Source organism: Agelaius phoeniceus, chromosome 2 (genome assembly GCF_051311805.1).
Source record: "Agelaius phoeniceus isolate bAgePho1 chromosome 2, bAgePho1.hap1, whole genome shotgun sequence".
NCBI lineage: Eukaryota > Metazoa > Chordata > Aves > Passeriformes > Icteridae > Agelaius > Agelaius phoeniceus.
In genome coordinates, this window is record NC_135266.1 from 92,644,313 (window position 1) to 92,776,953 (window position 132,641).

Here is a 132,641-nt window from a genome sequence, read left to right on the forward strand (position 1 = left end):
TGGCACAGATGCCAGAAATCCATCTGTATGCTGCCTTTCTCAACATGCCAACTTTTCTCTATGCTACTTCTAATACTAGCCAAACCAGCTCAGAGGTGATCACAAGAAGACCTCCTAGATGTATATTCTCACTGTGGGGCTCCTGCTGAGGGTGCCTCCTGTCCCCAGATTGCTGGAGGACTCATTGGATGCTGTGCTAAATGCACTGGAACAGGAAGGACCCAGGGAACAGCTGTTCAAGTCAAGGACCTGGGCCTCCAGCACGGAGATGATGATAACTGAGTGGCCATTGCCCAGGGCAAGCCCCTCCCAGAAGTACCACACTTCAGTGCATGTGCAGCTTTGGCTTCTGGCATCATTTACACCTGCTGAGCTTTCCTTTCCCATGCAAGCCCCCTCTTCAGGCCCTCATTTGGGAATAGAGGGAAGCAGTGAGGGGCTGGTGGCTGCAGAGCTACTCCCTATTTCAAAGTGGGTGCTGAGACCCTTCTGCTCAAAACTGAGCAGGGACACAGACAAAACAAATACCCTCAGCTGGAGCCCCCACAATCACTTTTAATCCTCCTTACCACCTCAAGCAGAGGCAACTCTGCACTGTCATACAAAATTAAACTTCCTCTTCATTCTTCAGTCTAATCTCTGTCTCCACAATATGATCCTGAAGTTTAATCTGATTATGAACCTTCATATCACACTCTAACAAATGGCCCCAGCTGCCAGGCTAAGCGGTTTAATGAGATACTGTGTCAGTTATCAAACCAAAGGCAGAAGAGACACTGCAGACAAAGGCATTGCTTGCTCAATCCCATCCCCAGGATGGGACATGAAACTAATGTTGTGTCTCTTCTGTAAGAGGAGAAGACCTGCCCTTCTGCAAGAGTTTTGATGGAGAGCCGTGCTCTATCAGGCAGGGTGGCAGATGCTCCATGACTGACAGCGGTGAGATGTGACCACAGTGTTGTCTGGCCATGAGGGTCTGAATACAAGGCAGAGAAAATACAGTTTGTCTTTAGTCAGATGTTATTACATCCGATCCAAACATAAACCCCCAAGATGTATCACATGGTAAATCAATATAGTTGTTTGTTAATCCAAATGCAATCAGACATTTTTTTTCTTCCTGCCTAGATAAGACCCACCCTTCCCCCTCAGAACTGCAGCCAAAACATAATTCCCTTTCAGTGGCTAATGGCATTCATAAATTACGCTCAAGATCCATTGTTCATTTAATCCTTTTTGCTGCTATTAGCTCTGGTCACTGATTTGTTACCTCTCCAGTCTATGGCATTTTAATGACACAGCTAGAAAACAGCCAAACTCTTCAGCTTAGTGATAAAAGCTGGGTATGTGCTACAAAGAGGAATGGTGTTTACCACTAACTCAAGGGGAAGAAGTGTGGGAGAACTACAGGCCAGAGCTGGTTGTTGCCTGGGGAAGGCAGAGAGGAACAGCTTGGAGCAAACTCATTGATTCTGGCCTGAGCTCAGGTCTTATGGAGATGATGAAGCTGTTGGCCCATGGCCTTGGGAACATGGTTCACTTCCAAGACAACCAGACCACAGCAAGCCTTTCAACCAGCCTAACCTGGTTTGCCAAGGAAATCATTGATGATAGTCACTCTTCCTTTGAAGTTGCAATTGTTTTTTAAGTTGTTTAACTTGACCTCTTGTGTTTTCTTTCCTCCTCAGCACAGGGGTTATACTGCATGGATTAGTACTGTCAATGTGACATGCCATTGCAGGAGATACTGATGAAACTTCATCTAGAAGGTTGCAAACCAGCCTGGTTATCTGTGCAGAGATGGATTACACTCAGTGTAGAGCAAGACTGGAATAACACTCAGTGTAGAGCAAGACTGGAACAGAGGTATTATCAGAGAGAAAGAGACCACAGAGTCTGGCACATCTACTCATGCTCAGCTGAAGGCAAGGGAGCTTATGATTACCCTTGTGATGGTTGCAGAGACAGCAAACCCCATGGAGGGTGAGTAGCAGCTTGATCTGTACTGGTACAAACCAGACTGCACTGGCTGTGAGCACATCTAGGCTGAAAGTTCAAAGAAAGCTCCTAATGATCTGTGTGGGTCTGAAATAATCTGCCTGCCTCGGGAGCCAGGGGCAAAGTATCTACCAACCTTTGAAAGTATCTACCTACCTTTGCTCTTGGTTAATCTGGGGGAAAGGATCAGGAAGAGCAGCAGATGGATTTGGTGGCTGATGACATTCCTCCTAGTCCTCATCCTTTTAAAATGGGATCCTAGGAATTCAACATTGACGTTCATTTCCTTAGTAATTTTTACCGTGGATTTTTAAAGTCTCCTCTGAACTGCATTTTTGTTTTTGTTCACTACTAGCTTGAAACTGGACTTTCTTTCAGCTCTCCTGAATTAACCAGACTTTTCCCCTGGAATGCATTAGCTAGCCTCCTGGAGCTGCAGTGCATGCAGCCTTGCCCTGCAGGTCCCCCAGCTGTGTTGGTGACAATGCTGTCACCAGAAGGGCTATGGCCTGCCCTCTGCTGCTGGGATGTGCTGCAGAAGCAGATGGGTGTAAGGCTGCCTGCAGCTGTGGCACAAGAGGTTTGGCTTTTCAAGTTGCTGGATAACAAATGGTGCCCATCTCCTCCAAGGCAACAGGAAAAATGTGGTGGGCCAGATGCACCACAGATGGCTTGGGATCAGGCTCTGGACCACCCTGCCCATAAAGTGGTGCCCTCCCAGGCTGAAGCAGGCTCAGTTCATGCTTCTCGGAGCTGCTGGCTTGTGTTGCTGCCTGATTCCAAGAGTGGCTTTTCTAAGAATGGAAACAAAAAGATAGTAAGATTTTTAGTCCAGAAATCTTTAAGTAGCATAAGCCACAGTTGTGCAGCTGGTAATTACCACCACCCAGGGGAGCCTAGGAAGATGCCATTCTTTTTTCTAATTACTACAAAGCCTTTCAATTTGATTAATTCTTTCCTTAATGCATTTCCTTGTAATTTGTATTTGTGAAGATGCTAATGGTAAATTAGACAATCTTTTCTATGAAAAATACATTCTGTACTCTCCATAAGCTTGGTTTCTGGTGGCATCTGTGCATTTTTCATCACCCATCCAGGAGATGCTTTCAAAGCCAGGTGCTGATCCTGTCCTTTCTTTCAGTTCAAAGATGTTGCTTGAAGCAGAACTCACAAGGTACAACTAACACAAGGTACAATTAATAAAAGCGTCGTCCATTTCTCTGTGCTGCAATAGTTTGGGTCAGAATAGACTAAAACACATTTGCTACTTGGAGCTGTTTAATTTCCTTTGAAATTGTGTATATTACTCCAGCCAGAGAAGTCAGATGCCAAGGAGGTCAAGGGCACCACAGCCTTCTACAGTAATGGCACAGGTTGGCCTGAAAGGGTGAGTGGGATCTCTTACCATGATTTGAGCACTGGCTGCTGTGTCACTATCTCACATGACATTGCAAGACCCTCAGATGAGTGTTGGGGGTGGGATATAATAATAAAAAATATGTTTCTCTTCAAAACCAGAAATCCTAGCATTGGTAAGCAGAAAAATATTTAGAGTGAAGGCAAAATTATCCTGCCTATCATTGTCCATGTTCCAGCTTTGCTCAGAGAGGCCAGGCTGCTCCCCCTGGGAACATAGTTTGCAAGGTGATCTAACTTCATTGCTGGGCACCATTTCAAACTGAAGATGGAGTGTAAGTGAGGGTGAGTAGATGGTCTGTAATGGCCTCTGTGTACACCTGGGTCCCACGAACTAAAAGAGCTTTGATGTGCACTGAAAAATAACTATTCCCATCAGAGCCAAAGGGGTGGCATCAGAAAACTTGTTCCGAGAATTTTTTTGTTTTCCTGGAGGAGGGAGAAAACAAGAGGGAGGCAGAGGAGCCTAAGGGGTAGGCACACATGGGAGTCATGGCCTAGTCCAATGGAGAGAGGGCAGGACCCTAATGGAGCAGGCCAGTGGCTATTCCTGCAAGTTCCCTCCTTCCCAGAACTCTGCCTGCACTTTGCTTGTTGGTGCTTTCCCAATTGAAGGCTGTTGGGAATTACTGCAACCCTATCAGAAACAATAAATCCATATTCTGGCTCTTAGGGCTTCCAGAATTTAGAGACTTTTTACTCAAGTCTTGCTATTTATTATAAAGCTCCCCTATGGTCTCTTCTCTCCTTTTTGGCAACAGAATTCAGCATTAAATCAATCGAGCTCATTTGTCTCAGCTCGATGATAATAATAAGATGCTGATTTTAAGAGCAAGATCCTGGATCGGTGTTTGTGCTTCAGAGAGACATTGCCCTCTAGTGACTAGAAGGCAGGCTGTGTAAAAAGACAAAACATCACGAGTTTTGTACAGTTTTATATGTCAGAGCAACACATTCAATTGAAATTTCTGACAGATGGAGCAATGCTGACTGTGGTGAGGGCTGAAAATGCAGCAAATACTCATGAAAGCAATGAAAGAGAGAGGGAGCGAAAATGGTCATCACATTCCTTCCAGACATTCTGAACAAAGAACTTTTGATTAAACTTATTTCAAGAAAGTCTGTATTTGTCCAGATGCCCACCTTTTAAAAAGAGAAATTATAAATATGAAAAACATAAAACTTATTCTGCAGCCAAAACACAATGTGGTATCTCTTTTTGGAGGAAAATCTTGGGATAAGGCCATGATTTTGCAGTCAGGCTTGGTGTATAAAGTGAAAAGCTATTTGGAGAAAGTTTACTGTGGTAAGAAATGTGATAAATATATTTGGCAAGTTTGGTTTTTTTAATAAGAGACCTCCTGCACAACTCTCCCAACAAGCACAAAAAACTGCCTCACAACAAAACCCCACACACCCAAGCAGACCTGCATGAGATGATGTAAGACAGTATCTCAAGAATGTCTCTGAAAGGAATTAGTTCTTGTATTCAGCTGCTTCCATGAACACATTTGTGCTTTCCTCAAAGCCTTTTCCCTTTGCCAGTGGCCACCTGTATCACATCTTGCTGTTCTGGAGAAAAAGCTGCAGGACTGTTCCTGTGTCTTTGTGGTCAGTAGCAATGTTCCTTCCATGTTTCAGGATACTTTCTGCCCCAGCATATGCTAGCCTGATGCATTTTCTTGTGTAAACAAGAAAACAGCAAAAACTGATCAGACTTGGCTCAGAGCAGGGGTCCATCGTTCTGTGGTTATTTCCTGGCTTTGCTGAGTCATTGCTGGCTGTAAGAGGCTGCCACTCTGGCAGAGCAGTGGAACATTCCATGCCGTGGCTGTGCAGCACACAGTGCATGCCCGTGGTTTTGCTTCACAGCAGGCTGTGAACCCCAGCAGCTGAGGACTCTGATACACAGCTGCATCCAAGTTAAGGTATCACCACTGAAACATTTCTTTCACACAGCTATAAAGGGAGATAAATTCTTCAACAGCCACAACTAAATCCCACAAGAACCATATATCAGAGCAGTAAAATATTAAATTTGGGATTAACAGCTCTGAATGTTTTGCACTGTCGTCAAACAGTCTGAATTGTTTTTGCCCTCCTCTAACTTCAGAAGCCAGCCCTTCAACTACAAGACAAAATCAAGATGAAACAGGAGACATTACTTCATTGCCACAGCTGTCTGACTCTGCCTGGCAGATTGGCATCTCCTTGTGTGTTACTGGAACAGCTCAGTTCACAGGAAACAGGAAAGCCACACTTGAACAGGAGGTGTCATCATGAAACTGACACTTGTGTCCCATTTAGGGAGCCTGGAGAACAAAGGTTTAGCAAGAGAAGTTAACTGTTGGAAACAGTTCCATACAATGCAGTTTCCCATGTGGAAAGGCGGCTTGGAGGGTATTCGAGGGTCGGAGCAACGCGGGTGCCGGTTTACACGGTGGGATCAGGTCTATACATGGTAAGATCTGATGCAGGAGACACAGGACCACGACCAGACCAGGAATACACAGCTGGGATCCTTCCTGACCCTGCTCAGTATCTGCTCTGCTCAGAAAACTGTAGACAGCCTGCTCCAGAGGCAGAGGCTGTGCTGGAGACCCGTGGCTGTACCAGAGTCTGCCACAATGGGGAGATGCCGCGCCGCGGATGCGCCTTATGCAGCTCCCTGGAGCGCGGGATGCAAATCCACCTCTGCCAGCCCCCTTGGCAAAGGACTTGTTTACTTTCCTGCGTGACAAAAAAACCCCACCAAACCAAGCCCAAAATCCCCTCTATCTTTGTTTAGTTTCAGCAATTTAATAATATTAAACCCAGCATTCTTTATATTAATTCTAAAGCTCTGTTCTTTTGAAATACTAAAATCCATTTTGTTTTGAAACATCCAAAAAATTAAAAGAACCGGGAGTCTTGGAGGTAAGAGCCTTTGAAAAATACTCTCCTTCTGCACGGCACCCAAAAATACATGGGTGTTAAGAAGTAGGGAAAGACCTGCTCCTTGTCCAGCCTGCTGGGTAGAGCCAGGGATGGGAGTGAAATCTGCCCTGCCAAAGCCCCCTGGTTGTATGGCACTAACACAACTGGCAAAGGCAAACATGAAAAAGACATATTTGAAGCAATTGGAAGAAAAATATTAGTGGAGGAGAGAAAAATGAAGAGGCAAAACCCACTGTTCCTCTTCTTGCTTCCATTGAGCTCTTCAACACTAGCAGCATGTTTAAATTCCTACTGGATTCCTACTGGAGCAGGATCTCCCTGAATTGAATTTCCTCTGAGAAAGCTTCCAGCTTCCAGAACACCTCAGAAATGTTCCTCTGCCCCTCTGCAGAGCTGGCCTGTGAGGTAGGCAGGCAATTAAACCCGTTGTCCTTGTGAGAAAGGTGAGAGCAGCAACAATACATGTGCTAGGTTACAGAGGCAGCAGAGCGAGACTCCTTTGCGCTGCCTTTCAGCCTAGGTGCCACAAGACTGGAGACACAGAACAAGGCAGTTGCCTGCTCTGACTGACACACAAAGTTGGGTTTCACTGGCTGTAGCTTCCAGGCAGGCTGTCACTGTTGAAAGCAAATTAGATCAGCTGGGCATCAAGTGATACCTCCCATCAGTTTTCACCGCCCACCGCTGCCAGCTCGACACTTCTCTTTAGCGCTGCATGTGCCAACTATCTCACAGAGCCAGCTGCAACATCGACTGGGGGGACACAGGGAGCAACCACAGGTGGGGAGCGGAGCTGGGGATCCACTCAGGGTTGGGGCATGACCTGTGCCTGCCTTAGTCCAGGCACAAAACAGGGTTCTCCAAGAAGACTGCCAGCTTGCTGGCCACCAGGTCCAGGTCACTGGTGTTGGCATATTTGAGCAGATTGGTGTTCTTGAGAAAGTAATGCTTGAGGAAGTGCTGGCTTACACACTTGTGCAGCTTCTGTACCAGCCTCAGAAAGGCTTCAGGGAAGCAGCGCCAATCCTTGGTGCGTGGGTATTTTTCACACGTCCAGAATAGCACTGTCTGCAAGAAGCAGATGGGAGAGAAGATGTGTTAGAGGTTCTGTCGAGGGCTCACACAGCTTACTAAGGCACTTTTAGTGCTGGTAAGTGGCTGGCAGTCTTGGAAATCACAGAGACTCACGCTGCTACCTCCCTGTGTTAACGTTTCTGCAATGGAGGGATCCCAGCTGACCAGGAGGAGCAGCTTGGAGGTGCCTGGTTAGGATCTCTCTCCAGAGGAGCCACTCTCCACTGATTGAGCCAGAAGCCCAAGGAAAATGATCTCACTAAAATAATCTTGGCCTATTTGCCATCTTCCAGCAGGAGGCTCTGTAGAAATGCCAGGCATTTTAAGCTGTAGAAAATGGCCTATTATGCAAGGGTAGAAGCCAGTAGATGCAAGGAGGGACAGAGCATAATGAGATCAACATAATTATTTGTTAGCTTCAGCTGTATTTGTGCTGAAGATACATGAAAATCTGCATCCTAGACAGACTGAGATTCCAAGAAGCCATTGCAGGTGCAAGGCTTGCTTTCTGGTCAAATGCTGCCTGTTTTTTTCTGACATGTGATATTTCATGTCTTATGTTCTATTCCTCTAAAATTATTTTATGCAATTTAACATTTGAGAAATACATAGTTAAAATAACAGAATGCATATGATTATTGCTCTTACAGTATTATTTTTACACTGCCTATGTTGCATTTTCTGACTTTCCCATGACTGAGAAGAATTTTCTTGAGGAACTTAGACTTACTGTACCAAAAAAGCCATACTGACTGCCTTGGTCAGCCTGAAATAACTTTTTAAAGTACAAAATCACCTATTCTGTGTTCGATAATTCTGCTAAGTCCCTTAACTATCCTCTGAATCCCAATTTTATTTTGCAAATTCAACTACCCAAAAAGGGACTCAGACATTTTGAGAGGTGGCAGAACCACAGCCTTCAACTTGACTGTTTCTACAGAGGTAGAATTTCACCTATAGTTGTACTGCTGACAAATTTCTTCTCAAACAGTTTTTCAAATGTGAAAAATTTTTTGTTCACAGCTGCAATAACCACAAAGCCTTTTCTTGAATGTCACCAGGGAATAAAGACATAGTGAGGAATTCAAGCTATAACTCCCTGAGAGCTGCTCCTTGAAGACTTGCAGAGCAGTTACCTTCTGACACACTACTTCAGCAGGCAGCAGTTCCAATGGAGTTTCTGGAGGTAAGGAAAGCAGTGGTGCTTTTTCAGTCAGGTGCCCAAGCAAGTGATTTATCCCCAGCATTTATGTCCCTAACTGCCAGCTCTCTACCTACAGCATAGAGTTGGCTTCCAGAATGTACCTAGATATTTTTGAAATTCCAGATCTCAGTTTCTATGCAGGTAAGCAAAAGAAGTGCAATTATGTGGTCCTCTCTGGCTTTCAGAGCTTCTGGGATACAGATTTCCTCTGTGCTAGAGGATCTTGTTTAATCCTAATTGCTGGATACCCCTGACAAAGGGAACATGAGGATGTGAAGAAACCTAACACTAAGCCTCTGCTCAACTGCTGGTTTAACCACTGACTGTTTCTCTCATTTTTCTTTTCTTTTTTTCCTGTTTTTCTTTTTAATGTGAGTAATTTTGAAAAATTCTTTCTGTCTGGTAAACCAATCCTCTCTTGCCATAAAAGCCAGAACTATAGTTACACTAAAGAACTGAAGAGCTTCTGAATAGTTTCCTACTTTAATCAAGAGTTCGTGCAACAGCACTTCCTGCACATCTGCTCCTTCAGCCAGGGAAAAACATTGTTCCCAATGGTTAAATGGGTTTCCACTTTGTCTTACATATGACAGTTTTCCCACCAGATTGTTCTTACAGGCACTGAGGAGTTTTGCATTCAGCTGAGCTATAATCAGCCTCATCAATTATTTTTTTACTCCATCTTGACTTAGAACAGGGCTCTGACTATAACAGCATTTGATGGTCACCAGCTTTTTCTTTATGAGAAACCTTAGCATTGCATCTGGTTTTGGACACCAAAAGATCAGTAACTACTGTAGGAACCTAATGGCTTGAGGCTTCAAGATGGAAAAAGTACAGCCTCTCCCTGGCAACTCCAGGAGGAAGAAGGCCCAGAAAACAGGATTTTTAATCTATAATCTAACAAATGGTGCTGCCTGTGGCCCATTGGTGTCTGCAGCTGTCAGATGCGGGGACACACTCATAGCACACACTCACACTCATAGAATCTTCTCTCTCTTCTTCACAAATCTTGTTTGAAGCCATCTTGAACCCTGAAATAGGTGCAGGGAGGATGCCACCACCCCTTTAACTCTTTTTTCCCTTCCTACCCCAAGTGAAACACCACCAGAACTGTAGTTTGCACCTAATTCATTAATTATGCTTACCTAAGACAGTTTGTTTGGTGCATATCTACAAAGAAAAAAATCACTACCTTCCACCAGAGAGAGAGATGGGTATAGATAGCTGGGATAGTCAAGAAGCAGGAAATAAGTGTGGAATTACAGACAACAGTACAATGTGAAGTCAAAACAGAGCAGGGGCCTCAACTCCATTTATGTTGCTGCAGTCATAATGTTCCTACAGGCCTTAGTTTCTTATTGAAGTTTGGAACACATATTTAGTTGCCTTCTCCACTTCAAGCCAACTAGGACTAATAATAGTTACAATCGGACTAAAGCTCCCTGAACTAGCCTTGCTTCACATCTCAACCCACGCATTCTTCAAAGCCATGCTCTTCCTATGCTCAGCTTCCATCATTCACAGCCTAAATGGTGAACAAGATATCCGAAAAATAGGAGAACTCCTTGCCACCACAAAGCAATGAAAAGGTACAGCAGTTTTGACAGTTACCTTTGAAGTTACACAGGCGCTACACTGATTTACACCACAACATTCTGGCATCACTGGACAGAAGCCACTGCAACAGATCCCATTACTGTAGGTAGGTATCAGGGTGATGCCTACCTGAAGGTGATAAGCTGTGATGACAGGCTTACTGCCAGCACACCAGACATCTTCCTTCATCTGCCTCATGACCCTGAAGCACTTCCTGCGACAACCTCCATCTTCATCAAGTCCCTCCATGAGGATGTGCTCAGCACGGGAGAAGCACAGCTGCCAGTGATAATTAGAGCGGGCTAGGAGGTCGAAACCCAGCGACTGTGGAAGGACAGGGGAAGTGGGACAGCAAATCAGAGGCAAACTTCTCCCAGCAATGCAGACTGAGGTTATAAAAGCATGTGTGACATCTTTCAAAGCCTGTTCTAAACAGGGTTAGCAGAGGCAGCAAACATGAGGAGGGCTTCCATCTTAATTCTTAGTTGAATAAACACGCATTTTGCATTGTTTCCTTGTGTGCTGGTATCAGTTACTGCAGGGAGATCCTGTTCTAGAGCCATCAGGCACAGTACCAGCAGTGCCACAAAAGCAGAGGTGTAGCTCTGCAGGCACTTTGCTGTGGAGCAAAGTGTATGGTTGTGCATAAGAGGGGAGCAGAACTGGAAGGTGAAATGGGACCTGCAGGAACTTGGCAGCTGGGGCTGAACTGAAGTGCCCGAATCCAGCCATGAGTGTTGTAGGGAAAGATGGGATTGAGCTGGAAGGAAAACTGCAAGACACCAGCCCATTTGCTGAAGTCTTACATGAGGCAGAGCAAGAATGATGCATGTCAGAGCTGTGTGATGCAGGCAGAACTGTTTGCTAGAGACTCATGCAATAAAAAGTTAACTCAGATTTTTCTACAGAATTTACCGCTGTAAGGGGGGGAAAACAAAATCGAAATAAATTCTGACAGAATATTTTGAAACATTGCTTCTCTCTTTAGAGAATACATCTTCTAACCCTACTGCCATCACCATGCAGTTCTTTGGTAAAACACTGTCAGACACCTGAGAGGTAAGTTCCATCCCAGAGTTAGGGGTGTTTTTTACACTGTTTACCTTGATGCATTGCACTTTTTCCTGAGAAGGCCAACGCTTAAGGCAACGAGGCCACCGGGCTTTCTCGGGCCAGCACGTTGGAATCTCCACAGCAGGGACCAGCTCCACCTCAACCTGGGATTCTGATGTCTCCACAGCCACACGGACCACTGAGCTGAAGCTTTCCAGCACTGTCACTTTACCTGTGAAAGGACAACAAGAGAAAAAAATATAGATAAAAAGGTCCTTTTCCACAAGCCAAGCAAGAAGCTGTCTAGGACCTTGCAGTTCTATTGGTCTGTCTTAACACTTTCTCTTCAATAACACATGAAGAATATAAGAAAAACCTATATCAATGTAAGTCTATCCTGGGGAATGAGAACAGGAAGATGAAAGACCAGAGTTCTTAACTTTACACTCAATTATAATGCTTTTTTTTTCCCTTTGTGGGTCCTCTTAAACCCTAGGATCAGGTTCCTAAAAATAAAGCTAGACAAGTGATGCAACCTAACATTTCTAATGGTACACTACAAGGAGATTACTGCAGATTGGAGAGGACCAGATGAACACTTCCTATCTAAAGATGTTCTTCCTTCAGAGAACCTGAGATCAGACCCTTGCCAGATCACACTTAGCACTGCCAGTCATTCAGAATGTTTTGTGGGGTATCTGTAAAGTTTGTTTCTGGAGATGCACTTGCACAGAAGACAATACCAGAATTTATGGTCTGTTGTGCAGAGCAGTCACCCAGAAAAGACTAACTTATACATCACTTGAGTGTTGAGTTTTAAGAAGAGCTAGTTCCAAGGTGATTTGGAGGAAAGAAGTTTCCTCAGTGTGAAAGAAGAGTGGCTCATCTCCAGGAACAAAACAACCTAAGAGTACAGAAAGGAAAGCAAGCTGCAACTAATGGACTTTGTAGGATGTTTCCTGTTGGTCCAGTTGAGTTCATGGAAGAAGTTTCTGTCCCAGTCACTGAGGGAGGATCATTGTCCCTTCAGCTCTGCCATCTGAGCCAATTGCGTGTTCATCCTCTAACCCAATGATGAAAGCCTGAGAAGATGAACATAAGCAGTTTAAAGAGCAGAGTGTTTTCCCACCTCATTTTGAGTGGCATGGGCTAAGGAGTAATTCATGGGGTGAATTACCTTGCAAAGAGTAGAGTCCATTCCAAACAGAACTTCATAAACCTCAGAAAATCTATGTGCTATGTCCCTGCTGAGCCAAGCCTGGCATCAAAACAGGAACTGTTCTGTTCCCAAGCTCCCAACAAGGATCTCTAGCAGCTGAAAAGTGTTAGAGCAACCACTGTGTCAGCATGTAAATATGTTCATGGCTTTTCCAAAAGCATTGCAATACTTATACCTATTTTTCCACTAATGAAAAGTGAGACACCTCAGAAACTGATTTTGCTAATGCTGAAATAATGGAAAAACAGGGAAGTGAAGAAATCAGTGAAGTTTTTCTGTAACTTTAGCCATACTGTGGGATGAGGGAAGTCCATTCTTCACAGAAAAAAAAAAAAAAGGTAATTGATTCTCCTGACTTCATCTTAGCTCATCTCCTCCCAGCGGACCTTACAAAAAAGGCATCAGAATAATCAACCTAAACTCCACTCTCTGGGGTCCTTGCAAGTACCTTTCCTGCAACACTCAACTTTCACTCAAGAACTTGATGCGACTGTAAATGTGACTGCTGCCCAACACAAAAGCTTTCACATAAGTAAAGCCTCAGAAGCAAGCCTGTTCCAGCTGGTATTTTACAGCCTCAATGGTGAAATTTCATTCCTATCTACCTTTCCAATCCTATGATAACAAGTATTTCCTGAAAAAAATGCCATAGTCTAGCAGAGCTTGACTGTAACTTTTTTTTTTTTTTCTGTGACTACAATTCAGAGTATGATCAGATGAGTGGAAATAGCTTCTATTGCTCTGAAATACAGAAGACTCATAGGGCTACTGATGAATAAAGTCATCCTGGAAACATGCTATGGGAAGAGGCACCACAGGAGTAGCTTGGACACAGGGGAGAAGAGCACTTATCCAACATACTTCAGTAGAAGTCCTTCTACTTAGTTCTCACCATCCCATGCTGGAAACCTGTGGGCAGCTAAGGTTTCTCCAGAGCATTATCTGCCCTATAAATATCTTCAAACACGTTCTTCTCAGAGGTACACATCTTTCCAGTATCCAATTTTGCTATACTGCCTTCCCTAATAATTTAAATATATTGCAGGTGATGTAGTAGAGAAAGATTTTTTTTCCCAAACTCCTAAATGTTCTAAAAATCTGGGCTGCCTCTTAGTTGAAGAGGGTGATGTGGCTGGAGACTCTACCCAAATTCCTAAGAAAGGAGTAACATCTTGGTACAAAGAGCCCAAGAACTACTGAATTCTATCTTCAATGCAGGCCTGTGTGTGTCAATGCAATCGCTTGAAGTTTTCGTGGTTTGGGAGAGTTTTCTCAGCTTCTGAGCACACAAGCCAAACACTGTGTGTGTATGATGGATTCCCTCACACCTGTCCCCACCAAACTCACTGGAGAGGTTACAGGAGACAATAGACTTCTCCACCAGCTCCCGGAAGACGATAAGGACTTTGGCTGGAACCAGATCACCTTCGATGTTCACATCCTCTTCATGCCACTGCTGAAGGCTTTTTGAGAACTGCTCCACCTCCAGCCACTGATGCAGTTCCTCAGGGTCCCGCACGGAGGAGAGGAGCTTGGCTCCATGCACGGTGTAATAGCGCCAGTGCCGTACCTGGCATTCCCTGTAACCCGTCAGGCCACGCAGAGGAACTGTGATGAGGAACTGGCTGGGTGCTAACACCTGGGAGAGTTCAGAGAGATTGAGAGAGGAGACAAGGGCAGATCCATGAGCTAAAGTAAGGAAAACAGGGTTGAGGAAGTACTGGGTTAAACTGGGAGCTTGGAAAAGAAGGACAAACCATGGTATGATGGGACTAACTGAGCACAGCCAGGACCGGTCTAAGGGTTACCTTGGAGGCATGCAGACTCAAAGGAAATTGTCTTAGAAGGCATTTGATGTGAAGCTCTTAGAAGATAAGAGCTCACTGGCTGATTTGCCACCACACCTGCCATGTTTTCCCCCTTCTCTTGCTATTTCTAGTCTGCAATTGCCTGAGATGTAATAACCAGCAGCTTCCAAGGAGCAGGAAGGCATGAGAGAATATGTTTTGAGGTCCAACCAAGGGAAACCCAAATAGTGCTAGTTATTATGTCAGAATTGTTACTTGAGACAAGCCCAGAGTCCAATGCTAGTAATAACTATGGCAAAAAGTGTACCTTTCTGATCTCTTTCAAAATGCACTACAGACATTAGCAAAATAAGGCTATGGCCCATTAATTTTACAAGTGTTTCACTCTGTTTGACTGACACTTAAAGGGACAGAGACATAAGGCAAGTGACATGCCTGAGCCTACAGAGGCTCAGAGAAACTCCCACAAACAAGTCCAGGTCCTGGCCTGCTGTAATAATGGAACTGCATCTCCTGATGAGCATGACAGAAACAGTGTAAGGATGGAGGCAGCAGCCAATGGACAAGGAAGCCTTAAACAGGCTTGTTTGCAAGCCAGTTCATTTGCCTCACTTGGGGAAAAACCATTTTCCAATAAAATCCAGTTCTGAGACAGTATTTGCAAGGAAAGAATGAGGTGACTCAAATACAACAAAACATCATCTGTCTGGCCCAGGGCATAGCCAGACATGTCCAGTGCTACTTTGGAAGCATCTAGCAGTTGTGATTCCAGAAGGTGAGTTCAAATTCCTTCCGATTTTTACCATGTTGGCTTAGGAGCTTTTCAGGTCCACTTGCTACCAAGCCTAACTTACACTGGCATAAGTAAAGTGAAGCTGCTGCATGAGCAGGATGTGAAGTGACAGCCACTGCTGTGAGGTGGTTACACCCATGGTAAATGAAACACGCTTGTCACTCTCCTGTAACAATCCAAAACACTCTGGTAGCCTTCCTCAGCTCAGCTCAGCTGATTTAAGGTTTGCCACAGAGGTGCTAGGGCCCTGAGGGCACTAACAAGTTTTAATATCCCTAAGCAGCCTTTCTGAGACTTCTATCCACACCTTCTGCCCATGGGTCTGGGACCCCTATTTCAGGTTAGTCCTGGGCTCCAGTGAGTGGGGGAGTGGCTTGACCTCAGACCTGACTTACCAGCAGACTTTCCTGATGATCCAGACTCTTGGCTGGCCCAGCTGCCCTCCTTGTGTCTGTCTCACTCAGGGACCATAGGGCAGGGGCTGCCTTGCTATGCTTACCTCCTGCCTCTCTCTCACAGGGAGCAGCTGGTCTTCTCTGCTCCTTGGCAAGAGATTTGGAAAATAAAAGATGGCCAGCCAGAAGCACAGAAACAGCAAGGAAAACACCAGGATGCTGCTCTTTTGTCAAATATAAACCATAAAGGCAGGAGGATGCTGAAAGGATGACACTGGAGATCAAGCTAATCTGCACACATCAGGTCTGGTGGGGCTGAGAAATCCTGTGGGCAGCTCAGAAACAGAGCAGTAGGCTCCATAAGGAAAAAATACAATGGTTGTCATGCAGTTACTGCTCCTCTGACTGCCTCAGCCACATTTGCAGGTAAACAACCATTCCCCCCAACCAAAATGCTGTCTTGTATGCACTGGCACCCAACAAGTTGCAAAGGGAAGAGCTGCACATGTTATGTGAGTGCCTACAAATGCAAGTCACAAGGGTCCTCCACCTGGGGCTTACCAGAAAACAACAGAATGCACAAGGCTGGGATTAGTACTGTAAAGCTGGGCAGTTGGTGTCTTCTTAGCCTAAACCAATCCCAGTCCCACACCTATGCTCTGTCACACAGTGGTCTCACATACCATGTGCAGGCCACAGGCCCCAGAAAGTCACAGGCTCAAGCAAGAGTCTCCAATTCTGGGGTGTGTAACTTGTGGCCAGTTCTGCTGTATTAAAATCCTGTCTGGAATATGCTGGGCAAATTAAATACAACCTCATTCTTGTGACCCTGGCCAGGCTGTTCCAGGGAGACAGAAACAGTAGGTTAGAAAGAATATAATTATGCTTTGAGGGGGAAAAAAAAAAAGCAAGCTCTTGTGCAGAGGACAAAACAGTCATGGAAGGATCAGTGTGGTGGGTGCAGTTGTCTGGAGAAGAGGGTGTGTGCGGAGGAAGCAAGCACAGGGATTGTCAGGCACCAGGAAGGCTTTGTACCTGGATGGATGGGTGGAATGGGCGCTTCCTCCGAAGCATAGCTGACCACTTGGCCAGTAAAGCTGGCTGATCCTGAGAGAAGCAGAAAGGAAGACAAGTACACAGAACAGAGAGAAAGTATGTGCTAGGTCATTCATTCACAGAGCAAAGCTGCAAGCTTCCCTGGATGCTTGGAGTTTGTTAAAGGAAAATCCCCCCACTGCCCCCGCCTTGATTAAACACTTGGCAATGCCACTGGGCAGTGCAGTACCAGTGATCAGTCTGGACCTCTTCATTATAACTTTACTGAAGCCTCCACAGCTTTTCCATCAGCCTTGCACAGTTGACAGCTCCAAAAATAGTGGGCCACAACAAAAACAAACACTTAGAACTTTAAAAAATTAAATAATCTGTTTTGTTCTTCTGAATTTTAATTCAGGTTTTTCATTAAAACATGACTTTTTGTTACATGGGTCACAGGAAAACACTGAATACCTGAAGACTTTTCTTAACTATTCTGCACTCAGCCCTTCATATTTAGAAGGGAGCTTGAGGCTTCTCAACAAATCTAGATGTCTCACCATGTTAAATTGATTCCTTTTAGCCAGAAGCTGAAAGTTCTGAAAAATCCTTTAGATTTAGCCAACAGAAAAAAAAATGTTGCAAAATTAAACATGGAATAATGAATATATGAATACATTGACTTTCCCTGGACACAAGTCTCCTCTGTGTTGAAGTATGTCAGCAATGGTATTAAAGTTTCCAGTTTTTGGAGGGAGACAGCCTAAACCAAAATAATTTCTCATCAACTCGTTCTTTGCTGCCCCATACATACAGGACAGTTAGTCAGGTCCTCTGAGTGTTACCTCCACAGATTTGTAACACTGGGTTCAGTTAAGCATGAACAACAGATCTGCCACTTTTAAGGAAACAGATTTTGAGGATTTCTTTAAGCAGAATTTGTTCAGATCTGCATACTATAATACCAAGTTACTGCTCATAATAGATTGCCTTGGTGGTTTTGTTCTGCTTTGCTTTCCAGAACAACAATTTTACCCTGACCCTGGTCCTGTCAGACCTCATTAGCCAAGCAGGTTTGTTCCAGCACAAGAGGTGGCTGGCAGAGTCTGGCACTCAGGAACTCATGGACCAGGATGTGGCACTGTTTTACGTCACTGTGGCCATACTTACTGACAAGACCACACGCTCTGGGATACACAAAATCCCAGGAAAGCTATGAATCTCAGTGTCTTTGTCCCAGGGCATTATATTTTGCCTCCACCTCCATACCATTCCAGCAGTTTCATATAAAGACTTCTTCCCTTTCAGTCCCAGAGAGCTGCAAAGTTGCCTCATGCTTCTATGTATTTGCTGTGTTTTGATCTGTAAATGGCTGTGGTTCAGTATAATGGTTGACATTAGTATTTCAACTAGTTCAGATGAAAAAAATTGTTTTCATCTGAAGTTGCCATTGTTGTAATTGTTTCTTGTGTCTTTTCTAGTTACTTTTGTGTAATGGAGTCACAAGAAATAAGCAGACTTCTTCTGTTAAAACTGGGACAGGGCATCATTATTTTCATGTCTGAAGGTCTAAAACAGGGAGACATTTCACTTCTCCCACTAATAACCTTTTTTGTCTTCCCAATAAAAAGAAATTCCGATTCATGACAAGGAAAAATATATTTTTCAGAAGAAGCTTTCTAATGTTCATAGCAGAAGAAGGACTTCTAATTTTTCTTTCTTTTGTTTTAGTGAGTTGACAGCTTTTCCACCTGTGAAAAATATAGGTCATAGCTCATGGAGGCATGAACATTTTTTCTTAGGTTACTGCTGCGTAACTTTTTCTTTCTGTCTCCCAAAGAGCTTTGGCTTCTGTTTGTGGATTGACAGCTCTGGCAATAGATGCTGTTTGTAAACACAGCAGCTCTAAGAGGCTCTGCTTGATTTAGCCATCTCTCTTCAATGCTCCTCTGGCTGTGAGATGTCCATGAGTGAGTGCCAATGACCCAGTCACTAGAACTCCACAGTGAAGTGTCAGCACATTGTCTGTGGTGTTTTGGGTGAGGTACCTGCCCATACAAACACTTACATAATGGAGAAATCATTTTCTGGTTGCCTACAGGCTGCCAGAGAGTGCATTAGAGCTCTTGTTCATACCTTAATGTTCTCATTGTGAATGCCAGAGTTGGAGATAGCCTGGAATCGCACGGCCTTGTAGCTGATTTCTGCAGTCAGCTGCTGGATGATTTTCTGCACCTCCTCCACTGCTTTGGAAACCAGGTAATGCCGCCTTTCCACCTGTCAGTTCCAGGAAAGACACTTCATGTTGCAGGTAATTGCAGTGTTTGTCTCCAGTGGGAAGCAGACAAATCAGCTTAAAGCATCCTGAAATTTGTGCTTGTGCTGCACTGAGAATAAAAATTGTTTCCCTGTGTATTGGAACCAATTTACCATGAGACAGAGCTGTGAACACCAAAGGGTCAATATTCAAGACTATTGAGCATTAATTGATATTTCCATGCCAACACCATTGGATGGAAGGAAAGGAGTTCATTACACAGATAAATTTGTTATCAACTACAGCTACAGTCTCAATTTTTTATCCATTTGATGCAGAATACCAGTTACTCCCCTGCATATGGTAACCATTCTCAAAGTCAGGATATGTTCCATTCCAAGAGCTGACAGGACATCAAGAGTTACAGATCTGTCCATTAGTCAGGTGGCAGACGTATGTGGCATCATTTAGATGCCTATCTTATACACTGAAAGTATCCACACTGTCTTTATGGCTGAAGTACAGATGAGACTCTACTCCTAGATAGTGTGAAAGCATCTTTCCAAAGCTGATCCCATTGGGAACTAGGTGTTTGTGTGGCTTAAAGGGCTATTCTTCAAGAAGTAGTAGCATAATGAATTATTGAAAATTATTTCAGTGAAATGTCTGAGTCTTGGGAGAACTGAGGTGAGGGGTGGGCAACTCTGAAAAATATAAGATAAACCTGAACCTTCACTTATGACTAAAAATGAAGGGAGCATAAGGGGACTGTCACCATCTGAACAAGGAGATTCAACAGGAGGAACATGAAAGAACCATGTTAGTAAAGGGCATTTAATATTTCCCAAATACCCTTACACATGTACCAAAGTGAGGAAATTCAGCTACTGTTAATGAAGTTCATGAACATATTTGTCATTACTTATGCAACAAGAATTACTTATGCAGAGTGAAATATCAAGACTGTTTACTGCTCTTTTTTGGATCCTCTGCTTCATCTCATTTGGTTGCAGCTTTTGCTTTCTTCTTGATTCTTCTTTTTCCTCACCATATTCTACCAAACATTATTGTTTGCAGGCAAGAAAAGAAAAATCAGAAACGGAGTTCATCACCTGACTGAAGTGAATGATAAAGCATAATTGCCAGTCAAACATAGTTACTACAGTTATTTGTTATTATCAAAGACCAAAAGGAAGCAAAAGCATAAGTTAAAAATTCTACTGTGAGAGTGGTGAGGCCCTGGCATAGGCTGCCCAGAGAAGCTGTGGATGCTCCATCCCTGGAAGTGTTCAAGGCCAGGCTGGATGGGGCTTTGAGCCCTGGTCCAGTGGAAGGTGTCACAGTCCACAGCAGGGAAATGGCACTGTATGATCTTTAAAGGTGCCCTCCAACCCAAACCAACCTATGGCTTTCCAAAATTCCTGTGTCCTGTTCACTCAGCATTTTCTTCAGCACCTGAACAATTCTTTTTTCTCTTCTAAAAAATATCACTGACAAGTACTTCTTTAAAAGTCCTTTTGGACACTTTTATGTCAAATGTTGAACTATCAGCCCAAAACACTCAAGTGTGTTGAAATGTGTCCCCAGGGCCTGGAAGAGGACAAAGAAATTCACTTCTTCACAAAAAGGGACCATTTAATGGACTAAAGCAGACTAGTGCTTGCCTCACATCCATTAACCATGAACAGCAATTGACTAATACTGAACTTGAAGATGAGCAGAGTTTGAATACCTTCCTCCCCCAGACAACAAATTAACAGTATTTTTACTAAGCTGAATAGCTTTTGGAAGTGGGAAATACATCAGACAACAGCACCATATTCCCTTGACTGGGCTCTCATCCACCCTTGACATCCTGCTTTTTTGCTATCTTAACACCATGTTGTCCTTTATGTTTATATAATATCCTTTAATTTCCCTAGTAATTCACCCTCCCCCTCATTCCTCCTCATTCCAATTCATCCTTTTCTCTAAGAGCAGTTTTAGCTACTTACATGTACTTAAAAAAAAAAACAAAACTGAAAGATTTTAGCCCATATTCATTTTCACCTCCTCATCTCAGCTTTCATTTATGGCACTTCTCCATCTGTATCTATACTGTATCTATTTTCTCCACCTTATTTTTGTTCATCCAGAACAACTCCTTAGAACAGTCCAATAAGCTTGACAAAATACCTAATGGTTTTTCCAGCAAGTGAATGGTGAGTGCCAGAGAAAGCTGTCTATCTCTAAGAGCTTTTAGACAAAAAACAGACTTTTTTTAAACTGAAGAGTATAAAAAGTATACAGTCGGTCAGCTAAAAAAGAGACCCAGAGTGCCCTCTGTATGCATTGCTCATGCTCTGTTCTCTCTAAGGGGCACCTGCTGGAAACATTTTTTGCCACCTCCAGTATCCAGGGACAATCCATCCATTCAACCCAGCCTGGCCTCATTTAATTCTACCCTCATCACCTACTGGCTAGGCTACAGAAGTTGTCATGAATTCTTTATAAGAGTATACAATCAAAAAACCAGTTGAAGGAGTACCACTAAACTCCACTTTCAATGTGTACTCCCCATCACTGGAGCAGGGATAAAAGAACAATGGGCATGTGACTGACAGAGGCTGCTCACTATAATTAGCTAACCATAATTAGCTCCCTAATCATCCTGTTGGAAAATATAACCTTCCTACAGAAGGGAGGGCAGAAAATCAGAAAACAGAACGTGAGTCTGAAGAGTCAAGGCATTTATCTCAGATACTTCAGGTACCAGCACAGACACACTGGGAGAAAAGACATTGTCAGGGCTTTGCTGGACAGTCACTTCTGTGACTTACTGGTATTCTCCTTACCAGGTCTTAACTCAGGGAATTGTGCTAAAATGCACAAAACCTGAATAACAAGGTCAATTAAGGTTTTATTAAGGGGGAAGGAAGCAGGATTGGGATTTATTAGGAACTGTTAAGAACATTTGGGTTTTCTCTTATTTACCCAGCCACATCCACTTCATACGCATTCAAATTTTTCCTTTGATGAGTGGCTTAAGGATGAAATCTCTGGTATTATAGAGATTCATTGCACCAGGTGGTTGACCTGTTTCCAAAAACAGGCAGCATTTGACAAGCTGAACTGCCTAAAGTTGGACAAGAGACTCAGGAGCAGGCAGAAACTAAGAATCCATCAGAGCTGGAGGGCTGCTAGAAAACAGACTTCCAGTATAACCTAAAATATTGGCAACTATGAGCCTCACTTAACTACAGTCTGCTTCTGTTCCTTGTACTTATGGCTGTCATATGAGCATTTTCCTGTGCATGGCTTCCCTCTGTTCCCTCCTTTGTAGCTCTTCTTTTTAAATCTTCAGAGAAGCATTCACTGTTATAGCTCACTGAACAGATTCTCATGGAATGATTTTCCTGTGCACAACACCCTATGCCTGAAGAAGGTATATTTCTGGGAGAACTTTCATACTTGCCACCAAAACATTTCCATAGAGAAAACAAACCTTTCTTACCAGCCCCTTCATTGTACCAGAATATGTGACCCTTTACAGAAAATAAAGCCTTACACTTTCTAATTTTGAAATTATTTGTCATTTTGGTATCTTGCATTTTGTTGGGGAAAGCAGACTATAAAACAGGATCTAGCTAAGTACTGCCATGAAACATGTCAGCTTTAAAAAATGTTATAGCTCACTTAGAGCTTTTATTAAACAGTATTGTTTCACAGAAGATTTTATTCTGTTTTATTTCATTTCATAATGGGGGAAAAATTGAGTGCTGGAATATCTTATAAAATAGAAAATGAGATTCCAGTCTGCATGTGCTAATGAGACATGTTATTTTAATCATGGTATATAGATAAGTATCCTAAGCTGAGGTGACAGACTGATGACTGAATTCTAACAATATTGGTCTGTCTCTGCAGTTCCTACATGAATCTTTCTTAGAGGCAACGCCTGGTGTTGGTCTTGTTTCAGTCAAGTCAAGACCATCAGACAGGGAGAGAGACAAGGACATGTCCTTAGATTTAAATGCTGGCAATTAACAGCTAGTCTCACATCTGGAATTCCAGATCAGGAACAAAAATTCAGGATACCTAGAAGAAGAGGACAAGCACCTTGAAAAATTAGGCTACCGGCAGATAAGATTCTGCAACAGAAACCTAGAAATCTCATTAGAAATACAGTTCTCATGAAACTTCACCCAGTCTTGTCTCAGAAATGAAGACAGCAGGCGAGCAACTAACTGTCAAATTTGGCACCCTTCAGAATCAACACCTAGTGTGGGAGACAGAAAATCTGGTCAGATAAAGTCTTACCTTGCTCTGGATGTAGATTTCTACATCTTCATCTGTGAATGGTTTCATGGCAAGATGGTCTTCGCTGCTCTTTAAAGTGTGAATTCACTTTTCACTTGTTCACCTGCCTCTGGAAGTAGAGGAACACTCAGAGAGAGCTGCTCAGAGCCTTCTTGCCCTGTGAAGCTCAAGTCACCTAATATCTCTGTGCTGTGGTTGAGTAAAAGAGAGAAGCAAGGAAGCATGCCTATTTTTAATAATTTTCTTTTTCTGGTCTGAGCTACAATGGTGACATCCAGCTCATTCAGAAAACTATCTCCAAATATTCTCTAAGTTCAATTGTTATTATTCATCCTATTACTTTTAAATGGTGGATCTTGCATGCAGGCATACACAAAAATACCCCAGCAACTGCTCTGTCTCAGGGCAGATCTGGAAGTGCTTTTCAGATTGCAGTGCAGCTTCAGTACATTCATGCACAGCATTATTACTCTGCCTGCCACTAGTACATCCCTGCCTCGCTAGACCTTCACTACACCTTTTCTTAAATGCTCTCAGTTATTCCTTGTTGACTAATCCACTCTCTTTCCATCTGAAAATGCATGGGTATTTTTACACTCAGATCATTCACTGGGGTTGCAGTCTGCAACCCCTGCTCCCCTCTCCTCCCCTCTCCTTATATCTCCTCTCTCTCTCTGGCTGTATTGACAGTAAATATTGTGCAGCCTGTCCCCTCCTGTAGCTTGCTTCGCTTTCTTTACAGTAAACAGACAGAAAGCTGCCTCTTGTTTTCTGCCAGCAGCTCAGCTAACAACCCCATATGGATGATTCAGAAGCAAAAACAATTGATCAGGCCTCATTGATTCCGTGAAGCTTGCTGGCTTTTAGAAAGAAGGGTACATCAGCCCATGGAAGAGAGTGACAGAGTATAGAGACGAGATCCCATGCTGCTAAGCATTCCTTATTAAGGAAGGCACACTCCATTTTTGGGTAAGATCACTATTTCCCCCTAGAAAATGAACTTTGACATCCCTTGACCAATTTACTGCCTCTGCAGCAGCTGGCAAAAGGCAGCACCTGGGTGGGAACTGGGTGCTACCTCAGGAGAGGCACTGTTGTGTCTAGTTATCCTTCATTATGTCCTTCATTAAGTCAAATATGAAGTACATTAATTTAAGTAATTAATTGGAGCACAAATACCTGCAGGACATCTGTTTCTCCAGCACCTACAAAGGAAACCCTTCTATGCCAGACAGCTGCCACTGTCTTTTTGTTGAGGGACTCGAGGACTCCTTCACAAAGACATGTAGGCATTTACCTCCCAAACCAGCTTCCACTAGAGTTGGGCACTGAAAAAGATTTTCTTGGCTCCCCAATGTTTAGTGACTCATACCACATTCTTGCTCACTTCAACACTTATTGGCTATCTTTCCTCTGAGGGGCCAGCAGTTTATGTGAGCTCTGCTAGGGAAACCAGATAAAAGGTAGGGTCTAAAAGAAGGTAAGTGAAAATAACAGGCTGGAACAGAACTTGCAGGGGCAGGTTGGATGGGATTATATCCAAGTAGATTGTACAAGAGAGGAGAATGAGCCTTTTAAATGGTCAGATTCCATTAAGCATGCCCTTAAATCATTAAGTTCCTTGTGCCCCCTCAGATAGTCAGCTGCACATAGAGCAGCAGACAACTTCCTAAACACTCTTGACACCACCACACATTAATACTCAGAACCTCAGATGAGTATTGTGAAGGAAGGAGAGATTCAAGGGTCTTTCTTTCTTGCACCTGTAAGGTCTCTCTTCATGACAGCTGTCCAGAGACATGGTGCTGGCAGAGAGATGAAGTGGTTTTGGTCATTTTATATAATAACATACTTTATGTTCATAATCATCATTATTATAATGCATCCATTATTTCCATCCTATAAGTAGCACATATTATGCTACTATTTGGCTGACAGTAAATACTACAACTGATAAAGGCCTTTACACCACCAGCAAAATACAGGTTAGAGTGGTATGGGAGGCAGCAGCCAGTCTTGACTTCACAAGAACTTGTGTTTGTCACATGAGGACCAGATAGCACAGAATACAGCAGAAAAGTAGAGGCAGATAGCCATGTGTGAAGAGGGAATGTTACTGTGGGCAAAGCCTGCATCAGAAGGAAAGAGTAAAGAGTAAGGACAGAGCAGAAATCAGAACATCTGCATAGATAAAAGAGGATGTAGATACAAAGTGGGAAGAATCCAGGCTTCTTCAGTGAGGTCTACTGAGCTGATGTAGTGGTACTGCAGAGAAACCTCCATCAGATGTGTCCTTCTCAGGACCTTCTACCATGACAGTGCTTGTATAAAGTAAGACTAAGATGGAGAAAATCTGAGATGGATCCAAGCCCCAAAGGCTGATAAAGACAGTCTCCTGAGAAAATATTTCCTTTGAGCCTACAACAACTTAATTCCCCAGGCACACCAGCAAGAGGGAGTGAAGAATGGCTATTTCTTATTCCTCAGTCTTTAAGGAGCACAGAAGGAAAAAAGGAGAGCATCAAGAAGATGAAGCCAGGCTCTTCTCTGTGGTTTCAAGCATCAGCACAAGAGACAATGGGTAGAAACTGATGCACAGGAAGTTCCACCGGAATATGAGAAAGAACTTCTTGAATGTGGGGCAGATTGAGCACTGGAACAGGTTGCCCAGAGAGGTTGTGGAGTCTCCCTCACTGGAAATATTCCAGAACTGTCTGTATGCAACCCTATGCCATGTGCTCTGGGATGACCCTGCTTGAGCAGGGAGGTTGGACCAGATGACCCATTCTTTTGTGAAAAGCTCACAACAGCTTCATGGAGATAAAAAGCACTCTGCTGAAGCCAGGCAACCATGTGAAGACAAAACCACAAAAGGTCTCTTCAGTTCTAGTTAGCTCACAATCCATCAGATATCATGGACATGAACACTGTTGAGAGCTTTTGAACTTGATTAATTTGGCAAATTAAACTCCCAAGTATACTTGTTTCTAAGGAGATTCCCATCCACACTGAGAATGGCTATCTTTTTGACACCTCCAAATCCCTTTCTTTTCTAGTGATTGTTAGAAGTGTCTTAAGCCCCCGCTAGGGTCTGGGCATATTTTTGAGAGACAGTTTCTCTAGACAGATCTTGCTGAAGCACCGCAACCTTCCTTCCCTCTTTGGTGGTGTCTCTGAGGTTTTCAGCATCACATATCTAATTAGCCAACCACAGACACCCAAATTCTGCTTGATGACCATCCATTGATTTATACAGCTTCTCTCAAATATTTTCAAGCCACACTTCAGTACTTTGGTTTTCTCAAGTCACAGTTCCCTGCCTGCTGATCTGTGTAAGATTACATGGAATGACTCAGCTATCACCCCATTTGTATTCTTTCAGTTCCCATTCCATAGTACCTTGTAGTGGAGTTCAGATGGTGGCTAATTTCCTTTCTACCTGCATCTTCATTTACTTAGCAGTACTCTTTTAAGAGGACTTAGAAATTTCCTAGTATCTGCAAAAACACTGAATCTGTGGTATATAATTTTTCATTCATGCTGTTGGCAATGTGCAGGACTGAATATGATTTTGGATCTGTGAAACCCTTGTGAAAGTATTCTGTGAATATATGCCTTGAATGGTATTAGATTGGCTCTTGTACATTCTGAAGATGCCAATTACTGATGCTTTCCATGCTTGCTTGGCTTTCCTTTCTTCACTCTTCAGTTTCACAGATATGACAAAGACATTTCAAACCTACAATCAAAAGTAATATGAACTGTGAACTGCACAACAATAAAGAAATCACCAACATCTTGTAAATAAGAGCATCAGTATTAACTGCACAGGGTTGTCCAATGTTGTGCCTTTTTCTGTTGGGCAACTATTTAGAAAAACTATTCATACGGAACAGTGAGCATGTATTAAAAAGCCTCTGCTAAATCACACAAATGAGTCAGACCAATGTACCACTTGTGACTCACAGATGATCTGCAGTGGCAACAAGTAAGCCCTGTTGAAGATGCTGCCTTCCAGATGAAATACAGCCCTGAATTTCTAGTTGCTAATGATGACCCATCTCTTCTTGCTCTAATTACCGGAGGCATTAAGTCTGTGGCATTAGCTGAAGCATGTACTTGGGTCAAGACAGACTACTAGACCAAATGATCCCAACAGATTTAATAATCTCTGACAGTTCTCTTGCCTTCTTAAACTGTTGTCCCATTTCTCCCCATTAGTGGATTAAGTGACTGTGCAAAATGAGTAATTGTAGCTTGAATCCCCTATACCATTTATGCTGTGACAGTCGTTAGAACTGTTCAGCCTCCATTCAGAGGATAGCAGCATAACATAATCAGGCTTTTTGGGGGCAAAAGTTCTGGGAATTTATTTGGGTTTTTTTCCACTTTGTCTTTTAACAAGTTGATATAAGCAAAGGGGATACTTCAATGACAAAAGCCTGGGATGGACTAGAGGGAAAAGAAAGTCCTGCTAATTCACTGTGACAGCACCAGAATCACATATGGGTGCCAAATTGAAATGCTTCTCCTCTCATTCCCTCCCATTACCAATCAATACTTGGCAGGCTCAAAAATGCTCCAAATGCTTATGCTGCTTGTTCTCACTGCCACACATTCTCACATTAGCCTTGGGTCTGCTCTTCATATCATAGCAAGTTAAAGGTTTATATCCTTTCCAAACTAAGTACAGGATTGGATCAGGTCCAGTCATTTATAAAACCTGGTACCTTTTTTCCATTCGTGGTCATACCAGACACGTCAGAAAAAGGCAGACAGTTTTTGCTAGAAATGAGTTCTCTTCATCTGGGAAGAGATTTTAAACCCCAAATTGTTTACAACCTGAATGTTTTCAGGCTGCAGTCTAGTATTTCCAAAGAAAGTGATCAGTCCAGGATCACCAGCTGAGGGTGTGGGGAATTCTGAAAAATGCTGAGATCATAATGCTGCTACTCACCACCAACCAGCCTCAACGAGGAAATTCATCAGAATCCAGTCCATTTTGCAGCTGCTGTTAAGCATCAAGCCACTGGGCAACAAATATAAATCACACAGCAGTGCTTCTAGTATTGCCAACATCACTGGGACAAAGTGTGGTGATGTGCCCAGGGTCTGGAAATTTCCAAGTTTAAAATGGTCAGCTCAGAAGATGGCAGGAGAGACAGCAAGCTGGGAGTCCTGGGTGCATCAGCTCTGAGGCTTCCAGGAGAGTTTACTGAGATGCTGGGACAGGAAAACTGGCATTTTGAGTTCTGAATCCATGTACTGTCCTCTGAAAGTTCACTGAAATAGTGTAATTTCAGTGCATCATAATCTAAACATAAAATATTCCACTAGACCATTTCTAAGGATATTTTTCCTCTGTGTTTTGTCCATCACTAAACTACAACCACTGTTCTACTGTTTCAATCAGGACGTTCCACCATCTTGAAAACCTACCTGCAGCCAACATCCACAAAAATGAGAAACTTCCAGCACTTTTATTTATATGCCTACATAAATAGCCTGCATGCCAAAAAGGAAATACTTGATACCACTGATTTAAACACATGGTTAGAAAAACAGCATCTGGAAAAAACATGTTTGGCAGAGCACAGTGCAACTGGGAAAACTTTTAGCACTGGAAGTCTTTTCAGGTGAGAAAAAGCTGCCTCACTTTTGATGTCAGCATAGGGTTGCTGGTTATTTTCAGGTGTCAAAAAAAGGATTTTAAATTTAGGGGCACAGTAACTTGGGACAGAGAGACCAAGTCCAAGATTTAAAAGAGCCAAACCAAGAAGCATGCTTGCAATGATGATCTTTCAACAAGAGGGGCTGAATGAGACTGGATCACTGCATTTCCAGGAGCTGGTGATTTTTTTCATGACTGCTCTCAGAGCACAATGTTCGCTTGCATTATTTTTACACTTTGCTGTTGTGTCCAAATTGACCCGATTCAGAACTTATTGCTTGAGTCCACAGCAGTTTGAAGTAAATTGAGTAAATTACCAGTGCTAAGTGAGAACAGTCACTCCAACACAAACTCACTTGGGAGAGAGAAGACTCAGACTGGCATCCCTGTTTATGTGCTTCATCCAGTCACTGACTAATAAAAAATGTCCAAGAGTTCACTGGAGCCAGAGCTAGAAACCAGGTCTCATATATCACAGACCAACAACAGCTCCACACCCGTAAGATCTACTGCCTTCTCTTGATCAAAATACAATTACTGCAGAACAAACAGGTCAGCTTGAGCAAGGAAACTGAGGAGGTCTCCAGGCCCAAAATAGCCTGGTCCCCGGGAGCTATTTTAGAGTGCTGGAAGAAATACTTGTGTAGGAGGAGAGTGAGATTAAATAAAAAGCTAAACCAAACAAATAAAACAACAAAAAAAAAACCCCAACAACAATGAAGCAAACCCCCCCCATCCTCTCCCACCCAAAACAAACAAAAACCCACAAAAAGCCCCCAGCAGAGTGAAGACAGCTGACAATCACATTCTGTCTGAAGACAGCTGACAACCACATGAAAAGCAGATGTGTTTTTGTATGATCTTGGTCAGCAGTATTGCCAATCTCCTATAAAAGCTGTCTGATCAAACTCCTCAGTTGCCACCCTATACACAAGGTCAAAGATACCAAACTTCCCAGGTGATCCTTAGGATATGTCAACTTGGACATTGCGTTGTGTCCTGGGGCTAATGTGGCACTGTGGAGAGGACAGAAAGGAGAAGCTGAAGAAGTAGTCAGGATTAAAGGACGAGTTTGCCAATATTCCTGTAGAAGTGTCTCAAGAAAAGCACAGGGGAAGGCCCAGACAACTACATGCTTTGTGTGGGAAGAAAGCAGAGGAGGAGTCACGGGGACTCTGCAATGCATGGGCCCAGAGGGTAACAATTGCCGTGTGGGAACAATTACTGTACAATGAGAGCACCGGCAGAAGTGAGAAATAATTTGCCTTTTATTGGAAGCATGATGTATGTACCACAAAGCAGACCAAGATAATCAGCAAACTAGTGAGAACAAGCCTTGTCAGAATCTCTACAAAGGCTTCAGTCAAGTATTTTCAGAGAATTTCTAGACAGATCAGATAATGACCTCCATAGCTACATACTCCAGCTTCAGTCACTGGAAGATGAGCTTACAGCCTCCAGTCCAAGCTATGTCTGGCTAATACATATGCTATTCTTCTAGACTATAACTTTGAAAATTTGTCATCTGAATAGCAGGTAGCAGGAGAAAGCAAGCAAGCAAGCAATTTAATTCTCAAGCAAACACTTCCTCCTTTATTTCAGACCAATAAAACTATACAGCAACAAGCTAATTCCCATCAGCTGCCCAGCCCTTTCCCCTTTATTGGCTGTTTGTGCAGTCAAAGCCAAACTGCCAAAGGGAGAGAGTCAATCGTTTGTGCTGTATCTGCTCCAGGCAGTGACAGGCCACGGGACTGATATTCAGGGCTAGAACTAGTTAAATGCAGATTAAGGGCACTGAAAACGGGAGTGGGGGAGGAGAAACAATAGTGGAATAAAACCAGAGCAAGTTGCTTGGCCAGGCTAGTGCAGAAAGGAGCAAGCCATCTCTGCTCCTTGGGTTTTCATGGAGGGAAGGAAACAAGGAGATGTGCTTCAAATGGAAAATGGGGTGAATAATGCTACCAGTCATCTGGTGGGAGAGGGACAGTTTGGGGCAGGAGGGAAGAACAGCATTCACAGGAGCACAGAGCTCTTCAGTTTCTGCTACCAGGGACTCCGTGCTCTTTAACAAAGCAAAGGCTGGCAGAGAAAACAATCAAATGGCAGTTTAGAACAGAGCACTGATCCCTATTCCCCTACAGTCACTTTTTCTACGTTCTGACAATATTTTCTTTGCTACTGGACAGGGGACAGGAAATGCAGTCAAGCTATTTATCACCTCATTGCCAGGTAATGAAGACAAATGTTCAAATTTTGCCATTCCCTGACGAGATGTTTTGGCAGGAGCACTGAGGACAGGGACCATGGCCTTGTGCATCTGCATCCACTTTAAGAAGGGGTGTTTAAGAGACAACTAGAGCTCATGGGAACCCCCCCCAGTACATGTTAGTAACACCACCACAGACATTTGGCTATGCTAAACCCCCCAAAGTATTTCCAGTCTTTCAACATCAATCAGCACAACCGAAGCCAGTAGTAAATTGATTCTCACATTCCACTGGTGCCAGTTTTTGTTAGAAATGATTTGTGATAGATATGGTGGAATATATTGATTAGTACTGACAGTCCCAGTTTCCCAGGCGCTTTGTAGCACTGCCTTTCCAAAATGACCTGCTTTCCACCTTGTCAATTTTCTTCTGCAGAGTCCATTAGAAATATCTATTCTATTCTGAGAGCTTCATGTCCCTCCAGAAAACAAAACAAAAGGGTCAGGCAAGTAAAAAAATCAGTACAATAAAATAGGTTTGTGGTGTTGCAAAAGAACTTGTTTTTATTGAGACATTTTGTGTCAGGGGAAGAAAAGGCACAAAATAAGTTACAAAGACATTGGATGAACTGTATGAGTCAGAGGCAGTATCAGAGCTGTTACAAATCACCTAAAAGTTGGTTTACTAACATAGGTTAGCCTCTACAAAATTCTTAAAAGAAAATATGTATTTTTAATTATTGAAATAATTCAGAAATTAAAAGAGAAACTAAAGACAACCAACATTAACTTTTTGACTAAATTCGCCTGGGCTTACCCATCATCACCCTCTCTTAGTAGACAAAGATCACTGGAAAATATTTAGTATTACAGAATTATATTAAAAACTCATTAACACATTGTAAATTAAGAACCTGGTATTGACTTTTCGTACCTCCAGTGAAGTACAATACATACAGGTAAGGCAGTATGCATAGGAAATACATTAAGAAAACAGAATAGATAAGTGCAATTATTCTGAATATTTCAACATTTGTTATGGCCCCTCACTATGGCAAAGAACATCTTAAAAAGATGGATCCAACAGCTGTTCACAGAACATATGAATATATCACCATAAAAGGTCTACTGTGGAAAAGCTTATGCTGTCTTCAGTTGTGACTTCTCAGATGAAGTATTCTACAAACAGACTTTCCAGCAGTACAGCTCTGAGTTAACAACAGCACATTAATACAGTTAGAGAAGAGAAAGTACTTCTGAAATATATCAGTCCTCATTTTAACATGGGAATGCTCATAACACTCAGTATTCCATTAATCCAAATGAAATATTTAACAGTACACACATCAACTATATACAACTTCATTTTTGAACTGAATCTGCTCCCCCTGCCCCCATTACCAATTTCCTGTTACTCAGCTCTCAACTGGCAAGGACTTTTGATTGTTAGTTCAAATTAAACAGGAATGAGAAAACAATGCAAAAGTCTACAGCATACAGAGAGTACACAAAGATTTGTTTTCATGATGATGAAAGGTGGAGCAGCAAAAAAAGTAATTTACCCCTCTGGTCAAGAAGAGGTCTAAGTTCTGTCTTCTGAAATCAGCAAGGATGTAAATGCACACAGACAGAGCTTGGCTATAAATGTCTGTTCATGTCCTTAGGAGTTACTTGACCCAAGACAACAGCAACACAGAAAGGCAAGACAGTGCCAGCCACCTGTCAGCCTAGGCCAAGGACTTGATGTGCAAGAAAACCCTGTGGAGTGGTGTATGAGCACGGCTGTCAGGGCTTGGGCAGGGTGTCCTGTGAGGGAAGATGCCAGGGACTGCCTGTGCTGGTCCCAGACAGCTCAGCAGCAGCCAGCACAGGAATTACAGAATGGCTGAGGATGGAAGGCACCTCTGGAGGTGGCACCTCTGGTGGTGCCCTCCATCCTCAGAGGAAGGCAGGCACCTCCTCTGGAAGTCACCTAGCCTGACCTCCCTGCTCAAGCAGAGCCAAGTACTAAAGCAGACTGCCTAGGACCATGTCCCAGTGACTCCTGAGTATCTGCACACATGGAGACTCCACAACCTCTCCAGGCAACCTGTGCCCAGTGCTCCATCTCCCTGACATTAAAAAGGTGCTTCCCTGTGTTCAGATGGGTCCTCCTGTGTTTCAGGTAGTGGCCACTGCCTCTCAGGCCCAGTGAGCACTGACCCACTGCACTCTTACACTGCCAGAAGAGCTGCTGGCACTTGGATAAAAGCACATTTAAAACAGGGCTGTAAATGCCAAGAAAAAGAGATTACAGTGCTACAACAGCACAAGACAGAGAGACAGCTGAGCAGGAGAAACACCAAAGGAAAATCAGCCTGAGCAGAGGCTGAGAGTAGACTCAAAAGGAGCTACAACTCTAAATGGACTGTGGCTGGTGTTGGAACCCACAAGAGAGCAGCAGAACAAGAAACACAGAGCGGTGAATAAACAGAAGCACAACAGACTGATCCCAGTCTCCTGCGCTGCCTGTTGCCTTGCTAAAGGGACTGAGCATGACAAGCAGCCAAGGAACTGGAGGATGGCACGGGTAGAAAGAAGGAAGACCAGTGTCTGGAGAAAAGCAGCAGTATTTTCCTTAAGTGTTTTCATTATTTTTAATTCCAATACCAAAGCAGTAGCAAAAAAAACTCTAATTGGCAATAAATCAAATTGATTAAAGCCCCCCAACTCAAAACTTACTGTTCCTGAAAAGTCATGCCTTCAGCTGACAGTATAAAATTAAGGGCTTTCTGTCCCTTTAAAGGCAAACAACACATACAGAGAAGCCATATTCTAACTGTGTAATTATGAAGCTCCTCCGAGGTTTTAAGTCTTTTAGCTAAATTTAAAAAGCCTTTGACAAAACCTTTAAAAGTGAAGGATGACTTGAGGACTAAGTCATGGATTCCCACACAAATAAAAAAAAGGAAAAATTTTGTTGTTTCCCCAAAATCAATTAAATACAAAAGTGACAACAAAAAGCTCAACATAAAAGAGGTAGCCTAAAAGATCAAAATACTATTTGATTCAGGAAGCAAAGGTAGTGCAATAAAAGTATCCATATGAAAAACATACTTCCCATTTCCACATTACTCAAATTTTAACAAGAATAAAATAAAATTTGGGTTGGATTTTGAGGAGCAAAAGGGATCAAATACTAGAAACCAGTATTTTAAAGGTATATTTGAAATCAAAACATACACAATTCTCACCACAAATTCCCTAGCAGTTTCTGCTCTGTAACAGTTTTCATCAGTATCTGCAAAACTGATTTTTCCTACAGACTAACATCAGAAATGCACATTTCCCAATCAGGCTTCCATAATTTAAAAGCATTTTGTTTGGAAACAGATGTACCAGATACCTCTCCCAGGAGATTTTTCAGTAAACACAACTTTCAATACTGGCAAAGGTTTTCTTACCACCAGAATTTTGCCTGGCTTCTGACAAAGTAGGTACAAAATGAGCACCTCAGATGTGTTGGTGGGAAGCAGAAGCATGCATGATAAAGACAGATTTCCTCTAGAAACCTTCAGTGAATGAGGGCAGGCAAGTATTTAAACATATTCCATCCTACAATCTTACTGTATACACCCCATGGTCCCCCTTTATTCTGTACACATAGCAGAGAATGGCTTGAAAGAGATAATCTTTCTTCTGGGCCTAATCAGCCCTTGCTGCAGAAAGTTTTATCCACCTGCTTTTTTGCTGTCAAACATGCAGCCATGACAAGGCTGACTTGCAGTGAATATTAGTTGTAGTAGGGATTTAAAATCCATACGTTATTATTCAGCAATGCCTCAGAGTGTGCATTTTATAAAAACCTGCTAGATCCCATGAAGCTCCAAGCAAACTATTTACTAGCAATGCTAATTTGTAAGATAGATGAATGAACTAACAAATTCCAGTGTGCAGTTTTTAACCAGGTTTTATCAGTCTTAGAGAGTAAACTTTGACACTTGCAACTCAGAATCAAAAGAGGTTCTGCAGATTTCTCTGTAATGGCTACATATCAACTCTGAATGTTCTACAAAAAGAACACTTTAATCCTTCATTTAATTTCTTTGGTTTCTCAGAAACAAAAGCTACTTAAGTGAACTAAGCAATGAAAGACAAACAAACAAAGGTAACTCTCTGTCCCTATAGTTTCAGGGATGCTTGTAAATACCAGTTCTGCAGACCAGTTCTGCATGGATGAAGTCTAAATAAAGGCAGCTAGAACTAGTTTTGGACTATTGCTCTCTAGCAAAAACTGTCTTTGGCACACATATAATCCAATTCTATGATGCTACTTTACACATAGTCCCATATAAAATTGACGGAGGAAATTAAAGACTACTTTCACAAAACAGGCACTTCAAATTAGAACAAAAAAAAATCTGTTCCCTATTAGGCAATACAGGAGCATTTTTCAGAATGACAGAAATAGAGAATAGTACCAAAATTGGGATGAGAAAGTTCAGTAAATTCAGACTACCAGGGTAAAAGTTGTATCCAGCTCTACTAGCCTTAAATAACAGTAGCACCTGGAAAATCTGAAGGCTACAACAGACTAGACAAAATTAAAATACATTAAAATACACAGCATGGAAAAATTATGTATAAATTTGTTCACCCTCCAATTCCACATTTAGATCTGTCAGAGAGGTTTTCTTATGTAGATGTCTTTCTCCCATGTATCTTGCAGTAAGATGCAACAAATGAGACTCAAAATACAGCTATACCCTAAGTCTCCTGTTTGGTAAACAGCTGAATATAGACATTTCTGATACAAGCATTGTGTCAGGCCAGACTAACTTCCACCATCAAATGACAGCACTGCTCTTGGGATTTTCTGACATCTTTACTGCAAGGCTCACAGTCTGCAGTCACAGATTCAGCTGTGTCAAAGAGCTGGACCAGAGAAGCGCTCATGGGGTGGGAAAAGGGAGAAATAGCACACAACCTTCAGCTAAATCAAAATACTGCTCACCCAGTCTGCATTCAGTGATTATTATCTGCATTCAGAAGATTCAAGAACAAGAGTTTTAGTTCTAATATTCCCTTTAACACACTCCAGGAAAATTTCCTCACTTTCCCTTTTTCCTGAGTACAAGAAAAACATTCTCTTGCAAACTGCTTTTACATGCTTAGGTGAAATATGCTGTAAAATGTATGGCTCAACTGCATTCCCCGTGGCTCTGTAAATCATATCCTACTAACCTCAGAACATCCACACAGTTTGGAAAAGCTGGCATGGATTGCACACTTTGAGCTAATGAACACATGGCTCCCATCCTTAAAGCCTTGACTGTAACTGTGGTGGAAACAAGCTGCAACCTGCGCCATGTTAGTTGGGTGTCTCTGGAGGGGCTCCTTATTCAGCATCCTGACCTGAACAGAGTCACCTCTGGCTCTCCTTGAACACAGAGCTTCCAAGTTTCTCGAATGTCAGGGGTCTCTGAACTTTCCCAATTCCTAATTAGAGAACACTATCTTTGTTTTCAGGAAAAAATTAAAATTGTATTGTATTAAAGGGTATTTCTACCCAACAGCTATTTTGTGTTTTCACTTACCCTTGCCTAAAGTGTTTCAGTTGAATCCTCCTTTTTTTTTTCACTTCTTCCAGCTCATTCTCCTCCATGCTGCCTCACATGACCTGTTACTCTCCTTCACTCTTAGATCTATTCACTCATCACTTGTGAGCTCCCCAGGAAGGTGAGGTGTGTTTGGGATTCTGCTGAGACCTGACTAATCAGCACCATGGGAAAACCTCTCCTCTCTAGCATAATCCCAACTAAGTGAGCTACCTGAAAAAAAATAAAAGAAAAGGAAAAAAAAAATCACAACCAAAGGAATCCAGAGAAGAAATTCCACCTTGGGAAAAGCGGTATCTTAGTGCCTGCACAACATGAAAATGGCTAACAGTACTGGTTACTCTAGCAAAAAACATGGCAGAAGATTATCATACTGCACTAAACTACAGCAAGAACCTTGGTCTCAGACTCCTAGCACTACAACATGTAGTAAACTGATGTACCCAGTGTTCTACTTTCCAGCAGCTCCTCATAGCAAACTCACTACCCAGACACTGAGATACAACTATCTCAATATTGTAAAGCATTACATATCATGGGTAAGAAGAAAAGTGATCCTATAGGTTTCTGTACCAGAAGGCCAGCTCATACTAAAAATGAACAGCCTCAGAAAAGAAACTTAATGCACCTAATAGATTTGAACTTCAGAACACAAAGCTGGAATACAAAGTTTGATGATACATTACTGAGCTCCTCCTGCAGGGATTCTCTCGTCTAAACTTTCTGAATTAATTGATATGGGAAAGTAACAATGGAAGATTTATAATTCCTTTTTAAATATTCCCTTTAAAATTCCAAAGGTGAAAACATGGGACAGATTTTAAAGTTAAAAAAGAGCAGCAATTCCTATGCAAAAAAAAATTCCTAATTTTGTCTTCACTCTTGTTTTTGCAATTTTACATATGTATACCAATAATATAAAAGTGCATGAGTGGAGAGGTACATTTAATTTTTAGTTGAAGACTCCCAAAATCTAGCTCAGGTCCTGCAAAGAGTAATCTTCTCCACCTGAACCATTACAGCATCTTACTGTTAATGAAAATTCTGTTGAGGGTCTTGTGGCATTACACAGGGTTGCCAGGAGCAGATAATGACACCTCCTGACTTATTCCACCCAACATCCAGAGAGGGACAGAGGCAACAAACACCTAAAAACAAACTTCTAAAAACACCTTGGCAACGTGTTATTACTGCCAGGCTTACTGCTGTTTGCCACCAGCAATAAAAAGTCATTTTCCCAGCTGTCCAGAAATTAAAGTGCAAGTAAAAAATTTAAAACTATTTGAATAGCTCCAACTTTTCCAACTATTTCTAAGTACCTTATTTGGTAAAATTTCCTTATACACAAAAGGGCCAAATAAGGCAGAAAGACTACCCACCTGGGTTAAAAAGTGCCACATCTACAACAACTATTCAACAGTCTGGCAGGGAAAAAAAAGTGAAGACCATGAGTGAGAATTCTTCCAGTGAAGAATAATACAGGCAAAAATCACAACAATACTAACAGACTGTTCATAGGGACTGAACTTCCCAATTTTGCTCACAGTCAACACCTGGATGAAGTTCATACCCAATTGGAATGCTGCATGTGTCAAACTGCAGACTCTGGGCTGCTCTCTGCACCAACCAGGGCAGTTGCACTTTGCTCAGCATTACAGTTCCCAATGAGCAAAGTTCAAGCAGCTAGCTGCAAACTTCAGATGCTGGTTACTTTCACTTTCTTGCAGAGTAAAGGAACTTCCCTCTTTAACCAGGAAATATTCAGCAGACAGCTTTCTGATATTTTTAGACCCACCATTTTAATTCTAAGATGTGCAAAAATGACTCGTGAGCCTGAAAATATATTTACGGCCATTGTGTGCCACTTTGCGAGGAACTCAAAGTAGGAAGACTAACATTTTATGGAAACCAATTTTAACAAAGAGAAAGCCACAGGTTAGAGGATGAAGATGACAACGTCATAAAGAAAACTGAATCTCTGTAAGGCCCCATTTTTGTAGTTGGAACATTCCACATGTTTCACACTTTGGGATTCCATATCTCTCTAATGAAGCACTTACAGAAAGTTCAGTGAAACAGGAAAGTGAAGCTGTTTTCCTTAACAAGGTCAAGTAACCAAGTGCTTGAGCAAGCATTGGTTAGAAAACATCAAGTAACCAAAAAGGTCCAAAGAGATTTGCTGTCTTTTTACATTAAAACCTTAGCTACACACAAGTTTTTAAAATAAACACTAGCAGCTTCCTGATAACAGCACCCAAAATATAAAAGCACTCCACAGTTCCTCTTACCATTTCAGAGTTAAACCTGTTCCAGAAATAAAGACCCAGACAAGTCCACAGAAGTGAGCTATACATTCTATCACACCACACACACGGTATGTGATAAATGCCTCACCTTTGTTGCACCCAGGAAATTATATCCGTCACAGAATTATTTCACTCCGCAGAGAAGTTGCTGCGCTTCAATAGTTATGGCAAAGTGAGGACAAGGTAAAAGTAGGCAAAGCTATAAACAGCCATGCTGAGATGTGGGGAACATGTGGCAAACATATGCACACCAAGAAAAAGCCTTTTTGTATGAAAAGAAGGAAAAAAGTCAGTAACTTTCCTTATGTTCGCAGGCTTTGTGGCTGCCCTTTTGCATAGTCCTTCCTCCCAACCCTCCATTATCACTCAGTTAAAGCCCAGCTCATGACTAACCACCTGCACCTGTAACTCTGCACAGGTGTGCACACAGAAACCTTTTGTTCACAGCTGCCTCTCCTCTACTGAATATGCAAAAGCCATTTTAACATACAATTTCAGCAATTTGTTCCCATTGGAGTAGCACACAGCACATTCTCTGACCCACTTTCACTTCCATCTTATGGAAAATACAGTGGTTGTTTCCAAGTTTACCAATTTGTACTGAAATAAAATCCACCAACTTGAAAATAAAATACTAAACACATGTACTGATGATCTGTCCAAATCTGTCTAAGCGTAGGGTATACCCTGGGCTTCTGAAATACATCATCTCACTCCTGCTGTCTCACCTGGCTTCAAATGCAGTCTGTGCACTGTATTCTGAACCACAAGAATTGGAATGGCTGCCTCGTATGGAGAGCATCAGTGATGTCATCAGTCTGAACAGCACTCAAATCCCTCTCCAAGCAAGGAAAAACACAGGCACTTGCCCAATGACATTGCCTGGCAAGCAATATTTGTCATACAGTACTTGTCATACAGCTGGACTGACTGGACAAGAAGAGGCATAAAATAGGCCAGTGTTTCTTCTTTTCATTACTTGATCATGTGAGTCTCTTCATCAGCATCATAGAATTCCTCATCTTCACTTCCACTCCCTGTGGAGCTGTCTTTGTCTCCAGACTAGAAGCAAAAAGGAAGTTGTTAGTTAGACTAAAGCCACTAGATCAGTCTGAACATAAAGAGCATTCCACTTCTGTGGAATGCTAGTATAGAAAAAGTAAGAAAACACAGGTCAAACCACTGTATTAAAACTTTATAAAAGACTTTACGTGAATTCAGATTCAAATCCTTGGTTCTTCAAAGTATCTTTAAAAGACATGGGGTTGTAGTGGATGAACTTTCTCTGCTCCACCAGTACACTAGAGAATATATGCAGGAGCCTGGCTAGAGTGGTTCTGAAAGGGCAATCTACTAAGCTTTCTTAAATTTAGTCTAAAGGGCCTACTCTGTGGAGAGCTACTGCCAACATAGTAGCTCACCACAGCTCAGAACACACATACTACTTATTTAGGTAAAGCTTCTCCATCCCCAATTCATACTTTTCCTTGGCTAGCATGGACATTTTACTCTGCAAGTTGAATTAAAAAGATTCCCCTGCAATGCTAAATGAAAGTGTTATGGAAAAGGGAAAATCATTACCATGCTGTATGTTCAGAAGGTAAAATTCCTATTATAGGCATACCTACTCCAGTCAGAGTCCTTTTCACAACATAATTTATACCACATACCCAAAATAAAGACAGCTATTATAGCTAATTGATTTTTATTTGGCCAGTATAGCATTTTTCCATGGAACTGACACAAACGATTCCAGTTAAAAAGGTTCTCCTGCTAGTATAAGCTCCATCTCATTTGATTATTTAGGATTTTTTCCCCAATATGCTTGCATCCATCCTAAGACCTCTGCCTGCCTGTCATATGCTAAGAAGGGTGAGAGAGAGGGGGAAAAATAGAGAAATGGAAATAGTGCTCCTGACTGACAGTACCATGCAAGCAAAATCTGTAGCTTTAGATCTCTCTTCAGAGGAGCTTTGCTATAGCAATGTGCGTTAACTGCAAAGGAATTTCAAACAGTTTGAGCACTACGACCTGTCAGAGGATGTAAAGGGAATCGTGTTAGGCTTCTTTTTTTCTAGACTTCTAAAACTATTTGAGGAAAGTGAGGCTATTACTGGATGCTGTCCAACTTGAATATCACATTCATGTATGTTAACAAGAACAAAACCTCCGTTCTGGGCAATCAGAACACATGTTATCTTGAAAATGGTACAAAAGGACAATGGATTCCACAGGGGGAATTCAGGGTATGCCAAATAAATTCTAAATCTTTCTCACAACAGCTTCATAAGACCTTTCATGGCCTTGTCAAATAGGGTTAATGTTTAACAGCTTCCCATTTTATCAGCACTTTCTTTGTGAGCTTTAAAATAAATCCCTAATGCATTCCAGATATAACTTCACTGAAGTTACAGGATTAGTTAAGGCCCGAACCAATGACATTTTCATTCAGATTCAGTAATTTTAATCCATCCTGGGCAAAATGTTCCTGAAAACCATTCAGAACAACGCCCCCTTTTCGTGGGTCCGGTTCAGGTTGGGATTTTTAAGACACCTACAGAAGGACAAGCAAAGAAGATTTAAACTTGAGAGGACTGACTGACATAAGCTAACCAATTTGTGGGAATACTAACAGACAATACTTGTCACCTCAAAGGGCAACCAACTAAGAACTGCAGCTGGTTAAAGAAGAAATGAAAAATTGGACTTCCCACCTGTAAGCTGGAACACCTGCACTGCTTACAAAAATTGCTTTCGTTGGTAAACCACCTGCACAATTGAGACGTAATAATCGTGTAATTACCAAAATAACAGCTGATGTCAACGTATATGATGGATTTGTGTAGTCAGCAAGAACGTGGTGCCATAACACATTATCCAGTATGGTTGAAAATGTTTATAAAATAAGCATGTAAAGTAGCTAAACTATAAAATTAATGGTTACAGGGCTGCCTTTTTCAGCCTTTCTTCAAGGGTGCTTTTGTCACTAAACTGTGCTGTCCTATCAAGAACTATTACAGAGAAACCTGGTGAACAAGGCAACGCATTGAAGCTTCTGATAGGAAGCAAATGTCCCTATTCTAGAAGTATGTGACTTCTGTGAAAATAAAATTAGTAAAATGTGAAAATGAGTACCTATGAATGTCAGAGTGCTTGACCAACAACTATTCAAATGAAAGTAAAGGTGTTAAAATGATCCTGTCTCATCTCAGCCTAATGGGGCAACTAACATTGTTTGTTACGAGTTTCCCTTCAAGTCTTCTGACCACTTATTCTATTTCTGTAAGTCCCTTCATACTTCAAGTTTTAGGACCAGGATTTAAACTTTAAAACTTTACCCAGATTCAAACATCCACTCCCAGCTGTCTAGCCCCTTCTCTCTAATCCCACTTCATTCACAGAGAATTAACCATGTCAAAAAACCTCCACGTGAGTGGAAGATACAGAGAGGTATCCAGGAAGACACCCAGAGAGGTGTCCAGGAGTTTAATGAAATAAAGTGATGTGAAAATCACAATTCAAGGAAACCTCATTGAAAAACATCCTGCTGCCACATTTATTTATGCTTATACCTGGGAGTTTTGTAGTTCCAGTGTTTTCAATGAATCTCATTTCCCAAAGTCAATAGTGGGAGAGATCTCAGAGGTTAGTCTGGCTTTAACCCATTCAGAGCCTGTCTAGTACAGACGTGCTAACTGGCCCTGCAGAATAGCTGGGGCAGGTCAGAAGTAGTCTGCTGCCTTTGAGAGCAGCCCTTCACAAACAGGCTTCTGGTTTTGTTAACATCTAAGGCTTCTCAAGCTTCAGTGTCCAGCTTTGGCTGAAACACACTGTAGCAATCAGTCTTTGAGATTAGAGATGCACAGACATCACTTTATCCCAAAGGGAAATGTTGTAAGCTTGTGGCCTTGAAGGGATGAATTAATCCAGCTATATTTCAGCCTGCATTTCCAGAAAACATTTCAGATGTGATGGTAGGACTGCTACACTATCTTCTCCTTGGGGCCTAATCTCCACAGGCCAAGAATCACTACCCTAATCTATTTAGAGTGGCAGATTCAAGCTGACAGCTGAAATAAACACAACAGAAAAGTGCTAGGAAAAGAATTAGTATACCTGTGAGCCATCTAGGGCTTGCAGTGACATGGCTTCATCACCCAGCCTCCAATAGGAGCACACCTGCAGGTCTGAAATAGTTTCTAGCAAAGGGCTGTTTAAGGTCTCTGGCAACAACAAGCTTAAGAGCCCAGACAACAGACCAGTTGCTCCAAACACAATGTAAGGCAGAGACCACTGTACAGATTTCTGGAAAACATAACAGAGTTAGGTTGAGATTAATTCCTTGTAGTTACATATTAAAGGACCTAGCCTTTACAACCATTTCCCCTGGCAGTGTTTGTGTTTCTATTTAGCACAAAAGTCATCAATCCTTCTGTCGTGGGTTTTTTTGTTTGTTTGTTTGGGTTTTTTACCAGTATTGCCAACTGTATCTTGTCAATACTATTAGAACCCCACAGATTTTGTAATGAACTTCAATAAAAGAAACACCTGCTGAATTTGAACTCAATTCTTGCCTCTAATGTATGTACTTTGTAACAAATGTAACATTGCTCTATAGAAGGGAATAGATACCCCAGAAACACAGAGGAGCTGCTTGGAGATCTCTTGAGGTTATCTAGACAACCACCTACTCGAAGCACAATTACAGCCTCAATTAGATAAGGTCAATCACTGCTTCACATAATCAAATAGCAAACCCCCCCCCCCCCCCCAGTAGATTGTTCCAGGCTGCATTATGCCTCTCAAAAACATTATTTTCTAAATTTCTTATATAACCCCCCAAGCCAAAATTTGTGATAAACATATGATAACAATGTGGGATAGCCTTACAAAAGCTTTCCCTGCTCTCCTCCCTTTCCTCATCCATATTGCCTTCCATGATGAAATGGCTGACTATCAAATCAAGCTGGCTGAGAAGGAACTGTTCTTAATAAATCCATGTTCACTGATCCCAATTACCTTCCTTGCCTTCACATGCTTATAAATAGATTCTGGGAGGACCTGTCTCAGTCCTCCCACAGACTGAGTTAGAGGTGCTCAGCCTGTCACACCTGGGTTCCACTTTCTGATATTGAAGACACACACAGGATGAGCCTTTTTCCTCCCACAGCTACCAGTGATCCTTCACTATAATACTGGTTTACCACAGATGATGAAAACACTTGCTCCACTATCACAACCATTCTTATGGAATCTTACCCCATGGAATGGAAAGCTTTCAGCTGTAAGTGTTCTTGAACCTACTACTCCTCCTACTGTTTGCTGGCCTTCTGCTTCCTCAGCTGTGCTGACAGGCAGAGTATTGGAGAGAAGCTTTGTCTCTCAAGACTGAAGCCCAAGTACTTCAGCTTATTCCATGTCACCCACCAACAGGATACCCCTCCCATTCATCCACAGGCATAATTTTCTTTAGCTGACAGAACCCCTATTTATGCTCCTGGCTAGTTTTAGCTTCAACTGAGCTTTGGCATTCCTGGCATCACCTGTAACAGCCCAAGCAATGTTTATACTTCTCTTCTGATGCCTGTCCCTGTTTTCACAGTAAAGAAGGCTCATTTTAAAACAGGGAAAGAGTTTAGCTGTTTGTTTCAAAAACTCACATCATAGAGAGCAATTCTAAATTGATGCAAATAACAGGCTGTGATCAAATAAAAGACCAACATTTCATCTCTTATCTCAGCAGTTAACTTCTCCTATTTTTACTATTATGAGATCTCCAGGCAAAAGACACTGAAAATTCTTTAAAATACCGGAAGAAATGGTGAAACACAAAAATTACTGATTATTTTCTCAAATCAGGGTTCATTTGTTATGCAACCAAAGCTACTTTCATTTTCATGGAACCCCTTCACACATTATGATCCAAGATTTGTGTTTCATACAGTATCAAATGTCTGCCAGACACAACATAATGAATGCCCCAACTGCTACATAAAAGCTGCCTATTAAATCCACCTGGTAGACGGGCAGCACTCTTGGCTTTGCCTGTTGCTCCCCAGAGGTGCTCACGCTCTCACCTGCCCAGTGCTTCGTTCTGCAGATTAAAAGACTCTCTGTGCTCACCTGCCCTTTTTACCTTCTGCCTCACATGTAAAATGGCAAATGGCAGAGAGGAATATTACCTGAGATGAAATCTGTCACATTAAAGGAATTGTCACAGGGCCTCAGTAAACAGCTGGGAAAAACTGGCACACTTTTTCCTGCATACACATAACACACTAAGCACAGGAAAGTAACGGTATCATTCCCATGTTTTGTTCTTTAGAATCTTTCTTTGCCTTGCCAGTGCATCAGATCTCCACATCACCTTCATTTACTGAAAGGCAAACTGCTTTGCTGATATTATAACCCATGGATATTTAATGAAGTGTACTGACATTAAAACAAACTTTTTCTCAAAATATGAGTTACTGAGCCCATATGCTTAATTTGGATGCAGTAGTTCTTTTAACCACATGGGTGTTTTGTTATTGCTTGTGCAGGGTTTAAAATTTGGTATCACCATCTTGGTGATTTGAAATAATTATATTTTAAGGTCCACTAGATAGGTCCCAAAATTCCTACAGAGCTAAAATATCTTCTAAATTAAATAATGCTGAGGTTCTGTCTAATCACACAGAAGATTCTGCAATGCTTTTGGCCTACCATGATATTTTAAGATAGGCAATTTATGTATCTTAATTTATAAATGAAATTTATCCCACACATTCCCATCTCTGGTGCACCAGAACCCCAAAACAAGAATATATATAACAGAAGTTCAGACAAACCAATGAAGGGACAAAAGGCGCAATGATTCCACCAACACGGGAAAACATGGAGCAGGCACCCATTCCAACATTCCTATGAAAAAAACCAAAAAGAATTAATCTTTTGAAAAGTGTTACTGAGCAAGGAAAAAGACTCATCAGTCATGACCCTGAGCACATTAACTGGCAAAGAAAAGTCAAATGTAACTGAAAGCATCCCAAGACCGGAATGAAACGTGATTTTTGTGATTAAAATCCCCTTTAGATTCAAAATTTTTACATACACACATAGGCAAAACAAGTGTGATTTCAGTTCATACATCTTGCCCACGTCTGAAACTCTGGCTGAATTAATTTATTCAAATCCTACTTATCATCAGATTTACCCACTCATGAAAAACACCACAGTATGGTTTCACTGGTGGCTGACCACCACATGCACCTCTATGGCAGAAGCTCCTGTCTTCCCTGTCAGCAGAAGCAGGGGGTGCTTCTGCCCCTACTGCTGCTCACACACAGCCTGTGAAGCATCAAGTTACTTCAACAAAGTTTACTGACCAGCCATCTTCAGTGTTCCTGGTTAAGTGTGTATGATGCTAGAGTTGTCTGGTTTTATAAAGCACTCATTAAAAGAAATATCTGCAGTGCTATAGTTATCCTCATTAGTAGAAGGGAGTTGTAAGCAGGCCAAGCAGCTAAGTGTCTATTTTACTGTTACATAAAAATACACTCAGTCTGAACAGAACACTGCAAACTTGATGGAAGAGGGAGTGAGAAGATGATAAGGGAAGAAATTTCACATGTAAAACTACATCTAACCCTTATATGTAACTGAAAAAAACAAATTAAAAAGTATTGTTAATAAAAAAAAAAGAGAAATAAAATATGATCGTGTAAGAGAACCAGAAAAACAAAGACTTAAAATTAACTTGTGTTACCTTATGACTGTGGGATAGAGTTCTGATGTGTAGATGTAGACAATATTAAAAGCAGCACTGATTGTCAGTTTTCCCAGCAAAGACAGAGAGCGACTGTTCACCACTGCAAACACTCCAGTATCTGAGAGAGAAAATGTGACCCTTGTAAGGTTTTTGAGCACTCCAATACACCTCAAAGCGTTTCAATCACACAATAGTATGGTGTGAAAAGGAATCTAGTGAAGAATCTAAAAGCTGAAGCTACAACTCAGTATTTTCAGTCTACCACTAATTAAATACTAAATGAGTTCTATCAGAAAGTTCAAGAGGAGTATAACAGATATCTCTTCCAAAAGTGAGTAAATTTTTTTTAAACAAGAGTCCTATTCATTGTCATTTCTATAGTATGACAATATTCTTCTAACATTATTACTTTGAAAGGAAGATGCTGTGAAGAATCACACTTAAATTTCCTATCCAGCTTAGTTTATCAGAACAGCCAGTGCTTATCTGCTTTTAACAGGCAAATCAGAGCTCATGCCCAGTGAAGACAGGTGCTTGCTTCTGGCCAGTGAGCCCTTTCAGTTCCCCAAGCACTTCACCTTTGCCTGACTTGTGCAGCTCAGTACACAGCTGATTTCCTGGGGCGGGAGGGGGGTCTCATGGTTCTGTCCTCTCTTTTCACATCTTATGCTTGGAATGACATGAAAAAAATACTTGGTGACTGGTACCAGCCAAACCAGAATATTTCCAAGTGTCCATGCTCAAGGACCTGGAATAATTCTGAAAACTTGAGTTGCATCCCTTTAAAAAAGCTTTACCTATTAGACCTACTGCCATCTAGGGCAAATTCTGTACTCTGTCATAGATGTTTAATTTCTTGAATCACTCTTCAAGCATTTGAAACATTCTCTTACTTTATGAAAGGTAATATACATCCACAGATCTTACAAGCAAGGTGAATTTATCTATCTGGTTTTAAAAAGAAAAATTGCTACATAATCTGAAAATTAACATTAGTGCATCTTCACACAAAAGATCTTTAATTTCACATTTTTTAAAGACTCCCCAATTCAGAAGTTTATCAGAACGCTCTCCTGAGCTGTAAATTGTGTAGCCACATTACTATTACCACAACCTCACTACTTTTGAATATTACAGAGCAGTGTGGGAAAGATGGGAACTTGCTCCAGCACTCAGTTCTTCACATCTTCTAATACTGATCTTCCACTTGGACAGTTATATCCAAGTTGTATGGGTACTACTTACACTAACCTGTCATCTAGCTATAGGAGATACCACAAGAATATAATTCATTGGGATTATGTCAGAAACATTGGAAAGGAGCAACCAATGTGAACAGAAGTAAAGGGCAGAATCCAAAGGCAAAAATTCAAATCCAAACCTTACTAACAAGTTTTCTCTAAGGTCTTAGGGAGGTTAATGCTTATTGTTCTTTTTCTAATGAGTTGGCTCATTAGAAAAATGAGCTTCTCCAGTTTCAAAAATTGAGACTCACATATGGAATGAGCCTAATCTTCCAGCAGCCATCAAATTGTTATGCTGTAGGATGCTGCTTTTACCAGATCTTATCACATACTCCAGAAACAAAAAACTACTTACCTCTCTTCTTAGGCAGAAACATGACAATAAGACAGGCCAATCCTCCCAGGAACAGAAATGCACTCAACGTTCGCTTCCGACCAAACCTGATACACAAAGGTAACAAAGGTTTATATTCTGCATTAGGTTTGTGGGTTGCAGAGTAATGAATCCTCTGAATTCACACTGACTCTTTCTTTGCAGTTGGGAATTCTGAATTCCATCTTCCACCAACACCTCCTCTCACACCGTTTTTAAACAAGCTTCTGCTGCACACTTAACAAAATGAGCGCCAACTTTATACAGCGACTGACAATTTCTAGGATTTGGGGTTGCTTCCCGCTGTGTGTGACATTTGTAAACCTCCTCAGGAGACACAGAGCAGAGACTGGGAGGAAATTCTACAAAAACTGAGAGACACTGGACAATGGCTCTCAATGTATCGTGGTTCAGGAAAAGGCAGAATATCTGCTCTGCTCTCACAGTAGCTCAGAGAGGTACTGCTATTGAAGGAGACCACAGGACAGCCCGGGCAGAGTGGAGTAGGGATAGCTCTGTCCCAGTAGCGAGGATGGGATCACGGGGCAGCGGTGGGAAGGACGCTATCTAGTGTTAGCCTGCAGGCAGCGCAGCTTCCTCCGAGCTACACCAACCCCACCCAAGCCAGAGGGATGGCTCACCGTACGGCGAGCGACTGAAAACAAGCTATAAACTGCTATTTGAAATAGACATAAATGGCGCTTTCACATCGAAGTGGGAAGCCCCACACAACAGATACAAGCTAGGAGGTGTGATACACAAAAAACCTATCTTTGAGAAAAGTTATAAGGAAATCCTGAATGAGTTAATAAATTCCATACTTACCATTTTTGGTTAATCAAGTAAATACAGATTGGGTACGCTGGGATTTCTATCAAGCCTGACAGGGCTAAATTGGCATAAATATTTCCACCTAAGTCACCCACATTAAGGGTAAGACCGTAGTAAACCAAGCTGCACACAAACCTGCAAAAGACAGGAGAAAAAAAAAAGTGAAATCAGAGCTGACACTTTGCCTGCCAAATCAAAGCACTGGTCTGGCACAATACACTATAAACTATATCTAGTGTTTCAGCAGATAGGTCTAAAATGTTTCTCTGTAAGTGTATGACACCTACTAGGGAAATAAACCATTTTGTCCAGCAAAGACCCAATTCCTGACTTACAACTGAGTAAAACTTAAGTCTATACTTACAAACAACATGCATAAACCAGTATAAAGTTAAAATACAACCGTGACTCTATTATTTGACTTCAAAAATGTCCTTGTCCCTTTTGTTTTTATCAGGTTACACTTTCATCAACACTTTTTCCAATTGTGCGTAAACCAAATTTCTCAAGCAGTTCAAACAACACTTCAACCTTCTTTTAATTTCTACACCCTGGTCCCATTTTATTCATTTGTTCTCCAACTCTGTTTAACTTTTCTTTTGTAACCCTATTGTGATGTTAACCCCTATAAAAGGGAGTTGTCTTTACAGAGAGGAAAGAAACTGGTCACTAATTCATTCAGCAGCAAATCAACAATTCTCATTTAAGGAACAGAATAATCAACTATTTATTCAGCAGTAAGTACTTTGAAAAGCAACATGAAAACACTCAGTGCTGTATGCTGACAAAGCCATTTGATTTATTCTTAATTGATATATCTTTCCCAAATATATGCATTATAAAAGGAACTATATGAGCAGTCATGCTCAAGAACCTGCATACAATGTCGCACATAAGGTTTTTTTAAAGAAGCAGCAAAAGACCTCAGAGCTACCAAGATATCTGAAAAAAACAGGCACTTTTGGGGTTAAATTTCTACTAGTAACTGGAGGGAGCATCATGGGCTCCTGCTCCTCACTGCAGCAACAGCAAGCACTTTCTCTTAAGAACTGTTGCCTACAATGTCTACTCATTAGACAAGGTAGGCCACCCACCTGCTAATGTGCTCCTTACACACAAAACAAGAAATAATCCATGAGAAGAGATACTGACAGCTGTGGGCCTAAGAGGAGGACACTGTGACTAATCTCAGCAGCCTTGTGGGTCAGAACAGGAGGGGCAGTTCTCAACTATTTTGAGACTCAAAACACAAGATAGAAATGCAGAGATAAAACGCCTCAGAACTGGACTGTAAAAATGGCTTGGTGCTAGCAATGTACTAAGGAAATACTCTAATAGATACTTAAATAATATAAAGGATCCTTTTTAGGTACAGTGTCCCTAACAATCTGTAGGATGAGGCAATTCTCAGCACCACATTCTCAAAGACTTAAAGAGGTCGCAGCAGCACAGCTGGGCCTACAAAGCATTTCCAGTACCAGGTGAACATCATGATCAAGGTGCGTCCCAGGAGAATCCTGTATCGGAACAGGTCCAGAAAACTGCCAGCCTCTCTGGAGCTCCTCTCTGCTGGGAGTTTTAATGAAAAAGTGCATTTCTGCTTGCGGTTCCTCTTTGCAATGAGGTAGAGGGCATCTTCTGCCTCGTTCAGACGGCCCTGGGAATAGAGCCAGCGGGGGGACTCGGGAATGAATCTGAAACACACACACACACACAGACACCTTTAGGGGTTTTCTTCTCCATGAGGCTGGACTTGTCTAAAGGAATAAGACTGAAATGCATTTCAGTATAATAAAGAGTTTTCGAACAACCCTTCAGGTATAAAATTCATGTACTGAAACAGAAACAAAGCATGTTGAAAGGAAACGTAAGGCGTACATAATTTAGATACCAAAAAATTACACTGAGTGCATACATATATACACACATAGAACGACATTACAAGTATGATTTTATACATATATATATATATATATATATATATATACACACATATACACGCAAGTATGATTAGGATCCTGTCTGTGGAGAATACATAATAAAGGAGGCACACATTACTACAAGTAATACAGGATGCTTTTTTAAGATCCACTAGTTCCATTTCTCATTTTCCACAAGACCAACTTCCACTTCCCAGATTTCAGCTTTTTACCAAATTCTCTCCTATAGATAAGAAGGCAGAAATTGTGCAAAGGTCATGCTCCTTGTGTGCACTCTTCACCTGACAGGTCTGTAACTCCAACAGTATCTACTACACACATCTTTTATTATATTCAGGCTTCCAGACCTAATTTAAACTTCAGCCTTTGGCCGGAAGCTTTTTAAGATTTTTGTCTCAGACCAAAAATTTTATTTTTCCTCTAAGTTTAAAAGAATGTGATTCTGTGTTTTCACAAAAAAAGAGCTTAGAAAAGAACATACTTTCTTCCCCAGGATAAAAATCTGATAGTATTTTCTACATTGAGTAATTTTTAAGCAACGTGGCAGGGAGGCAGTGTGAAATTTGGAATTTAAAAAAACCCTTTTCTTACAGGAAAGACAGGTTTCTGAGCACAGCTCTGAAGTCATGAGCATAACTCACTTCAAAAAGTTGTACATATCAATCTGAAAGTTAATTTTTTTTTCCAAGAGTGCCTATCACCACAAGTTTTTAAATATCCGAAGTGTCATCTCTGCCTTTCACCTCATGAACAGCCTCAAGGACCCTTCCCTGAGTTCTGATGCTTCCTTTGAAAGGGTTTGTGGATTTTTTGAGGAGCAAAAGTTTTATTCAAAGAGTTACTGGAGTGAAATAGACATTGGAAAGGAAAAGACCTCTAGTTTAAACAGCAGCTAAAGTAATTTCCCTCTTTTAGTTACTGAGATTTAGATGTCAGAAAGCAAGTAAGAAAAGAAGACCACACTGCATCACAGAGCTTTCAGTGCTGAAATTCACAAAGCTCCTACTATCACCAAAAAGATCACATTTGAAAAATTAAAGAGAGATGCCCATTTTTTCTTTTGCATGTCACTTTTAAGACTGGACAGGCAAGCAATTTTGATGCTGTTCCCTCTGTGTAAACACAGGAGAAGCATCATGTTATCACATAAATACGAGATCATTCCTGTATCTCTTATCATGTATTCAAAGTGCCTCGTAGCACACCAGTTTAGGTCATCTACAGCACACCAGCTAAAGAACAGGATGTGCTTCTCTTCCACCCTAGAGACTGTTCCTATCTACAGGAATACTCCACACACAGTACAGTGTAGACTTACAGGCTCAGATATTGCAGCACTACTATTTGAAGAAACCACATACCATGTGGGGAGAAGGGGATGTGTACAAGTTGAGAGAAATACCTTATTTACATCATTTCATGCCATCCTAGAAAGGCAACTTGAACTTAATAGTTTGGGTACTCAGTTTAATTTTTTTTTGACATCTTTCTTTATGAAACTCGGTTTGGACAACTTACAGAGAGAAGAGAAAGACGACTGCTCCTTCCAGATTAACCACAACAGCCAGAGTCCTCCAGGAACGAATGAAATACCCTAATAAAGCATATTGGGCAATTCCAACAGCAAAGAACAAGCCACCAATAGAACCTAACACACAATTAAAAACAAAAGACATCAGCACTTCTGTAAAAAACACTAGTAAATCTCAACAAATGAGATCAGACAAGAACTAACTCTTTACTAGCAAAAATTCATCCAGCAATTCAGGCAGAACCACAACTCTTTGAACAAAGAACACCCTGTCCTTCATTCATGCAGAGCAGAAGTATTACATCTAATTGCAAAGATCAATAAAAGCCCCTTCTACATCCTCCACACCCAACAAAGCCCTGTGAAAAATGAAGTCTTCCAATTCTAAATATAAGTATGTGTATGTATGCAGCATAACTATGCACCTTTCTATGTGTAAAAGTAAATACTAGAAAACATTGAAAAACTGGTAGTTTTAGGAATATGTAGTATTCATTTATAGCTTCCATGATTTATAAGACATCCTATTTTAAAACAGGCTCAGCATAGCACTTCTTGGGCTTTGTAAGTCAGGCCCTGGAGCTCTAGTAATGCCTTAGGTTTTAGCTTTCGTATTTTTCAGATTCTGTACTGCTTTAGTGTGTAGTTCTGAACTTCATATTAAGGGATGGTAAGCTCTCTTCACAGAACAGCTAGACAAAACAATTCTTTTCTAGCTTGGAACCGAGGACCACTGATCCAAATTTCAGGCCCAAGAGCATAAACAACAGTGGACTGAAGAGAGAAAAACAAGAAAGATGGGACTTATAACCTAAAGCTATAGTTGGACAATTAACTCCAATATGCAAATGGATCAGAACTTATAAAAGTGAGAGACCCTGTGACTGGTCACACATTTTTGTGACCATTTTGGTTCATCTTGAGTGTAGCCCTGGCTGGGTTCTTGTACTGCCCCAAGGTGCATCCATTGAGGCCTTTTAATAAATACCTACTTTATTCTTTAACTCCATCTAGCCTCCCTTCTAGGTCAGCCTTCACAAGGCACCAGTAGCAGTAGAGGTTACAGACATTTCTGAAGGACAGGTCCAACACCAGCAATCAAGACAGTTAAGGGGGTCTGTATCTTCTAAATTCTAAGGGCAATTACTACATGGTACTTTTTTTAATAACATATAAGCAACAGTTTTCTTATCCTCCTGTGATATAAAAACACTTATGATTTCTTTTTAAGAACTGCCAGAAAGGAAAGAATTTATATTTAGTGTATGAACACTTGGCTGTGTTTAACAGAGTCCAACACTGTGATTAGTAGAGCTCAGTTGTGACAAACCTTGGATGAGTATTTAGCTAGTAACATTCACAGGAGAGGTTTCAGAGGTTTTCTGCATCACTTGAGTGATGCAGAGATCTGAATGGCCCCAAGTCATCTGCCCTGCTTGTCCAAGGTTCATATTAAACAAGCAGAGTTCAAAGGCTGTGATCAGAGATATGCTCAAGCGGAGCTAAATTTGCAACTGCTTTGCATGCCTCAAGTGGTGTGTGAGATTGAAATCTATGAATTCTGACAATAAAGGCAGTTTACCTGCTAATGCCCAGTAGGCTGTACCCACACACTCATTCAGTAGAACAAAGGCTACCAGGGACATCCCACCATTCATCATCCCTACCAAGAATCGGGAAACGGCAAAGAATTCATATGAGGGGGAGAATCCGTTTGCGATGGCAAACAAGATGTCAAGCGCAAAACCTGGAAAACAAAGCAAAAAGTTTCGTTTTAGAAGGGTACCTAAAGAAACAGAAGCAGTTACTGGTATCTTGATGCCCAGTGACATCTGTCCTAAGGCATCATAGTAAACACTACCACCACAGGTTTGGAAAGAAATTTAAATACCTAGAGTCAGTATCAAAAAGGAGGGGACACAGAAGGAGTGGTTTTCTGCTACATAGTTTTCAGTTTGAATCTTTAAATTCAGTTCATAGCAGGCATTTTTTTATACAGTCAGAACCATTGTCTGACTCCTGTTACAGATGGCTTTATATTTATCCCTAATACAGAAGCCATAGGTTAAATATATGACCAAATATCCCTCCTCATTTTTAGAGAGCAGTGTCTAGAAACCAGAGAAGAGAAACATTGCCAAGGGACAATACATGGTGGGTTTGCATGCAGAGCAGACCCACCTTTTTGTGCTTTGAACGAGTGCTGTTTCTTCAAAGAAAAACAAAAAGCATAAAACATTTCTTTAAACTCTACATGCTCATGCATTGACACACAAATTTATACATACACAAAACATGCAGTTTCAAATGTTGTTTCATCCAGGGACAGTTAGAAAGTTTATGAGCTTCAAAACAGTATGAGGATCACAAATACATAAAAATTAAATCATGCAGTCAGGGGATAAAACGTGCAACAAATTCCTAACAGGTTATACAGGTAAGAATGCTGTTACAAAACTACTAAACATACTAATTGCAACTTGCAGAGATCCCATGAGCACAATGTTGCACAAGTGAAAGCCTTTTACGGTGTGACTCACAAACCCAGAACACCTCACAGAAATCCAAATGGTGACTGAACAGTGAAATATTGATTTGTCGTCTCAACTTCTATGGCACAAGTATATTGGAATGCCAAAACAAACAAAATCACAGCACATGATTTACAGCTGCATATCAAGCTCTCAGCAGAAACTGGGCTGTTGCCACTGATCTTCAGGGACACGAGACCTTCGTGCCATTCATTCTGTCGAGGGGTTACCTGTGAGATAGACTTTCTTCCTCCCGAAGCGATCGGACAGCTGCCCAAAGGAGATGGCTCCAACAAACACACCACTGAAGTAGAAAGAACTGGCAGCACTGACTTTGTACGATGCATTGCCAATTAAAAACCACTGGATGGAGGGGGAAGAAAATCCAGAAACAACAAACCAGCAAAAAGGCAAATTAATCAGAATCTGAACAGTTCACCAACAGCTAATAGCTGGAGGGGATGTTACAAATTTTAAAGAAGATCAAACTCTTCATAAATCTCCTAAGCATCATATTCAGTAAATCACCAGTCCCCACTGCTGTCTCCCAAACTCCTTGCAGGATACTAACAATTGCAGTTCTCCCAAATCAAATGCAGTCTGTGGTTCTGAAATCAAGAACAGATTCCTCACAATACTCTAACTTTTGCAGCTTTCTCCCACTTTCCTTCTTCTGCCTTCTTTTACATAAAACTGTTTACTTAAACCGATTCAGCTCTACCTATTGACATGTGTCACTGCAGTGTGTAGAACACACATTGTGAAAAAATAGAAGTGGTTTATGTACTCCTGCACATGCTCCTCTTTATGAACTGTCTTGTCCCTGAGCAATACTTTGGTAGCATTAGACAGGCTAGTCAGGTTTTCTGCACACACTCATCTTTTTTACAGTGTACTTCATCACTTCCAATTCTCTTCAATTCCAGAACAAATACATCTTGAAATGTTTGAGTCTTACAGACTTAATGTCTCAAGTTGAACCTGACAAAAATTCTTTGGCCCACAGAAGTGCAGAATGAAAATATGTCATGCTCTCAATGTTCAAAAGTTATTTTCTTTTGTATTCTAAACACTCCACATCTTCTGTTCTTTTCTTTTACTATTCCTCTTGCACCTTGAGATAATGTTTCCTTTTAGTGACAACCAACTCTTCTTCCTGTGCTGGTAAGCTGGTGATTATGTCATTATCCCTGCAATAACTCTCTAATCTTCTCCTCATAATCTCCTCTTCCTCTACCAAAATCTCATTAAATATCCTCTCTAGCAAAGCTTATATTATTTCAAAGCTCAGTTATAAACTACCTCATCATGAGAACAGAGCCATGCAATTAAACCTCACAAAGATTAGGATGCTAACAAAACATCATTCATAAGCTCCAAGAAAATAACTTGCTTACTTTCTATATCTGCTTCATTTTGAATTGTTACTTTAACAGGAAGGTAGTTACTGATAATAGTAGGAAATGCATCCATAAAGTGCCAAGACTGACAAAATTCAACTGAAATCAACCATATGACCATAAATCAGCTTTTGAAGCTTCTGCAGACTTCAAAAACAATTGCCAGAAAAATGCATATGTAAAACAATTGCATATGAGATTAATTTTATCCTGGAATAACATGGTCAGTTTGTTTTATAACAGCTACAAGAATCATGCCCTAACTTTTGGTATAAAAATTTAAAAAGCTGCCAACATGAAAATTGTTGACATGAGACGCTTTCTGAATCATTCAGGGATTAAGGGATAATTTGGTTGTAAAGCAAAATTTCCTCTCAAGATTTATCTCAATGTCTAAGCCCTTTAGAGAGCTCAAGGCTTTTCTACATAAAAACATGCTACATATATGCTTATTCAGAAACCAAGCTTTTTACATCAGAATCTTTTTCAGTGTAAATTTGTAATGGTCATGCTATCAACGATACCACAAGGTTAAGCATTGACATGCCCTCTTTCAATGTAGGAAAAAACTTCTTTACAATCAATCATGAAATTAGATTAATAATGAATTAGTGGTGAAATATTCTCCAGCTATGTATGTTCTCTCTCAAAATGCTTGCGCTTAGCACATAACCTCCAAATACACCAAATATTCAGCTAACAAATTCATAAAAATTGTACTTTAATAGGGGAAACAGAAGGGGTATGAAGATTTTATTCAAATGGGCCTCTACTGAAACATATGCTAAAGAATTAGAAAGCAGACTCTACACAAGTTGCCTTGAGGTTGGGGTTTTTTGGTTTTTTTTTGGTTGGGGAGATTTTTAGGGTTTTTTCTTGCTCAAGCAGGCTTTGTTCTTTACCCGCATTTCTTATTTATGCAACCAAAATGTGTAAGATCAGTATAAAATCTATGTCATATGCTAGGCTCTACAAGCATGTCTGACTTGTCAAGTTTAAGAGAGCAAAAGATTCTTTGGCAAGTTAAAAAAAAAAACAAAAAAGAAAAACCCCAGAGAAAATTTAAAAACCTTACTGAGTTTTAAATAATGCTTAAGAAATCCACCATCCATTAAAATTTTAATTTAAATGGTATCATAAGTACTCATATCCTCTTTACTGAGAGAATAAGAAGCAATGCCTTTTGTACACAAAGACTTGGTACTGTTCCAAAGCTGGCCATTTTTATTAATATGCTCCTAACCAATAAACTGCTTTACAGGAGTAATCTGGATAGCATTAATACCTCAGGATAATAGCCACAAACAATCAAGTGGTACGACACTTGACTCCACAGTTCAGCTCTACATTCAGGCCTTGTAACCAATGCACTCAGGGCTCTTGTAAAGAGAAATTTGACATTAACAGATACTGACAGACCCAGGAAGGGCAGGTGTTGCACACATCAATGCAGAGTCTGGAATCATTCCTGTAGGGACTGTGGCTAGACCATGAAAGAAATCACCTAAAAAATACAGAGGTTGTACCAACAAAGCCAAAGCTTGTCTTGGAACAGAATGTGATGGAGCTGCTTTGTCCACCTGACTCCCCACTGCCCATGTTCTTGCATGTGGAGCTGCAAAAACTGCAGGAGCCACTTCCTCTCCAGTTCCTCCAGTGCTTGCTAACTGCATGATGGATGCACTACATGCACTGGACTCAGAAAGGGGATGGCCAGAAAGCAGCTCAGAGTCCATAAAGGATTTTGAGCAAATTAGTAAAATGAATGTCATGATTCCAGCTCAAATGTGGAACCAGGCTGCAGGATGCAATATGTAACCTCCAAACAGAAAAGGTGGGAAGTTTTGGAGCAGAACACTGATCAAGATCTGCACAGCAATATAAAGCTAGCTTTTGTTGCCAGTAAAGACATGAGCACATTACCTGGGCTCTAACTGGAGCTAGCATATTTAATTTGCTAATCAAAACATGCATTAGTATGCAAGAAAAAAGCAGTACAAAGAGACCCCCAAAACCATCTCAGTAAGATTTACTATTCACACACAAGGCTGCAAAACACACCTCAGACTCACCTCAGAGACTATGGATGTGAAGCTGCTGTCGAAGTGTACGTGCTTACGCACCTCGCTGCTGTTGGCAGTCAGAAGCCATTCCCCAAAAGCTCCCTGCTCGCTCACTGAGTGGTTGCCATGGCTCTCATTAGCTGAGAGCCCTTGGAGATCCCACTGGTAGGGAGGAGTTGCACCCACCAATGCGGTGAGGATGGCTTCAGTGGCCACATAGAGCTGGCATGAAAGACAAAAAACATCAGAGATGCTCAGCTTGAATCCAAGTAATGTCTCCTCCACAGCTGTGTGAAAAACGCCAATCACCTGGTTTAAAATTTTAAAATTTTAATAGTAATAAAGTGGTTATAAAAATAGTAATACAATTAGAGTAATAATAATTTGGGTAATTTGATTTAGGACAATATGAGACAATAGAAACAAAGAGTTACGGACGTCCGGGTACCTTTTTCTGGACAGCACAAACCCGAAAAAGGGCACCCGTTAACAGAGGATTAATCCTTAAAAACAATAGCCTGTTGCATATTCATACATCTCATACATGATGCATAAATTACATTCAAACACAGGATTCTGTCTGGTCATCGTCAACTTCTGTCTGATAATCCTAACGGCGTCATCCTGCCCGAGTGAGGCAGGAAGATGTTAATTTCTCCTGACAATGGAGCAATAAATTCTCTTTCTCTGAAAGATTTAGGTGTCCTGTGACTGCTACCTCAGTGTGAGTCCTTTCTTTAGAAAAAAAGTATCCTACATAGCATAGTTTCTATTTTAACATTTTGTTACAACCTAAAATTATATTTAACACACTACTTAAGAGAATTAATACAGCATTACTTTTTAACACAACACATATAATATTCATTTTAATATTTGCGAAAAGCCAATCATAAAATACGCATTTTTCACAGCCAGATCGAATCAGTATTAAAAACATTCCTACTTTTGTATTTGTCTTCTACCACTATGAGATGCCATGTATAGCCCTTATCTACCAAACAGCACACACTGAAGAACCACAGCTCTAACAAAGTGGTTCTTGCACTTTTTATGTGTGGGATATTTGAGAGAAGTTTCCCTCCTGACACCTTTTTCCTCAGTCAGACAGCCCCAAACTCCCACCCACAGCAGGTTCAGATCATGGATGAAGGAAAAGCGATTTGATGTAGCGTCTCCTCAAGCCAGGTCTTATAAGCTCTTGGAGATTTATATCACACCCAAGATAGCTCAGCCACCTCAGGTGGCATAAAATCAGCAGGATGGCTTCTGTGGCAGTGCTGGAAACAGAAAAGTTTTAATAAAAGGCAAAATAACAAAGCTCTTTACAAAGAAAAACCAAGCAGGGCAAGAGGTTCTTGTTCCTGGTAAAACACATCACAAAAGCGATTAGTTCTTTTGCTCTCTTCTTTTTCTAGTAAATTGCTTAGGTGGGACTTTCTGGATTCTGTCCAATTGGCTGTTCTTAAGTTTGAGGTGAAGTTCCCAAGGTCCTATGAGGTGTCTTTTTACCTAACTGAGGAGGCAAACTTCCGGGCTTTTTTCCTTTTTTAGGAGACAAAGGATAGTTTTGTCACTCTGTCAACAGGGGGCACATTCCTACAGCTATTAGATGTGCCAAGGAGGAGAAAACCCCTATTCTTTAATGCAATATATTACTCTTCTATCCTCTCCTTCCACCTGTGTTGTTCACTCCTCTAATTTGGTATTTGGGCTAGATCTCCTCCTCATGTTTTAATATCTAATCCTTCCCAGTTCTGACAAAATGAATTCCTTGCTGGCTTTCTAACTTCTGTGGACCTGTTTTAATTTTAGAAGAGACAGGAACAACACACATGCTTTCTTAATATACCTAAATAATAACAGATACACACAAGGTCTAAATAGTGATCAAGTCACTTTTGTTTAGGAAAGAATAAAGAGAACATGCTGGAAACCCACACATTTCAAGTCTGATCCAGAGCTGGGCTGCTGCTGCTTGCTGAGAAGAATATTCATAGGTCACATTATAACTACAGCTCAAACCCCCATGGTTTGAGACCTGTTTGAACATAGAAATGGCACAAATTTGCAAGAGAAGATGGATCATAAAGTCTTCAGGGAGACAAAAGGCGCTGTTAGTAACAGCCCCACACTCTCCAAATAAAACTGCTTTATCTCAAGCCCTCATTGAGGAACTGTACTCGGCACAGTGGTTCCTGATAAAACAAATAAACAAACCCCTTCCTCCAAAAAAACCCTTATTCATGCCTCTCCATCCTTCAAACCCTGCTTAGGTGCCTCCTGAACAGTCTTTGCTCTGCTCCCAGCATCTCCTCCCCACGTTCCTGGGGAGAACATACCCACAGGAAGTGCGTTCTCTCAGAAGGCTGCTTCACAAATAATTCACAAAACTGGGAGAACCATGGGTACAAAAAAAGCAGCCTGAGGACCTCTGAATTCTGATGCAAGCAACATCAGATAATATTGCTCTGAGCAGCTGAGCAGCTGGAGTTACACCCAGATCTAAATGAGAATTATTACTAAACTAAAACAGAACCCCGAGTTATTTTCTGAAAGCAATTTTTACTATTAGCTCCTCTTTGTATTCTACTTGATAAACTGCTAGTTTAGTGACAGGAGGTAGATAAATATTTTTTAAAATAATTCTCTTTCAATTTTCCATTTTCAGAAGAAATTTGAAAAAAAAAACAGTTAACTGTTATTATTTAAGAACAACTTCTAGATCAACAACAATGAAAAGCAAAAGAACTCATCTGGGAAAGAAGGCAATGACTAAGATCACTTGGGAAAAGAGGTTTTAAAAAGCTGAGTGACCATGTTGCTAGGGATGTGTGGATACAGTACTCTCAAGAACAGCTTGAAATTACTGAGAAATGAGAATTACAGGTCATGATGTGTGGTGCATCCCCCTACACTGACTCACTCAGACAATTATGTGCCAGGGCTAAGTGATAACATCCTTGCTTTTGTCCTGAAATAATAAGCATATTTTTGAAGTAGGTCAAGAAGCTAAATCCTCAAGGCATTTGGTTTCAAGAAGGAAAACATAACATTTTTCATTTTTGCATGAGGTGAAACCAGCTACAGAAAACTGAATAGAAAAATAAGTGATTGCAGGCACATGCAGAAACACTACAGGGCTTTTTCAATATAAAACCACCAACAATCAGCCTTTGACATCCTAGTGGGTGCAGCAACTAAGGATATCACAAAGATAGAAACACTTTCAATTGATTTGTGCACTCAGCAAACCACATGAAGATGGAGATGTGTTTTGATATTATCAAATAGTATTGTTCTATACTCAAGTTCACTGAATCACTGCTGACACAAAACTCTCTTTCCTAGTGGGCACCTGCCTTGTATTCTGGATAAGAGGTACAGTAAACCCTATCAATGTCATAGTGGAAACAAAACAAAGCCCACAAAACACCCTCCAAAATTCATTGACAATTCTTAAGGTCAGAAGCATTTTCTAGAAGTGATTTTAAAAAATTGACGAAGGAAACTCTAGACTTAATTACAAAATAAAGCTTTCATTTAAGTAAGAGTTGTGTTAATGAATCTGAAGATTTCTCCCTTAAGAACTCTAAATGCTTGCATTTAGTATTAGTAACATACTTGTGCAGACTGGTGAACAACACAAAACAGTAACAAATCAAATAGAAATGTTATATAACAATTGTGTAAAATATAAATGACTACATTATATGCATTGTGGCAAACAAAGCCCTTGATTTTTCATTTGTTCTATAACCCAAATCAAGTCAAATATATGTCATTTAGGGGATAGTTCCTGTTCATAAAATGTTTTAATTGGCTCTATATGGATATTAACAGTTCCCTACCAAATTCCCTGCACTGATCTGTATTAATCAGGATGAAAACCAAGTACAGGGGGAAAGGCACCAGCTCCCAATCACTAATGATGAGATGCTTAGAGTTCTATTAGTTGGAAGTTTCTCCTATTTGTCAATACTCTATTTAGGTTAAAATTTTATAGCTGCCTAAATTAGAAGACTGTGGTGTAAAGGAATTTATTAAAAGGCAATGCCCTAATAACCTGTAAACTTTCATGTTCCCTGCTAAGTAGAAGGGATTTTAGTTAGCCAGTTAAAGCTATTTCACTAATAGATTTTGAAATTAACTTAATATTAATAGAAGTGACCAGCTTTCCAGATGTTTGCTTTCATAATAAATTACATCCAAGAAAGATGCAGAACCTCGAATAAGACTAGCAAGGAAGGGGGAGAATGAATTTAAAGTTTCATTTGTGTATAGTGAAATGAGCACAAAAATAATTTAAGAAACTCTTTCAGACCTCATAATTTACACATTATGAAGCACAAATGAAAAAACAAAAGTGAGACTTCGATTCTAGGAAGAGGAGCTTTCTAGTTTTTAGTCAGTTTTTTAGTCAGCTCATCAGCAATTCTCAACTAGCCTGGTCATTCTAGACAAGTATCAGTGGAAGCATTCATTGCTGAACAAAATAATGAGCAAGACAGTAACTCCTGACCTTTCCAATACAGAAACATTAAAACTGCACCCTGAGGAAGGACAGAAATTAAGGAAGAACAATGAACGACCTTGCTCTGGCAGAAGCTTTTGATAAAGAGATTGTTCTAGTTCAGGATTAGAGTAATTTCTTCTAAACCCATGGCAAGCAGCTGAAAAGCTGGAGGGCAACCTAATTTTTGAAAATCTGATGATCTCATCTGCTCCAAATCATCTCCAAAGGGTGATTTGGCTTTAAATCCACATTATTTTTTCTCCTCAATAACTCCTATGTAGAAAAGCCCTACAACGTCTTCTTGCCGCAAAATTATTCTTTGCTGCTGACAACACATTGCTCCATGAAAGTATCCTTCCCTTCCTGGTGGCATGGTAAGAGGGAGAACACTGTAAGACAGGAAAAGCTGTGGTAGTTAAAGCAAAGAATCACCATGTGCAGAAGAACATGACATCTCAAGTCCTTACCAAGGCCAGACCCACTTTGACAGGAAGTATTTCCCATGCAGAATGTAACCATTGTTGGTTGTTATAACCTGTGACTTACCAATGACAGAGTGGACACATATTTTGAAAGAACTTAGGGTTTTTGCAGACAAATGGAGAAAACCTACACAGTTTAGAGTTTTTAAGCCTGAAACTGCTGGCCTCCAGAATCCACAGCAAGAAATCCAAAGTCTGTCCAAAACCTTAAATAACTTCACCCTAGAAATTCTTTAACATCCACAATGGAGACAAACACTGCACAGCAGACCATAACTCTTAGAGCCTCACCTCCTACTGATTTGTGGAAAATGTCCCTCTAGCTTCCCCCTCCTGTTCCAAATATCCAAACACACCCCTCAGCTCTGTTTCGTTCTCAGTGTTATTTTGGTGGGCAGTGGCAGCAGCAGGGGTTTGCTGCTCCTGCTCAGCCTGGGTGCCCATGAGCCAGGTGACTGCTGCCATACACAGACAAGGGCTGCTTTACTTTCCACAGGCAAACACTGGTGTCTGAAGAGCAAATACCTTCATTGTACAAGCTTTCTGCAACATATCCTGTGTACACACCTTTGTCTGACAGGGCCACGAGAACACAGCACCCTCACTCACATCACAGGTTGACACATCTCTGAACATGAATAATGAAGTTATTTTTCTGCCTTTAGAAACACAAGGCAAAAAGAAAGCTCACGGACTGGTAAGTTAAAGAACCAAGGCAATACACATGAACCAAAACTGCAACAAGAACTATCAATACTACCTCTGCTTCAATAGGAATATTCAAGGAAGGCAAACTACATTAATGTGCAATCAAGTGCCACAACTCCTCAGTCAAGTACCAGCTACATAGTTTCACCAATATCACATCAAAAGTGCCACTCCAGTCTTCTTATGAGGAAAAGGACTTAGAAAAGAATAAAGCAAAGAAATGCTGTAAGTTCCTATTCCAGTTTACGAATGCAATGCAAAGCCCAGGAGTGGACCATCCCAATGGTATTATAGGGTAACATGAAAAAAAGTCAGCAACTGCTGGCAAAAAAAAAGCAGGAACTATGGGCTGACAAGTATCAGGCAGGGTTTAGTGCTGCTTCCACAAGCACGATTATTGTTTTGTCTGCATTTCATGTTTGCCCCTCTTTCTCTCCGTACTTTCCAGCCTGTGTTGGCTATAAATTTATCTGAGTCACAGGCAGTATTTTAAGAGATCAAAGTCCTCATCTTTGCATGACATTTTGGGACACTGCCAAGGAATATTGGATGAGCATCCTGGTCTCAGAGAGGCAGTTCTGCTAGGACTATAACAAAAGCATACTCTTGGCTAAAGCATTTAACTTGCTAACTTAGTGATTACTTCCAAAGTTTTTGTTTAAGTATCCAGACTAAAAGACAATGCTGACATTTGTATAAGCTACTTTCATTTATTTATTCATTTTAAGGACCTGTCTGAGGGCAAGCAATTAGATCTACTTGTGTTTTATGGGCTTTTTTAAACTGAAAAATGTCTTCTGTTTACTACTATTTCAGAGCATTAAATAGTAGTATGATGCTCCAGAACTGAAAAAATATGTTTTTCCAGTTTCATTGTGGAACTTGCTAAACCATTGATTTTCAGCTTACAGCCTACAGGCCTCAGAATTCCCTGAATTACTTCTTAAAAGTGCTCAGAAAAATAATTAGGAATTACAAAACTGTTTCAGCACTCTTAAATTTATTGTAAAAAGGCATAACCTCTTCAGGAAGAAATCCGTCAAGGTAACTAAACATCACACCACAAAGTTTTGTAAGCTATACACACAACTCGCTCCATCTTTCCTTATATGAGGATCTCAAAACCTTCATCGAGCCTTCCAAGGCAAATTCTTAACACCCTTTCACCCTGAGCCCACCATGATTGGGAAAATGACCAGGTAAACACTACGTTTAACCAGGTTAAACTGCAAACTTAGTCAGAGATCATACTGTAAACAGACAAGACCTAGAAAACAGATGTTATTGCTCCAGAGGGACTCCAGTCCCACTGGGCTAATACTTGAAAAAAGCAAACAGGTTTTGCTTAATGTAAACAATACACAAGAAGCACTGTCTTAAAGAAGTAGTTATATTAACTACTCCAGTTAAAATAAGAAAGACACTTGAGAACACAAAACTTTATCAAAAATAAAGAGCAACTATCTCATGCAAGTGGCAAAGAACTATTCTGAGTTCAATTACACACCTACTAATTCTCTCACCCAAGAGGAAAGGAATTTAGAGCCACTAAAATGGAGACGTGTCAGTGAGGAGTGCCTTGATATTGCTAGTGGAAAAACACAGGTAATTTATTGCCTACAAAACATATCAAGTTAGAGACTGTGTGTACACAGGGGCAGAAAACAAGGAAGGGGAGATAATGTGTCATAATACAAATATTTTTAACCCATAATGTTTGCTACCCAGTAGAATTATGCCTGTTAACTCCCAGGCTGCTCTTCCAAGGGTGCTTAGAGGACAGACTGGCTATATGGATTGTAGTTTGCTACACTGAAAGGCAAACAGCAGAAGATGGGATTGCTTCAGCAAGTCCAAATATGATCCCATAGCACCAAATATTCTACATAATAACAACTTCACTATTAATAATTTGAAAACATCTCCCCATATGTACCACAGCCCATACAAAGATGACAATCACTATTGACACTGTGCCTCAGGCACCTTCCATTCCCCGTTGTTAAAAAGACTTTGCAAAAATCAAGGCATTCAGCCACAGCTCCAGCAAAGAGCCCCAGAGCAAGTTCCTTCTGACAACTTCACTCTACACACCATGCAGCCACCTTTTTTTTAAAAAAAGAAAGCTGGATTTTGGTTTGCTTTTAGGGTTGCTTTTTTGTTGTTGTTTTGTTTTTTTTTTTTAAACAGGCAAAATACGCTACTACATTCCCTCTGTAGGTAAGCCTTCAGAATGTCTGCTCTGTGCCTCTCCCAAAACTCATGCTTCTTGCTATGCCCATCAGCAATAGTTCTGTTAAGTCTTCACAACAGCACACTGAACAGGCATCTTCTTGGACTGAACTGCACAGAAGCTGAAGTCAGCCCTGTATGTTAAACTGCAGAAGCTGAGCAGAGGTGTTTATACAGATAGACATGTACAGAATGTCTGGTTTAGTGTCAGAGTGAATGTTGTGATCATTACAAGAGCAAGAACATCCAGCAACTGGCACTTAAAAACACCTACATATGAGCTCAATTGCACGTGCTTTGCAGTTCAGATACAGCTAAAGAAGGGAAGGTCTTGAACTTACAGCTCACATTTCTTCTCTCCTCAAGCTTGCTCTGACCATACTCTTGCAGATAAATGTAAAGCAGATAAATGTGTGTGAATGATGCACTAGTTTGATTAAGACACAACATAACTTTAAGGGAAGATGAAGGCGTAGGTAGCTGATGACATATTCCTAACTTCCCTCCACTAGGGATTCTTTTTAAAAAAACAAAGAGAAGCAAGTTAGCTTTTTAAAATTAATAAGTAAGGAGGCAACTGTTAGCATCCAGACTTCTGCACTCTATCTGAGAGTTAAGGACCCCACTGCTAATAAGGCACGTCACAGCCCAGAATTGTTATTTCATGTTTTCTGCAGAAAATACTACAATGTCTGCATCAGCTGCATTCATATTTTTAAGGTTATAAATATAATAACATTAAAGGCAGGTGATCGTCTCTCTTAAGGAAGTTAGTTATGGATCTGGAAGAAGGACAGAGACCAAGGATTGTTGGTTAGCACCACTGAAATCAAATGTCACGTGTGAACCAAGAACTACCTTTTTTTCTTGAAAGATTCGCCCCACCCAATTGAAGTAAATGGTAGGATCTGTCTTCACTTAGCAGTTCCATCAACTTTCAGATGGAAATATTCTTAGCTAAATGAGTAGCAGCACATCTTTATGCATCAATAGCTTACATACTCACACCCACCTCATTTACTTGTCCTCCGAAACAGGAGTATGCTATACCAGAACAAGGATTTATATTCAGTGATGCAAGTACTCTAAAAGCCTTCATCATATTTACATGGAAAGCAACACCATCCTTCAGCATAAGCACGTTTTGAGTAGGATACAATGCACAAAGAGATGTGAGAATACAAAGCTTTCCTCAAAAAACACTTGGGTCCCTACATCTTATGTTTGTATTCATGCCACATTTGAAATCTCTCCTCCACGGAAGTGGCTGCACATGTCTGACACACATTCTGCAACTGCTTAATTGAGAATCAGACAGACTTAAAACTCATACTTCTCCCACATACAGAAAACAAAACAAACATTGAGGACATCAAACTCAAAAAAGATTACACGGAAATTCTGAAAATCCTTTTTATATCTGCCACCTTGCTCACTTACCTTACAGACACTTGTACTTGAACTGTGTCTAAGTTACAGTGCAAGTAACTTCGGGGAAACACCATAACTGTCGTGATGCCCCTGGAACAGCTGCAGTATGCTATACAGAGCTGTAACGCAATTTGTGAAATACCCCTCTCCTTTCTTAATTTTAAATTTTTCATTACATTTCCAATTTGTTTTGCTCTTCCTATTCAGATAAAGTCCAAATAGCATACATCATCAAGGACTGGGAATAAGCTGCTCAGTGTACAATCAATTCTGGCTGGTTCAAAGAAAAGTTTAAAAGATTCAAGCAAATGTAAGTATTAAAAGAAGATTCACTGACCAAGTATTTCATTACTGTCATTGCAACTACAGAGTGATGTCTCATGCCATTAAAAGAGGCAGAGTATGTACAGGGCATAAATAAGAAATGTCAAGAAACAGTTAAGCAAGGCTACATAGGGGATCACATCTGCATCCTGTCTGAAGACAGACACTATTTCTTCTGAATTATTTCTAGAGATTTGGAATGTACTTAAGCCACATGCCCCAGAATGTGCTTTCCCTCAAAACATTTGTGCAGATGGGATGATTAAAGACCATCTTTCTGCACTGGGATATTGTAATGACATAAGTCATACATGATATTGTTGTCAACAGTAAAGGGACGTTAGCAACACCACTCATTACAGCTGCACTGCATCACAAACAGTTTAAGGCACAGGTATCATTCATCATATCAACTTGATGTAACTATCTTAACTGTTTTTACATCCTCCCCTCAGTTAGTAAGGAGTTCCCAAGATGGATGGGAACAACCACCCTTGGTAATTATCCATATTACTGTGCAAAGCACATTACTCAAGGCAAAGGCTTTTTCAGCTGTGCAAACAAGAACTCCCTTCTGAATTTTAACATGTTTTTTAAAGCCTTTTAGTAGAGACACAGTAAGAGCACATCTCCATTCTGTCTGGGCTTGGGCAATCCTGTCGCTCCGATTCACTGGCACAGGCCAGACTCGTTCAAGCAGATATGTTGAACCACAAGAGACAAAGAAATTTTTTATTTTTAAGCATGTTTCTGTGCTCTCAAGCATCTGATCATGGTGTGGGATTTTGTCTCACATTGCTACACACACTAAACACCAAAAGACTGTTCTTTAATAATACTTCAGTATAATTTCTTCAAAATGTTGCGACAACCTTTCCAGTAATCAACAGGTATCAAGTATTTACTTTAAGCTCAAAATAAAGTCCTAAGTATTTTAAGAGTTATCAGATCCCTTTGTTTCTTCCTCACTTTCTTAAAGACATACTACCAATGCAAGACTAATCCAGCCTTAATTTCACATCATTAGTCAGTCTTCACATTCTTCAGGTTAAGTCTGGTGTTTCTGTAATTCCATGTCATTTGGAAAAACATTTCTCTGTTGTCAGCTGTTGTCAGTCCATTATAAAGTCAGCAACTATTGCTACAGAATACGCCAAAAAAATCTTCCAAATTCCTATTAACTTGGTAGTGAATAAGCCAGACATACCTTGATATAATAACAGCTCAGCAGGTTAATGAGTAACAGCAGCAGGTAGCAGAGGATAATAGAAATCAGGGAAGATGAAAGAAGGAGCACACAAGACTCACACTTAATCTAGTTTTACACTGATAACATAGAAAAACATTTTTCTAATTAGAAGCAACCTGGAGATTTTTGCCAGAATGTCAGTAAGCTCATTCCACATAACAAGTACCAGTTCATTCAAGCTCACCTGAAATTGACTCATGTGTAAGTCTCACCCCTACAGACAAAAGTGTTTGGCAGAGCCTGACTCAAAGAAGTTCTGTGAACTAAACTATGTCTGTAATTAGAATTCAGAGACCAGACACACTGGTGTATCACTAAGGCTACTTGGTGGTAGTAGGTTACTGTAGAAATTTATATTAAAAAACCCACTGAAATGAAGGAAAATACTTATACAGTATGAAACTCGAAGAGATTAATAACATGCAGATATGAAAAAGCATAAAAGCCTACAAGGAAAGCAAGTGCACCTGCTGGGAATCTCACTGGGAAGGGAAAGCAGTCTAAGCTCTGGATATTGGCTACAAAGATGAAGGGACTTGACACAGCGGACAAATATTTTCACACATTGGGTGTTCTTACCTTTAAGAATGTAGAAATATTTTTTATACCAACAGGCCAACAAAAAAAATGTAGGCCAGCTGAGGGAGCACATGGAAAGGGACAGGGAAACTAGCAACAAAATGGAATAATCATGGCACAGCCAGTGATATAGACTATCAGGAATTCTCATTCTGCTGCCATATGCTGCATCTAATCCACTACAGGAGCCCATGATTAGCTAGATCAACATTCTACATCACACACACAAGATACATTACTTACCTTTGGGTCCATCCTCCAAAGGCTGATGATAAACCAGACAAAAGATTAACACCAGTCGTGGAACCTGCCTTCAGTCTTGCTCCCGTACTTCCCAGTGACACATTATGTAACTTGGCACCAATAAAGGAACACAAAGAGCAATCAACCACCCAAGCAGGAACCAGATGAATAAGTCCAAATCTACTCATGAACTGAAAGACGCCAAGCTTCACATCTAAACTCCTTACAGACTCCTGTGCCTGCATGATCTGAAGTAAAGAAAGCCTACGAATCAGGCTATCAGCCTACGAATGAGGATGATACTTATTGGTATAGTTCAAGAATAAAACATAACACGAGGAGAAAAAAAGCAGACCTGCACACCTGCAAATCTGCTATCCTCCTTTATTTATTCTGAATTAGTTCCAGAATTTGCAAAGATTCTTCTATTTACTTTTCCCGTGAGAAATGCAAGTTAATCCACTAAAAACAAAACAAAATAATACAAACATTACCGAACAAATGACCCATACTAAAAATTCTGGAAACACAAGAGCACTTGTCATGATTTGCAGTTCATTCCAGAACATGACCAGCACTGGAAAAAGAAGTAACTATTGCTTCCTTAATTCTTAATCTTCAGTGAACATATACATTTTCTAGCCTGCTGGCCAGCAGAATAAGCAGTGTCTAATTTTAATGAATTAATCAGCTAAATCAGTATAAATGAAAGAAAGAAAAAAAAAAAAGAAAACAGTACAATGAAATAGAAACCTACAAAGCTTTTGCTGTTTATCATCAAAACTTTTCAACCAAGTATAGAGCTCCCATCCAACAGGACCGGGCATCTTAATCTTCTTTGGTCATCTCATAAAGCTTCTTAGTATTTTGGTCAGTCTAGGGGAAGTAGGGGGTGCCATGAAAGGACCTCTTCAGTCTCACAGCTCATGACTGAAGTTCTTGATTAGTACAAAACGGGTCAGCAGAGGAGGGAGGACATTTACGTTCCCCTCTTCCTTCCTGCAACTATTAAATTGCGACAGCGGAAGTAACCCAGCACCTGCCAGCCTAGCTGAATTCATGACAACGAAGTTTTTGATGCTAACATGGGGTAAACCAGACTTCCGTCAGATTCAAACCATACTTCAGTCCTGTGCTTGACTGTGACAGTTCACATGATATTCTTGTCTTCCTTTCCTGTCCTCACAGGAAAATGCACGAGATGAAATGAAATTGAAAGGTGACAAACATGGCGGCAGAGCACATCACTTGTGCATGCAGGCTCTGAGACTCTCTCTCCAGAGAGCCTGTCTCTTCTAGAGCACTAGAAGAGTGTTCTCTTCTAGCACTCTACTGTTATTTTGGACTCCACTTTTATCACGAAACTTAAGAGAGTTCCAGCTTTGTATCTCACAAACCTGACCACCCAAAATGCAGGGCCTCACCCAGTACCTAATGGAGTGACACTGCCCCTGTACTCTAAGAGTTAAGTCGAGGCAAATCAAAGCACCATAAGCAATCACAACCTGTCAGCTGGTTACACAAGAGCTTCTGCACACAGAGGTATCAGTGGCCACCTGTCACTTTATCAGTGACAATCAAGCCACATGCAACCTAGAAATTCCCAGCCTAGCCCATTAACTCCAGGTTGCACAGGATTCCCAGCAGAGCCTCTTAGAGAACTCCACGTCTTCCAGTCTAGGTCACGGAAACCTCCGTTTAACCTCAGCCAGCCGTTCCCCTGACCAGCTCCTAAAGTGCTCCAGAGTGGCACAAGGCGTAACCGCCCAGGAAATGCGGCGCAGAGAGCATCAGCTGCCTTCCCCAAATTCACTCCGCACAACTGAGCCCTGCCTTTGGGCACAGGTCACCTGTGTCCCAGGAGCGCAGCACGCTGCTGCAGGACAGACCCAGAGGGGAGGACGTGTTAGTGCCACAGCAGCCCTCAGCAGAAGCCCTCCCACACCAGCCTTCGCACCGGGGAGCACTCCCCGCAGGGACATCCAGCCAACACTCTGGGAACAGCTGTCCACCGCAGCCAGAGCATCCCCCTCCCGGCACTGCTTCCCCCTCGGGACAGGAGCGGGCGGGAAGGGCGGCCTCTCACCTGGAGGAGCACGGCCAGCAGGACGCACAGGTACACCTGGTAAGGGCCCATCTGCCCCACCAGCGGGAACGCCTCCTCCACCTCCATCCCGCTCCCCGCCCGCCGCGCAGCTCCTTCGAGCGGCCGCCGAGCAGCGCATTCCCGGGGCGGGGCGGGGCGCGGAGCGGCGGCCGGGCCCTCGCGGAGCTGGAGCAGAAGGAGAGGGAGGAGGAGGAGGGAAACGAGGGAAGGGCGGGAGGCGCGATGCGGCGCTCATGCGCAGGCTCCGGGGAGAGCAGCCGGGATGCGGCCGCCTCCCTCCTTCCCGGGCGCCCGGCGGGGAAGCGGAAACGCGCGCGGCCTCAGCGCAGGCGCGCGGGACGGGGTTCAGCGGTTTGGGATGGGGCGTGAGGGGGCAGCGCCGTGAGGGGCCTCGGGCCGGCCCTCACAGGGAGCTCGGCACTGGGGGGGATGTGCCTCCTGCGGTCACACCTGGGCACAGCTCTTGGCAAGGGGAAAGGGCACAGAGGTGTTGCCTCTGCACCCTTGGTTAGACCAGGGCAGCACGCTGGCCCTGCGAGCTGGGCGAGAAGGCTGCCCTGGGTCCCTGCTGGCGAGGTGTTCCCCGTTCATGGCATTGTCCACGCAGCAGCTGCGCTCCCGCCGTCCAGGTTCATCCAGCAAGGCACAGCGGAGTCACAGTGTGCGCTCAGCGGGTTTGCACCGTGGGAAGCTGTACCCACAGGGTTACGTTCTGTCAGTTCACAGCGGACCCCAAAATATTCTGTAATGATGCTTCATAGCCTACCTGCCGATAGTTGGGGGGAAAAAAAAAAAAAAAGCCGAATCTGACATTCTGACATAAGGCTATTGTGTAGGTGCCACTAGAGGTCAGTTCGGCACCCACACAAATCTTACTCTTTTTGATTTAATGCCTGGTGAGGACGTGCCTCTCTCCGTTACACCAGTTTCCACAAAACTATAGTTGTAGTGTATTTTATGGAAAAAAATTTTGAGCGCCCACATGGGGTAGAAGTTCTCACTTAGAAGTAATGGGACTCGTTTGGGAAGGAGCATGAACTCTACTGCATAGAAGAGGGAAGGGAGATAAATACAAGTGAAATAGGCATCTTGCAAAATGGTAATGATCTTTTCATGGTCCATTTTCATTACACCTTTACAATAAAGCTCCAGGAACATGAAAAAACTTACATTGTTGAGACTTTTTTAACGTAGCAGTACAGAGAAGCAGCAGCAACATCTTTATGCTTGTAGCTTTTATTGTATGAACAATAGAAAGGAAGAGAGTTGTCATGAGCTGTGACCTTTAGGACCATGCCAGGAGCCTGGGAAATAATACCATTTCTGTGCTGAAAAAATCTTGGCAAATCGACAATCATCAAAGCAATTTACTCTTAAAATGAAATTCACCTTTGCCCTAAGCACTTCTTTTCATATTTGAGGCTTAGTACAGATTGATTAAAGGCAAAACAGCAAAGGATTTCTGAAATGTCAGGACCTTTCTGCTGTTCACCCAACTGCACTTGTCTCATTTTATTGCTCAGCTAAGATGTGGAGGATATGTTCTTGTGTTTAGGAGCCCTGCACTCTTCTCCCTTGCACCCTTCCCACCCTTGCCAGCTCAGCCACACTTTGTGGCAACCACAGCTTTATTCCAGCTTGTCCAGTAACAGGGAGCTGTACCATCAACACCCAGCTCCTCCCTGGCTCGAGCCAAGGGGAACAGACCCTAGGGAAGGAGGTGGTACATGTCTCCCTGTCAGGATTGTACTGCCCCCCGAATTGCTGAGTGCACCCTGCATTCCCCAGGCACTTCTCATCTCTGTCTCCCTTGGGACCTCCAGCACTCCTGCCTGGGGGTTTTCCTCCCTATGCTCCCTGCTTGCTTACAGCCACCCAAGCTCCAGGCTCTGCCTGCTATAGGGGCAGCAATTAAGAACTGCCAGCTTCCTGTATTCCCCTCCATGGGGTGCTGCCTTCCAGCAGATGCCTCTGCTCTGCTCCTGCCACGCCTCTGCTGAGATAACACCTCTGATTCAGCTTCCAGTCCCATAGTGAAGTTACAGCATTGGCCTTACCGGTATCAACACCGTGCAACAATGCCCTGTGCCTGGGGAAAACAGCTGTCAGGGAGCTGTCTCCTCTCGTGCTGCTGCTTCCCAAACTGAGTCCAGCAGAGAGCCATGAAGGGGGATTAAGGGACTGGAGCATCTGTCATGAGAAGAAAGGCCAAGAGCTGGGACTGTCTAGCCTAAACCTAAGAAGGCTCAAGGAAGAACTTCACAATGTGTGTAAATAACCTAATGGAAAGGAATGAAGAGGAGGAGCCCAGGCTCTTCTCAGTGCTGCCTTCCAACAGGACAAGAGCCAATGGGGACAAGTTAAAAAAAACTCACTGGCAATGAAAGGCCAGTGTCCCATGAGGCCAGTGGTTTTGGAGAGGATTGGATGCAATATTTAGAGGTTTCAGTCAACAATAGTACTGCACTCCACTTAGCCAATGATCTGCCCTTGCTGGAGCCCTCAGATCTTCCCAGAGAATTATTGTCTGTGAAGTTCATTAATGTACAATTTGCTCCCTCCTCCTCCTCATTAATAACCATGTCAAATAAGAATACTCTTAATAATCCTGTCTGTGGGGAATTTTTCTTTTAATGAGAGCAAATCAGGCTTCTTACTCAGCCATAAACGTGGTGCCCTCTAGGTTTTTCCACATTGCTCCCAACCCTCTCTCTGTTACTACTGCTTCATGGGTTTGTTCCATTAGAGGCTTACACATCAAATTCATCTGGGCAACCCAAAACTGAGACAGCTGCATGGCTTCTTTTTCAGCATTTCTGAAATAATTGTTCCAGATATGTTCTGCCCTTTTCTGTCTGTATGTAATGATGACCCAGAGCATTCAAAGTAGTAGATATATGTAAATGCAAAGGGATAACCCTAAGCTATTCTCCTCTCTGGGAAACAAACAAACAAAAATTTAAAATAATAGTAAAAAAAAAAGTAAAATCAGCGTTTTAGAGCTAAAAACTCATTCTAGTTCACTGATGTTGTGTTTCCAGATTTGCTATATTCATTTGTAGTAGATTCTGATAATGGCCAGTAATTTTTCTTTGGAAACACAAGCAGTAGTAGTTTTAAAAAAGACCTTAAAAGAACTTCTGATGTTCCTACCTTCTGGCTGGGGATTGCTTACCCATTCAAAGGTGTCCACACAAATTGTTCATTCAGCATTTGGCACAGATGAGATCTAAAGAAGTTCTCTTCCTGATGGAGGAAGTTTCAGGTCATCCATGAGTGGATAGTCTGAGTTAGATACAAAACTCTGTAGCCAGGCTGCTGTAGATGACAGAAGATAAGTGGGTTCAAGTGAAGGATCAACAAGTACTAAACAGTACAGAATTCCTCTGAGGTTTATCTAGAAAAGGAAACATCTCTGACTCTGAAAAGTCCTCAGGAGACAAACTGTTCAAAGCAGATATCTGAAGGAAATATTTACCTTCTCTTGTGATACTCCTGTGTAAGCATTAGCTTTTGGCCATAGCAAGAGACAGCATTTTGGCCAGAAAGGACATTTGCAGTCCTGTTGCCATTTTTGCAGTCTTGCTCTTCATCAGGTTCCCATCTCCTCATGGCCTCCCCCCCCCCACCTCACAGGAGGTTTCCACCACATCAGCTGTGCTGAATGCTGAACACTGAAAGGCAAAAGACTGAGCTCTGACTGCAGCTGTGGGAAGAGTGGAAATCTCTTCCACAAGAATATTAAAGGGTTGTGGTTCATAAAACCTGTTATTATTAAACAAGTCCAGAGCTAAGAAGGTGTCCCTCCTTTAGGATGAAAATAAAGCAGAGGTTCTCTTGATCTCTTAACTTCATCTGGTCCACAGCACGATGACAGGAGCAGTCAGAGGGTTGACAGTATCTGCCAGAATGCTTGCCTTTGCTGGCCCCTTGTTACAGAAAATGAAGATTTTTTCCAACCAGACTAATCAGCTGCTCGTTGCAGCTGGCTTACCCCATAATACTATGCAAAGCTAGCATATGGCTCATTACAATATACCCTGACTAAGTGTGCAGCCAAACAATCCACCAAGGCATTTTTGCTTCTCTGATGTGTTGTTTGCACTTTTTGCAAACAAAGCAACAAACAATTCCTTTGGAGGCACTTTTCAATTTTAGATGAGGCTTGGGGATACTGAATTTCTGTCTGAACTGCGAATGATGTTAAAAGCTGATTCCCTGTCCCTTCCTAGATGGACAGTTGTCTGTTGCAAAACAGATGCAGTTCAGGTTCCTGAGAAATCTGAGCTTGCTCACATATCATGTATCTCTGGCAGGGGATAGTTGCTCTTAGGATGTCTCCCCTGGTCATGTCCCAAAGTGCACATCTGTGACCAACACCTTCTTGGCCAGAAGCTGCTGTAACTCTCAATCCTGCTCAGTTTCCCATCACTTAGACATTGCCCAGTGTCCATCCTAGGGTAGGAGCTCTGCTTTCATCACAAAAGGGGGTTTCAGGTTTGAGAGGGGTTTCAGGTTGAGCAAAGGTGTTTATGAAGCCCACCTCTGTGCTTAAACATAGTAAAATCTTAGACATTAAAAAAAAAAAAATAACAGGGTAGTCTTAAGAAGCAGGATTGGCCTCTGTGGCCTTCCAGCACTGACTGGGACAGAGATGACAATGCTGAACATAAAGGTGAATGCTTGTACCTCTAAATGCCTCTCTTGAACACTTGAGCCACACTGTCTTTGGGAGAACCCATGTGTTCTCTGTAGGTTCTTTTATTTCCAAGCAGTCATCATTTGGCTGCAGTACTGCTTATAATCTTGACATTTACACCATTCATTCTCTGCCATATCACCAGCATGCAAAAGACTTGTTTGGACCATGCCTCGCTCTGGAGATTGATGAAGATCCCAGAGAAGCAAGCAGAAGCACTTACAGGTGGTTTGTCTGGCAGAGGCAACAGCACTCCGGATTTGGAGGCAGAGAGGGCATTCGGCAAGTGCTAGCTTTTTCACAATTCCCTCAAAATGCAAAAAGTAAGGATAACCTCATGGATTTCAGCAGCTATTTCTATCCCAGGTGTGCCATGTAGTGCAGTACTGGTATTCTGCTCAGTATGTTTTACCCCCCCATTAAATTTCTTAATTGTCTCTGCTGCAGGTTATCACAGGAGTAATTTACTTTCAACAGCAACTCCAAACTGAAAAAAATTTGTTCCTGTCCTGCTCTTACAAAAGAAGTGTGATAATTTAGGAGCACCCCTCAAAAAGGAAGGTGTAAAGACAGCCAGACACCAGGCAAGTGTTGCTGAGTATAAGATAGAAGCTCATAGTCAAAATTATCAGAAGTTTGGAGACCTAGGAGCACTGTAACAGCACCATGGAAAGTCTGATGAGGACCTGCTTGTTGGACCTGATGGGCAGGCACAGACTGTGTTATATGGACTGCCAGGCTCTGGCTGGCACTAGCTCAGGGCTATCCAAAGTATGATCTAAGGAACCATGTAGATGTACCTTAGGCTTCTGCACAGAACAGGGGAAGCATGCATGGATGATGGGATTCTGTATATTTAGCTCTAGACATGGGAGGTGGGGGATACTCATTATGTGAATAAGCAGAATTCCACAAAGAGGTTTTTTATAGGTAGTAGTAGGGCGTTTCTCCAGCAAACAGATTTGCACCTTGGGAGAGTTCCAAAATCACAAAGGTCTTGTGGAATTTGTTTCTCCAAAGAGCTGTAGTTCTCAAAGTGATCTTGTAGAGCATCTAAAAAAGATGTCAGCAAGAGAAGACCCTCACTCAATAATACCAGGAAGGGACAGTAACACAATCTGGGTTTTGCAGCAAAGAACTCTTTTGAAATTTATGCATCTAGGCAGTGGAAGAAGATGATCCCAGGTGCTTCCCTTGCTACCCAAGGAAAAAGGAGGTTTCAAGTCAGCCTTGTGTTCTGACATCGCAGTTCATTTATGGGTTAAAAAAAGACACACAGGGCACAGTTTCATAGCATCATATAATTGTTAAGGTTGGAAAAGACCTCTGAGATCATTGATTCCAACCATTAGTGCAGCACCGCCATCTTCACCACAAGACCATGTCCCCAAGTGCCACTTCTGGATGGTTTTGAACATTTCCAGGTCCCTGCACAGTCAGTTGCAATGCCTGACCACCCTTCCAGCGAAGAAATTTTTCCTAATATCCAATCTAAACCTACCCTGGTGCCACGTTTCTCATGTTTCTGCTCGGCACCCTCAGCAATTGGCTCTTAGGGTAAAAGAACAGGGTGGGAAGGAGGCAAAAGCGAGCCCCTCTGTGGTCAGAGACTCCCTCCTGGGAGGGCCAGGCCCCCAGCTCTGGCCCGACGCGGGTGGAACAAACGGGAGGGCGGAACCCTTCCACCCAACAGAAGGCAGGAGCCGAGGAAGATGCCTAAATCTCTTTTAAGTTCGGGACAAAACCCATCAATAAATGACCAGCTGGCGGAGGTTCCCTGCGCGCCGCGAACAAAGAGCGGCTGCGGCGCCGGCGGGGGCCCGCAGGGGGCGGCCGAGCGCTGCCGCGCCGGGCGGAGCCGCGGAGGGGCCGCGGAGCGCTGCGCGGGGCTCTGCAGCGCCGCTAATTAGTGCCCTGCGAGCCGCTTATGCAGGGCGGCACTCGAGCATCAGCCCTCTTGGCGTGTCTCCTGAAGCATAGGGCATGACAGCAACTTGCACATCTTGCTGCTTAAATGTGCTATTTAAATAAGGCACGGCTGAAATCTGGGCTTGGATGCTGTACCCTGGATTAATCTTTGACAGAATATGAAAGCGGTCTCGTCGGATGTTTCTGGCAAAAGATATGCAAATTTGCCATTCAGACTTGTAAAGATCTAGTTCTTAATTGCTATGACTATTAGTCACTGTGCCCATCACTACATCACGCTATTCCAGCATGGAGCTGTGATATACAACAAAAGCCAAAGAACATTTTTCTACCAGAGGTGAGAGCAGCAGCTGCTCTGCAAAGGGTTGACTTCCACAACGTGGCAATGATAAGTACCAGTCTTACCAGTATATTGTCTCTTGGCCATGATGGTCATGTTTTCCAGACTGCTGGGGTGTTTTAAATTGTCGTAACAGGTACAGAGTAGCTGCAAAATTTGTTTATGTTGGCAAAACCTAGGAGAAGGGCAGAATGAGGCCCTTCCTAACTCTAAATCACATAGCTGAATTCCTGAAGGTAAATGCATTTGGCAGTTTTATACATTTTTAAGTCTCTGGGCTACTGCACAGAAGCAATTTTATCTTGAGTTAGTGTAGGCTGAATGGGAGAAATCGTTTTAGAAAACTGAAATGGTAGAATCCAAGTCTTATGCAGCAAACTCAAAGACTTTTTAGAAAATCTGGATGATGCTAAAATCTGAGAATCATTCTTGTCCTCCAAATAAAGAAGGATTTCTCCACATTAAAAATACAATATCTTCTGAATCAACATGTTCTAGAGGAATTCAAAATACATTCAGAAAGAGGCAACCACATTTCTGGTCTTTCTGGATTTGTATGATAAAGGAAAGGGAGATCTTATTTCCGCTGGTATTTCTATAGTGTAAAATTGTGGGTGATTTCCTGAACAAACATGGTGACTCTGCTGCATTAATTCCAGGACAGTTTCTGTAGTCTGTAGGTCTGCTGGAAATGTGAATGCCTCTCCAAAACATCATGTTGCTGTTCTGGGTGGATTTCAGTAAAAGTTGTTACACAGCTCTATAGGGGTGGGTTTGGATGTCTTCCTCAATCCAGAGTCAAAGGCCACTTCAGTTCCTGTGTCTTATGGCCACAGGGAAAGCCCACTCCACCTATGCTGGCCAGGGCGGGCTGTCTGACTTGGAAATGAGCTCCTTCAAAGATCCAACAAATCCCATTGACCCTTGCCAGTGTCATTAGTATGCACCACATATAGAAGTAGCTGTAGAGTGTCTCAACAAAGATCAGTCCTGTCTCTACCACTGACAAGTTGCAGATCCCAAGGGAAGACTATAGGAAAGGTGGAAAGTTTACCACATTATTTCCCAGGCCCCTTTCCCAGTCTTCTTGCAATGTGTGTCTGGTTCAACCACAGCTGATGCCTTCAGGCCTAGTAGGTCTGGATAGGTTCTCTTCCATTGTCCAGTCCCCTTTGGATGTCCTGCCCACTCTTTTGTTCAGTGTGTCTTGTAGCAAGGATTTCCACCATGTCACTGCATATTCTTTGAAAGAGGACTTCCTGTTGCTATCCTGACACCCGCCACCTGCCAACGCCATGTTCTTCATTTGGTGAAATTGGAGGAGATTTTGCATCTTCCATGCCACTTATAGTTCTGTAAACTTTCACAGAATTATAGAATGGTTTGGGTTGAAAAGGACCTTAGAGACTACCTAGTTCCAAACCCCTTCACCATGGTCTTCCACTACACCAGGGTGCTCAGAGCTTCACCCAACCTGGCCTTGAAAACTTCCAGGAATGTGGCATCTATGGCTTCTCTGGGCAAGCTGTTCCTGTGCCTCACCATCCTGAGAGTAAAGAATTTCTTCCTAATATCCAATCTAAATCTCCTTTCTTTCAGTCTAAAGCTATTCTCCCTTGGCTTTTCACAACATGCCCTTGTGAAAAGTCCCTCTCCAGCTCTCTTTTAGGCCCCCTTCATCAGGTACTAGAAATGCTCTAAGGTCTCCCCAAAGTGTTTTCCTCTCCAGGCTGAACAGCCCCAGCTCTCTGAGATTGTCTACTTTGTTACATCTGCTATTGTTTTGGGACAGTGCACAGAGAAAGGATTACCTGGGAAAGCTCCTCAGCTGGAAGTACAGGGGAAAAGTGCATAAAAGGTTCTCAGAGGTGTGATTTTCTGTAACCAGCTCCCAAAGTACTTCTTTCAGTCCAGAGCTGACCATTTGGAGCAGTCTGATTTATGGCTGTTGGTATAAATGAAGTAAAAGCACTTTATATAAGTAAAAGTGAAGGGGAGCACTTTTGCTGTCAAAGGTGGTGCTGAATTCAAGCTATGCAAGCTTTCATATCTACAGACTTCTAGAAGAGGTTGTAGACAATGTTCCTGCTTGATTTCTTCCTTCTGTGGGAGCTCTGGACTGTGAGAACAATCCATCCAGCTGAGTTTGGTCTCCCAGTCTAATTCTTTCTGGTAGTAACAAGCATGCATTTCTTCTCCCCAAAATCTGGTTATCCACAAGCTGTACTTATCAGTTGGCCTCAGACCCTGCAATTCTTGATGGGATTGCTCTGCTGATCCACCCTCAGACTGATCTCCAGGAGACCTGTGTGGAGCCAAGGAAAGAAGTTTCCTGAGCAGGGGACAGTTCACACAAGCAACTATATTAGATTCTGGTGACAAACAGCCATCAGTAGGAACTGACATCAACTCCAAGCCCCAGTAGGGAGCAGCAATAGAGAACTTCCCTTCTTCAGTTTCCACTGCTGGCATTCAGGGCCTGAGGCCTCCTCTTGGAGACTGGGTTCATTCTCCATCACTTAGCTCCTCATTGACTCAAACTGCCAAGGAGGACATCTGGTAGCAAAGGGAGGTGGTGCTTTTTCTGAGATGGAAATACAGTGTCTTTATTAGCTGCTGCATTTAGACTTCTAACTAATTTCATCTAGGCCACTGAACAGTTGGAGAATGACAGCAACTCCACTGAGTTTTGAGGGTACAAGTGTAGCTAAAGGCTTCAGCTGTATTAACATGTTTGGCTACTGTGTGACAGATCTGCCGTGGGGTATGAATTCAGGGATGGCATTCTAAGAGGAGCTGGCATTTTTGATCGGTTCGTTGGTCATGACACCTGAGGCAGGAGTTTGCATAAGTCTCAAACCCTATTTCCAACGCCTTTAATGATTGCAGTCACTGAAGTGCTTTGTGTCGAGGGGGCAAAGGCTCCAGTTGGAGGGATAAAGGAAGCACAAGTGTGAACAGCTGCGTTACTCTTCAGTGAGGCTGGGATATCCATCCTAACCCCAGGGTGGGCAAGAGAAAGGGCTCCGAGCTTCACAGCAGAGATAAACTTCCTCACTGCCTCCCAGTTTATTTTTCAAATCCTCACGTGTGAGTATGGGGAACTGATTTCCTCCCTAAAATACCAAATGTCCTAGGCGCTAGGGTGGAGCAAGAATTCAAAAGTCAGTTTTAGGAGTCTTAGGGAGATGGAAGCCATAAGCAAAGCTGATTTTTGTAAGCTCTGTGAGATGCACAGAGAGTCAGCAACAGTGCTGGAAGATGTTATGAGATCTTTTTTCAGATCTTTTGCCAGTTGTGAAGTGGACTGCTACCATCCCAGGTCTTTTTGCAAAGACTGGGCTGGCAACCTTCCTGCAAGGAGGGGACCAAAGGTAGAAAACTCACAGGATAGACACATTAGGACAACAGATATCTAGGAGGATAAAATAAAGTCCCTGTTGGGATTTTGATTTTAAATAATTTGTGAGATGCACAGGGAGCCAGATGGGTTTTAAACAAAGATTGTAGGGACAAGCTCACTTCTCAGTCAAAGAGTAACCTGATCCTGTTGATGCTTCAGATGTGTGCCACATTTTTTATACCAAGTGGGAAAAGAAACCCAACTTCTTAGACTTGACTTGCTTTGCCTCCTGTGAAATATGTTTCTAAGGATCAGTTTGTGGAGCTGAAAGAGATGCATGGGACATGAATGGAACATGGTGCAGTGAAACTAACACACCATAACATTTCCAGTACTCTGAATCGAGTTTCTCTGCATGGCACAGTGTGGACCTGGCAGTTCATTCAAAGCCAGCTTACGACTCTTAGACTTGATATGCACTTGCGTACCAGACTCAGCCATTCTGGCCTTGCTAAGCGGGACTTTGACTGTTGTTTCTTCACTGAACATTTTTTTCTCAGTCAAAAACTTCATGTCAGTTCAGCCCTGTTCCATTCAAGTTACAGTGTTGAGAGAGGGAAAGCTACCAATGTTTGCTTTCTGTACTGAGAACAATAATGTTGGAAGCACTAATGAAGAGAAGGAAGGGTGTTTTCATAGAAAACATGTTGCCTACGTTCCATCTGAGAATGCGAAAAAACTGTGGCTGCCAGCTCTAAACTTGACAGGTTGCTGCCAAAACAGAAGCATTGCCAATAAAAGCAAGGAGAGATTTGCTAAGAATACAGGCAGAGCTGATTTTGCTCTTCGTGAGTGGAGAACAGTTGGAAAGTGATTAGTCCACAGTGCCACTTGAAACAACTTTATCATATGTGCCATATGGACTTCAATACAAACTTCTCTATAGTTTAATACTTGCTAATAAAGAAATCAACAGAAAGAAGCTAAGTGAGAAAAGTTACATCTATGTCTATGTAGACTGAAAGAGAAAAAGCGAAAATGGAAATTCAAAAGGCTTTTTTTGGCAGAGATGCACTGCTAAACCTACAAGCAAATAGTCAAGAGGTGAGAAGCACAGATCTGCCCATGGGGAGGACAGGAAAACTAACAATCAGCCAGCATGGATGAAACACCTCCCAGGAAAGGGAAGGCAACACTTGAGGTCAAATGCAACACCCCCTTCCTCAAAATGTGCTGTAACTTTAGTCATCTGACCAGAGTTCTGTGTTCTCCTCTGTCATTTTCTGGCCCATCATGCCCACTTAAATTACATTACCAGTTACATTATATATGATCAGTTAAGTTATATTTCTAATACCAAAAGAAGGAACCACACTCCATAACTGAAACAAGGATCTATATTTTCAGTTATTTTAAAGTCAATAAAGACTTGTCAATTGAATCAATTGGGTGCTGTGATCAGAGGCAGGTCAATCTTCTACAAAACACTTGAGCAAGTCTGTTCCTTGATTTTAGGTCTGGGGATTTACTTTTTCTCTATACCAGGAAAATCTGGGGTCAGATCTAGATAATCTAAGATATTTTCACCCCACAAGTCAGAACGTAGCTTTTGCCACCCATTCCATCCGTCCATCCATCCATCCATCCATCCATCCATCATTAATGCCTCTAAGCAAGATTATTTTAAATACACTCATAAATTACTGATTTCTTTAGAGTTCCAGTTAGGATTATTTATGTTCCATTCCCAGTTATCTGTAAATAAAATGTAACAGCTACAAAGACAGCAAAGGAGGGAAAAGGCAGAAATGGAAGAGAGAATAGTCAAGAGAGCTTTTTAGTTTCAATTAAAATAAGTTTTTCCTTAATTCATGCTATATCAAATCCACATGAGACTTTGGGATTTTTTTAGATTGAAAAGTTTCTTGAAGCAATTTGAATTTTCATTTTCAAGTTTATCCCTTTTCACATCAACTAAACACCCTCATGCCAAGCTCAGTACTTAAAAGATCTATGCATTTATCTAGTGTCAGTCTCAGATTATCCAAGCAGCAGCAGACAAGCCATTTCACCTCTGTGCCTCCATTCCTCCTCTTACCCTTCAAGAGGAACCAGAGTATTCTTCTTGCCTACATGCTAGGATTTTCCAGAACCCGCATATTTCCTTATTTTGTCACTGATCCAAAAGCTACTTAAGGTCAATGCAGAGATTTCAACTGATTTTTGAGCTTTACCTTAGTTTATAAATATACTCACTCTGGAGGCTTTGGACAAACAGCACTGTAAAAATGCACTGTTGGTGCTGCTGCATCTTACACTGTCTCCCGTCCTTTCTTTAGCTGGCGATAGTCCCACAGAAGACAGACTGAGTGAAAGCCAGGTGTCAAGCTCCAGATTTCACCCATTGTCTTCTAAAACAACTGAGTTGTAATGCAAATTGTTCTGCTTTGTTAGGAATGAAGTGCAGCAACTCAACAGAAGTGTTTATTCTCAGGGATATTTCTTGATAGACAAGCTGCATTGCACCCAGGCAGGGAGATTTAGCTTTTTGTTACATCCTAGACGGTGCAAGCCGAAAGGGAGCTTCCTTAGTGAGCAGAAGTATCCATATTTCCTAAGCAGGGAAGGCAATGACACTTTAAAGCCAAACTCCTGTCAGACAACAGGAAAACTCCCATTAGCCTCAAAAATGCCCAGATTTATCTAATGAATCGGCAGCATAGGCAGGGAACTGACCCAGAGCTCACATGAGCAAGAATAGCTCTGCAGATTGGCCCCATGACTCTGCTCCTTCTTTTAGCATTGTTTAAACTCCTTGCATTCATTTAGCCATGTTGATGAATGGCTGTCGACTTTCGCCATTCATCAGTGCTGAGGCTGGGAAACGGCATGGAGGCGCTTCTGGCCTTTTCGGTCCCATTTGGTTTAACACTCATCTGCTGAGGTCTCTGTTTAGTGCTTAAGGCCCTGACAGGAATCTTTCTGTGGTGAAGATCCAGCACTAGTTAATACTGGAAAGGAATCCCGCCAGACAGAGAAACCCTGCAATGCTTCCTCGGTGTCTCCCAGGCTAGAAGGGTTTACCTCTTAACAAGATCGCCGAGATGAACAGATGTGCCCTGACCCGAAAATTCTCAGCGTTTTGATCAGTGTATTAACACACAACACTTGAATTGTCAAAATCATTTACACCTCCAAACACATTCCTTTTGCCAGGCAGTTGGAAGAAGTGTGTTGAATGTTTAAACAAAGGCACTGACCTGTGTGTGAGACTCAGCAAGCTCTTTGGATCGCTCACCCAGTAATATTGCTTGTCAAAGCAAGACAGAGGTAGGAGTTCCCAAGTCTGAATTGCCACTCTGGAGTCACACAATACAAAACAGACATTTCTTTCTGGCATAGAAATGGTGTCATGTGCAGAGAATCCTCTGTAAGCTCATGCAAGTGCACCATGTCACATGGATAAGCCAGGAAGGTCAATCATGCCACTCCTCGAGGTGTTTCCCAGGGCTGGGCAAGAGAGCCAGCATTTATAGTCAGATAAAGGCCAGAAATCAATAGGGTTTAGGGCACATTTCTGTGATCTGTTAATAAGCAAGATCATCTTCAGATCCTTTTACAATAGTGTGTTGCATCATTCTTCATTGAGGGTGGAAGGGCAGAGGTTGAAGATTTTAGTTTCTGTAGCCTGGAATATTTTGTAGAAGCTGCCAATATCTTATTTCTATCTATCAAGTGATCTACCAAAGCCATTGGTTCATCTTGGAGAGTATTCAGGGAATAAGAAAGAAATGGGTAACAATAACTCATTATTAAACCTGGGTTGTTGACTCCTTCCACCAGTGAGTAGTTTAGATATCAGGGATCAAAGGCATTGCTTCCAGCAGGAGGCATTTGCACACACATCTGTTTGGCACTAATAAAATAGCTGCTAGACAAAGTGGAGACTCCAGCCTTTGAAACCTATCCATCTGTTGTTTGGGGCTGAGGGCTCACAGTTCCTTGGGCAGCATTTGGAGTGATTTTGAGGATCCAGCAAAAGACATCTTTTCTGATGTAGCAGTCTGTGTCAAAGTGGGAAGGAAATATTGGAGGAACTGCTAAGTCAGTTTGCACATGTATTTTAATGTTATTTGTAAAAAGACGTCTTCATCCCTAAGGAGACTTCTTCTCTTTTATAGCTGGAACCTTTCTGGTTCTTACCCAGTGAGCATGTGGCAATATAGAAGAGGATGACTGCCTGCAATCCTGTGAGATCTACAGCAAGAATGAGACTATATGGAAAGAAAGCAGCTTGCAGAAAAGGTGCAGGGGTAGTCTGCTTCAAGTCTCAAAATTATGTGCCCTAGCCTGCAAGGAAGTGTTCCTGCTTTGGTTTTTTTATCATCATTGGTTATGGAGCACATGGACACAGAAGTCAAAGCTATCCCTTTCACATCTCACTGTAGTAAAAGGTTAAGTAGTGAGTGAGATACTCTTGTTGTAAACAAGAGTAACACACTCAAACCCCCATGCTATAGGGAAGCCTGCAATATATTTGGTGAGTACAGTAGCCCCAGTGCAATAAGAACTGAGAGAGCTGCTTTTAGGGAAGTTACAATGTATGGGTGCTTATACAAACATACCACCCAGAATAAACATGGGCAGAGGAAGAAACATCAACAACAAAACTCTCAGTGAGCCTCACTAAAGATCCTGCAAGTGATCCTACCTGTGAACTGAGAGAACTCCAGCTTGCCCAAAGACACAAAGTCAGAGACAATTTAGAGAAAGCGTAGCATGGGCTGCTGAACGGAACAAAGAGCAGCATCGAAACCATGGCTGATGTAGAAGAACATGTGTATTTTCCAGAGCTAACAGTTTTCATTAAGCAGGAAAGCCAAATAATGAATCATAATCCAGGACACATCCCACAGAAACAATTCAAGAGATAAGGTGGATAACATACAGGTCATGAGCAGGGGTGGAAGAAGCTGGAGAAACAGCACCATTTCACTTCCCATTGGGATCTCTTCTGCAGAAGGAAAGCACAGCTGTATAATGGATGGTAAGGTACATGACACAGACTTCCAGTGCAAAGGATTTCTGTAGTGTGACAGCAGAGCCAGGGAGATTCACATATGCAAGGCACATCTCTGAAGGCTGCCATTCATCTACCATTGTAGTAACTCTGCTCTGAGATCAATGACCAGCGTGATTTCTGCTGGACTGCTGACCCAGCTGCCATGCAATACTGAGAAAAATGATAAGCAGGAAAATGAGCTTGGAGAAATACATCCGTGTGCTGATTATGCATTGGCCAGTGGAAGGTAAATGCAATTCATAGTAGAAAATGCATTATTCTGTACAAGAAACAGCAAACTATTATGTGCTGGAAACAGCTAAATATCCTGATCTCAGGAAAGATTCAAAGAAAGCAACATGCTTTAGAAGAGTCAAGCAGACCCGCAACAGCATGCAGAATTTCAGTATTGATGTGTGCAGTGTACTAAAGCAAGGTTACCTGGGTGCCAACATCTCCCTGAAGGTTATAGGCATAATTACTTAATTGTCTCTCTAGATCTACCACAACAACGTTGGGCCATTTCTCCTGATAAGCTGGCTCCTTCCATTCTCCTGGAAAGCTGGCTGCTTTTTATTGCTATGGAGTTGACCAAACAGGATGTGCCTGACAGCACCAACACAATACCTGTCCATGAGCAGCATGATAAGGGCTGCTCTGCTAAGGAGGGCAGGCAGGAAGCTGGGGGTGACCTCAGCATAGGCTGAACAGCACCTTCACCCACATGGTCTCACAGTTCTGGAGCAGGACAGAGCAATGAGAGTCCACTGACTGTCCTAGACAAGATGAAGAGGTCAGAGAGCTCAATCAGAAGCTGCAGGAGATGGGGTCAGAGCTAGGGCAAAGCTGATTACAACACAGGTCTGGAAAACCAGCCAGTAAGGCAGGATAAGGCAGAAGTACAGCTCAGTGCATCTGTGCCCTGAGCTTACCTTGGGTCTGTGGCAGACAGCCTAACAGACCCTGTGTTAGGCTGTGTGAGATGCTGGTACTCAGTTTATTGTATGGGATCATGGGGGAATGCCAGAACGTCCTTGTCATACGTGAGGATGAAGAGGTTATTGTACGTCTTATCCAGCTCTGTACCAAAATACTTCAAGAAGGTGCAAACCCTTCAACACTAAGATAAATTAGATAGTAACCCCTTTGTGCCATCTGTGAGACTAATGAAGCTGAGAGTTTTGCTGGCCTTGACTATAAAGCCAGAAAACAATGAAGAACATCTACAGATGTTTTCTGACAACATGAAGAGAAAAAGACAGTGGCAAGAAGATTCCTGGCTCTGTGACAAAAATGAAGTATGCAGTCTGTTACAATTCATGTTCATACACAGCATTAAAATTATAATTTCTGCAAATGGCTGGACTCTTAGAAACTGAGATATGTTAAGGATGTGATGGAAATCAAGGACCTTATGAGAAGATGCAAGAATCAGGCCTCACTCTATGTTTCACGTGCAAATCTGGGTATATAATTAAATCAAACATACTTCATGTCATCAGTGCAGACCTAATTCTGCCTTTACTGGGGGCAATGGGAGACACAGTTTCCAGCCTGAGGCTGCCACCATGATTCACATGTACCATCACAGTGACACTGCATGAACAGTGTTGGGCAGAAGAGACCTCTGTTTGATCCTCACAGTGCCACATACCACAAGGGCTCTGGTAATTGTGATCAGAGAAATCACAGGCTGGTGATGGACATGGAGCAGGGTGAAAGAAATGCACCACTTTGCAAAACCAGTTTTTTGCTCAATTCCCAAAACAAGAAACACTATCAAAGGCAATGCAAGAGAACCAGCAGACAGCACACCCAGAGAGACAAGAGCCATGTCCAGAAATGGGTGCACTTGTAAGTAGCCTCTGCCATCAGCTTACTTGATGGGGAGTTAGGAAGAAAAAGCTGTGGGAACAGCAAGAAGAATCAGCTAAATGGATGCAACAAGAGGAAAGAAAACATCCATCTGAAAACAGGAACAGTGCAAACAATGAGTAGGACAGGGATCCAAAGTCTGGCAGATTTGAAAGGCAGCAATAAATGTTCTTCTAGATGGATCTGTGTGTTGGTAACTGCAGGTTTGGCAAGGCAGCAAACATTCAAACAAAACAGACCAACAAAAGCAGCTAAAAAGCAAGAAACAGCAAGTTGTGTGGGCCATGGAGCTGTGAGTGCAGGCGTGGAGCAGCCTGGGCTTTGAAGAATGCACTAGGAAGTCTGTCCAGCCACATGCAGACACAATGACTGCTGTTGCTGCAATGCCTCTAAAACAGCTGGTGTTGGTGAAGCACAGGTTTACTCTTAAAAACATTGCACTTTTCTTTGCTGTGGGTCCTACTAAGCAGTGCATGAAGCCATATCTAAAGCTACAGTCCAAGCTGAACATGCTGGCAGTGCCCCCAGAGACATTTAAGGCTCTTTTCTTGTCTTATACTCCATCAGCTCCAGAACAGTGCATGTGTCTAGAAGAACCCCAGGTCCAAACCATACCAGGATCCCTGGTTTTGATGTTTAGGCTGCTGAGAGTGAGCAAAGTGTGTGATAAGACACACTGGAACATCTGACATGAAGCCCGTCTCCAATTCTTTCAAAACAAATAGCATGCAAAAAAGGAGCAGGTTTTAACCAGCCTTGGTCTGCAGCCAACATGGGCACATGGTTAGCTTTAGCAGGACTGGACAGCATATGGCACAGCGACCTGGCTTGTTGTGAATAATGGAGTATAATAAAACCTGTCAAACTGCTATTGGCAGCTAGGGTGAGGAAAAGTCTCAGTGCACAGACAGTTTGAGAAAACCTACTTGTCACTGCCATGCAAAATATTTTATGGCAGTAAATACACATCATAAAGTGCCTCTCAGCCCCGCGTGTTTTATCCTCAGTCCCTGAAGTTCTACAGGAGTCCAGCACAACTGTGGTGATAGCAAAGAGGGGAATGCTAACAGCTGGGAGGAACAAAAAGCAGGTGCACGAGAAGGTGAAGAAGATGAAGAGCCAAAGTCCAGAAGCAAGAACAGCAGGAAGAGTTAGAAGGGGTAGTAGGAAGACAGAGGAGTGTCATGGCACCAGCAGGTGTGTTGGCTGGGAAACACAAGGGGGCTGCCTGTTGTCCCGGATGGCAGAGGAGGAAATGGTGTGTACTCAAGGCAGGCAAAGGGAGGAGGAGGCAGGATCCTGTTGGAGAGGGCAGCACTGTCTGGCTCTAGGATGGAGGAGGACTTTGTGGCTGATGGGAGGGCTGCACTTTGTGTGTTAAAGCTTGAAGGCAAGGAATCGACAGGGGAATTTATTTACTGTTCCACCCACACAGCCAGCAGTGAAATGTGGGATGGGGAAAATGCAGCTCTTTACCTATAAAAGTTCAGCCAGTGCCTGGCCCCTGCAGCATCTCTGCAGAGCATGTGGGGCCATGAACTAGGCTTGCAAGGGCAAATCCAGCTGACATGCAAGGACTCCAAGCCCCAGTTCCATCCCTGGCCTTGGAGGACTGTATAGAATCTGCCAGAGCAACGCAGGTCAGAATTAACCTCGAATTTCCATGTCTTGAGTCATCAGCCTGAGCTTAATTTTAGGCTGCGTCTCTGGAGAAAAGTGAGTATTGCAAGGCTTAAGGGCAGCTCAGCCTGTACTTCTTTGTGCCCTGCAGTGCTGTTCTCCCTCTGGCCTTGGATTTGTCTGGTTTCTGGAATTGTCCTGCTCTGCAAGAGCATAACAAGGAAGTAGAAGCACTGCTTAGTCATGATATCCTGCCATTTCAAGCATCAGTCTTGGGTTTTGTTTTGTTTTTTTTTTTTAAGAAAACACTGAAAGTACTTCCCTTATAGACTTAACTGCCTTAAATATTGCTGCTGCTGCTTGGAGTGCCTTGTTTGTAGTATCAATGGCCTGCCTTAGCTGCACTAAATGCACTTACATGGGAGCAATAGCAACAATCTGGAATTCAGAAAGTCTACAAACAGGCAGGCCTGTTTTAATTAGTTGAGTACAGAGACTAATTAATATGCAAATGAGGAGCTTACCAATATTAATCATCTGTTTTACTAGGCTGCTTTACTAAAGAGTTTCTAACGAATTTGCAGATGAAGTTTCCATGACATTAAAAATCAGCTAAACACCTACCTGAGAAATAGTCTCCCACAATAAAAGGGAAAGAGAGAAGGGGAGAGTGATGCTTTGGTTTTTTGGAAGGAAAACATCAATGACTGAAACTAATTTTGTCTTTGGCAAGTGTCACATAGGCTGACTGAGTCAACTGCTTCCAAACCCTAATTGAAAGCATTTCAGTAAGCGAGACACCAAAAGGCACTTGGACAGTAGCAGCACACACATGTCCATGTGTGCATATTTCCTTCTGAGAATTCACTAAAAAATTGCATTATTTTCTAAAAAAATTGCATGAGTGACTAAAAGATTGCTGCCTACCTTTGACATCTCTCAATAGCTGTCAACCCTGTGGAGCATAACTCCCAGGTAAGATCACACTGGGTTGTACTTTCTGTGTATTTTCCTATCTCTGCTCCTGTTACCAATGACTTAGAACACGGTAACAGAAATCCTGCCCCTGAGCTACACCACTCTTTCCTCTGTTAGCTTTACATTTTGCACTTCACTGAGCTTCTGGGTAGGTTTGGTGGAGCTTCTTGTCAAATTCGCTCTCTGATTTTCATACTTTAGTTCAATGCAATGCATATGGGTTCCCCTCACTGCCCCAGGGAATGCAGAAATCAAATAAAGAATGTTTTCATCTCTAACAAATCTGTCAAAGTATTTCTGTACCTCCTGGTTTTCTTTTCATATACCTTTACCCCTGTGTTTCCTCTATTGAAAGCAGAACCTAAATTCTTGGTGTGATGTGCCCCTTTAAGTAGCTGAAAATGTGAGAATGAGATTTGCAAATCTCTTCTTGAGTTACAGGTGAGACCAGCCAGCAAGATACTTCAAAAAAAATTAAAGACAGTCCTAAAAATGAATCCAAATCCACTGGCTGATCTTCAGGGCCAGTGAATGGAGCTTGGCGGGTGGTTTGGATTAAAGAGGTTCCTGAGGTTGCAGAGCTGGAAAATGGAAATAGCTCAGCAGCACCTGCCATCACTCCTGAGATAGCCTTCTCCCTCCCAGCTGAAAATGTGGAAGATACACATTTCATTTATTCAGAAACAAGACTGGGGCTGAAGCTGCCCTTGCACTCCATTCACCTGCACTGAAATCAAAGCCAGGGGTATGTTTCCTTCCTGAGCTGGGGATACTGAGATGAGAATAGCTGAGCCCCATCCTGACTCCCAGCATCTCCTGAAAATTCCTGCTGCTGCTAACTGGTAACCAGTTTTTCTGTAGCTGTCTGAAACATGGAAAATTGCTTTAATTTCAGTTTTTGCATTTAATGTGGGAGCATTGTTTATTCTTCATCCTAGCACCAGCTCTTTTTATCACTCCTTCCATGATGCTTTTAGCACATGACCTCAGGAGCTCTTGATGCAGTGCAGTAGGTGCCAGGAGAGCCCCGCAAATGGAGGTTCCAAAAGGCAGGACCTTGTGGGGGACAGGACAGGGGCAAAGGAGAAAGGATGGGCTGTGAATCTATTTCTGAGGGAGTAAAGAAGGGAAGCAAAGAGGGGGAAGTGAGGAGTGGGAGATGTCATGTTAGTGTGGGAGGGTTTAAATCCACCTCAGAATTAGGATTTAATACCAACTACCCCACCATTGTTTCTGCTTGAGCTCCAATAGTTCTCATTGTCCTAACAACCCCAAATCTGGCTTTCATGGAAAGAACTGTGCACACCATGGAAAGAGGAATGCTCATAAAACAAGGACGCTTCCCTGAATGGTTCAGATCCTTTAAAGGGGCTGGGGTATTAGCCAGGTGCATAACCCCATCCTGGACCCCATCCCCATGCTCCCACACACCTCCCACATGCATGCAGGTCTGAGCTTCATTCCTTCAGGTGTTTGTGGCATATCCCATCTCATCTCCCTTGACGTGCTCCCTAATTCTCCCTGCCTTCTGCCCTCCAGAACTGGAAATACCAATCCTGGCACTCACACGTCCTGAGTCTCAGCTGGGGATGGAACAAACATAGAGACACAGGGCTGGCAACCTCCCTGTGTTGGTTCAGGGTCCTCTTCTCCATGCATGGTGCCTCTTCAGGCACTTCAGCCTCAGTACTGAGGTGATAGAAGTGTTTCCTTCTACAGAACTGCTGAATGGCTTGGAGTCATCTTTCCTAGAGAAATCCACCTTTGAGTGGTCATGAGAAATGGGCAGACTGCAGCCTCCAGAGCAAACATTTTAGAAAGTTATGAGTGACTGAAGATTAGTGAACAGAACAAACTGTTTTGCTGACTTTAGCTGTAGCTGTCACTAGCACAACACCCACATCAGCAGGTGGAAAGGAGGTGAGTGCAGGAGTTGGAGAGGTGTGATACATACAGCTAAGTAGTTGAAAAAGCAAGAGCTATCATTTTGCTGATACAAGCGATTTAAAGTAGCCTCAGAATTTAGGATCTCTGAAATGAGCTCTTTCCATGTTTAAGGCTAATAGTACTATTCTCATGGGGGGAAAAAGACCCCATTGATTGGAGAGAATTCTAACAGGAAATGTTTTTTCTCAGTAGTAGTAATGCAAATAAAAACAGAGTGCTAGAGTTTGGTAATGGAAGGATTAAATCACATAGAAAGTCACTGAGAAAAAAGCAGAAAGCATAACTTTTTTTTCCTTTTTCCATGGAAAAGTAAGCAGAACTGAATGAGATTAAAAACCCAGGTAGAATGTTTCAGGCTGTTTATACAAGAAACTTCTGTTGTGCCATTGGCCAAAATTCTGGGGTCATTTTGTTTTGGGGAGTTTTAAGGAAAATTTACAGTTTTTAGTATGATGTCATTATTTTTACAGCATATTAAAAGTTTCAGAGGAAAATGAGCAGTCTTCCTATTCTTTAAAGGGAGCATAAGGACAAGAGAAAAGACAGGAAGAAAAGAACAAATTTGGATAAACAGAAGCAGTGGAGTGTCTCATTTCTGATACAGAATCCCACAAAAAAGACCCCTGAAATGGTCTTTCCAAGCCCTGATGCCCTATCTGGGTATAATCCCTTCAAAGTAGTGTAAACCTCAGTGATTATTAATATAATTTTGGTTGTTTATATGAACCTTGAGGGGGAAAGGAAGCTTCTGCCATTTTAATTCCTTTGTTAATGTCTTTATGAATGCAATTAGCACTTCATTCACGCTTCTTTGTTTCTGGATCCCATTACGATATGGCTTATGCCAACTTCGCTCTCCCAGGAGAGGTGAGGCATCATGCAGCACTCCACTCAGCTGCGTGGCTGAGCACTGACAAACTCAATTTGCTGGAGGAGAGCATGAGATGACACGGTGCAGTCGCTGCTGCTGTGATGTGGACAAATGGCCTCTTTTGTTCCAAGCAAGACATCACCTGTCCTGAGGAAGTGCATCTGTGAAAGTGAAAGAGAAACAAGGTTGATTTACCTGACAAGAAATTAACCTACTGCAGCTGGCTGTAAAATGGAAGTATCTAATTATTTAGTCCCTTTTTTACAATTGCACCATACCTATTCAAGTACCTGTTCAGTTGTTTTGAATTTCTTAAGATGATGCTAAAGTCATCCCTTTGTAACACCATCAGCCTCCACAGTCCTAAACCAGGGATGGATTTGACCCCTCAGTTTTTTTCCTGATTGCTCCAAAGGGCTTTGATGTGAGGTCGATGCCCCAAGCTGCCGGGCAGCTGAGGTTGCACAGCTGGACTCATAGAATCATATGAACCAATCGTGAGTTGGAAGGATCCCACAAGGATCCCACTGAGTCTAACTTAAGAAAGCTTTACCTTTACATTAGCAGAAGCTTGGGTTCATTTGGGGCTGATCCTGTCCTTGGTGTTCATCAGGGGAGGTTAAGAGGAAGCCCAGTGAGATGAGTGGGTGTAAAGTTGAAGCCAGGAGGAGCTGAAGCCTGTCATTCTGTGAGGGCAGCTCTCCAGTGCTACGTGGGCATTTACAGATGCAGGGACTGTGAGCATCAGGGGCTTGGGCAGCCCCTCTGGGCAGGGGGGAGCCTGTGTGTTTCTAAATATCCCACCAGGTACCAATTCACACCTAAATACTCTTGGAAATGCTGTTCAGGACTTCTCTGAGGTGAGGAGCCAGCCCTGATTCATGAGTGTGTTAACTGAGCACAGCCAAGGAAATCCAGAGAGATTTGAGCCTGTGGGACCCCAGCAATGCTCCCAGCTGCAGGCTGATGAAATTTTTGCCACCTCCATCAGTGGGAGGATTGAGCTAGGTGCAGTTTACCCACAGGACTGATTCTTTAAAATTACCACAATATCCCATGAAGGGTGAAGAATGTCTCTTCCCAAACAGGGATGAGGGCAGTGAAGACATAAGCTATTCCTCCTACCAAAAATTTCTGGTGAGGCAGATGGGGAAATGCTGATTTACAGACAGTGTTGTAGACTCTTTCTCCCTCTTTTTATGTTGATCCCATGCACTCTTTACCATACCCAGTGCAACCTGGTATACAAAGCACATCAGCAGGCACTGAAGTCCAGACACTCCCTTTGGGCTCCAGGTCCCCTTTTACACCGCCCCCACATCCCCAAGCAACCTACTGCCAGGTAAAGGGGATTGTTGTTTCCATCACAAGACAGAAGGGAGGGAAAAACTGTAGTCTGAAAGCCCAAGGAAAAGAGACAGGAATTCTTTATCGCTTATTAAATGTGCAATTCAAAACCTGGTGAATAGGGAGATGAAAAGCTCCTGCTGAGAAATGGAGAGAGAAATTGCATTTTGGCCTTGGGGAAACCTGTGCCTATAATATTAAAGATGTGCAAATAAATAAATAAAGGCAATAGCTCGATTTACGTGTCTAATATCCTTGCATGCCGTGATCAATGTCGATACTTTACTTTTTTATGAGGTTCTCCAAAAATCTATGGCGCTTTCCTTTATTAATTGTTATCCTCATTGCAAAGGTCTTTCACATGTCTCCAGCAACTAGGTCTTAGCTGTCAACTCCATTAAATTCTATTATAATGTGGCATGATTGAATGCTCCAGTGGGATTGGCCAGCCAGTGTGTATTAATATATTATGGAGCATGCAGAGGCAGGCACCAGCACCTTGCTGTATTCACAAAGATGCTGTTGTGTTTACATTTTTTTCCCCTCTCTGTGCACGTCTGCTGTTTCAGTGGAAACTGGCTTTACCATAAATTATCCCTTGCAAAAAGAACAATGTAAACTGTGAGGGAGCTTTCCCTGGGATGTGGAAGCCAGCGGTCTTTCCTCAAGTGAGCAGATTCTCATTCTCTGCCTAGGATGTATTTGTACGACTTTAATTAGTTTGTGTTTGTACAGTATGAAAATCTAGGAGGCCCATGTTATTTAACATTAGGGAATATTGAAGAGCAGAGGATTTCCCACCCTGCTGGTTATAAGCAGGGATGTTATGCTGTTGGGAGGGAGCAGAATCAGAATTCAATAGGCGTGATCATGGATTTTTTTTTTTTAAACAAAGGAGTTTGGCAGATCACACATAAGCACAGTTTAAGACCTGTGCCTTTTAGGGGTGGTGCATGCACACTGGATAGCATGTCACCTGCAATGACATCCCTTAGACAACTTAATACCATCCTCAGTGCCTATCTGCAGCCTGAACTGAGTGACCCAACTTGGGCACCTTCTGCTTCTACCTGGAAGGCAAAAAAGCAAAGCAAGACCACAGGTTCCAACTAAAAGTCAGTTTAATTCAGAACTGGGAGAGAGAAAAGTAAAGGCATATCCAGTTCTCAAATCTTTGTTTGTCCAGAGGTGCTCTGGTCGGATGCATTTCATAGTTAGCAGCATTAAGTCAGCACTTCTGGATCTCTGGAGAACTCTGATGGGTCACCAGCCTCTCAGCCCATCACAGCCATGCTCATTGCTGCTATTATCTCCCTTTGGCTGTGTTTACATTTGCCATTTCCAAAGCCCTGTGTGCTACCATGAGCAGGAACATGGCCAGGCAGCAGCTGCCCCAGCGCTGCAATGGGTGAGCTTTGATGAGCACTAATGCCTTGGCTGCAGCCAGACAACAGAAGATGTAACGTGATTGCCTTTTGGGGGCCATGCTGAGGTCAAATCAAGCACAATTTGTGTTGGACTAGGCAGAATATGGCTATCAGAGAACCAGACAGGGTGTACCTGGGTGGTGCACTATAGGCAAACTTCGTGAAATTCTTGGATTACTGAGGGGTGTCTGCCACAATGGGATTGTTTGAAAGGCAGCAGTATCCTTCTCCTCCCCTGATTCATGCAGGTTCATATTCTGCACTGTGTAGTTTTTGTTCCCATGCTCCTGACACACTAATTGCCATGGTCCAGGACGTTGCCATGCCCAACTCAATCTGCTTTTAAAGACAAGAAACTCACCTAATTCCATAATTCATCCTTAGGATCACACTCCACTTGCTTCCAAACAAAAAATAATATACAGATTGATTGATCTTTTACAAGTGCTGAAGATGGTCTAGTGTTAGGGGCTGAGGCCAGGGAGAAATAGATACTGCTCATATACTAATAAACTGTAATTCTTTTCCCAGAATACCTGGGAAATTGCCTTTAGTCAATTCAAGAGACTAACTAATTTAGAAGAATAAAAATAATCATTATGGTTACAACAGTGACTGGGGGGGGGGGGTTAAAAAAAGGTAAAAAATCAAACCTTTCAGAGAAGCAGAAGGGGAAAGGAAAGCTTCTCCCAAAGATGTGGTTCACTTTTGTGCCTGTGCCATGCAGAAAGAAAAACAAGTCTGCTTTGTTCCTCCTCGAGCCAAGTCAAAGGGTGATGATGTAAAACAGAAGTGCAGGCTACATTTTCCTGGATCTGAGGAAGATGTAAATGCGTAAAATGTGATGGAAGAGCTTTGATTTTTATTCTTTCTTTTTTTCTTTTTTTTTTCCCTTTCTTTTTCTTTTTTTTTTTTTTTTTTTTTTTTTATTATTTCTCTCAGGAATGGTCTGACAGCCCCAGGCTGGAGTATGTGTCTCTCCCAACTACTCTGTCACCCAGGTAACCATGGAGACCATGACGATCGATTAGATGCCATCTGATCTCAACCTCATAAAAAAAGCCCCACGTGCACCCGCGCGCGCGCATACGCGCACGCACTCACACAAAAAACAACCCAGGCAGCAGATGGCAACCAGGCCACTAGACCTGTCTCCAGAGAGAGCGAGCTGGGGAGAGGGACTGAGACACAGGCAGAGGGAGATCATGAGGGAACAGGGGGAAAAAAAACAAAGACAGAAAAAGTGGGGAGGAGGGAGACAAAGAAGTGAAGAGATCGGGAGAAAGAAAGGAAAGAGGGAGAGGTGAGAGGAGGGTCCGCAGCTGCTCTCATTTCTGGGGGACTGCCTTGGGTGGAGCAGCAATCATTTACACTGCCTGCAAGTCTGTCTCCTTCTGAGGGTGGAGATTGAGGCTGAGAGAGATCAAGGAATAGAAGTATAAAAATATCAGGTCAAATCCAAGAGGAAGCCCACAGAAGTGCAGTAAATGCGCCTTTGTGCACTTCTGCCCCTGCGACAGCTGACCCCTCCTTGCAATCGGTCAGGCCAAACAAGGTCTCTCTGTGAGGATGTGAGAAGGGCTCTAAACAGAAATCAGAGCTTCTCACCCCTCCCCAGGACAGAGTGGGTACACTCTGAGAACTGCAGCACCAGCTCCATGCCACTAAGAGGATTGCAGCTACCCTCTGGACATCCTGTGGGGATGTGAGAGATGGAGCCAGAGGAGCTGCCTCACCTGCAGCTTACCTCTGAGGACCTGTGCATTGTCTGGACATTCTCACTAGCCTGGAGGTGACTGGCAGAAGCAAAACTGATGAAACCCTTCACAGCAGGAACTCCTATGTCTGTACAACGCTTACAAAAACTGGGTCTCTCCAAGGCCCTGGTGGAAATGCCAAATAACCAAAGAAATCGCAAATGGGTCTTGGAATTGGAGGACAAAGGATTGGAGTAAGATTCCAACAGCATCTCAAAAAATACTGGTGTTTGTACCATCACTTTGGTAGCGAGATACCAAAATGACACAGGTTAGAGCCTCTCTGAAATCTTGCAGCAAGAGCATCAATTTTTTTTGCTGCAGTCAGTTGTAGAAGAAATGGACTTCCAGTTCCAGTATGAACTGATTTGAAAATGAATAGGCCCATCATGGAGGTGCATGGTGCAGAATCTCAGCCGGGGAGAAGGCCAGACCTATGTGTGTGACTTGCATGGGCCTCTTGTGGAAGCTGGGGGTGGGATTTATGCAATCAGCTCTGAGCATCTCCAGTCATCAGTCTGAACTAGCTTACTGGGAAGAAACAGGTCCTTCTAGTGAGTATTTCACATCCCTCTACCACAAACATCTAAAGTAGACAAGATGTGTCACATCATCATCATGTCTTCTTTTCTCCAGTGAGTGTAAAGGGAGCTGGGAGGAACTATCTCAGATGAAGTGGGGGCATAAGAAATTAACGGAGACAAACCCCACTCCAGGCATGTCAATGGCACCAAGACTCCTGCAAAATAGCTCATCTTTATCCCTTCCACTGTTCTTCTACCGACACAAATGAATTCACATCTCAGCAAATAGGAGTTGGTCCCTAGGGATCCCTTCCCAAGATACTTGTCAACAATAGTGAGGATGATACCTTCATTGTGAGGACTTTGTCAGGTGAGGAAAATGGCTCATGTTCAGAACATGGGGATTCAGGTGACCTTGAAAATTGTTCTCAGGAACAGTGGACAATTTGAAAATTTGGTAACTGAAATTTGGTAACTGAAAAAACTGGCCAGCACCTGAAGTTAACCATATCTAGTTTAAATATCGAAATGACAATCATCCTTTCCTAAATATGGTACCTCTCTGATGTCAGGGGAGGCAGGAGAGGGCAGGGGACTGATGGTTGTCTGAAGTGGGGCTTCTTTGAGACCAGCTCTCAAGAAGGTGTTAATCTGCCCCTACTTTAAGGAGTGGATAGAGAGGACCAGATTTGTATTCCTGCTTCATAAAGATCAGTCATGTGCATGATGTCTCTTTCCTGGAGATTTGTGGAACATTCGAAACAGGATATTGACCCCACTGATATCTAATATTACTTCATAGATTGACCTTTACTCTAGTTCACACAACAATCCAAACTTCAGCAAAGAAAAATAGCTGTGAGCATTATCAAACTCAGAGAATAGTTCTACAAATCCTGAAGATGGCCTGCAGCCCAAATCCTTATTTTCAGAAATGTCAGATTTCCTGGTTTCTTCTCTGAATAAGTCCTTTTAAAAGAAAGGTTTATTTACCTCTCCTCAAGGAAGCATAGAAAGGAAGCAACTCAGAAAGCCAAGAAGATGCTGGAGATGGTGAACTACCACTCTGCAAGCATTTTTTTCTAGATGCCTTCAAGGAAGATGAAGGCACAAAGTCATCTTCTATTCTCAGCCACCCCTGTAAAAAGTCACATGGAATATTTCTGCAACAATAAAGTTGCTCTGATTTGCAATGAAGAAACTGAAAAGGCAACATAACAAGTCATCTCATGGCAGTCTGATCAGGTCTAATGTAATCCCCCTGACCACACTGGTTATTCCTCTGAACCCTTGTCATTCACCAGGAGTGTCCTGCATCTCTCTGAGTGTAAGGCAGTGACACTGGATTAGTGTCACTAGCTGAGGGACAAAATTGCCCTAAGAAGACTAAGAGTCCAGCTATCATGTGTGGGATTGTTGAAATGAACAGAAACTGGATCGCACATGCAGAAAGAGCTGAGTTCCAGGACTGTCAGAGCAGTGTCATGTCTAAAGGCAAGTATTGTTTCAGATAAAATTTGTTCCATTTACTCGATTAAAAGCAGAATGTTCTCTGACCTTATATGACCAGAATGACAACCCCCCTAACATCAGTGTCTCTGTCTACTTTTCAGTCTTCCTGCTCTCGTGCAAGAGTTTCAATAGTGTTTGGTGTTTAAACAAGTTTGGTACTCATGTCCAGCTCCCATGACATTTTTTTCTGGGACAACAAGTCCAAAACCTATGACAGAATTGATGGTTTTGGTTCTGTTAAGAATCCACCTGGAGCTCATATCAAACATCCTAGCTCTCAACTACCTTTCCCATATTGTGTCAACTGATGTAGCTTAAGAGAAGTACCAGGGATTTACTGACACTGATTGTACAGTAAGAGATGCTTAAGGGCTCCTCACCAGCAGCAAGGATAGATGTAAAACGTAAACAGGAAGCCTAGCATCAGGTTGGGTATAAGCTGGCAGGGCACAGCATGCTCAAACATTTGCTAATTACCAATGCATCTATCTCCCAGCAGAACTGGGTATTTGTTATCCTCAGGGCTGGAGGGCACCATTATTACTGCAGTGTTTTCTCAGTGAGCTATCACACCAAGAGGTGGCAACATGTGATACAGCATTTTTAAGCAAATGATCCCAAATCTCACTTGATTTTTGAACAAATATGAAAACCAGCTCAATTCCACCTCAGAGATTTTGCAAGAGGAACAAGAACTGGGCAGTGGGCTCAGTTTGGTCTGTTGGGTTGACAGGGTTTTGCTTGACAGTTTCTCCTACCTGCCAAAATATTACTGAGGTGCCCTGTTTGAAGCAAATCACCAGAGCATTACCCAGGGAATTTTCTGAAATACATGGTAATGGAAATCAATATCCCATAATGATGTGACACAGGAGTACAAGAAAACTGACATGTTTGGTGTCTGAGAGAAATTCTGAGTAGTTGATTTCTCTGTTTTGGCTAAATTGCTGTGGATTACATGATCACATCCATAGGAGCAGAGCACAGAACATCTTGGTTTGGGTGACCATAGTTAAGTTCCCAAAAATGGAGACACACTGAAACAAATAGGGCCTTATCTTCAGAGCTCCTGTACAGCCATAAATTCTCTAGCCTTTGCTGCTGTGGGAGATAAATGACACTTTTATTTAGATGTTAAGATCTGAGATTAATTTTATTCACTCAGGTATAAAAATATGAGCCACTGTGCTTGGATAGGTAATTAACAGTGCTTGTGAGGATTCTTCTTGAAATGACACCCATTATGGCTCTCATCAAACAGAGCTCTCTGTTCTTGCTCTTTAGATAATATTTTCCCTTTTGGTTAAACTGGGAAAGGTAGCAGATTTCTCTTACAAGAAAGTACTTTCCTACAGCTTGTTATCACCTGCCCTCATTTCCAAGAGTCCTATCAGCCAGCCTGTAAGCCATAAGGCCTCTCCTCCCTTCAGTGGAGGTAATATACCTTCCACTTTTATTTCTTTTTTTTTTTTTTCCATTTCAGCCAAACTCAGTGTTTTGCCATAAATTTGCATCCTGATCTTGCAGCTCATCTTCTGTCTGCACACTTAGCCCACCTGCCTCAAGAGACTGTGGCCCACTCCAGCCTCTCCTATGCCAAGAACCACTGGCATATTCAAATTTCTCAGAGCTTTTCTAAGTCTTATTTAACCTAAAGGGCAAGAAAAGTATTATTACTTCATCATCTGGCTCTCAAACTCAAAAGCATTGCCTCACTAAGGAGTACAAGCACAGATACAATTTAAATATAACCAAAATGTCCTTTTTGCCTAGTGAACTAAATGTAAATGCCTGATTTGCACAGACACAAGAGCAAACTACAAGGAGAAACTGAGGAACAATAGAAATAACCCTAAATTTGGGAAGAACAGTTTTATTTTGAGGAAAGAGCATGGGAAGAGCAGCTCTTGGCAGCAACCAGTGGAGAGCACAGACAGTGATTATTCACAAGAGCAAGGAAAATATTGTGGGACTGCATTAAGGAGCAAAACAAGAAGGTATACAGGACATAGCAGAAGGAAAATGTGATCTGGATCTGTAAAGACAGAGGCTGCCAGCAAGCCTGTGGCTCTCCCACAGGCCTGAATCATGATGTGTGAAAGAGTGGTGAGCACAGTCCGATGCCAGTGAAGGACTTGGCTGGCCCATACAGCTTGGTGGCACAGAGTCACTCATGAGAAGTGTAAGAATCCATCAGCTTCCTGGGAAAACCACTCCTGCTAGTGCTTCCTGAAAGAAAATGGTCACATGGAATGGAATGGAATGGAATGGAATGGAATGGAATGGAATGGAATGGAATGGAATGGAATGGAATGGAATGGAATGCTTCTAAGTGTCTGAGGGATGCCACAGGTTGATGTAGCTCAAATAGTGGCAAATCAGACAAGCTGTAGAACATGCATATCCTCTGTGGGTCTGACACAGGTTGAGGTGCTGGAGAAGGTCTCCTGAAGCACCTTTTGAACATATGAGAGCTACTGGTAGATGGAAAAGCCTTCCATGGGCCAGAAGAAGTGGGACATGGTAAAACCATTATTAGTGAGAGTCTTTAGCCCAGACTGTTGCTCCGAAAGGTGGAGGGCAACAAATGTTTGAGCCTGAGATTTGCTTCTGGGCCTGGGTGGTTTTGTGCCTTTGCTAATGAAGCTATTTAGGCTTCTTTAGGTCTCTGTACTTGCTCAGCCACCCTGTTTTTACTACAGAAGGCCTTAGGCTAAAGAGCAAGTGAGCCACTTGCTCTCAGCTGCTCTGGATGAGGTAAATTCACCAATTTCAAGCAATAGGTTTGTCTGCCTATCGACTGGCCACCACTATTGAGATCAGCCTTGAAACTTGTCTTTAGAACCTAACTTTTCAATACCACAAGTCCTAAGTTTTGTTTCCTTCTCAAGTAAAAAAACATGCAGAATTCCTAAGTGTGAATAATTTACATTAGGGGATGGTGTGGCACCCACTTTGATTAACACACTCAAATAAGTTCACCACCCTCAAGGATGCTCAAAGCTCAACATGACCTGATCTTACTGCTAAGAATTTTTTTTTCATTTTTTCCTCCTTTTTTTAGTAATTTCTCCTTCCTCTTTTCCTACTCCTTTCTTCTTTCCTTCCTTTTCATACCTTTTATTGCCATTTACTTCCTTGCAGTACAGTCTCCTCTCCCTAGTAGAAAGCCTTGTGCAGAGCAGAATTCAGACAAGATGACCTGGAGTAGGCAGTAAGGCACTATTTCGGACAGCTTAGCCCAACAACTTTCTTCCTCATGAAGCTTTTTGTCAAAGCTTGCTCTGGATTTGATTCCCCCAGCCTTCAGGACTGCATCCTGCCAGTTTGATATAGTGCAATGCCAATTATTTTAGCTGTGACATGTGAGGATAAAGTTGTGGGGGAGGAGGCTGAATAAGTCCCTGAGAAATCACAGTGGCCAGATCTTCAGGAGCTCTGAAGAAACTAATTCCCTTCAAAATCAATACTGCAATGCCATTGAGAAATCAAAGCAATGCACTTGAGTGAGGGCAGAGCTGAATATACCCATGAACAAGGGTCCTGATCACACACACCATGGTGCCTGATCCCCTCTCCCTTGCAATATTGCAAGTCACAAAGAAATTAATTGCAGTCCACAGGGCGGTGCAATCATAAAGCATGAGTGAATCAGGGGAGAATCAGGGCCAATAAAAATACACTCCCAGTGATTGAAACATTCTTTGCCACACCATTCTTTTCCTCATCCATTTTTTTGTCTTCTCCTCTTCATGCTTAACTTCACTTTTCAGGCTTCCTAGCACTATGATTATTATTATCGCTATTATTATTATCATTGTTGCTTTGTGGGCTGAGAGTTGCAGATCTCAAAAATAAAGCAGATGTCAGCAGCTCTGAAGGATCCTATTCTATTACACAGCAGAACAAATGAGTATGTCAAGGAAGGGCTTTCCAATCTAACAAGAAAACAGCACAAACAGACACTAAATAAATAAATAAATAAACCCTGCGGGGACAGGCAGACTAGTTCTGATTAGATATTATGCTAACATGATGCCTACTTTCTACACTAACAGTGTTTTAATACATTTAAATGATACTGGGGAAATAAGTCATGAAATAGGAGAAGAAGTCTTCATGTCAGAAATGATTAAACTTATCCAAGGGGGCCAGACTGCCTCTCTCATGGAAATGTGGCTCATGGTGTGGGATTATGAATGTAGCCCAAACAGTATTTACATAGTGTGCCTGACTCCATCTCATTACCTTTGCCAATGACTGCTTTTCCTGGCTGCTGGAAGAGCAGTCCAGCTGGTGAGGGGGAGCCCAGCACCAATGTCTGCACCATGGCAAAGTCTCAGTCTCTGCTGAGGCTCTGGGATGCCTCTGGCTTTTATAGGGATATGTCACAGGGAAATGCCCAAGCAGTCATAAGAGGGACTGGAGCCACCTGCCACACTGGTGCCCCTGCTTGATGCTTGCAGCGGGTGCAGGCCCACCTCCTGCTTTCCTGCAAATGGACTGTGAGCCAGGCTGAGCTTTTTGGGAAGGCATGATTCCAGAGCCAGGCTACATTCCTTAATGTGGTCTCCCTCCAAACTTTCTGAGCAGGGACAAAACCAAGCCTTGCCTGACTCAATCTGTAGCCTCTAATCTTTCTCTCGTCCCCAGCTACCTGCCCATGCTCCCCATTTCACAAAAAAGGAGATCTCTTTTCTCTTGAGGGATTTACATAAAGAGCCTGAATAAACTTGTCAAGCTCCATGCAGCAATGTTAATTTTGCTTGTGAAACTGCAGCCTTGGAAGACCCTCCATCTCCCGAGTCTTTGCAGCCCTAGTAAATGGCCATTTATTAGCTGCAGTCCATAATTTGCTTCCTTCTGTGACCCATCTTGTAATTTTCCTTGAGATGACAAGCTCTGAATGAACAGCATACTCATTTTCCAGCTATAGCATATAAAATATGGATATGGTCATGAAATCTTGAATCCATCAAAAAAAGCAAAGATCTTTCCTTTTAGGACCTAAGGCTCTAAGGACCCAGGGCTGGGCTGGAGCCTCCATACCCTGCGAGCTGCAGTCTGCTCAGGCACAGAGCAGTGATACTGATCTCAATTACCAGTAACTTGATTCACTCTAGTGCTCTGACAGATGAGCTTTGATGAGCCCCACAGTAGCAGTTTAAGAACTTCCTGGTGACCCTCCTCCCATTACTCTCTTTGCAGAGTTGGCAGATGAGAATGTGCATCCTCCTGTGGCTCTACCATGGTGAAGTTTGGTGCATTAGCTTAAAAGCACTGAGATACCAGATGATGAACTGGAGCTGCTGAGACTTTCTGTCACAGGGGCAATAACTTGTGGCTGGTGGAGAGGGCAGACAGCTGGATATAAAAGTAGCCTAAACTGTCACAAAAAGACTGGCCAGTTCATCTGTCAACCCTAAGTGAGTGGTGAATCAAACTGCATTATCTTCTGCTCAATACTGAAGAGCAGCAGTTGTCAGGAAGCTCATGCTCACTACACAGAGGGGGACAACTCACAACTAAGTCCTCATTCTAAGAGACTCTGGAGAAAGTGAGCAGTGGAGAGACCTTACCTGAGAAAACCAGAAAAGGACTTTAACACAGTCAAAAGTTTAACTTTATTTCTTTAAACCTGGACCCTGAATACAAGCAAACTATGGTCAATAGCAAGCAAGGTTGTTTACAGACCAAAACCAGCTCAGAGGTTTCATTTTTTTCTGGAACCAAGGACTCAGAGATGCCATGCTTTGTAAATGACCCTATGGAGACTTTAAGTACTACCAGTCTGTGGAATATTTCCCTTGGAATTTCTCCAAGCATTGGGATCAGAGAATGACAGCATCAGCAGACCTGAGAGTGTGAGCTTATTTGGTTTAGCAGAGCACCATTAGTTACTGCTCTATCCTAAGCCACTTCATGGAGGTAAGCAGGGGACTGTTCTTCTGCATAAAAGATCCTGACATCTGAGTCTTGGTGAAGAAAGGTTTGAATTGGCTCATAGAATCATAGAATGGTTTGGGTTGGAAGGGACCTTAAAGATCTCCTAGTTCCAATGCCCCCACCATGGACAGGAATACCTTCCACTGGACTGGGCTGCTCAAAGCCCCATCCAACCTGACCCTGAACATTTACAGGGATGGGGCATCCACAGCTTCTCTGGGCAACCTGTGCCAGTGCCTCACCACTCTCAGAGTAAAGAATTGCTTCCTAAAATCTAAACCTACCTACCTACCCTCCTTCATTTTGAAGCCATTCCCCCTTGTCCTGTCACTACACCTGTAAAAAGTCCCTTTCCAGTCATTTAGTGAGAGTTTCTTGGGGAAACGGGCACAGGCCTGGCAGGGATAAGAAAGACTGCTGAAGTGGAGCTACACAGAGCTGAACATTTAACTACAATATGCAGAAATGGAAACATCTTCCATCCCACAGCCTTCAACATCAGGCACTCTTCACCTCCTAGAAATTCATACACTTGCTAAGCCATATGGGCTTTCAAGTGCTTTACAGCATCCTACTACAACTCTAGTCTTATTAAAAACCTTATCACTAACTTTGAATGATGAAATTGTGCCCCATCACAATGATGCAAGCAAGATAGTTCATATCTCATAGAATTTTGACCTCAGTACTCTTCATACACATTCATACTTCTCTACATCTAACACTCTCCAGGCACAGTTTCAAATTCATCTCAACACCATGAGGGCTAGAAGCACTTTTCTAAGGGGATGCTGTAATTTTACATAATCATGACTCCAGAAAAAATCCAGACTCCCTAACCAGATATGTCTCATACCAACCCTGCAGACATGAACACAGAGGCTACAGAAGAAAGAGTAAATTTGAATGTGAATTAAAACATGAAATTTCCTAGACATGCAGTTGCTTTGCTTTATTAATTTTACCTTTAATTGAAGCCCTAAAGTGGACTTTTCTTGAGAAGACAAGCAGAAAATCTGGAACCTGAGAAGAACCTAAAGAAGCTGCCTTACAAATGTGCCTATCTGAATTCGTATGTATACATATATATAACGAGTTACTGCCCTCAGATGTTTTCAGTAGAGCTCCTATAAGCATCAAGCATTGTCACACATACAAATAGAAATGGTCTGAGTTCATGAGGAAACCCTGAAAAGATAAGAGAGGTGATTTTATTCCTTCAGGGAAGCTGTGTTCTTCACTTGGACTGAGTCCTCACCAGCCAGTCTTCTTGTTAAGACTTCTCCCCTTCAAACAAGGGACCACCTAACCAGGTAGTTTGAGAAGAGTTTATGATGAACAATAACAAATAGCAGCATGGAGAAATAAAAGGGAAAATAGGGGCTCCAGGCAGGAAGGATAACAGTGTCCAATGGACAAATTTCATATTGAGAAAGATATGAGGAAACATGTCAAAGAAGAGGATGCAAAACCAAGTCGAGAGCCCACACCAAAAGACAGAGTTCAAAATCATGGGAATAGAAGGAGAGGACCATCCAGCAGTTAGTGACCTAGTTGGTTTAAGTTCAGAGAGAATCTCAAAAATCAGGACACCAGTGCTACATAGCTTCAGTGAAATGGAGAAGGTGGTCAGTGGAAATTATTGAAGACACAGAAGATCCAGCACCACCTTCCACATGCTCAGGACCAGAGAACCAGAGCTCTGGAAGTTAAGGGAGGAGCAGCTGTTGGAGGACATTAAGTCTGCACAGGGATGGAGCCTAGGATATGGTGTATGCCTCTGTGGGAAACGAGTGGCTTTTCAGACACCTGATTTTATTCCCTAGAATAATTTTGATAGGAAAAACAATTTGTTAGGCCTGAATGACTTCTTGGAATAAATCAATTTTCCTCCTTTACCAGGAATGACCATACAACTCACAGAAGCCAGCATAAAGCCAGTTACAGCTGGCCTAAGCTATACAAGTAGAAATAAAATGGTTTTGAACACTCCGCATGCTGGTGAAAACATTCCTGGTCATTCCAGGAGATGCTGATACTGGCCATGGCTGGGGAAAAGACACCGAACTGGGCAGAGTACCTGTGAGGAACCTCCTGTGAGGCCCTTCTTACCCTGCATGTAAGGTAAGAAAAGCATGGCAGCTTTACTTCCCAGGTCTACTGGCCTAAGCAGTCCAGTAATGATCACTGGGTTTTGTTCTATAAGTTCTGCTTCCAAGTGAAGAAAGGAAGCCTGTGGGCTGGGGTGCTTGGCATCAATAGAGGGAGAAACATCTGCTTATGGAATGCAGGTGGCTGCAAAAATCTTATTTTTTTCTTTTTCTATTTTTTTTCTTTTTCATAGGAAAGAGCATTCCCCATGGCTACACACACAGACATCAGATTTAAAAATAGCCAAGTTCCACCTCGACTGTGGGTGAGTGAAAGACAGAAGACAGATGCATTGGCTGCCAGCTACACTTGACATCTACTTTTTCTTTCCTCACCCTGGCAGCCAGCAGTTGCACACATGTGCACAGGTAAGGTCCTCAGTGGCAAAGCACACGGTGTCTGCCTCCCCCTCAATTCACTGACTGCTGCCTGCCAGCTGTGTGTGTCTGGGAGCCACATAAACCCACACTCCCCATTTAGTGCATCAGGCATGTATAAAAATCACCAAGTTCCTCCTATTTGTCCTACTTAATTCACAAATTCCTCACTAGTCATTTATGTGTGGGGATTGCTATCGAGTTCATTGTAAAGGTTAACACATCTCTGTTTCTGGCTTTTTTTGTTAACTCCTTTAGTGCTTAATCTACATGGACGCTTTCCATGGCTCCAACCTATATAGGGATTGTGTGTGCTTGTGCATGACTGGTCTCACTTTCAGACCCTGGCCCAGGTCAATTAAAGGTGATCAGTTTCAAGGAACAGGTCTTGGTCTTGCTTCCTTCCTCTTACCCAGACCGCAGGAGATTCCTCCTCTTTTTCTTCACTGGCTTTAATCCACCCACTGTTTATGCTTCCAACCAAATTCATTCACTGAAAACATAAGGCACTACTGCCCACATACTCAATGCTACTCTTCATGTGCTCATCAGCAGTAGAAGCCACAGTAATTCAGCAAATTTGGCTATTTTATTTGCAAACATGTTTACAAGCATCCTTTTATGCATTTACCTAAATCACATGGTTCACAGAGAAGTCCTTTCCATGGAAAATTATGGATGCTGAAAAGTCACTTGCATTCCAACCACAACTTGACAAATTCAGAAAAGGAAAATTCATCTAGTGCATTAAACTTTAATTAACTGGATGTCAGGGCACTATTTGAGGGCAGTATCACTGTAGATTTATGTTATTCTTACAGGTTTCCCTCTTTTGGTAATGCTGTAAACAAGATACCTTTGATCTAAGCTACTGTGGACATTCTTCGGTTTTTACATGTGTTTTCCATAATTTTAGTGTGATATGATTTCCTAATAAATCTGTTCCAGGAGCATCAAGGCTGCATTAGGGTCTTGCAGACACACCGTAGAGTACAGTAAGTAATAATACAGTAAGTATTAATACAGTAAGTATTAATACAGTAAGTATTAATAAGTAATTAGTAAGTACAGTATAAATACAGTATTAATGCAGTAAGTATTAATACAGTAAGTATTAATACAGTAAGTATTAATAAGTAATTAGTAAGTACAGTATAAATACAGCATTAATGCAGTAAGTATTAATACAGTAAGTATTAATAAGTAATTAGTAAGTACAGTATTAATACAGTAAGTATTAATACAGTAAGTATTTCTTGTTCTACATTTCGAGCTTGGCATGCTAAGCATCACATTTCTGGTCTAGGAAGATGGACAGGAAGAATGGAAAAGATCCCATTATCAGAACAACCTTAGAAATAGAACAGACTTGGTCTCTTCTGCATAATGACAAGGCATTGAATCTTGTTCAGTTTAACAAAAAGAAGGCTGCAGAATTGATATGGCCACTACTAATGAATACTGACCTAGGAAGTACCAACAATGTCTGGGTTTAGTCAGGCATGTCTTCTCTTTCTGTCTGAAATGTTTGCCCAGGTGGAATTTTCCCGTTTGTCCAAAATTCCCAGACATTTGACCTGAGCAGCAGCAATAACTGTAGCTATGCTCTGCATGACCAGAAAGTCCAAGCTAATAACTGGTGTATGCAGACATATAAGCAGTACAGCACACATGCATATGCCTGTTTACAAAATCCCACCTAAACCTGATAACATAATAAAAGAGAAGTCTTAATCCAGGGGCCAAGAAAATCCCACAGCTGGATGCTGCAGCTGTGCATACTCATTTTTCACATCAGTGTTTCCAACAGTGGGGAGAAACAGCTGATGAAGTAACTTTCCAGGCATCATTGGGAATCCTTCACCATCAATGTTTAAACCATGAATGGGTATTATTACTGAAAAATGCTCCTAAAGGAAATGAAGAGGGAAGTCCCATAACCTTCAGCCTGCGGGGAGATGCTCACAGTAGTCCCTTCTCCCTTTAAAAACTCCTCATCATCCTCCATTTCTCAAAATACCCTTCTCTCAGGAGAGCTCTGAATACTCACTGACATCACAAGGACAATCTTTGGAGAGGTCAAGACAATGTGGCAGTGAAGGGGCATGACCACCCACATGAGCATACCTGGCTCTTTACAGTGGCAGCTGGATCTTAATGCCGTGTCTCCTCTAGTCCAACAAGCAAAGGAAAAGACTGGAAGTGGAGACCAAGAGACAAAAACCAAAGCTGCAATAAGACAAAAAAGAAGAGGATTTTGTCCAAAAGCCATGCATCTCAACTGGAGACTACTGGTTTAAACATAGCAGCCACTCCCAGGGAAGTCACACTCGTATTTGCGACGGAGCAGCTGAGGGTCCTGCCTGTCCCCACAAACACTGGCAGTCCTCAGCCAGGGTGAAGGTCAGCCAGGTCCTCACATCCAGACCTGGTGGCCCTAGTACCTCTGTTCATGAGACACTATTTTTTCCCCTTACCCAGCTGCAGGCTGTTCCTGCCAGCAGCCTCAAAGCTCTCGACCTGCTATTAAAACAGCCTCAGAGAAAGTAAACATGACCAATGGAAAAACAAAAAAATATCACCCAAATGTCTAAGGAAACCATGAGCTACATCCAGCACAGATTTTTCAAAAGGACAAGGATTTTCATGGCTCAGCGTTCTAATTTGTTTGACCGTTTATTTCCAAGGAACACATCCAAGAGTGACAAGCTCCATTTATTTCAATGGGCAGCATATGCCAGCAACGAGAATGGCGTACGCTATAAAAGAGAATGGATGTTCTCAAGCATCCTAGAAAGCTGTCCTTCAGCAGACAGAGGACATGGAGGTAATGGAAGTGCAGCTCTGCTCTGACAAGCAACACCATAAAAGCAGCATCCTGGCTTCTCATGTTTGATGTCTCCCCATGGCAGACCTGAGAGATTTGCTCAAGCTGAAAGTGAAAAATTATTACCTAATACCTGGCCCAGTGCTGAAGAGAGCAGTTGGATTCTTTCATTGTTCTACTTTTCTGGGCCATAAGGACATCTCCTTGGGACATATGGCCACTTCAGGGTGTTAGTGCTTCACCCTTTTAGACTTTTAGAGGCTACCCACTAACCAAGACTATTCTCACAAATGACATCACCTTCAAATCATTGTCTGATGTGAATATGAGATGTTCACACAAGAAAGTGCCCTCTTTTCATAAAAGATCATCATGTGGCAGTACTGTTTTCTGTCTTGTGTCTTTGTACTACATCCTGAAGACAATCCTCTTCTGAATCTTGCCATTTCAAAGTCTGATTCCACTGAAGCCTGAAAAACCATGAGTTGTGAGTCTCTGTCACAAATTCAGTATCACCTATGACTTGATATTGTTTAGTGGCCTGTGACACTTTACTGTAAGTCTCACAGGAGTGGGCAACTTTTATTTGCTATCATTAATAAATTAACTAATATTAGTTCTGTGTTAGGACTTACCTAGGGAGCAGTCTAGTTCATAAGGTTTTATCAGCTTGTCAGCAAGCACTGGAAGTCAAAATAGAATGATTCTTGATTTGCTTTTCAGTGAGATGGCCCCAACAAAGGCTGGATGTGGCTTTGTTCATACTGAGTCTTTTTCTGTCTTCTGTCATTCTCATTAAACTTAAGAGGTTGCTGGAAGGAGCAGTGTGAGCTGCAGTGTTGTCCACAGGAATCCACTTCCCCTTCTCCTGTACCTTCAGCCAGGCAACATCTCAAGCCAGGTAAAGAAGAAGAGATGTTCATGACTCCCTTACAGCCCTCCAGCATGGCAAAATGAAATCCCAAATTCTCCTTCAGGAGACTCATGTCTACCTGTGCTGCAAGGCTAGGTTGCAAGGTAGGTTGCAGTTCCACCTTTTTTTGGAAAAGCCAAATCAATGCTGTTCATGCCATTGAGGGCATCTTTGAAACCATGTAGGAATATTAGCTTGCCTTGATGCCAGTGAGGTGCTTGCTTAATGAAGAGGCCAAGCATAGACTTGTGGCTGGCTCTGTGTGTATTTGGGGATATAAATCATAAGGTGGCTTTGCATCTGTGCAGCTTTCTTTGGGACCATGCTGATTGCCAACATGCAGATCTCCACTTGCTGTGAGCTATTTCCAAGGGAAAAGACAAAAAATGGTTGAGGGAGAGTTATAGTCATCCTTCCTTTTCAAAGTGGAACTCTAAAGATATAAACCCTGGGTCTTGCAGTTGATGTGAGAAGATTTGCAGTATCCCAGCAGAGAGGTTTGGGAAGACACCCCGGGCCTGGCATGCCCAGGGCAAACTGGGATCCTCTAGATTTAAGACATCTGGTAGTGGAGCAGTGGGGTAATAGAATCCCAGGGGCAGTAACCAGTGCTTTACGAGGTGTCAAAAATGTCCATCATAACTGAACAGCCTTGTGAAGCAACTGTGTGGTCTTTTCCTGAAAATTAAAACTAAAAAGCAAGCCATATGATGACAGCATCTGTAGCAGAGAGCAGGGTGGCTTGCATGAATTAGCAGCTTCCTGGCTGTTATCTGTGGCAGCCTTAGCCAGCTACTTATTCCATCACCTGCAGCTTCTGTGGGCTGAGGCCTCAGACTTACACCTTGGGGAGCACTGCAAGCCAAAGCCCCCAGCACTGAGCCACAGTCAAAAAAAAGCTGGAGGTCTCCTCCACAGCTTTCTCATTTAAGTCTGGGATCATGGTCATTTGATGGAATAGGATCTTGGGTCTTGGAATGTGGTGCACAGTGACCTTGAATGGCTCAGATCCTCATCTCCAAAGAGCACCTGTGAAGGTTACCAGTAAGGTGGGCTGACTGGGGATGTGCCACAGCCCCAGTGACTTGTATCTGAATCTTCCTGGCATGTCCCATTGCAGGCAAGAATAGATTAGCCAAGAATTTTCAGAAGCACTGCTGAGATAATGTTGGATATCCATGGAACCTGTGCCAGTATGTGGGGTCAGAGCAAGTGATGGCCTCCTGGTGCCTTGGAGACTTGTTATGGGTAGGGGAACAGAGATAAATCCCCAAATTTCCCTGGGAGAAGTGCTATTAGGATCCACTTTCAGGCGTTTCTTTCCCTAGTGGGCCAGGTGTCAGGCAGGGGGGTTATATTCTGTGCAACATTATCCACCATTAAAAAAAAAATAAACAAAATCCAAAATTACTCAGGTATTACTCAACTCATTCTTGTTAAGGTCCTGTAAGTCATATCAAGTGCAGAATCTCTCCCCTTTCAGAGATCTTCCAGCCTGTTGCATATGGATGACCTTCAGGGATCCCTGCAAGTGTCTTCCTGCCACCTCTCCCCCATGCTTCCTGATGATGGGACCCAGAACCACCCACTGAGCTGCTGGTGAGCAGCAGAATCAGTTCTGCTCTGTCTTACCCACCCTTCCTGCTGTCCCTTTCTGGGGGCTCCAAAGGGAGCCCACCAGTACAGGCTCCTGGCACAGAAAAGTCCCCATGGGAGAAGATGATTACACCCAGAAAAGTGGCTGTGGCACCCATTTGAAGGGATGTGCAGGGAGGGTAATGGGGATCAGAGCAGAGAAGGCACTGCCATCTGGCAGGGGCTGGAGCAGGGTGACAGCAAGAGGAGTCACTTTGGTCACAGGCATCCCCTGACTCAGGCACGAAGGGGCCTGGCTCCATCCAGTCTCTTGAGAGCAGAAAAGCCACAGACTCATGGCTGACTCCCTCGCCTCATTGTCTGTGCACTGGAGCAGGGAGGGCAGGAGGCAGAGGGAGTGAGGGAGCCCTTCTGTCCCCCTGGCTCTGACAGGCCCGTGCCTGCCACGCACTGGGATTGGGGGTGGGTGGGAGACAGGGCAGGGGGACCGCCAAAATAAACGAACTAAGAAACCAGTCTGATGATTCTCCACAAGCTTGGTATACATGATGCAAATTGATGTTTAAAGCTTATTTATTAGCTTACATGCGAAATGCCAGCGGTGTTTTTCTAGATCAGTGGGTATCCAATATTTGGGCGGGGGGAGACGACGGCAGTGGGAGCGAGCATGGCTAGAGACTGTATATCCAGAGGCTAGGGTTTATATCATGGGCTGCTCTCGACTGTTATAATTTGTGGCACAGATTCAGCGAGAATCTGATCTGCTGAAAATATTTGGGCTGTGAAAACTCCCACACTGTGACAGATGTCAAGTCCAATTAAGTGACTCGTGTCCAGGTTTCTGTCCAATAGGCTTTCCCATTAAATACCAATTTAAGAGGGAAAAAATGCCGCCCCCTTTTCTCCGAGCCTTTATCTCTTCCGACCATCTCTAGGCGAAACCCTTTGGTACCAGAAGTGGAGCCACACGCATCTCTGCTCCGTCTGTCTGTCTCGCCCCTGCCACCTTCCGCACCCCTCCTTGGCTTCTTTGCCGCTCCGGGAGGGGTGGGAGGAGGAACTGCACTTTCTTTTTATGCATGTGAGCGTACCTTGTCCTGCACCGCCGTTATCTCTCACAGCCGCTCCGAACCCGCGCCGAGATTTTCGTTTATTTCGTTTTGTTTTTCTTTTTCAGCGTTCGCATATTTTCCTTTATTTTTCACTCGAAAGATGCAGGAGGAGTTAGGAAGCTCAGGGACGGATGGGGGTTTCGTTTATCCTTTTTTTTCTCCCCTCGCCAGTTCTTGAAGGACCAGAAGAAGAACTAAACCAAACATTCATTTTCCGACGGCGTCTGCCCCTCTCCGCCGGACCGGTGAATTAACAGAACCTCACGTTACAACCCCCACCCCCCCCCCAAAAAAAAAAAAAAAAAAGAATAGAGAAGAAAGGAGGGAGCGACGCATTGTTACCCCGACCCGCGGCGTGCCTGTGCGCCGGGCCGCGGCGGAACAAAGCCGGCAGCGCCGCGCCGGGCTCCGCGCCCCGGGCTCCGGGCTCCGCGCCCCGGGCCCCGCCACCGGCCCGGCCCGGGAGCGGCGGGGCTGCCGCAGGGAAGGAGAGGCTCAGGGGGCGGGAGAGAGAGAATAATCCCGGACGGTGCCGGTGCTGTCGCCGCATCCCTTTTGTTATTTATCGCGGTCGGGGAAGAGGAGGAAGAAAAGCGGGGGAGAGGGCACTTTCCTCCTCTAAAACCGACCGGCCGAAGCCGCCGGTGCGCTGAAGCCGCTGCCCCGGACAAACGGGCGGAGGAGGACTTTGATGGGGAAACGCTTTTTCTCCCCTGATGCATCGTAAGTAACTTAAGTTGATATTTATACTCCGCAAACAAACACGACAGTATAACATCTCCCGTCTCTGGAGCGCTGGAGGCCGCGGCGAGGGATGAGATCTGCCTTTCCCCATTCGAGCAGGACACTTTTTCGCTCGTAATTAATTTTATTTGATTTTGATTTTTTAATTTTTCCATGCTCCGCTCCCGAAGGGTCATTTGAACTGTAAAGAAATCGCCGAGGGGGCGAGGGGACCTGGAGAGAGAGGCTATCCAAACAACTCCGCCGAGGTAAGCAGCCTTAACAATATCTTTCCCTTTTGCAGGTAGCAGGGAGCATGGGTTTACTGTAATAATAATAATAATAATAATAACAAAATAATTTTTTAAAAATAGAGAGGGGGGAGGGGGTAAAGACCCTCTTTGCAGATCAGCTCGCCAAGCCTCACCGTACAGATAAATCCAAATCAAAGCGAAAAATTCAACACACACCATTAGAGAAACCTCTAAGCAACTTTCTTCAGGAATCACCGCTTTAATTGCCCGTATTCGTACAATCGCCCTGCAAATCCTGCCTCTCTAACCTGCTTTTTGCATAAGCCCCCTCGCTTGGGTGCCAGTTGAAAGGTGATTTTAAACCTTTCCTCTGTATCTTTTTGCCTCACGAGATCACTGATACCTGACTTGCGCGCTAATGGGTTTTTTCCCTACCCCTGCCTTGTGGGCCTGATTAACGCTCCTTATTAAAAATCGAAGAGGAAGCGTTTCCGACGGGCCTGGCAAGAGACGGCCCTTTCCCAGAGAAGGAAGAGCTCTTCTCTCCCACTCCCCAGTCCTGGCTGCCTGCGCACCCCGGGGAGCGCTGAGCCTCGGCCCCCAGCGGAGCCCCTCTGCCCCGCCACGCGTGCCCCGCGTCTCGCCCCGTTGGGGGCAGCTTGGCTCTATCCCTGCCTGGGGAGAACTCCTCCTGCCCATGTGGTTGTTGTTGTTATTATTATTACCACAATAATAATATAGTTCATTTTTCCGAACCGGGTCTGAGGCCTGAAAGGGACTTTCCCTGGAAACTTTATGTGGAAATAGTTTGCAATCTTAATTCGGGGGAAGGGAGGATGCGATGTTCCCTCCTCCATCAGGCTCGCTCCCCACCTCGCTCAACACCCCAGCTGCACACACGCACGCACGCACACACACACACACACATTTGTGTCCAAGGTTATTCACTAGTTGCCTGATGTATTGTTTTATTACATGCCGGCATGTCCACGGACGCGCTCGGATTTGTATTGCTGTCTACATGACAGATGGTGCTCTGTGAGGCCGCAAGAAGATACGATTCAATTTTCTTTTGAAAGGCACGTCCGCATTTATTTATTTATTTATTTAGCCTCCCCCTCTTTTCGCGCAGGGAGGGGAGAGGAGGGAAAATTTAAAGGGATGGAAAAGTTCGGCCTCTGCTTTGAGGTTTTGTTTCTTTTTGAATTCGACGCTTAGGAAACGGAAACTCTCCAAACATTCCCATTTGATCGCTAGCAAATCGCTATCTGCACGATTAGCATCAGGAAAGGAAAGAAAGAAAAAGAAAAAAAGAAGGAGCACAGAAAAAAGAGCAGAGAGAAGAGCCTAGCAGATACATCGGATCCCGTAGGGATTGGGGAAATAAATCTCCCCACTGGCCTTGTTATATTTGTGGAGCCTTGAGCTGTGTATTTAAAAGTATCGTGTCTGTAGCCTGGATCCCATAGAGTGTTTCCGAAAGAGAAACAGTTAAGCAGAAACTGGCAGGCTAGAAAGGACAATATTAAAATTGGGGGCCTGGACGGAGAGGGGGGCGGGGAATCAACATATTATTGGAACACTGGATATTAGCTTGCTTGGAAAAAAAAAAATCTTCTATTGCTCTCTGGGCCTGTTTCAAGACCCAAGGAAGCGCAGGGAATAACGGCAGGAAGTATATTCCGCTGAAGCTGCCGTCAAACGCTAGAGAAGGGATGGATAAATGAGGGTATCGTTTATCCCCGATATTGCTCTCATTAGTACTCTCTGAAGGAGCCGCAACTCGTCCACCCGGCTCTCCCCCCGCCCCGGTCGGGCGGTACCGGCGCCAGGGGCAGGGCGCGGGGACCGGCATGTCCCTCGTGTCCGTGCCCGTGTCCCTGCTCCCCGCCTTGCCCCTGTATCCCGGGGCCGGGGCCCTGACCCGCTCTCTTTGCTTCTCTGTCTCGGGAAGGCTCCTCCGCCCCCTCCAAGATGATGCTTAGCCCGGACCAAGCTGCCGACTCCGACCACCCCTCCTCGGCGCCCTCCGACCCGGAGTCCCTGGGCGGCGCGGACGCCCAGGCGCTCAGCTGCTGCGTCTCCGACCCGGAGCCCGCCGAGGGCGGCGGCGGCGAGGGCCGGGGCGGCGGCGGCGGCGGCGGGGAGGGCCGCGGCGGGGTCCGGCCCGGGCTGCACCCGCCGCCGCTGAGCCGGGAGGAGAAGCGCCGGCGGCGCCGCGCCACGGCCAAGTACCGCTCGGCGCACGCCACGCGTGAGCGGATCCGCGTGGAGGCCTTCAACCTGGCCTTCGCCGAGCTGCGCAAGCTGCTGCCCACCCTGCCCCCCGACAAGAAGCTCTCCAAGATCGAGATCCTGCGCCTCGCCATCTGCTACATCTCCTATCTCAACCACGTGCTGGACGTGTAGCGCCCGACGGACGCCCGGAGCCCCGGGACCCCCAGTCCCGTCGCCCCGGGTCCGGCCGCGGCGGGCAGCGCCTTCCCCGGGGCGGGCGGCGGGGCGGGGGGGACCCCGCTGCTTGTGCTCCCCGCCCCGGAGGGCTCCCGCCCGGTCGAGAGCCAGCTTTTCGAAGAGAAATGTAAAACCGGATTGTCTCTTCAGGCTGTCAAGTGCCCCTTTATATATATCCAAAAACATCTACTTGTGACCTTAAACGTGTGACCCATGGGTGCAGTTAAAAATAACTATTTTTTATTTATGGTAGAAGGAGTTGACAATTTATTTTTTTCAAGATTTATTTATTTTTCAGAGTGGTGGCAATTTTACTTTGGATACTTCGTGCCAATTGGTTTCTATAGTCGGGTGTTTACACTTTCTCCTGTGGAATATTATGTTTGACTTTATGAGTGTTTGTTGGGATCAATACAGTGTTCAATTTATTTTCTTTTTAATTTATTTTTTCCCTCCAATTATATTGCACTTGTGTACCACAAACCTCCCCTCCCTCCCTGTTTATAAGTATATTTTATATATATCAAGGCATTTGTTCTTGACCTTTTTTCTTTCGTTCCTTGTGTGGGATCAACAACCACTAGCACTTAACTAGGAGAGGGTTTTTTTTTAAACTTGTTGTTATTCTGATCTATAGTTGCGTCTGAAAAGTACTTTGCAAATCGTTTATAAGGGAAGTAGTTTCTTTGTGGGTGTATATGTGTGTGTGTGTACACATGCATGTGTGTGGGAGTGAGCGTGGGTGTGTATGTGTGTGGTATATTTTTAGGAAAGGACATTTTTTCCTAAAAAAAAAAGAAAAAAAAAAAGAAAGAAAAGTAAATCCAGGACTGCTTTCCTTTGTGACAACCAAAAAAATTCTATAACCTGAAAATATTTCATGTTCTTTGCTGTGAATCTCTTAAAACAAGAAGCGCATTTTAGGGACAAAAAAGAAAAAAAAAACACATCTGCTATCCAAAGATTTTAGTCTTTTTCAGGGTTTTTTTGTGTGTCTATGTTGCTTTATATAATGCAATATTTTGTAGTGAAAATAGATAAATCTGGTTTCTATCTGATGCGTTTTTCATATCTCTCATGAATGGTGAGCTGTTTTGCATATAAATAAAAGTATCAAATAAAAGCTGTTTTTTCCTAATTATTTTTCCCTGTTGGTCCTTCTGTAAGACAGGCATGAGATGTCCTTATGAATAAGGATTGCAAAGGCTTCTCAAGTCGTGTGTGGGAAGCTTCAACAGGTTACCTGCCTCTTCCTAGGGAGACTCGGACTGCAGTCCCTCCAGCACAGCTTCCCTGCTCCAGCCGCTCTCAGCTGGCTGCCCTGCCCAAATGCAAAGGAGACACAGAACCCTTGCTGTCACTTTCTCCCAGTCTCATCATGACTGGCATCTGGTCACATGTTCCAAAGTTCAAGCTGTACAATCCAATCCGATGCTTGCAAGCACCTGTTTTGTTACCTCACACTTTGAAATGTCTGGCTTTGCCACCCAAATGTACGTGTTGTGTCCTGCCTGAGTGCACTGGGTTTTCTTTTTCTTGTTTAAATTCAGCTTTGATCCCTCTCTGGCCAGGTCTTATTCTACTGAAACCAAGGAAAAATCTTGTGCCGTTTCCCTGCTTTAGAAAACCTCAACCATAATCTTTCATACAAGGCTTCAATTGACAAATCTTGTCATTTGAAACATGGAAGAGATACAGACTCAATGGCAGACAGGTTATTACCTGAGTAATGTGAGACTGTCTCATTTACTAAACCCTTTCCTCGTTTCCCATGAGGGGTTAATTTTACCTATAATTTGAATACTGCCATTGACTCTGGTAGCTGCATCATCCATTCTTACTTGCTGGAGAGATAAAACCCTCACCTCTACCCCATTTTTATGGCTGACACTTTGCACAGCGATTTAATTAAGTGTGGTCTTGACCAGCTGAAAAGCTCCATGCAGAAAACCTGTCAGAGAGACTGTTAATTCCATTTCCTACAAATACATGCTTGCCATGTCCCAAGGGAGCACACACTGGTTTGGTAGTTCAATGCACAGGTTTCAAATCCTGCATTTCAGGGCTGAAATAACTCCACCAACTTTGGAGTTGGCTTCCTTTGGGACAGGTTTGTTTCTTAGGTTCAATATCAGGGTGCTGTGTTGAGTTTGATGTAATTGACTGAGTGATATTATAAATCCTGCCATTCAAAAAGCCTTCATGCTACCAGCATTTGGGAGGACCTAGTTAATGAAAAGATAAACATATTATTTCCTTCTTGAGCATTGGGAATGCATGTTTTAGGGGGAGAGAGTGCTCTGCAACAGCTGACTGTAAAGTATGACGGCTGCAGTCACTGGCAGTTGTAGGTGTCAACCCCACATTCCCCCTGGCCTCACTTCCCCTTCTGGGGGTCCCGCACACGTGTCAGAGGCACAGGCTGAGATAATGCCTGAGTCTCAGGTTCCCAGCCACGTGATCCTGTGCCCAAGTGATAAGCCAGAAAGGCTGCTGTGTTGTGAGAAAAGAAGAGCACAGCGTGGAGATGTGTGGGAACAGGCTCAGGAAGTCTGAAAATCTTGTGGGCTCTTCCATTTTTACCATCCCTGAGCCTCACTGCACTCAGACACAGAGCAGCAAGGGCTTTGCTTTTGGTGGTATCCAAAAGGTCAGATTTCAAGTTTAACCTGCAAAAGTGTCAGGACACTTGACCTGAAGAGATGTGCTTTTCTTCCCAAGTGTTATCTGATGTAAGAAATTGCTTTTTCCTACAAGTCCTGTCTCACTTCCATACACTCAACATCTTGTTTAAATCCTGTCCCCACCATAACATCACCCCAACTACTTCTGTTTTTCCTGCTGGCACCAAGAAGGAAGCTCATTCCCATTTAGCAGTGTTGAAAACAGAATGCAGGTTTTGCTCCCACATTCCACACTTTTTTTTTTTTATTATTATTCTTAAGGAGCTGAGTAGTATGCACAAGCTACAAGGTCCATGCAAAAAAATCAAGGCTGCATGGCTAAGTGCTCAGAAGTCTGGATTTATGAAGAATGGGTAAACAAATTTAACTCCATCTCATTGCAAGTCTGGGTTAGATAGCAATAAAGTCTAATTATATAATCAAAGTTTGCCTATGTCTACGTTCCCTCAGCAATAAAGGAGCGAATGACCTTGAATGACAATACTATAGGAGGAATGGGGTTGGAACTGCTGAATGGAAGTTTATATCACACTCAGTCATTACAACAACTGGAAGGGAAGAGATACAGTTAATATTTCCTGGTATTTTAGCCACATTCAGATATCTTTCTTGCACAACTGAAGAGGAGTTCATCCTACAAACCATGAAAGAAAGTGCACTTAGACAGAGAAGGCAGAGCACTACCTCCGGACCTTTAGCTGACTCTAAAAGAGGGACTTTAGGCCTGAACTGAATACAATATATAAAACATTTAAGACATTATATAAAACATATAAAACATTGAATGGAAACCTCCAGCATTCACAGAGCGCAAGTAGCTCTAATAGATAAACCTAAAATATCCCAGTACAAGAGATATCCAATGCATGCTACCATTGGGTTATAACACCTATTAAGACACATTTTCAGGCCTATATGGACTCACAGGGACACAGTGCAATACACACTCACATGGTATCATTAGGAAGCAGGGCAGCTAATGCATTCATCTGAACCCTGGGAACAGATCCTGACCCTGATACAGCAAATGAGGACAGACAGGAAGCCAAAAGTAACTCCTCCAAATAAACATAATGGTTTTGACAGGACTGTACAGCTAAGGGAAAACTGTATCTCAGTATCATACAGTTTCCTAAGAGATTAAAAGATCTCCAGCACAAAATATTCCAAAATATAGACTTGAATTTATGGTGCTATTACATATGCACATACAAAAGGAAGAATTTCTAGGCATAGACCATCACTGTCCAGCAAAGTGTGTGGTACTGTGCATTCGGGATCACATTACTCCCCAGCCACAAAGTCATGTCTTATTGTTTGTGTTAAAAAGTGTTTGAGCCAGGTGGGATATGACCATTGATACAGCAGATAAATTCTGAGGGTCTTGGATGTGATTTGATATCTTTGCTGCATTTCTAGCAAAGAGAATTTGTGCATGATTGGGAAGAGATGGGGGTGGGGAGCTGAAGAGGATGTTTTATATGAAACCCAATAAAGAAATGGATCTTTTCCATTATATAGCTGTGAAGAAATAGCAGAGACATTCTATCTATCTCTCCACATATCTATCCATCTAGCCATCCTGTAACCCAATTAACCCAGTTCTTTTAGGGTGAATAAATGTGTTCTAATATCAGCCATTATTTTTCAGTACTCTCAGTTTATTCTCCAGGGTGGGACAGATCAATAACCACAATAGCAACCGACCCAAAAGGAAAAGGCAATCTCCTGGCGCTTCTTATTTATTTCTTCAGAGCCGATTTCGTTTTTCCTGCCTCTTCCCCTGGTGACGGATTTTGCCTTTCCTGCCCAGAATGGCCGTGTTGTTTTATCCTGAGCTCTATTTGCATGTGAGCTTCAGATTCATCTTTGGCTCCTTGCACGGTTTGGGATGAGACCCTCCTGTCCCCAGAGAGGGGGGCAGGTGTTGCTCCAGTCGAGCGAATGGAACCAAATTACAGGACCGTCTGTCGCCTCCTCTGGGAGCCGGCAGAGGGAGGGGAGGAAGGGGAGGGGAGCGGGATGCCGTACGACAGAAAAGAAAAGCAGAACATCATACTGATGCCGATAAGAGCTTGAAAACACGAGTCACCCCAGCCCACAGCCCCACCCAAAACCATGCAGCAGCCACCTGAAAGAGAAATGTCAGGAGCAGAGACAGAAATAAATTGAGTCACTGGGCTGGAATAACTCAGGCTCAAAATGAAAGAGAACTCAGACCCCATCCACTTTCAGACACAAGTGCAGGCACAAAGTTGCTGTTTTTCTCAGCTCACGGCTGTGCTCTTTGATGTCACCTCCTCTGTCCTTTCAGAGCAGGCTCCTCTGCCCACCACTGCTGTCCACCAAGTCCTCACAGCCCAGGTCTCACAGCAGATCCTGTGCCCCTCCCTCCAGCTGCTCCTTCTGGCCTTCCCACAGCCACACTGCCCTTCAAGGTCCCTGAGAGAGGCATTCTGTGCAGAGGTGGCTCTGCTCCTCTGCCACCCCACCAGCCCATGCCCTACAGTGCAGCCAGTCCTTGCTCTCACAGGGAGCTGCTTGGTGCTCCAGCTCAGGGCTGGCATCTCACTTCTCATCCATGCAGATTTCTACTCAACTGATCTGAGAGAGGTGATGTGACAGACTTACGCTTCTCAAACCACTCATTTGCTTAAGGCATTCCTAGCAAATTAATATAGGACCCCCATCTACCCCACCCCGCCCCCCACCTTGTGTTTGCTGTTTTTTTGTCCCAAACTTTCCTAGACATGAGTGCACACACACACTGTTGTATGCAATGATTTCTCTCGGAGTGGCTGGGGACAGAGTCACTTGAAAAGCAACAGGTGACAGTTGTTCTGCTGTTCCTCACTAAAACAAGAAGAAAATCAGAGAAGAAATTTGTGGAGAATTCAGAGGAGCTTTGAAAGAAGGCATGAAAAAAGGTGCCATTAGGAGTGCTTAAATTAAAGCAAAAGCAGCATTGAGTGAATGGCAGAAGAAGCCAGGTCACATAGGTGGAGGGACCTCATCAATCAGCAACTGGGCATAACATAAAGGATTTTCCATGAGGGTGGTGGGATGTACACTGAACCTGAGGTCTACAGCACGGCATAACGAGGAGCAAACGGCACGTGAAAAGGTAGGCAGCAAACATAGGAAGGGATGGCAGCAGGAAGTGTGAGAAAGGAGAAGGGTATGAGTGGCTGGGTAGAGCTGCTGGGATGGGGGGATGGGGGAAGATGCTCCGGCAAAGTCAGAAGGAGCAGCTTGCTTGGGGGTTAAAAGCAAGTTCAGTCCAGGAACAGACAGGAACCAGGCAGGAAGGGAACTGGAAGGAGTTGTTAACTAGACATTCAAAACTACTCGGGAGAGATCACCACAACTATAGTCATGGCCAGAGGGATGGACTGGCACAGTAACATTTTTTCAAGGACCAAAAGACAAGGGGTTTGTCATATAACATCTATTCTCCAGAGAAATTCTCTGTCTCCTTGCTCAAAACAATTCTGTGCATAAAAGTGGCAGAAAGATTTGCAAACCCTAGGGCTAGAGCTCAGCAATCAAGAAAGAAAAGAAAGAAAAGAAAGAGAGAAAGAAAGAGATAAAAAGAGAGAGAGAGAGAAAGAGAGAAGAAAGAGAGAAGAAAGAAAGAGAGAGAGAAGAAAGAAAGAAAGAAAGAAAGAAAGAAAGAAAGAAAGAAAGAAAGAAAGAAAGAAAGAAAGAAAGAAAGAAAGAAAGAAAGAAAGAAAGAAAGAAAGAAAGAAAGAAAGAAAGAAAGAAAGAAAGAAAGAAAGAAAGAAAGAAAGAAAGAAAGAAAGAAAGAAAGAAAGAAAGAAAGAAAGAAAGAAAGAGAAAAAGAAAGAGCAGAGCAGGAGAAAGCAGAATTCCACTGTGTGCAGTCACAGCATTCAAAGACAACTCTATCCCACATATCAGACCCAATATTCCCAATACCAAGGATCTTCTGACCATTAAGCAATTTCAAGATTTAAGACAGGCTTCAAGACTGTCCCAGAAATGATCCCTACAGGATAGAGCCACAAAGCTGTATTGGACTTTTGTTATTCAAGATAATAAAGACAAGGACTGACCATGAAAAATTGCAGAAGGACTGTGTGAGACTGATAAAATAGCACAAGCAATTCAATCTAAATAAAGTGATAAGGTGATGCATGCAGGGAAGAACATTTCTAACTTCACATATAACTGATCAGTCCTGAGCCAAGCACAGAAGCAAGATCTTGTAGCTATGATATATTGCTTCATGATAACATCAGCTTGGGTCTTCGTGTCATGGAAAAAGAAAATGAAATGTAAGATATTATTATCACCATTGAGAGCATAGAACAGAACAGGTAGAGAGCAAGGTAGAGATCATCATTATGCTGTGCATAAAACCAAAGTCTGTATCCTGAATTCTATGTGCAGCTCTGGTACAGCCTCAGTAAGAGCAAAATAAAAGTCCAGAAGCATCTGAGAATGGCAGCAAGGGTAATACAAAGCATGGAATAGCTTCTATGCAGCAAATGGCTAAGTGAAAAGGACGGAGCCAACAGTGATTTTACAGAAAGCCATCATATCCCAGTTAACAAGGGAATGGTGGAGAGGGATCAGTTGTTCCCTGTCTCATCCAATATAATTTGATAACAGGAGGCGTCAAATGAAACTGTTGGATGCCAGGCTCAAAACAAACAAAAGGAGGTGTCTTGTCACACCATGTGCAGTAAAACTGTGGAACTCCTTCCTCGGGATGTTGTGAAAGCAAAAATATTATACAAGTTCAAGGCCAGAAGCTCACAAAATAGAAATCTGCTGAGGATTTTTAAATGTGTAGAAATTCCTCCCAACTGAGTCTCTCCTCAAACCACAAATGGTTGAAGGGCAGCAGACCTTTAGCAGGAAGTATCACATAGACCTCTGCCATTATGATATTCCCCAGGCATCTGCTTTGGCTCCCATTTGCACTGTGATGTTGGGATAGATGGATTTTCAGACTGGCTCAGTCTCCATCTTCATGATCTGAAGGAAATAGATCTTTGACAGATGCCAACATCTTTCAAGCCTTGGTCTCTTTGGACCTGAACACAAAAGCTGTCTACAGAAGCTGTCTGTGAGTCCTCAGTGGGCCAATGTGACAAGATAAATATAATCTTTTAGAGAGGAAGGGAGGAGGAGTTGTTCCCTGGGGCAATAAGCATAATAAATGTGGTTTTTCTGAAAGTCAAAAGGTTGGAGTTTGATGTCAAACACATAAAGGTAAGCTTCCAGCAGTTCCATGATCTCAAAGGAGTTACTTATGATTGTCACCAGAGTAACAATCCTAGAAGGATCCTGAAGATAATCATGATATGGTAGGATGGTCAAATGTAGGATGGGGCCTGCCTTGAATTCAGCCCCAATCTCCTTGTCCTGACATATTTTTCAGACTGTACTTTGAGAGGACTGCCTTCTGAACATGTAGGTCCTATTAGTCAGGGTCACAGCTTCTTATCTTGCTTGAGTTGCCCCAAGAAGATCAAAGCTCTGGAGACCTTAAATAATATTGATCTAGCAAAGTGTTTGAAAGAAGAAAGGACTGCTGAGAGACTTGAAGAGTTTAGATTCAGCCACTGTGTTCATCAAAACTTTACAAATTTTGACATACTTTAGATTCAAAACTCAAAAATGAGGAAAAAACAAGGAAAATGAAGGGAAAGTTAAAATGATAACAAAGAGAGGAGGAGTGAAAAAGGTGGTTTTCGTGAACTATAGGAGTAATGGACAATCATCTTCTAAGCTCATCCCACTGGGGCTTTTTGGGTGATCAAAGATGTCTCAGACAAACAACCAGTCTCAGACCCCATATGTAGTCATTCAGAAAATCTCAGTACAGAGCAGCTTAAATCTTGCGGCCAGAGATCACCTCCCATATGAGCCTGGTCTTGCTGACCTGCTAGGAAGGGAGTCTTCAAAAGTGGTTTGGGGGCACTCACCCCGTTTTCTTGATGGGGACAACAAACACAAAAAGGATCCAGAGATTCAGAAATTATCTTTAAATGCTAAAGTCACTTTGCTGTACATAATCATATGACTGTCTCAAAGGCTACACTCTCTAGTTCAGGCTCTATCAGAGAAAGCATTGCTTTCAAAGTGTCTTTAAAAACTGTAGAGCAGGCCCCTTGTCTCTGGCAGTTCAGTGTGCCCCACACAAGGCTCATCACTGCCAAAGGATTTCTAAGGGACACCTCCCAGCTTTCTTGACCCATGAAGTATCTCCCAACAGTGTCCAAAGTAAATTAGCACAAAACTTTCCTACTCCATTTGCCTTGTAACACTATCCAAGATTTGAACCCATTTGAACCTTACTCTGTAAAGGTGAATTTACCTCACTTGACCTTTTCTTGAAATCATTCTAAAGCACCTCTCAATGGCGCATTTACAGTGCGTGCTTGAACTACAGACATTCATAATACTTCCCCTGTATCATTTCAAGACATCCAGGACTCTTGCTACCACACAATTTGCTTCTCAGTAGCATCCAAAAGGTGAAAGTACAACATGAAATGGGATTCAGAGTACATATTTAACAAGCTCCCAGAATACAGGATGTTGTATGGAGCCAAGGCCAGGATCAAATCCTGTCAGTCTCACAGGGATTCTAGCACAAGGCTGCATTGTAGAGCCAAAGGGTAGAACCCTTGTATCCTTTTTTAAACATGCAGATATTGTCAGCAGCCTCTTAAATGCCCTCACCAGAAAGAGAGGTTCAGGTGGGAGCTGATACAGGTTGAACTATTGAGGCAGATCCTAGTGGATAAATATTTTGAAATCTCAGAATCTGAAACCCAAGGAGCATTAATCACCAATGTCATTCCATGAACCAAGGACCGAATGCATGGTGAAGCTTGCACACGGCCTAGCACACAGACTCTCTCGGGTAGGGTTAAACCATGCTGGTGGGATGGCACAGAGAAAGCTGCATTGCTTGCTAGCATAAACAGGCTGTAATAGCACTCACTGCCTGTCTAGTCAGACAAACCGCATTTAATTACCGTGCGTCCAAGTTACAGTAATCTGGATGCAGATAGATCTGAAGTAAATTGAAAGGAAATGGATTTTACGTTACAATGTAGAAAGGAAAAGCACATTAAGATAAAGATGATTAGGTGGATTGGAAGAACCTTGTAAAAGATAATTGCGTTCAAAACAATAGCATTTTCAGCAGGGGAATTTCTGTCATGTGGAAGTTATATTACTGTCACACTCAAGAGAAGTGTCCATACCAGATTGGCTCCTTCTTCCCTTGCATGGTGGCTCCTTGAGTTTCTCTAAGAGTTGAAGCTTCTGGCTTGACTGACACCAGCAAAGCCATTTCTCTAAATCTCTGAATCTCACAGCCAGTCTGGTATTTCTCTGTGTCTCACATCCTCCTGGGAGGCAACATATGCTCCCCTTTTCCACCCTTTACGTGTTTAGACTGCAAATGCTCTGTCAGCAGTATAAGGACCTGACCCACACAGCAGGAGAATTTGCAAACCACCCAGTCCCACCCTGTCTGTGAAGCTGACCAGTCTCATCTAGCTTCATCCCACCATGAGAAGTATCTAAATCCTTGGTTAACACAGGTGCTCTCTCAGTGCCATGAAGTGACAGAGCCACTCTGGTACGTGCCTCTGGAGAAACAAGTCCTGCTCTTACTGATTGAAAGTAGTCACATGAGGATTTAATCACTGTTCCTAGCAGTGACATCTGAAAGAGATAAAAAAGGGAGCTGAGCAGCCTGTGTATGCCCATCTGCAGTCAGCCTGTTTGTTAAGGCATTAAATTCATCCACCAAACTAGGAGCCAGCTTTCAAACAGATCAACATCCCAGGCTGTTTTGATCCAGAGCTGTGGGTTAGGCTTGCTTTATTGCTGGCCACTGCTTTATGAGAGCAGAAACTGTCTCTAATTATGGAGTGTGAATAAAAGGTTGCACCCTTCAGCAAGCACTCAGAAGCAAGGAGGTTACCATCATTCTCTCCTGGAGGGACTGGTACAGGATGACCTCAGTCTCCATATGTGCTGCACCACAGCTGATTGTCAGAAAAGCCAGTTACTGATGTGCTTCACCATATAATGGGATCCCTGCTTGACATCCCTGCAGCACAGAACTTTGAAAAAATTTCTACAAAAAGCAGAACTATCCAGTGAGCCTCTGGATTAGCTGATTCAACAATGCTGAGTCTATTGTGTCTTAATGTCTCCTTTGAGAGAGCAATGGCACGGCTGGCAAGCAGCAGTAAGCCTGCTTGTTGTGGTCACGTAACATCAACTGTCTCCTCACGATCCTGCTGTCTTTGTGTGAGGCCCTTCCAGAACAGAGAGCGCATCAATCCAGCTTCATTTTCACTCATGTTGTGAGAAGCTGCTCCTTGTTTCTTCACTGGATGTATTCACCTGTCGTCCATAGTAGCGGGGCTAAACTCACCATTTGCAACTTTACCTCTGATCATAAGGATGCATAATAACAACTCCTGGGTCCATGAATCACATATTACTTTTTTTTTTTATCTTGGCTTTTTCTATGTTAGAATCACCAGGGACTCTGTTTCTCAGTGTTCTTGTCAGGATTTTTCTTGTTCTTCAGTTTCCTACCAACCATGTAACAACCCACACTGTTGAGGTACTACCCTGAACTGTAGCAGTGCTAATCATCTGTCTGAATTTGGGTCTGTGTCCATCCTCAGTAAGTACTTAAGTACGCAGTCTGATAGATTGTTGAGTACAGATATTTTGGTACCAGGTGTATTGTATCCAGGAAAAATCTTCCATGCTTTTGGAACCCCCTTGCTGGCTGACAATTACCTGGTTTTGGAATGAGTCCTTTGTACTTTTTCGGAGTCAGCAGAATCTATGGGAGCAGATTTTGCTTCACAGTCTTGTTCACTTCAGCCTCCATAAACCCTAGGCACAGCTGGCACACAGCAACTCTGAATTCTCATTTTGAGCATCTCATGATTACTTGCCTGACTTCCTTTTGGGATAATGGGAAGAACAACACTTTCAATGTGCTGCAACCTTGCTGCCATCCTCCTGTTTATCAGAGCCGGTACCTGCTGAGGAATTGTCTGTGCTGGGGCCCTGTCCAGGCCTGACATAAACAGCATCTTCCCCATAGTCTACAGTTTGATTGCTGAAGTCATACCCTTGATGCTCAATACAGACCAGCCTAATAACCTTTGCTCTACTTTTTGCTTCTTGTGGTATCACACAAACTAGTATTTTTGTTCATGTTTCATTTACAGTAATCTTACTATTTCACTCATGGTAGCCCTACTATTTCTGTTACTTATCCCTAGATATTTGACAGGCTTCATTGACTTCCTTCATGCTACTGACCTTCTGATGCCAGCATGAAACTTCTTTGGCTCTTCTCTTTGATTTTTTTTCAGTTCCTGAACACCTTTGATGTAATTCTTTGAACATATTTATTCTTGCCTACCTGGCTGTATTAACTTCTCTTCCAGGCACACCATTTCCATCATAAGATACAGACCATTTGCTAATTCATCTGGAACCTCCAGCTTTTTCCAAAGTTACTCCAAGTCACCAGTCATGCTATTCATATGATCTTTCCCATATCCAAATACCACCTCTGCAGACCTAAGTAATATTCTAATATCCTAATTTCACCAATCTTGCTGTTATTTTCCTAGGAAGCAGGGTAAGATATGAAACACAACCTGGATGTCAGAAGAAGGAAAGGATGTTTCCTAGAAAGGGTGTTGAACACATTGCCAACAAACACTCCATTTTTCTAAAGCCTTGTGCTGGAAGCCTGCTGATACATCACACCCGGGGAATATATTTGAGGATAACAAAAAATGATGGCCTGCAGTGAAAAACATTTCCCTTAGTTTATTTGTTTCACATCAGAAACTAATGGAAGAATTTTATGTATATTTCATCTATGACAGTAAATAGCTACTTCATTGACTTTTCTCAGTGATTCCTGATGCTCTA

General features: G+C 42.8%; 3 protein-coding genes and 1 long non-coding RNA gene across 6 annotated transcripts; 2 read left to right on the forward strand and 2 right to left on the reverse strand.

Moving 5' to 3' along the window:
* Positions 1-4,150: 4,150 nt before the first annotated feature.
* Positions 4,151-23,191, reverse strand: MAB21L3 (mab-21 like 3). Its single transcript, XM_077174270.1, has 7 exons — positions 23,088-23,191; positions 18,668-18,808; positions 16,532-16,603; positions 13,848-14,139; positions 11,332-11,513; positions 10,358-10,552; positions 4,151-7,419 (listed from the first exon to the last, which is right to left on the reverse strand). The coding sequence occupies exons 1-7, from the start codon at positions 23,133-23,135 to the stop codon at positions 7,186-7,188; spliced, it is 1,164 nt and encodes a 387-aa protein (XP_077030385.1). The 5' UTR covers positions 23,136-23,191; the 3' UTR covers positions 4,151-7,185.
* An 8,309-nt stretch (positions 23,192-31,500) lies between these two features.
* SLC22A15 (solute carrier family 22 member 15) lies at positions 31,501-72,667 on the reverse strand. 2 transcript variants are annotated; one of them, XM_054627801.2, is made up of 12 exons: positions 72,384-72,667; positions 58,543-58,755; positions 55,301-55,433; positions 54,122-54,286; positions 52,527-52,656; positions 50,547-50,762; positions 49,063-49,203; positions 48,220-48,305; positions 46,618-46,738; positions 45,701-45,773; positions 42,987-43,175; positions 31,501-39,932 (listed from the first exon to the last, which is right to left on the reverse strand). In XM_054627801.2, the coding sequence occupies exons 1-12, from the start codon at positions 72,468-72,470 to the stop codon at positions 39,846-39,848; spliced, it is 1,641 nt and encodes a 546-aa protein (XP_054483776.1). In that variant the 5' UTR covers positions 72,471-72,667; the 3' UTR covers positions 31,501-39,845. The 2 variants fall into 2 exon arrangements, with proteins under 2 accessions (XP_054483776.1, XP_077030387.1); XM_077174272.1 differs by lacking the exon at positions 72,384-72,667 and adding an exon at positions 54,721-54,748 and having other exon boundaries at positions 58,543-58,680.
* On the forward strand, positions 72,151-111,104 carry LOC143693387 (uncharacterized). The gene is made up of 5 exons (XR_013181017.1): positions 72,151-72,422; positions 98,785-98,843; positions 109,608-109,705; positions 109,926-110,100; positions 111,058-111,104. It is a non-coding gene; the product is annotated as an uncharacterized LOC143693387 (long non-coding RNA).
* Positions 111,105-116,168: 5,064 nt separating this feature from the next.
* NHLH2 (nescient helix-loop-helix 2) lies at positions 116,169-121,126 on the forward strand. 2 transcript variants are annotated; one of them, XM_077174273.1, is made up of 3 exons: positions 116,169-117,280; positions 117,472-117,549; positions 119,489-121,126. In XM_077174273.1, the coding sequence occupies exon 3, from the start codon at positions 119,509-119,511 to the stop codon at positions 119,941-119,943; it is 435 nt and encodes a 144-aa protein (XP_077030388.1). In that variant the 5' UTR covers positions 116,169-117,280; positions 117,472-117,549; positions 119,489-119,508; the 3' UTR covers positions 119,944-121,126. The 2 variants fall into 2 exon arrangements, with proteins under 2 accessions (XP_077030388.1, XP_054483915.1); XM_054627940.2 differs by having other exon boundaries at positions 116,169-117,549.
* Positions 121,127-132,641: the final 11,515 nt, after the last annotated feature.

Coding starts and splice junctions, on each gene's coding strand:
- MAB21L3 (XM_077174270.1), bottom strand. CDS start 23,135: ATGAAACCATTCACAGATGAAGATGTAGAAATCTACATCCAGAGCAAG. Junction 16,604..18,667: donor TTCACAATGAGAACATTAAG/GTATGAACAAGA, acceptor TGCTTCTCTCAG/GATCAGCCAGCTTTACTGGC. Junction 14,140..16,531: donor CATTCCACCCATCCATCCAG/GTACAAAGCCTT, acceptor GAACTCTCCCAG/GTGTTAGCACCCAGCCAGTT.
- SLC22A15 (XM_054627801.2), bottom strand. CDS start 72,470: ATGGAGGTGGAGGAGGCGTTCCCGCTGGTGGGGCAGATGGGCCCTTAC. Junction 45,774..46,617: donor CTCTATCCCACAGTCATAAG/GTAACACAAGTT, acceptor TTTTTTTCATAG/GAATGTTGGAATGGGTGCCT. Junction 39,933..42,986: donor AAGCCCTAGATGGCTCACAG/GTATACTAATTC, acceptor TTTTGCTTCTAG/TCTGGAGACAAAGACAGCTC.
- NHLH2 (XM_054627940.2), top strand. CDS start 119,509: ATGATGCTTAGCCCGGACCAAGCTGCCGACTCCGACCACCCCTCCTCG.